This window comes from Lytechinus variegatus, chromosome 2, assembly GCF_018143015.1.
Source record: "Lytechinus variegatus isolate NC3 chromosome 2, Lvar_3.0, whole genome shotgun sequence".
NCBI lineage: Eukaryota > Metazoa > Echinodermata > Echinoidea > Temnopleuroida > Toxopneustidae > Lytechinus > Lytechinus variegatus.
Genome location: NC_054741.1, coordinates 22,353,615 through 22,466,789, shown reverse-complemented (window position 1 = coordinate 22,466,789; position 113,175 = coordinate 22,353,615). Strand labels below are relative to the sequence as shown.

General features: G+C 35.9%; 5 protein-coding genes across 9 annotated transcripts; 2 read left to right on the top strand and 3 right to left on the bottom strand.

Moving 5' to 3' along the window:
* Positions 1-821: 821 nt before the first annotated feature.
* Positions 822-12,468, bottom strand: LOC121409692 (the record flags this gene model as incomplete). The annotated part of the gene is made up of 6 exons (XM_041601600.1): positions 822-1,550; positions 2,501-2,589; positions 3,699-3,774; positions 5,534-6,081; positions 10,790-10,837; positions 12,437-12,468. Coding segments are annotated over 6 exons (975 nt in total), but the record flags the coding sequence as incomplete, so codon positions are not given.
* A 9,419-nt stretch (positions 12,469-21,887) lies between these two features.
* LOC121407585 (RNA-binding Raly-like protein) lies at positions 21,888-38,409 on the bottom strand. 2 transcript variants are annotated; one of them, XM_041598727.1, is made up of 5 exons: positions 38,368-38,409; positions 24,930-25,315; positions 24,424-24,499; positions 23,340-23,437; positions 21,888-22,230 (listed from the first exon to the last, which is right to left on the bottom strand). In XM_041598727.1, the coding sequence occupies exons 2-5, from the start codon at positions 25,282-25,284 to the stop codon at positions 22,085-22,087; spliced, it is 675 nt and encodes a 224-aa protein (XP_041454661.1). In that variant the 5' UTR covers positions 25,285-25,315; positions 38,368-38,409; the 3' UTR covers positions 21,888-22,084. The 2 variants fall into 2 exon arrangements, with proteins under 2 accessions (XP_041454661.1, XP_041454662.1); XM_041598728.1 differs by lacking the exon at positions 38,368-38,409 and adding an exon at positions 25,668-25,708.
* A 10,235-nt stretch (positions 38,410-48,644) lies between these two features.
* Positions 48,645-60,737, bottom strand: LOC121407583 (heterogeneous nuclear ribonucleoprotein C-like 1). Of its 2 annotated transcripts, none has more exons than XM_041598726.1 (5): positions 60,659-60,737; positions 53,642-53,987; positions 51,811-51,871; positions 50,126-50,217; positions 48,645-49,237 (listed from the first exon to the last, which is right to left on the bottom strand). In XM_041598726.1, exons 2-5 carry the CDS (start codon positions 53,949-53,951, stop codon positions 49,107-49,109), a joined length of 594 nt encoding a protein of 197 aa, XP_041454660.1. In that variant the 5' UTR covers positions 53,952-53,987; positions 60,659-60,737; the 3' UTR covers positions 48,645-49,106. The 2 variants fall into 2 exon arrangements, with proteins under 2 accessions (XP_041454660.1, XP_041454659.1); XM_041598725.1 differs by lacking the exon at positions 60,659-60,737 and adding an exon at positions 59,410-59,458.
* A 4,930-nt stretch (positions 60,738-65,667) lies between these two features.
* LOC121407582 (protein disulfide-isomerase TMX3-like) lies at positions 65,668-86,526 on the top strand. 3 transcript variants are annotated; one of them, XR_005968929.1, is made up of 15 exons: positions 69,576-69,799; positions 71,861-71,921; positions 73,290-73,329; positions 74,715-74,838; positions 75,849-75,894; positions 76,398-76,478; positions 77,083-77,188; positions 78,746-78,890; positions 79,707-79,817; positions 80,821-80,941; positions 81,579-81,635; positions 82,269-82,401; positions 83,209-83,277; positions 84,790-85,023; positions 85,458-85,544. XR_005968929.1 is itself a non-coding variant. In XM_041598724.1 (14 exons), exons 1-14 carry the CDS (start codon positions 65,756-65,758, stop codon positions 85,674-85,676), a joined length of 1,386 nt encoding a protein of 461 aa, XP_041454658.1. In that variant the 5' UTR covers positions 65,668-65,755; the 3' UTR covers positions 85,677-86,526. The 3 variants fall into 3 exon arrangements, 2 of the variants coding, with proteins under 2 accessions (XP_041454658.1, XP_041454657.1); XM_041598724.1 differs by lacking the exons at positions 69,576-69,799; positions 84,790-85,023 and adding an exon at positions 65,668-65,828 and having other exon boundaries at positions 85,458-86,526; XM_041598723.1 differs by lacking the exon at positions 84,790-85,023 and having other exon boundaries at positions 69,580-69,799; positions 85,458-86,526.
* A 4,631-nt stretch (positions 86,527-91,157) lies between these two features.
* On the top strand, positions 91,158-100,038 carry LOC121407581 (dermatan-sulfate epimerase-like protein). The gene is made up of 3 exons (XM_041598722.1): positions 91,158-91,487; positions 94,644-98,180; positions 98,760-100,038. The coding sequence occupies exons 2-3, from the start codon at positions 94,829-94,831 to the stop codon at positions 98,981-98,983; spliced, it is 3,576 nt and encodes a 1,191-aa protein (XP_041454656.1). The 5' UTR covers positions 91,158-91,487; positions 94,644-94,828; the 3' UTR covers positions 98,984-100,038.
* Positions 100,039-113,175: the final 13,137 nt, after the last annotated feature.

Genomic DNA, 113,175 nt, shown 5'->3' with positions numbered 1-113,175 from the left:
CTCACGATCGTTTGCACCATTAATGACATGACAAAAGCTGCAGCGGAACATATCTACAAGTCTTTGTAGCACACTATTTTTCCAATGAATGCAAGATATAATTTCTACTTTCAAGATATCTACTATTGAAAAGGAAATGCAATAATCCTGCATTATGAAACTAATCAATTGTCAGAAATAGGAAACTAAGCAACACTTTGGCACCAATCTAAATGAAATTCAATTTAATACTTGAGTTGATATTCCGAAATTGAAATACATATCCAAAATTACATATGCTGTTTCTACTTTTTGCATTAGAAACTAGAATGAAATATGCCTTGCTAGTTACAATTACTATTTCCATAGGGATAGGGTGTGGCAGTTCCATGACATTTGCTCTGACGACAAATGCTCCGCTCTAATTTCCACACACTAATCCAATGACCAACTTCGACCCTGGGTATAACAATATACCTCACCCTGAACCCAACATAACACCCTATTGCAACCCTAACCCTACATCTCAGACAAAAAAAAATTAGCCCGGAGCAATTGTCGCCGGAGCAAATGTTGTGTCACCGGTAATGATGCAGTCACACTAATGGGACTGACCAATGACATGCCACTTAAAATAAGATATTAGGTTTGCTACGTCACGGCCCGTCTTACAAAGAGTTACGATTGATCCAATCAACCACAACTAAGGAAAGCAAACATCGTCAACATCAAATATTCACGTTTGTTCAAAACATTTTCTAGATATGATGTCTCTTCATACATTCATAGTTTTCTTGAAAATTCAGTGTGTTTCTCTTTGTTTACAAAGGACGTTGTGCAAATTTCCTGATGAAAAAATTATGACGTTGATGTTGATCGGATCAATTGTAACTATTTGTAAGACGGGACCCTGGAGTCAGTTTAGTTAATGTGACTGCAGCACAAACACTCAGAGAGTATCTTTGGACCTTAATGAAAAGCAAACTGAAATTTAAGTTTGTTGTCATATTAGGTCCGTAGTACCATTTCTAGGAAACATCTAAGTTACGAAAATCAACATAGAAAGATAGATCAACTATAGGGGAACTGGTTACACATTGCGTTAAATGTCCAAACACCCAAACTCTAGCTGCAATACATTGAAATTTTCAAATACTTTGGTCACTTCCAACAAAATGACCACCAAGAATCGGGGGGTCTGCGATACTGTGGTCTTACCACAGAGTCAAGGTCAGTCCTCCATCGCACTCCATCGCAGTAGTCCATCCAAGACACATGGAGATAAACAGCTTGCTGTTAAGCCTTGCATTGATCGCATCTCCAACTTCACTCATTTCAGAGTCTTTTTTTAAAGTCACATGACTTTCCATTGTCACCTGACATTCCACCCTACATCATAGATGAAGACTGCGTTTGCATGGCTTCTTGCTGCGCTTCTGATGTCTTGGGTTGTTCTACACTGCCACCCATGTCGTAGATCTGCGTTTGATGTATGGCGGAGGCATGCTTCATCAATTCCCAAGGGGTGATGGCTTCATGCTGGCAGAATACACATACCCAACTTCCAGGTTCTGAAAAAGAAAGAAAAAAAAAGAAAGAATTGTTCTCGGTCTTCTGAAATTTGCCTGACAGTGATATAACCTTTCAGACTTCCAGAAGTCACACAGACAACATTGTGTCACAACATGATACAAGAATGGCATATCTTTGTTATCATGATGATAAGGTATGTTTTAACATATCCCCCCCCCACCAAAAATAACTATGGATCTTGAGATAGTACTCTTGTGATAAAACTTGGTAGTTATTAATCAATACCAAAATATGTCCCTTGGGTGAAAACCAAGCTGTAAATTCCTATGTGAGAAATGAATAATGAAATATGTAAGAAATACAGCTGCAAAACACTTTCAAACAGTGAAATGAATACAGACGTAAACTCTACAGTAGACTGGTGAAAGATGTTTGTCACGTTTCCTAGATTTGGATTGGTCAGTTGCGGTAAAAGAAGCTGAGAAAACTGCCAGTGGAACAGCAATGTCCATTACACTTGCCCACTCACACGTAAGAACAATAACGCAGCCGATTATCGGCTCACGGACCGCTCACTAGTATCGCGCTGGTCTATGGCTCTTCTATGCTGCTGACTGCTACGGGGACGTCGACTGAAATCAAAACTGTCTCCATCAATGAACGAACGTGATACTGTTGGTTTCGCCTTTTGTGACTGTCTCATTCAAGAGCAATACAAAGTAAAGTGGTTGTTGTACAAACGATCAACATCATGAAACCTTATTAGGCACCTTGTCAAAAGTCAGAGCCAAGTCTTCCCCCTGCAGGAATCCTGAAAGTAGCTTATTGCTACAAATCCTCAAATTTTATTAGGCCCTACATTTTATCATAAGACAAAACAATGGGCAATGCAGGAAAGCTGCCATGAAAAGATGCATAGCACCTTCACAGCAGATCTTCTGCCAAAAGACATGGCAGAGACTTTTGACAAGTTGCCTTAAAAACTCACCATCACCACTCTTGGTTAGTCTATTCCTCTTCTTCATTGTCACCCCTTTAGCTGGAATGGTGGGCAGTGAGGAAGGATCAACATACGCTCTGTCAAAGACAAACATAAAAAATATAATTTTGTGATGAAATTCAAGTTACTAGTGCTGCATTCAAACACTACCTATGCCAGTCATGGCTTGGGAGGAGGGGATGCCTGCCATTACACTGTAGATCAATGATGATTCAATACAAATCAGGTGCATTGCATTGAATAAACCAGGGGGCTGTTTCATAAAGCTGTTTGTAAGTTAAGAACGGCTGGTGATCCCTTCTTGTAGTAAATGGTATAGTCATTTGCGATGGTTTAGAACGTAAGAAAGGATCACCAGTCATTCTTTAAGTCCCTCTTAACTAACGAACAGCTTTATGAAACGGCTCCCAGTTATCATTAATGCAAAAAATAATTTGTAGGAGTAGCTTAAATAAAATGGCATGTAATCACATCATCAATACAAAATATGATGAGAGATAAAGATGGCTTGGGTGTAAAATTCACTAACACAACTGCTTTGATGATAAACATACCGTACAATAAGTCTATAGGTGGATTCTACCCCTGAGATAAGGGGAAAAATTTAACAGATTTTTGTGCACAGTGCAAATTTAAGTCCAGCTCACAGATTAATGTAAAGGTGTTTCCAATGTGTACTTGTTTGTATCAGGAGTAAATAAACACAACTTGATTGAGATCTACTCATTTTGCTGTTATGATGATGAACAGCATTTGTATAGTGCCATTTATGTATACAAAAAACATTCAAAGACACCAGCTCCCGAATATGTAACACTTTATTCACACAGTTGTTAGAAAAGATGGGTCTTAAGTTCAGATTTGAATATCTAAATGTTGTCACAATCACAAAGTTGGATTGGTAGAGAATGCCAAAGACGAGGAGCGACTGATGATAAAAACTCTACCTCTGTGTGTTTTCAGCAGGTACCTGAGGACTTGAAGAATAAGCAGGAAGAAGTCTTGGCCACAGCTGAAGTACACTGATTAGTCCAGTTACATAGCTAGAGGCCAAGTTAAGTAGAGCTTACAAGCTTTATATCCTTCTCGTACTTCTACTTCATTTGAAACAAACAATTTTCAGTTGGACTTCCGAATGAAAATACACTGTATTTAATGTATTTGGTAAAAAGAAAGAAATACTTACACATAACCACAATCATGGTTAACCTTTTTGAAGCCTCTTGGTCTGTTTAAGTCAGGATCACTTGCCAAGTATAAATCTAATGATATTAAAGACAGAACAACAAAAATGAACATTCATAGAATAAGAAGTGATAGTAATGGACAGGGGTGTAGACAGAGCAGGAATAACCCCCAAACTTCTGAAATAGTCTGCTGTGCACACCTAGGATGTTTCAATACTAATTTCTTTTGATTGACCAGTACCAGTGACAATTTCTCCCATGAACATAAAATATATGCATACTCGGTAATATTTTGTCACCGCTGAGCGAGAGTTGACTGTTGAGTGAGCTGATCGAACTTGCGTTGTATTGTGGTTATAGTGCGACTTAAGCTGGCGCTATTCATTTTAACCCCTCCCCTCCAAAGTCCAGTTTTGCACCAGCTTATTTTTTCTTTCCTGTTTGCTTTTCATAAGATACCATGTAAACCACGCACGAGAGAGACGGCACGAAGCCGTAAAAAACAACTGGAAAAAATGCCAATTTCTTTGTTTCTTGAACCTTCCTGTAATCCCGTATCCAAAATTCATGCTAAGACATCAAATTTCTGAAAGTGATTGTGAGGTTTTGATGCAAGAAATGTGAATGTTTCTTCCTCCTACGCCGGGAAAGACACAGATCATAATTTGATAAGATGTACTGGTACCGTATCGTAGTTTGCAATGTACAAGAACGGCAGTGCTGTGTGTGTACACTGTGACTGTGAGGTGAGTGAGTGTGTAAGTGGCCAATATTGTCGGGACCTTTCTTGCTAACATTTGTAGATGAATTGATCAAGAACAGCAGACTTCCGCATACCGTTAATCTCTTTGGATGCTTTGAAATCTTTAACGAAGTTTTTGTTTCTTTGTACCTCAAATATGCATGTAAATGTGAGATTTTTTTTTTTTTTTTTTTTAGTCCAATGTTGGGGGTGCGGTTAATCCACGGATGCAGTTTATAGTCCGTTACTTACGGTAGGCAGTTTGTACAACTTCAATGAAAACACAGAATCTGAGTAGTGTATATAAAATATAAGCTTCTATAGCAATGTTTTCATTGTCCTTGAAAATCATGACAGGCCTTGGCCAGATCTACAGGTAAGTACATGTACATGAAGATCGAAGATGCATTGCTAATAGAATCAACAACCAGTCAGCATGATACAAGTCTAAGGCTCGAATTAACAAAGGTGGTTTTGAAAACCCACAGTTTAGTCCATGGTTTATGCAGATTTCCTGTGCGTGTAATAAAAAAAGTCCAATGCTGATGCACACTTTTGTCACAGTGCTCCAAACTGATGCCTGTTACCATGGTTAGATACACTATTTTATTCACGAGTACACTGTTTGAAGAGTGAATTAAACGCACTGTGACAAAAGCACCCATCAGCATTGGACATCTTGTAATGTACGTGGTAAATAAACAAGAAATTTGCATAAACCATGGGTTCAACTGAGGGTTTTAAAAACCACCTTTGTGAATTCGAGCCAAACAGTCTGTAACAAGAGCTGTTTGAGCAACCCGTGGAGCTGAATGCTTCATAACTTGCTTAAAAAAAACCTGCATATCATCGCTGGGGTGTTAAATACTTTATCTCAAATTTAAAAAATTTGAGGAAAGCTCAGAAAAAACCTTGTTTTGGGAATCATAAACATAAGTAGGAACCTCCTTTTGTCTAGAAAGAGATTTCTACAGGAATTAGGAAACTGTTTTGAGATAATACGAGGTTGCCAACACTGCCATAATTCTAAAAAAAAAAAAGAAGCTTTTTCTGAGCTGTCCTGGCAATGCATGCATTTTTCTATAGTCTCACCTAACGGTTGACTCTTGATGAGTTTTCCCTGTTCGCCTCTCATGGCATTCTTAGCTTGTTCGGCCGTTTCAAACTGCACAAACCCAAATCCGCTGTGGATGGAGATGGCCCTGATACGTCCGTATTTCATGAACGTCTCCATCAAGAGCTCCATGATGTTCTTCCGGTCCTCCTTCCTGGTGTACGTGTTCAGGTTGCCGACGAAGACGCGGGCCGCCTTGGCCGAGGGCGACATGTCGTTGGTGTAGTTGCTCACCGCCGGGTACTTGCTCATGAAGCTGTTCATGGCGGCTCCGCTCATTCCCTGGTGGCCTCCCATGCCTTGCATGTTACCCATGCCCATGCCCATCATGCCCATCCCCTGCATACCCATCCCCATGCCCATATTCCCCATGTTCCCCATATTTCCCATATTCATTCCCATGCCGTGGGGACCACCGTGGGGCCCGCCGTGGTGGTGGGGCTGATGGCCATGGTGGCCGTGGTGGCCATAGCCGGGCCCAGAGCCATAGTTGCGGTGCATCGCTGAGAGAGGTCGGTCTCGTGGGCTGCAGACAGAAAAAAATTTACATCCTTGATAGAAATCATACACTTATCATGTGAGAGATATATTGAAAATCCCAAAGCAACATCCACACCCAATTAATAAATTTGAACGTACCAAAAAACGTACTTGAAGGGATAAAGCCTCGTCGATCTGGCACTGCACACTGGCTGCCGGGCCCACGATCAATTGGGCAAAGCAAATTTTCGGATTATTTCATTTCATGTCTATTTCGAACTATAAAATATGGATTTTCATTTTTCCATAAGGCAGTGATTTTTCGAGTTGTCTTTCCTGTGTTTAAGATTATAAAGGGGATATTTCTAGAGAGTAAAGTAGTCTGCTCCTCTAAGTATACACAACTGTGCATCACCTTTGTCAACATATGTCAAGTTTCATTAAGAATTAGGAGAGACTATATTAAACAATGCTTATTCCACAGGTTCAGGAAAGAATTCATTGTTGTTTCAATCGACAATACAGAGAAAATTAGAATATTTCATATAATAAAATATAAAAGAATATAGTGAGTGGATGCTGTCATTCTCATTTGCATACCAATCAAGGTATTTGTTTTGAGAAATAAAGCGAAAATTTAAAATGTAACAACTTTATTATTTTACATCCAATTTTGATGAAATATTTAGTGTAATACTTGTTGGATTTTTCTCATTTTATCAAAAACAACTTTTTTGCTGGGGTGGTCTTGTCCTTTAACAAGCTTCAAATTAGGAAAAAAGTAATGACATTGGCATTTCAAATCTAAATAAAAGAGCAAAATTTTCCCAAGAAAATCCTTACAAAGATATGCAATTAGCAAATAATGGTTTGCTAACATTATCCATTTTTTTCTGATCATGTATGATGATGATCGAAAAAGATTTGTTTGTCTGGAACATGGGGTGGTTTGTAAAGATAAAAAAATAACATAACAGAATAAATTTACTAAATCAGAGTTTTATTAGTTCAGAGACTATGGAGAGAAAAGATAGAATTTCTGGACATTCTGGTTTGAAGGGATACTCTGGGCTGATGATATTCATATCTAAATAAATAGTGTAAAATTCACAGAGATGAAAATTTCATCAAAATTGGACTATAACAAAGTTACTGAATTTTAAAGATTTGCATTGTTCCAGTGAAACAATTCTAGGCATGTCTTCATGAATATCCATTAGGTGGGCAGATGATGTCACATTTCCACTTTCCTTTTTCTAGCGTTATTACATGTAATGGAAATAATATTTTTTTCATTTTTCATAAATGTGTAAATGATTTGTCTCCTTTATTATGAAACAAGTTGCAGCAAGTAATAACTAATGCACTAAATCATTTGTCAATCCAATAGCTTTGGTTCTTGGTAGAAAAAATTGAATAAACCTAATTTGAGTAATTTCATATAATAGAATACAAAAGAACATGTGGGGATATGACATCATCAGCCCACCTGATGAATATTCATGAAGACACGCTAAGAACTGTTTCACTGAATAATACAAATCTTTAAAATTCAATAATTTTATTTGTAATCCAATTTTGATGAAATTTTTAGCTTTTGATATTAATCTATTTAATTAGATATATTTTCAGCCCGGAACACCCCTTTAAGTCAGAAAAGTTGCATCCTTGCATTACAAGTAGAACACCTCTGGAAGTCTCGCATGCATTATCATTCATACAATATAGCAGCAGTGCTGACTTTGACAAGTACTATAGCATAATTATTCACAAAAATACAATTCATATAATGATACAATACTATGCTCATTGATAATGACATTTGACCTTGACCATGCAACCTAGGACTTGTCATTGATACTTGATTACCCCTATATCCCTGTAAATTTTGAAAGTTATGACAGCAATCTAATAATCACCTCCAAAATAGCCAAAGTTCATTGACCTTAAATGACCTTTGAATTTAGTCATGTGACCTGAAACTCAAATGAGATGTTAAGTGATACTTGATTACTTTCATGTCCAAGTTCTATGAATCAGATCCATTAACTTTCAAAGTTATGATGGTAATTCAATAAACACCCCCAACATGGCCAAAGTTCATTGACCTTGGTCATGTGGCTTGAAACTCAGGCAGGATGTTAATACTTGATTAACCACATGTCCAAGATTCATGAACTAGGTCCATATACTTTCTAAGATATGCTGTCATTCAAAAAAATTAAGATTTGATGTTGATGCTACCGCCATTGGAAAAGTGGCGCCTATAGTCTCACTCTGCTATGCAGGTGAGACAAAAACCCTATCATTTAGTTGATGTAATATCAGAATCAAGGTGTGCAACTGTGTTTTTTTAAACTTAACTACTTATATCTTTCTTTGAAATTTGTATAATAATTACCTATAATTGGTTAATCAACCTCTGCAAATTTCATGAGAATTATAGATAATGACAAGTGCTAATTAATACTAATTACCGGTAACCAAAATGCTGAAAAATATATGTAGCATGTAACACATGATATTTTTTTCCACATAAAAAACTGATTGAAAAATAAATTTTTAAGGTCTTGAATTAAAAACTACCCATATGAGTATTATTTCATCAGATTGCACTTTTTAATGGGCATTCCAATGATGCTATAAACTACTTTGTGACTTTGAGTGTAAGAAAGAGCTATATGTGTCATAGTGATTTGACCAAGCAACACCTGAACTTTCAACGTTATACTAAAGGGGATAATTTGAACATTTATTGCCACTTGTTGCAATCACTGAGGAAAAATAGAGATAAATATTGTGTATTTCAAACTGGGATGAAAGAGAGCAAATTCTTGGTTATTTTTGTCTTCTGAAATCCCAGTGTACCCAAACCCTATCAAGATTGTGGAACTTATACCCCTTTCATAAACCCCATTAAAATGAATTAGGCGGCTAATAGCAGCATAATTTGGTCGTAAAATTGGAGGAGGACAAGAGTTATCCGCATTACTCTGATGCTGCTATTATCCGCATAATAGCAGCATCGGTACAAGATTTTGAGTTTATGAACGCATTTCCAAATTATGCGGATAATTGCCATGGTGCGGTCACAAGGTCACCCTTTTCCAACACAACCGCATCGGAGGGGGCGTGTCCAGTTGTCATGGCGATTATCCGCCTTTTTCAGGACAGGCGCTCGTAAAAATAATGCGGCTTATTTTCGGAGTTTATGAACGCAATTTTTATTGAATTATCCGCATTACTCTTAGGCGGCTAATTGGAGGATAGGTTTATGAAAAGGGTATTATTGAATTCTTCCATTTGATACCAAATTCACTGTTGCATCATACCTACTTTTTTTATTATGGTAATTTGTGTGATTTTTCTATAAAAACCCCTACAGATGCCATTGAATTTTTGACAATTTTCAATGTAAAACTTCTGCATCTCTCAAAAATAATTACTAACAAACAATACAACAAAAAAAAAACTTCAGATAATCATACAGAATAAAAGGATCACCCCTGAAAATTTCAGCAGAAAATTCTACTCCAAAACAAACATATTGCAGTAAATATGAAATAGGTTTTCCACACTGAAATACAGAAAGAAAATGCATGAATAAAGGTAAGCGTAATATGACCTTTCTCATTAATATGCAAATTTATGCATGTTTTTTTTTTTTAAATATCGATCAATGCAAATGGAAAAAAAAAGTGATTTTCAGATATTTTCAAAATATTCATTGTCAGTTGCACACAGATTGTTCTATTGATATTGGTAATAAAATACTAAGTTCATTGATACTAAATGACCTTTGACCTTGAACACTTGGCATGAAACTTGCAAAAATGATCAGTGATACTTGATCACCCTAATGTCCATATTTCATGAACTAAATCCATCTACTTCAAAGTTATGACATTTAAAATCTTAACCTTGGTTAAGAATCAATGTTGATACCACAAGGTCAAATTTCATTGACCCTACGTGACTTTTGACCTTGATCATGTGACTTGCAATTAATGATGATAGATGATACTTCATTGTCCTTATGTACATGTACAAGTTTCATGATGATGATGAAAAAACATAACCTTGGTTCAGGTTTTCTTGTTGATTCCCCCAACATGTTCTAGGTTTATTTACCTTAAATGACCAGACCTTGGTCATGTGACCTGAAACCCGTGCAAGATCATCAGTAATACCTGATTACCCCTATGTCCAAGTTTCATGAAATAGGTCCACATACTTTCAAAGTAAAAAACTGAACCTTGTCGATGATGCTGCCGCTGCTGCTGTCAGAAAAATTGCGCCTATAGCACTCTGCTAGATGCAGGCGAGACAAAATGAAATAAGATTCACAGGACTACATGTTTAAAGGTTACAAAAGATGATTACTGGGCATTGTGGTATACGCTTGTAATCCAAGCACTACATGGGGAAGTTAGGAATTGATGCAGAGGTTCAAGGACCGAGCCCTAGTCAGGTTTCGTAAAAGGTTGGTCCCAGACATAAATAATCATATCTTATTGATACACATAGTAAAAATCAATCACACACATACATTACCCCCCCCAAAAAAAAAAAAAAATTGTGTAATACCAGCAAAATTAAGATGTAACAGTAAAATTGAAATTTGTACATATCTTAAAAATATATCACTGATTTCTACTGAACCATATCATATTAATACATCCATAGAAAAAAAGCTTGAAAATAACCAAAACAATAAACAGTGCACAATAAACGGTGAAGAATAAAGTACTCACCAATAACGGCTAAAAAAAATCAGCGGTCTTTCAATAAATGACACCACTCTGCATAAAATAAATCAAATAAATATTAAAAGAAATTATATAAACTTTAGATTTTAAACAAGCTTGATGAAAAAAAGTTAAAAAGATCACACTTGAACTGAATTCTGAGGTTACATGTAAATGAGCAAAGCCCAAAAGATAAAAACCAAACGGTCATGAGCTGTGTACAAACTTTATTAAATAAAAAGTCTCTATCACAAATATGTTAACACTACTGTACATCTACCGGTATGTCTACCGCATGATAGCATTTGGGGAGCTAGCCTAAAAAGCCTTACAAAGAAAAAACCCTCAAAAATTGCAAACCTATGGTACTACTAAATTTAAGCAAAAATACAATGTTAACAACCAGGGAAAGTACACGTATGCACCCTTTGCACGTTCCCTACCATTAAATCGTGTTTAAAAGTTCTTTTCCCTGAAAAAAAAAGACAAGAACAAGATCAATGTTAACTTCCCATCAGAAGTACATTCAAAATGGCTACCAGGGAAGAAGCTGCCTCTGATTATCAGGGCTTATTGGTATTAGTAAGTCCCTTCTAGCAGCGCAATGGAAGGTTCCCGCAAAAGCTGAGCTCCCGATAAAAAGCCAGGAAAACAATGCTTTATGTAGAACTCCTTCCCTTCCAAGTGCTAACACATTTCCCAATACTAGCTACAAGTCAAAAATTTGGACAGATTTAAAACAAGTCTAAATTAGCTTGATGTAATAACTAATATAAAAACTTTTAATCTATTTTAATCAAGGTTTAAAATTAATTTGGAAATTAGGGGCCACTTTCCCAAAGAACTCCCTAAAAACAAAAATCATGAAGCTGAAAATATAAGTGAAAAGCAATCACACTGAAGATGGCATCACCAACACAATTCAATTAGCACATGATGAGGCCATGGGGGGAAGTGGATTTTCATTTTTGCTTAGTTTTATTTGCTTGGAATTGGAGTTGGAAAATAGACTAATTTGCAAGGACATATCGAGCCGAATTCTTGGCAATACTGAAGCGAATACAACTGGCAAAAATTAGTTTTAATTAACCTTACTAACGACTTAGTCTAAGGCCCTCGTTTTAACAACGTGAAAATAACTTATACGGTTATTTATAGATCTAACTATGCTAAGTATGGCGAGGCCCGCGCCCGAGGGTGTCGGTCCAATTCCAAATCCATCACAACCATGAAAATTTAACGTTAAATCTTAATTTTAACTTGATTGATAAATGTCTGTAAAAATGTTCAGATGCAAACTGGAGCTGGAGCCTGTTTGTAACGTTAATCCTGCTTTAGGCTTAATCATGTTAATGTTAGTCCCAGCTGCTAGCTCTCACTCAGTCTCTATCTTATGAACACACACCAAAACAAACACGTTGGTTCTTCGGCTACACACATTCAATGCAGCTGCAGTAAACGTCATTTCTCACGACTGTCATTGTAATGCTCGGCAACTAACTCGATAAAAACATCTCCCTTCCTACCTAGCAATTGAACCTATTTCCCTAATAAAGACGATCCTTACATTAGTTATGAATATTACTTAACATCAATCAAACTCTGACTGGTTAATTCACTAAAAATGAAAAATATACAAAATAAAATACCCACGTGTAACATTTCCAGGTGAACCAGACGGCAGAGATCAGCGTACAAAATACATTGCGAGATAGCTAGCTGCGGCGCTAAACGTAACGAGACGCAAAACGTCATGCATGCCCGGCCGGCCGGCCCGCACCGGCCCTGCCGTGCCGGCGATGCCGCGCCGGGGACCTTACACAGAGCTGCTTCTTGCATGCTCGTATGCGCACGTGGGGTCACTGAATAATAACTTCCTCAATTGATCAGTCAGGGTGGGGCACAGCTAGCGAGCTGGGGGCCGATTGCTCGAAAGGGTCTTTCAAAGGACCGTCTTTCGTGTCGCTCATCTTTTACGATGCTGTATACGGGATATTTCTGAAATGTATGATAAACAACTAAAATTTGTTGGCTAGAATTTAAATCAATTCGTATACAATTTCATAATTTATATCACATTATTTTATAAAAAAATTGTGTTTTTTTTTATTGTAACGGATGAACAAAATATGTTTGCAGGTAATTTATTTAAAATGCGTTTCACATGGCGCATCATATTGGGCGACACGAAAGACGGTTCTTGCAAAAACCCTTTCGTGCAATCGGCCCTGATGGACTCCTAATAATGGAAGACGAGAATTGGAATTGAGGAATTGAAGATGCATGCTCAGTGCTCACTCAGAGTGGTTTTCTATGGAAATTTTGAGGTCAAAAGTCAGTAACTTAAAATGAGCTGATGATTATTTATTTTGTATTTCATTGGGGGCCTGCATGAATAGGCATATCTGCAATTCGAGCACCAAAATCAACTTCTCCTTGTCCCTTTTTAGTCAGTGTACTCCCTCATCTTGTTTGAGCACATGCATTTGGTAGTGATATGTTGGTATTATAATAATAATAATAATAATAATAATAAGACATTTATAATGCGCAAACATATCCACCCTATTAGGGGTGCTCAAGGCGCTTACAATAAACTTAACTCACTACTGGTACAACTTACAATTTGGCCATTAGATAAGTTTTTAAACTGGCCTTGAAATGTTCTACTGATCTACAGTCTTTTAGTTTAGTTGGAAGATTGTTCCATAGACGGGGAGCTGCTGATGCAAATGCACGATCTCCCCATGACCGTCTGGTTTTTGGAATAGAGAAATCGAGAGAAGTCTTAGAAGAGCGAAGACCAGAGCGACCAGGTTTTCGAAAATCAAGAAGAGATGAGATGTATTCTGGTGAAGAGAAGGTCAGCGCACGATATACTATCAAAAGAATTTTATAAGTGATACGGTGTTGAACAGGAAGCCAATGAAGGGACTTAAGGACTGGTGTGATATGGGAAGACCTCCGCGTATAGGTAACTAGACGAGCAGCGGCATTCTGAACAAGTTGGAGCCTCTTTACTTGAGACAAGGGAATGCCGTACAACAAAGAGTTACAACAATCAATGCGAGAAGTAACAAATGCATGAACAAGCTGCTCAGCGGCTTTTTTAGTGAGATATTTGCGAACAATATGGAGATTTCGGAGACTGTAGATCGCAAGTTTAACACTGGATGATACTTGCGATTCCATTGTCATATATGTGTCAAAAATTACTCCTAGATTTCGAACTTTATCCACTGGAATAATCGATAAGGAACCAATATGCAAATTTGGAATTGTCAGCTTGGCGAGTTGCAGCTTAGAACCCAGCATAAGAAACTGAGTTTTATCATCATTAAGCTTCAAATAATTCTCCATCATCCAGTTCCTAATTTCACTTAAACAGGCTTCAACACGAGCAATCCAGGCATCAACTTCCTCTTGTGTAGGAGAGCACGAAAAATATATTTGCGTGTCATCAGCATACATATGGTGATTGACATTATGCATCCCAAGAAAATGTTCTTATCCTTCCCACCTTTCTTTTCTTCTAGCAATAACTTCTTCTTCATCATCACATCCACCTCTTCATCAATTCAGCATCCTCATCATCGCCATTATCATCATCGTCATCCTCATTACCATTATCATAAATTTATAATCATCATCATCCTCATCACCATCGGCATGACGATCATCAGCATCTCCATCATCATCCATCATCATCAGCAGCAGCATAATCCGGGAGCATACGGTAATCATCACCAATTTATCATCATTAACAACATCATCCTCATCATCTGATCATCATCACCATCGGCATCAGCATCACCAAAATCATCACCATCATCATCTCCATCATCATCATATCACCACCACCACCACCATCATTATCATCATCATCATCATCACAATCATCTTCATCATCACTATCATTTATAAATCATGTTAACAGGAGGCTTCAGGGTAATAATGTCATGAAGTATATAGTTTTACATTCCAGACAAACACATCCTGTGAACATTCCACAAAGATAATGAAAACACATTACCCCCATTATTGTCTATTTTTTTTAAACAAGAGACAAGTTTATTGATACAATTTTCCAGGTTTAATACATACAACGTAATAAGTGCACAAGATGAGCTGCTAAGCAATGAAAAAAAAAATACTCTCAATGCACCAATCAAAATGAACTTGGGATAAATTCCAAGCCACAAACCATTAGCACAGAATGTAGATTGAATAATAATGATTTTAGTATTTGGTAGCTTTTTTTAAAGAGACAGAGCATAATAAAAAACTTCTAATTGCTCTATCACTATCAATTACCAAAATGGCTCTCTAAGCAGATTTTTTATGACAACATTGATTAGGCCTCCTGTCTACATCCTAAAATCATAAACCATCCCAAAATACTCAAACAACCATGCTAGTAAAACAAATAAAGATTATATTTACCTAAAAACAAACACATTTATAAACTTCATATCGTCATACCAAGTAAAACAGGAATCTAAGAATGATAGGATTGTAAGTCAATAACCAATTGTACAAAACTATAACAAGTACGGCACACTTCATAGGATTAAACAATATAAATGGGGTATTCGCAAAAAAAAAATGTGCTTGCAATTGATATCTAATATCACATGTAAATTTACAATTGATTGATCAATTGTAAATACACAAAATCAATTAACATCTTTAGTAGCAAGCAGAACAGAAATCAATTGCAAGCCCTCTGATTGATTCTGAGACTTATTATTGACTTACCCTTTTAGATGAACAATACTAAGAGAAATATTGAATGAATACTTGTGAAACATCCTTTGGAAAATGTGGCTTATAATTATTGGTCACTGCTACTTGCATACATGTACATCAAAATCTAGACATCTGAAATACAATACTTTGTGCCAATCATTATACATATTTGCTGCTTTAGTCAAATTAAAGGGCTTATAGATAAAAGTTGCTAAAGTATAACAAACCACAATTAATTTCATTCTTATTCATGAACTAAAATAAGCCCCCCCCCCAAAAAAAAAAGATGTACATTTTCTTTCTTATAGGAAATAAAATATATTTTAAAAATCAAGATTTGTGCACCACCTGCTTTGTTAAGAATGCCTAGACAACATCCTACAATTGAACAAATTTGAAAAGAACTACATGATTACATATCTGTAAGCTTGGAAATGCAGCATTAATCAAGAGCATCGCAAAATATGTTTTATCATTTGCTTTCTACCTCAAATCAGACAATAAGTAATGTCCTTCAGTCTTTCTGAATTCATAAATATTCACTAACGACCAAGAATAATGACCCTCTAACCAAAAAAATAATTGTTCTCAGTGACTGTCACGTGACCAAAAAGAACAAAAAAATCAATGTCTTATCATTAAATGGCACAACATTTTGACCAAAATAAGCAAATATTGAAATCTTTACTAGGGAAGCATACAGCCAAACATTAGCATTGATTGCTATTCGGCATCACTGCCCACTTTTAATAGGGGCCAGCCCCTTTTAATTACTCCTTACAAAAGACAATACATTTTTCATTCTTTTTTTCACTGTTTTTTTGTTTTGTTAGCATTTCTTACATAGAATACATTTTATCAATACATATTTACAAGAAACTCTCTGTACCATCATTTAACATGAAAGGTATTCCTTTTTACGCTCTCTCAACTTTGGTCACTGATGTATTTGCTGCCTTTTCTAGTCAATAAAGCAAATTAACATTACATTACATATTTACACTAAATTCTCTTCTTTTTTTGATTGGCGGTCATATAATATTAAACAAGCATTGTCATATACATGCTTTCAAGTTTCAAGTCATGTGGCCTATAAAAGTATAGCAGCAATGCAATCTCTTCCACCCAAAGTTCTAAACCCATATTTAGACAACTTAAATAAATTTTACTTGAATGGGTAAATCCAAATCAAAGCATCATGCAATGCTTTGACTACGGTACATGTTTGACTTCGGTAAGATTGATTTTGTTGTTGCTGTTGCAGATCACAAGCACTGGTGACTGATGTCACTATCCATCGCAAAGTGACAGTGGAAAAATTCATAAAATTGAAGAATTAATGGAAGGTATTGATTTTTTTTTGATTGACGGAACAGAAAAAGTAGCATATATTGGTCATAATAAGATAGCTCTGAGTTGACATCAATCACCAGCAGTGAAAATGTGCCCTACATCTACAACTTCAGAAAAAAAGAGTCACAAATCTGTCATGAACAAAAGATCACCCACCTCAATTGAAATGTGTTGTTACAAACATACACTCAAAATAGAATGCTGACGCACTTCTGTTGATGTCTCCTTCATAATGACATGCCCTTATTTTTAGAAAGAGGTCATGGAGATATTTTTTCCATTCATTCAATCAATAATATCAATATATCCAATCACTTCTTTATAAATGAATGTTTCCTTCATCACGTCAATTCTATATCTCTTAGATAATTTATTTTTGGTGCATTGTGTGCTGTCTATGTAATTTAGTAACTGAAATAAACCTTAAATAATGGCACACCCAAGAGCACACTTTAATATTTCGAGAGGCAAACAGATAGTACAGGGATATAAGGCCATGATGTCACCTAAAAATCTGTTCTATTTTATATTTCAAATTTAAAGTGGTTGGTTGCTTAGAACATACTACAAAATATGAAATGAGAAATACTATTTTCTTATGTTGTTCAATACACTACGCATAAATAAACCACAACATTTAAAGTTTTAAAGACAAAAAATTAAAATGACTTCATAACTCACTAAAACACAAAAATTAAAAACAATACTTAACAAATTAAATAAATGTTAGATATTTTTCAACTAAAAATTAAAATAACATGTAGACTACAAAAGTCTACAGTGGAAAACTAAAAAAAATAAGGGATTGTAAAATAAAATGATCCATTGACTCTAAAACTGAAGATAAGAGTCCAACAAAAGGTATAGTGCGGTGGTAAAACACATATTCAAAAAGTTAACAATGATCCACTTAACAAGTTCTAGATTAATCATCATGTTAAATATACATATAGAGGCAAAACTGTCCATTAAGATTTAAGGCCATCCAAGGGGAAAAAATAGTGGCCACTGGAGACAGTGGTTCTATACACTCAAAATTCCAAGGATTTAAAATAAATCCAAATCAGCTGTGACCAGCTGAAGGTTGGATTTATTTCAAATCTTTAGGATTAACTTTCAAATCTCAAAAGATATCAATTCACATCTTTTAGATTTGAATTTAAATCTACAAGGTTTAAAACTAAATCTGGCTGGTCACTATTCACCGCCAATCTGGATTTACTTTAAATCCTTGGAATTTAGAGTGTAATATATATATATATTTCAGATGGGAGACAATTTAGATGGCCCCTAAAGGCATGTTTTCATCATCGAGACAGGTGGCTGCTAAGACATGTTTGACTGTACTTGAAAAGTGAATAGTTCCATCAATTTTTCAACAGTCATCTCAAACTTTGAAGTCACAACATGACATCATCATCAAAATAAGTTTACTTCTCAAATCTGATCAGCATTTTAGATCATTATAGAAAATATTTAAAGTATGATTTGTACAGCCCAATGTAAAAAGCAAATTGCTACTCAAAAGAAATTTTGTGTAACATTCATAAAAAAAATGTGGAGAAAATTGCAATGCGATACCAGGAAAATTATTCCCTGCATCATAATACACTGTAAATTCTATTTCTGCTGGACTTTTCCCATTCCTTTTATCAATATTTTCATGGTATGTAATATTTAACATGAGATTAATCAAAATATTCCATTTTACTCATACCATGACATGACTGATGTCAGGATACATATTATGTGGACAAAAGGGTTTTTAAAATGAAATATGATACGACGGTAAAAAAGAATTTTTACTACGCACCAGCATTATTTCACACTTGGCAGTAACTGCAGCTCTTATCCTATGATGCAACTTCTTCAAATAAAAAAAAAGTCTATTTTCAAACACATGTATCAGTATCCCTAAAATCAACTAAAGTCAATTTTGAATATATATCAATGGTATTAACATAGATCCACTATACCATTCATGTCAAACAATTGCTGAAGTTTGCTTGTACAAGACCCTTAAAGTAGTACTGACTATGTTGGCTATTTCAATCATCAAATGGCAACAACATGAACTTCCTCACACATCATATTACATGCACTACTCAAGCCATATTATCAGGCATCAAGAAAATCTGATTTGGATTATAAAGAAAAAGAGGGAGAGAAATTCAATCTCCAAGAACAAAACAGTCAAAACAGTTCCAACAGGTGTTGGTATTTGCAATATGCAGTGGTCCCTGACCTCCTGACAAGTTCAGAAGATTTGAAGGACCAGAGCAAAAGTTTCTGCAACATCAAAAGTTCTTACATCTATTCATAGCCTTAAAATCATGATATATGCTAGAACCTACCAGGTCCTAATAGAGTATTCAACTAGAGCCTCTTTAAAAAAAAAGGGTTGTAATCATTTCAAATTTAGGTACAGAAACACCAATACAATACAACTTTTCCAGGTTTACATTGGTTCCAAAGAACAATATTCCTTGCAAAAATGCCACACAACAATTCATTCAACAATATCATCTTTAACAATGTAAGTTGTTATAATAGCTGACCTGTGTATTCTAATGTTACAATTGTACAAAGCTTGGATCATATTCACCTATCAAACAGGCACACTTCTTAAATTATAATTTGCAAAGTGCATCCCACAGGAAATTGATCCCTTCTAGGACCAATGTTCCATCATTTGAAATCTGCATTATAAGCTGTGATATTGAAAACTTTTAATATAATTCATGACATAATTGATAAATGAAATGACAATGTAGTAATACAGGTATGATTAGGATGTGATATTAAGAGAACAAATTTAAAATTATTTATTATTTAAAAGAATGGCTTCATATAAGATTTTCCTACAATTTTTTCCCCTACAAATATTGTATTTTGTTGTGCAAATCCCCACTCCTTTATGTATATATTCACCACATGCATATTAGTGATAAACTGAAAAATATGAATAATCAATTCTGAATACTCATACTAGTTTACAATTCACATGGGATTAAACAACAATAAATCCTTATAGTGTTTCTTGGGACACTCTGTATAATTGAAATAACATTACATCGGTGGATGCTCTTTGACAAAATTATCATACAGTATCTACCAATACTAATATCCATTGTACAGGGAAATCATAATTAATAACTCCATCACATATTATGAATCAATATATGCAATTCAATTTTCATAATGAATACTCAACATTCATAATGAATTATAATGAATAATACATGTACATAACAATTTTATGTTGCCTATTCATGAAGCTCATTAAGGTCACACAACGGTTTAGAACATATGATATACCATTTTATGGTGTTAATATACTGTACAATACAAAACATGGTGTTCAAACAGACCTTTGCTATGCAACTGCATATGGAAATATGTTCGTCATACACTAAAACAAAAAACATTTAAAAAAAGAAAAAAATATCTAGCTTGGTTTGACCAAAGAAAAACTAACTAGTATGAATCTAACCCTAACCAACATTTATACAGACAACTCACACAATATTATACAGTTTGTTGTTTTCAATATATCACTATTATATCATTATTCAGTTTGTTTTCATTACAATCAGTTTCCCTTTATAATACTTGCTTATATTTTACATCATAGGTCTATTATATTCCATGCTATAAACATTTGATCATTAAAGGGGAATCCAGCCCAAATAAAAACTTGTTTTTATAAGAAAAAGAAAAATTAGACAAGTTGATAGGTGAAAGTTTGAACAATATTGGACAAATAACAAGAAAGTTATGAATTTTTAAAAGTTGTAAATATTGGTAATCACTATACCCATGGAGACTTCAAATTGGCCGCTTATGTGATGTCATAGTGATGTAAGGCAAGGACTACTCTTCCATGTACTCCAATACATATTCTGGCTAAAATGTCATTTTCCCCAAAAATTTCATTTCAAATTATATTTTTCTTTCATGAGGACATTAAACAACTACTACCTGGGTTATATATATAGATTACTGCCCCAGGGGAATGGGTACTTATAGGAGAAAACCACAAATCCCTGATAATAAAGTACATGGCCTATGAGAAAGTTGTCCTTGCCCCTTGTCATAATTTACTTACCCAGTTGCCAATTTGAAATCTACATGGTATTAGTGATCTCAATTTTAAAGCAGCTATAACTTTCTTATTGCTTGTTCGATTTCTTTCAAACTTTCACCATTCTGTTTAATTCATTTTTCTCCTTCCCAACACAACATTCTATGGCAAAGGCTGGATTCCCCTTTAAGATGCTCAATCAATGAATCAATATCTAAATATAATGGTCATTAATGGTAAACATTCTAATTTTATAATACACTATAAAACCTCAGGAAATGTTTCAGAAATCAGAATGAGGAATACAATATCAACATGATGATCTAGTATTGCAGTGTATAAGGCCTAGTATGTGTAAACTCCTACAGATAATATCATAATATAGACCCATTTCCACACGTCTGATACACCTGGATCCAATCAGATATGATTACTAACATGCATTCATTAGTATACAACCTATACTAATTGGTGAAATACTAAGTCCATGACAATCCAAGATCTTGGTTAGCTTTTGCTCTACAACAGGACATCTTCAACATATCAATATTGTCACTGGAAAGCACTCACATTCCAGTCTTTGATCATGGATGTATGCTAATAAATATGTCCACATTAGAGAGTAAATGTGTACAAGGCCAGTGTTAGTTTGATACTAGGATTTGAAGAAACAATGTTATTCTTCATTTACTTATGCACCATTTTAACCACAATGGCATACATGTATATTTCAAATACAGAGATGCATATATTCACACTACACAAGTGAGAGTAAAGGGTATATATATGCTCTTTACTTACTAGTACTATTGAAGATAATAGTATTTTACAGTATACATGAATCTATGAATAGTGGCTGAGATAATTGTCTATTTCACTTGTAAGTAAGAACCATTTATATGCATTTTTATTTTTTTCTTTAAGGAAAAGGATTCAAATCCATAATGACTTCATAGAATCTTTGAAAACACTAGCCTATGTGTAATATTATAGAACAATTTGTCCTTTTCCTACCTTTACTTGGTGCGCTAATACAGAACCACACCCTCGGCAGCCCCATTTCAGAGTATCCCCCCACCTCTTTATAAGCTGCATGTTGGCAAGATGGATTGTCTCTATATGGTTCCATTGCCAGTCTTGTTCTTGTTCCCCGCCTTCAGGTCATAGATAAGCAGCTGGTGAACGGCAGCGGCATGCTTCATCAACTCCCAGGGTGAGACCTCCACGTGCTTGCAGATGGCACACACCCACGCTGGTGGTTCTACAAAGGAAAATAGAATACATTGGTATTCTTCAATAACAATTTGTGTCTTGTCCATCTACAGATACTGCTGAAAACTACAATTGGCTTACAAGATAATTGGTATAAATGCAACTGTTACAACAATTTCTCAGAGAACAAAATAAAACCATGGTAAGGGTCTAAGTTCCGGATCAGATTACAATTTATTTCAGTGTTGGTTCGAGGTATGAAATCGTGTTTTCAGTTTGCCTTAGTTTTCAGAAAATCCATCATCCTTTAAATTGTTGGTGGATCTACAGAGGAAAACATCAGAATACATTGGTACTTATCATTAACAATTTGTGTCTTGTCCATGTACAGATACAGTGGGGAAACTACAATTGGCTTACAAGATAATTGGTAATGTAACTGTTACAACAATATCTCAGAAAACAAAATAAAATATAAAGGGTCTAAGTTCCAGATAACAATTTATTTCAGTGTTGGTTCAAGGTATGAAATCGTGTTTTCAGTTTGCCTTAATAGTTTTCAGAAAATCCATCATCCTTTAAATTGTTGGTGGATCTACAGAGGAAAACATCAGAATACATTTGTACTCGTTGTTATTATCAATTTGTGTCTTGTCCATGTACAGATACTGTTGGAAACTACAGCTGGCTTTCTGGACAATTGTAAATGCAACTGTTGCAACAATTTCTCAGAAAACAAAATAAAAGACAAGGATGTATGATAGGGTCTAACTTCTGGATGATATGCGGAGTACAAATTATGTCAGTGTTGGTTCAAGGTATGAACTCATGTTTTGAGTTTGGCTTGGTTCTCAAAATTTCCATCATTCTTTATATTGTTGATGGTTCTACAGAGAACATTGGAATACATATATTTGTTTTCATTATCAACAAATTCATGTAAAGGATATTTTCATCTACTCTCACAACATCCCATTGACTGATCAAAAGCTTATTTCAGCTTTAATAGCAACAAGAAATACCTCCTGCCTTGGTAATAATCATTGTCACTTTATATTCCATGGAATTCTGTACACAAACTGAATCTCACATGGCTTGTTGCAGAGGTTTATTGCAAAACATCTACACAAAATTACAAAATATTCTGAGTGAACATACCATCTCCACTCCTTTCATCATCCAATGTAGGATCTTGGAATCTACGTCTCTTGGCAGCTGACGGTTGAGCAGGTAATAAACCTGGGTCATAGAACTCACTGTTTCGAAAAAATGTAAGATATAACATCAATGTTATCTTTAACACATGCATATTTAAAGCAGGTTTATTCAATAATATTATACCTGTGTTTCAGCTATTTCAAAAGCTCAAATGCATTAAATACACTGAAGTATAATTATACTTTCCCCCTTTTAAAAGAGGATGAGAGAAGAATAAACCATAGCAAAGAGTGGCACAAGAAATCAAGGAAAACTTAATTGCCCAAATTCACAAAGGTGGTTTTGAAAACCCACAGCTGAGTCCATGATTTATGCAGATTTCCTATATAAATTACGCTTAATGTACCACTTTCGGGCGCGTGTATAAAACATGTCCAATGCTGATGCGTGCATTTGTCACATTGCGCCAAATTGACGCCTGATACCATGGTTAGATACGCTAATTTATTCATGAGTCCACTGTTTTTATTCATGAGTCTACTCTTCAAACAGTGGGCTCATTAATAAAATAGCATATCTAACCATGGTTACAGGCGTCAATTTGGCACACTGTGACAAACACGCGCATCAGCATTGGACATGATTTATACAAGTGCCTGATACGCGCTAAATAAAGTGTAATTTATACAGGAAATCTGCATAAACCATGGACTCAACCGTGGGTTTTCAAAACCACCTTTGTGAATTCGGGCCAATGTGTGCACGTGGACATGACATTCAGCATTGTCGCACTGGATGGCAGGGGGGTTGTTTGGTATTTTTTCAAACATTGTAATCTGTATTCATGGGTGTCAAACTTCTGAAATACCCATGCCTGCCTTTAATCATGTTATTTGCTTAATCATGTTATTTTGACCCCTACCACCCCCCCCCCCCCAATAAAAACAGTGTTTATCACATTCACTTCACTCAATCATGAATTAAACTGAAGAAAAAAACTGTATTACAATTCTAAATCAACATCAACAACTGTTTCATATATCTATAATCTGAAATGTATTTTTGACATTACATGTAAACTTACAAATTAGCATACTCTCCAAAAGCTCTTTTGAATCCAACTGGTCTGTTTTCATCAGGCTCACTGGCAACACGTAAGTCTGAAAGACAGAAACAATCAATCATTCACATGAAATTATCTTCGATATCATCAATGATGCATGCAATCATAATTATTAAATGATCAAACTCAATTTCAATAACCTTTACTCATTTTAGAAAAGCATGAATCAGTATCAAAGAAATATCAAAGCTGCATATATCTGTGAATTTACAATGCATTCTTTATATGCACCGATATCAAGTACATTAAGCAAAAGCAATCTCCCTTGGGGAAAAGAATGCACAAGAAAAGGTTCTTAGAAAACACATGGATATGAGCAAAACAATCTTGTATGTAAAATTAAAGAAACAACTCAAGCAGATACTGGAATTGATAATCCTGCATGTGTAGTCAATATTATCATTTATCATCATGATACTGACCGAGCTGATAAGTTTTTGAAAGAATTTCTTCAGCTCATCACTTACCTAGATGTTGAGCATTGTGCGTTCCCAACCTCCTCCCATGCTCGGCCTCCACTGCAGCTCTGGCCTCGAGCTCTGAAGTGAACTGAATGAATCCATACCCTTTTTGGATGGACATACCGGTGATGGTGCCATACTCCCGGAAGATCTCGTAAATCTTCTGCCTATCGGAATGCAGGGGGTTGAGGTTGCCAATGAAGATGCGGGAAGCCTTCGCTGCAGGATCCTGGTTGTTTGTGCTGGTGCCAATCGATAGGTGGTTTGGCGGGTTGTTGTGTGGGATGAGTCCTCCTCCTCCTCCGCCCCCTCCCATGAAGTTATTACCTTGACGCGGACCACCGAATCCCCCTCTGTTCATTTTACTAGGATTTCAGGTGGTGGTCAAAGAGCTGTGAGTGTATGTCATAAGTTGGAAAATACAAGTTTGTATAAGCATGTTTCTAATTCATATACTGGTACTACCTCAAAATAGAGTTTTGTATAGTAAACACAATACTATAACCAAAAACATATTTTTTACTGAAGAAGAATTTTTTACCCATAACACACATATTTGTGTTATTGCCACTGCAGTTATAAATTATTCAAGTTCTTTTGCTCAACTCTATTATCGAAGGGGCTTAAAATTCATAGAGCAAAAAACAAAATTTTGTTACAATAATTGTTTCTATTGAAATACAAATCCACATACAATGAAAATAAATGAATAAACAATAAAAATAAATACATATGAATACTTACCAAAATAAAAAAATTGGCAACTACAAGAGCTCTTGAAATATAAAAAATCTGAAATAAAATAACAGCAGAATAAAGACAAATAATGAATAAAGAATAACAAAATATACTCAGCAAATAATAAGTCTGCAAATCTGCAAGTTTAAGGAACACCTTGATGTCGTGAATTTAAATCAAATATTTTTGAGATTTTGATTTCTGATTTCGACGGTAAAAATGAAATAACTTACAATGAAATGTGCAAGAAATGTCACAGAAAAAGTATAAAATCTTGAAGCAATATACACCACTGTACATCAAGTATTATTTATTTACAATCAAAATTTAAATTTTACAATAATTTTTATCTATAACATGGTCTTCAAAGCGGCATTTCATAACATCGCTCATCGAAGCAACGCCAATACAAAGTGGTTAAGTCAAGCCTACGTATTTGCAGTGTTTATGAATGGATACACGAGATCGGTGTGGTAAGAAACCTCTCATTTTTCTTATTTTCTGTCCAAAATGGTCATACCTTTATAAGGATTAGGTGTATAAAGATATGTAATTTCATGAAATTTTTGTTAAAAATGCAATCGGCAGTTGCATTGTTAAATATGAAGGAAATTCCCTTCTTGTGTACAAAGTTCGCGAGGCATAGTCTCATATACCTGGCAAGGCTCCGTGATGTAATGACATTAATATCAAAATCATAAAAAAATATCATCACAGAGACCTCTAGGGCAAGGCTAAGACTAGCTTTGGCAAATCCGGACATACAACGGGGTATCACTCAAGGGTTCATTACATGCTGCTACGAACAGAAAAATCAAAGCATAGAGGTCATGTGTTGTGGACACCAGAAGTGATGTCGTAACACGTGCGACCCACTACTTAGAAATCTACTGCCAAACGCAGTTCCTTGTGAGAGGTTAGTATACTAGTACTAACCTTGCAATAGTATGAATGAACAGGGTATTAATTATATGCTACGGACAGTCACAAATGACCTTTATAAATGCTGTATGATCGATTTCATTATTTTCATACCACTTATTTCAAGTCACTATGTATAAAACTTGTTCACAAACTATGACAATAGCATCACAGTTAACACATGCATGGCCATCGCCTAAGGTTCTTGAATTCGCGTTGCACACTCCATAATCACGAAGTCACTTCCTTCTTTCCCATCAATGGGTTAATTAACAACGAAATTGTATTTTCTGATCATAATTCTAGCTCTAAAGCGGCGTAATTGAGCATTGTTTTGATCCAATCATGAGCTTTTGTGACATTTAGTGCAACTTGACCTTTGACCTTGATCATGTGATCTAAAACTTGTCAGTGAAACTTGATTACCCCTATATCCACATTTTATACACTATATCTATACACTTTGAAAGTTATGACGGCAATCTTATAATTACCTCTAAAATAGCCAAAGTTCAATGACCTTAAATGACCTTTGACTTCTGTCATGTGACCTGAAACTTGGACAAAATGTTCAAAGATACTTGGTTACTCTCATGTCTAAGTTTCATGAATAAGAGCCATAAACTTTCAAAGTTTTAAAGGTAGTTCAACAGATACCCCCATTTTGGCCAAAGTTCATTGACCTTGGTCATGTGACCTGAAATGCACACAGGATGTTCAGTGACACTTAATTACTATTATGCCCACGTTTAATGAACTAGACCAATAAAATTTAAAAGTTATGATGGTAATTCAACAGATACCCCCAACTTGGCCAAAGTTCATTGACCTTACATGACTTATGACCTTGATCATGTGACCTGAAACTCACACATGATGTTCAGTGATTTCCTAGCACTTCGTTTTATGCAGCTGATAGAGAAAGAAGTGCTCTTCTGTCTCCAAAAAGTATTTAAGTGACTTGCTTTACAGTGGAAAACAGGTTTTTGCCTGATTGCGGGCTCTAAAATGGCACATTTTCGCATTAATAGGGAAAATACGGAAAAGGGGTGTGCAACTTCGGCAGCCCTCTGTGTGGTAGAGGCTTTGATGTCCCAGCACTACTTTATACGTAGCTGGTAGAGAAAAGCCTACTATTTTGTCCCAGTGATTTCATGACAATAACAGTGGTTTTACTACATAGCAGAAATGTTATTTTTGCCTCAATTGGGCCTCAAAATGGCAGATTTTTACATTAATAGACAAAATACTTAAAGTGGCTGGGTGACTTTGGCAGCCCTTCTGAGCGAGAAGGTTGCCAGCATTTCTTCATTTATAACAGATATGCAAAAGGTTACTCATTTTTCTTTAAGTGGTTTCGAATGAAGATAAGATGGTTTACTACATAGTAGAAATGCTATCTGCCTCAATAGGGACTTAAAAATGAAAAAAATTTCCAAGAAATAGACAAACCTTGGAAAAAGGATGAGGTGACTTTATCGTATCAATTTTTTCATATCTACTTGAGATGGAAGTGGATATTGGTGTATTCCTATTTTGAAGGTTTGATATCTAAATTTCACTTTTAAATGTTAATGTTAGAGCTGTCACCCAGCAACATTTTGATACATGAATGACGTATTCATGACATATACAAGCGGAGATATGGGAACTTACATTTTACCTTACCCTACTGATTATTGATTTTTTTTTTGCTATTTTACATCGCTCTTTGAATTCGTCTGTAGAAAAAAAGTGATACAATTTGAGACTACTAGCTACCTAGCAGTAATCAAGAGGGTCCATAATATCCCCCTATAATGTCAAACCTTTTCTGTGGTGTGGGTGGTACAAACTCCCTAAATAGGGCTCCTATGAGATTTTGCTCCCGTACTAAAACAAAGAGGTAATAGGCCAACGGATAAATCGCCATTGACACACCTATTTCACAACTGCTTTTCTATTCATTCCAAGATTGAATCAAGAAAAATAATTTCATTAATTACCCATTATAGCCTAAGGTATTTCTTGAAAAAAAATCTTTACACTAGTGCATCTACCTTCATGAAATAATAAAATGGGCATAAAAAATGCCCTTGGCTTGGTAAATGCATACAATAGGATGGGGAGGTATTTATCCAAATTTATTAAAATGGTATTATTAGCCTTTCAAGGTAAATTACCTTTAGCTATAGTCCTAGAAGAACTAATTTCTCAAATTAGGAAATACATGTTGAGACAAAGACCACTCCAGCAAGCAATTCTGAAGATAGGAAATCATAGCATAGGAGAAATTCTACTCTTAACTTCACAAGAATATTTTTTTTCAGGGGAGAAGGAACAAATAGAATATTTCCTCTCAGCTCCAGAGTGATTTCTCATAAACAGATTTGAAAAATCATTTTTCAAAAAAATATTGATATCAATGATATGTTTTTGTTATATTTGGCATTGGGATCGATGTACTTCAATATCAAAGTGAACATGTATGTCTTACTATATCTTCTATTCTTGTGTTGGAGAACTACTTGCTGTTTTCGATGTATCGATGTTTGTGACTGTGAGCGGAGGGGCTATGCAGTAAATATGGAATGCACTGAGCGTAACCTTGATGTTGTCCCAGAAACCCTCAGATGTGACGTTGGCAACCTTGACTTGAGAAGAAACTTCATCACTTCACTACATAAAGAGTCTTTTCCCTGCCAACGGGAAATGGTTTTGCTCCTTCTGTCCCACAATCAACTAAGCTATATTGAAGAGAATACTTTTGATGACACGCCAAATCTGGCATTTATCATGCTTGATTCAAATTTTCTTCAGAACGTTCCGTACCTTGGTTCCTTACCTCTTATTACTGAGATATCAGTCAACCGCAATCATATCACCAAGTTGCATCATCCGATACTTCGTAATACCTCACAAACTGACCTTTCATCGCTTCAATTAGCATTTAACAAACTCGAGAAACTACCCCAAATTCACTTTAGAGTATCAGCTTTGAATCTGAAAGGAAATGCTATTACTGATATTTCAACAAAAATGCTTGCATATCCAATGGCTACATCAGATCTTGACATATCACATAATGATGTTGACTACATGGACAATCTACAACCAATGGAGAACCTCAAGACACTTACACTGGAATTCAATTTCATACGAAGCATCAGTGACACTGTGTTCAGTCACCTTCCTTCTCTTGAAACAATCAACCTCAAAAGAAATTACATTGTGGATGCCTTGCCCTTCAAAAATATGAAAGACATAAAGCACATCTTCTTAAACAACAACCATTTAAGGTTTATAGGTGCACCAGCATTCACTAATATTCCAAACATAATAGACATAGATTTAACAGGCAATGACATAATCAATTTCAAATATGAAGCTTCCTTCCTCACATCAGTAACACTCATTCTTTGTAACAACAACTTGCTAAAAATGAACATATTAAACGGAAGGAATAACTCGAAAGTAGAATATCTCAGTGTCAAGCACAATAAACTGGAAACACTTCCGCTACTTCATTTTCCCTTGCTGGATTCGCTTCTAGCTGAAGACAATATGATAACAAATGTACAATTTGGTGTCAATGGTCATCAAAATATAAAGTATATACATTTGACTAACAACCAAATAAGAAACCTCACCAGTTTTAGAACTTTGTCAAGTCTAAAGGAGATGGTGCTTGATAAAAATTTCATAACAACCTGGGATGATACATATTTGATAGGCTCATCCCAACTACTCAATCTGAGACTGAGCAATAACAAACTGTCAGAACTATCTACCTTTACACCATTCGCACATCTCCAAGCATTAGATTTGTCCAGCAATATGCTTCACACCATACACAAGTCAACATTCAATTGCACACCACAACTTTCTGTTTTAAACCTCAGCCAAAATGAAATCTTCAGTCTCGCTTTTCTTGGCTCTATGTCGTTTCTTGTTGAACTTGATATCAGTCATAACAGACTAAGCGTAATAAACCCAAATGACTTTTCGAGTATAGTAAACCTTCAACATTTGGATTTATCATTTAATTTCATCACAGAGATTACTATCATAGCACCAATCACGCACACTCTTCAAAATCTTGATATAAGTCACAATCAGTTGACTGATTTTAACTTGAATAACTTATTAAATCAAGAAACATTTCTTTATCTAAATATAGAGGGCAACAACATTACTCGGGTCATTTCAGTAGCTAAACATGTATATATAAACATCAACAGTAATGCCATTGGATTTTCAAATTCAAGTTCAATATCTGGAAGGAATATTTTAGCATGCAGTAATAACCTTAAGAACTTCAAACAGGTAATGATTTCATCAGAATTACAAGGGCTTTTCCTAAGCGTAAATCAGATTGCCTTTATACCCAACTTCACATTCATCTCAGCATCCTCGCTTTTGTTTCTTCATTTGGATGATAACCACATAGCTCATATATCTTCTTTAGCCTTCTTTGGTCTACAGAAAGTCCAAAGAATAAGTCTGGAAAGAAATCATCTGGTGTACCTTCCCCCTGGAGTGTTCTCATACATCCAAAAGCTCAGGTATCTTAGACTGGGGGACAATCCTCTAACGTACATTTCAAATCGGCCATTTTCACAGATTAATGGCCTCTATGGGGCATACCTCGGTCGCTTTCCATTCTCAAACATATCCATGCAGGTATTGCAAGACCTTCAATTGGTGGAATTTCTAGATGTCTCAGAGAATTCTGCCTTTCGAGCATTCTTCATCAACAACCAGGAAAACTTGTCCATCTCGGAATTCCCTAATCTTCTCGTCTTCAATCTCTCCTCAAATGACCTTGGATCTCACTGTGCAGTGATGTCAATGAAGCAGGTGCAGATTATTGATTTGTCCAACAATAGCTTTATTTCAATTCCAAAGGATTGTCTGCCACAAAATATCAAGGCATACACACTCCATCTTTCTGGGAATAAAATCATGAACATTTCTCGAGATGCATTTCACAAGCATCATAGATTTTGGAACCTCGATCTTGCAGACAATCGTATTGTGTTCTTTGAATGGGGCTCCTTACAGTATCAAACATACCTACTGGAGATAAATCTTGCAGGCAACAGACTTTCCAAACTTGACCTTGGGTTCTTGACATTCTCTGTGAAGATGATAATGATGAATCTTCACAATGTTCCATGGTCATGTGATTGTGACCTCATCAGAGCAGCTCGTAAACTTAATCAATACAATAAGATAATATGTGAAGATCCTCTGCTTCACGTGAACTCTACCTTGACAGAAGAGGCCCTTGCTGACAATCTAAGATGTCGACTTCAACTGTGCTCTGGACCAGATCAAACTCTGCTTTCATTTGTTGGCGATACAATGGTTGAACTACCTTGCCCTATCATCACGCCAAACTTCATTTATTGGTCAGTTACATTTAACAGACAGCAACCAATCTCTATTGGTAACACCACCCCTCATCATGCTCATGGGGTTTCTATTCTTCCCCATGGTGCTCTCCTTATTAAATATGTGACTAAAAACATAACTGGCATTTACACATGCTGGAGTGAGAATGAATTTGGGAGAACAAAGTTCACTATCAACATGCTTGTTCAGGAAAAGGCATGGAATAATAAAGGTGCATTTTCAAACTTTACACCAATGTTGGTGAGAGGGTGGAAGAAGACACTGCAATGTGGGTACAAATCTTTTGCAAGTACAATCAAAAGTTCTTATGACCTCTTGCTTTTGCTGATATTGGCAATCCATTCATTGATTTTATCAAAAAACAATTGGCTAGATTAGAAAATTTGCTGGGTTAATTAAAAATATAGAAATAAATGGTAATTCAGTAAAGCATACGGGAGACAATGGCATGCACAAATAGATTTCTGCAACCTACCAATGTTCTCACCTCTATTCTATATATCTTTATCCAAGCAATTACATTTTTAACAGAAAAGATAAATAACTACAATGCCGTTTCAACTTCATTTCAATTTGATTTTGGAATATTTGTATATAATTTGTAAATGTCTCCCTGAGTTATAGTTAATGGTCATCTGTTCATTCCTTGTTTCTTTTCCTCCCTCTTTTGCGTTTGTAGTGTATTCCTGTTTAACATTTAATTCTAGTTTTTTCTTATTGTAATAGCCAGATCCACAGAACATTTCTTATCTGGATAGACATAATAGCGCTATAGTAGTAGTAACTTTGTAATTTTGTTACAAGGTTAACACATTGGATTTAATACAAGTAGTAACTCAGTAATAGTAGCAGTTATTGTTGTAGCAGTAGCAGTGGAAGAAGAAGTAGTATAGTAGTAGTAGTAGTCTTTATAGTAGTAGTAGTAGTAGTAGTAGTTGTTAGGCTTACTTCATATTTTCTTATGTATAAATATATAAATATATATATAGATATTTGTGGGTTTTTTTTCAATTCCATCTTCATGGAATAGGGAATGGCAATGTTAAGTTTGAACTGGGTAACATGTTGTGTTTGTAATATGAGTTGCTGTGATATCTGAAAACAATATTATAATCTTATAATATTAAAAAAAAAAACTATTTTTTGTTGAAATGTACAGAATAGGGAATGGCAATGTTAAGTTTTAAATGAAGTTTGAACTGGGTAACATGTTATGTTTGTAATACAAATTGGTGTGATATCTGAAAACAATATTATACATTTTCAAAATAGATTTTCTTTGTTGAACTGTACGAAATTTCAGTGTAAGAATGATATCCCCCGTTATTACATTAGAGTTGCCCTGATATAATTTCAAACACATTACTGCTTATGACAGTCCTTCTTTTGCCATTGTACAATCACGTTTATTAGATGAAACACGATTCACCATTCTCACATTTTTTAAGGTTGCTGTAGTTTTCTGTTCAAAACATATTTCTTTGAAATACACACTTTTTGTGTTGAACATGTTATATTTTGAGAAATTGGAATCATTTATAAATGCAAAAGCCATACAACAATAAACAAAACATGTCTAGCATGTGATATCACCATGATCATATGATTGTTCATACGATGGGAAGGCCAACTGAATTAACTGCATAATGTGAATCGGAGCAGAAATAAAAGGGAACATAGCAGCATTGCCAATTTGAAGACACTGATCAAGAAGTAGAGGAAGATAATCGACCGTCATGCACTTTGTCAAATAAAAAGTTATTTTTCGACTGCAATATAAATTTATATTTTTTCAAGGAAAAGGAAGAGGGAATAGTAGACAGAATAAAAGGGGGAAGTGGAAGAATAAAAAGAGAGAAAAGCATTCTTCAAATAACCCCAACATGGCCAAAGTTTGTTGACCCTAAGTGACCTTTGACCTCGGTCATGTGACCTGAAACTCGGGCAGAATGTTGAGAAATACTTCCCCTTGGCGACAGCACGCAAATCGCGGGAAGTATAGGAAGGAGTCCCAGGTAATGTTGTAAATCGGATCAAAAATAAGATCGAAAATCGGATCGGCAGTTAAGCTTCTAAAATCGAAATCGAATCGAAAATCGAATCGGCGATGTTTAAAAACAAAGGAATACATCAAAATTTTGTTCGCGGTCGCGCGCATCTTCCTGACAAAGTCACAAAGACGAATGCATTGGAATGGAAGTCGCCAACATGCGCGATCGTTTGGAACATGTTTTAAAGGGGTTTTGAGGTGTTATTGCTTTAAAATAAACAGAGTAATTTTTATTAGAAAGATAAACGAAAGACGCATCTTCCGAGCAAAGGCGCAAAGGAAAATAAAATGAAAATATTTCTCATAGATCACAGGTTAATGAACAATCGGCGGGACATCTTTTATAAGTATTTTTAGTGTTAAAGTCGCAAGTGCAATTAAAATGTAGTAGAAGACGCAAGCACGCACGATGATTTGAAATATGTTATTAAAATGTTTTGGGTAGCTAGCGTTTTCAAATCAATTTATTACTATCTTGAGAAATGAACTTTTGATATCTAAGAAGAAATATAAAAGAAGCATCTCCCGACAAAATTGCAAAGACAAATATATCATTGAGGTTGAGAAGATGTATATCGTCATAAACGATGTAAGAGAGTAACGCAATGAGCTCCGTCGATGGCGTCGATAGTACGACTTTTAAAAGTTCACGGCGGGGTCAGCTATCACCACGAGGTTGAAGAGAAGATTTATATGATCATAAACGATGTAAGAGAGTAGCGCAATGAGCTCCGTCGATAGTACGACTTTTAAAAGTTCACGGCGGGGTCCGCTATCACCACGATGTTGAAGAGAAGATGTCTAGCATCATAAAGAGGGTAAGAGAGTAGCGCAGTGAGCTCCGTCGGTAATACGACCTTTCAAAGTTCACGGCGGCGTCCGCTATCACCACGAGGTTGAAAATAGAATGTATATCATCCTAAACGATGTAAGAGAGTAACGCAATGAGCTCCGTCGATAGTACGACTTTTAAAAGTTCACGGCGGGGTCCGCTATCACCACGAGGTTGAAGAGAAGATTTATATGATCATTAACGATGTAAGAGAGTAGCGCAATGAGCTCCGTCATTATCACGATCTTTAAAAGTTCACGGCGGGGTCCGCTATCACCACGAGGTTGAAGAGAAAATTTATTTGATCCTTAACGATGTAAGAGAGTAGCGCAATGAGCTCCATCGATAATATGACCTTTCAAAGTTCACTGCGGCATCTGCTATTACCACGAGGTTGACAATAGAATGTATAATTGTATATCATCATAAACGATGTAAGAGAGTAACACAATGAGCTCCGTCGATAATACAAAGTTCACGGCGGGGTCCGCTATCACCACGAGGTTGAAGAGATTTATCCCGGGGGGGGGGGGGGCCACTTCCATTCACGAGTGGATACCATGCGCGACCATGGGGTCTCGAAAAGCACCCTAAACACGTAATTTCCATATTCTGAAAATGCACCCCTTAACAAGTATTGGCGTGTGAAACCCTACCCTTAACAAGTCTTGGAAAAACGATACTCTTGGCAGATATTCCCTGAAATGAACCACTAAACAAGTACATGAATGTTTTATGGTTACGGGTCCTTCGGTCGTCGGCTTTACCTTATTTGGTTAAGTACGACCCCACCTTCTACACTTCGCACAAATCGGACTCTAAACACGTAGTGTTGGGGCAAAAAGGACATCCTTTATAAAACATTTAATTTTGTTTTATCATCCCCGCAAATTCGACCCTAAACTAGTGCTGTAGCTCCGATTGTTTACCGGGCTGAATCCCACCGAGTTGGCATTGACCGGCTCGGAGCTTTACGGGTCGGGTTTCACTTTGAATCCCTCAAACCCGGAAAATAAACCCGGATTGTTTGATAATATTTGAGGTGTCATTTGTCACCGCAATAAAAGTAGTGGAACTATTTTTAACAAGCAATCCATCCACCTAGAGTGATGGTCAAGGGGACAGGTCAAAGGCCAACCATCCCAACCTTATTTTCATTTTTCCCCCAATCCCCATCATGATCGGACCTCCTGTCTGAGTTATGGCCTTGTGTGTGAGGGATCAAGATGATATAGCTAGCCGGCTAATGCGCACATGCACAGAGTACCTGCCATGTGATATCGTCTGACTGGTCATGTGATTGGCTGAGAGTAATGGTTTCACTGGGTGAGAATGTCCAATTTGTTTACAAATAAAGGCCAGTTGATCCATTAGGCATGGTCATAACTCAAGAAGTTTTCCTTTTGATATTATGACTGTGATGACATGCAGAATATTTCTCTCTTTTTTGGTATTAAAATAATCTGTCCGGTTTATTGAGATATCTTTTATACCAGTTTTTTTCTGCTAACCATAAAAGCCCTCCCCAAAAAACCCTGTTGTGTTGACATTTTCCACTAAGTCGGTGATCCAAAAATAATAGCTCAGCTGGGAGTGGGTGCAAAACAATTTAATTCCCATTTAAAGGATACATTAAAGAGGGTGGACGAGACGGATGAGAAGAGGAGGGTGCTGTTACCGCGAGAGAGAGAGAGAGAAGGGGGGTATGTGTACAAGAGCAAAAAAACAAAAACAAAAAAACGTGAGAGATGACTAAATGGATGATATGGGGGTAGGATGATATTGGAGGGGTAGGATGGTATTGGACCGATTGTCAAAGTTTAATATGAAATAAAAATGTATTTTGATTCATTTTTTTTATTAAAAATATTTTTACTGAAAATATTATTACTGGTAGCTGAAGGCTAGAATAAGACAGATAAAAATAAATCATACACAAAAAATAGTTTTTTTGTGTATGATTTATTTGAGTAAAATATTCTATTGCTTCAAAGCAAATATGAAGAATGAAATACGCTCAGAAATTAACTCTTTCTGCCACCTCCACCCCTCCGAAAAAAATCTGCCCTATGATAGACAGAAACTGTGAGAGCCTGTTTGAAAATTGGGTCACCAGAATGATAACATAATAAACAATGTGGTTTGTAGTCTGCCTCTTGATTTCACACACAAACACAAAAAATCATCTCAAAGCATATGTTTCGTAGTAAATCACTAGCGGTGCACAGACTGTGCTTTTGACCGCTGCACTGGTGATAAGCATGTGACGAATTTGGCCTTGTATCGTCTCTATCCCCTCTCTACATTACGACTGGATGATATAAACAGTGAATTAAATATTTTGGTGGTTTGTATCGTCTTTTGAGAACAAGGTCAGAAGGTGATGTCGGTCACAGATAAGAATCAAGTAGGTCAAAACTGTACTTTTGCATGGACATAAATCAATTTTAGCCGGACCGGGTTACCGGGCCTCTCCGGGTCGAGCTATGATTCTGATAAGATTTATGAGCCGGGTTCGAACCGAGTTGAAGGAAACGAGCTACAGCACTACCCTAAACACGTAATTTTCCTAGCGAAATAGCTACCTTTTTTCATTATTTTTGTGTTTTTGACACTCTTATCACGTTACGTGCCCTATCGTGAAAAAGACATCTTTTTTACATGTTTTTTTGGTCGCGCATGGTATCCACTCGTCAATGTAAGTGGCCCCCCCGGGAGATTTATATCATCATAAACGACGTGAGAGAGTAGCGCAGTGATCTCCGTCAGTAATAATAATACGACCTTTAAAAATTTCACGGCGGCATCCGCTATCACCTTGGGTTGGAAGTGAAGATATCTATCCTCTTAAACATCGTCAGACAGAGATAATACCGCGTCTTTCTCCCTGAATAATGCGACCTCTAAATAGCAAGCACCTCAAAACGTACAATCTTGAAATATGTTCTGAACGATCGATCACGCACTGTATTGTAACTAGATCTACGCCGATTTTTCAATATTTTATTTTTGATTTTTTCCTTCAAGGGGCATGATCGAAGATCGGCAAATGATCGCCGGTTGTGGTGAAATCGAATGGAATCGGTTGCCGATTGTAAAATCGGTTACAAGCTTAGTCCCAGGCGTTAGTGGGGAGTGACTCCATACGTACAGTATATAACTTTCACTCCCCAAAACGCCCCAGGCTAACCACGACCCTCAGCTCAGGCCTCATAATATTAACCTCGCAATACGTGAGTGGGCCCAGGCCCAGCACTATCCTCTCCGCGAGCATGCCTGACGAATCGGCCTTGCCGATCGCCCCGCCTTGAACTCGGGTGTTCAGCACGTCCGCGGCGTCGTGTCTGTCACCTGGTATTGATGCAAAATCTTCATTTATCTTCTCATTCTTTTCAACACTATCTGATCCCTTATTTATCACTAATAATGATTCAAACAAATTCATCTTGTCACCTTTCGTTCATTGATATCATCTGAATTTCAGAAAAGTAAGGACACAAATTTACCTGCGTGGAGCTCTTAAGAAGTTGAGGGCTGTGACAGCAAGCAGAGCAATTCGGCTCATGCGCTATATGCATAGACGGTGTAGTACGTACCGTACGCTGCCCAATTGTCGCTCACCCTCACAAGCGCGATGCGCACGCTGCTTATTTTGATTATCATTTTAAATTCGTCTCAAATTCTTTATTGTTTTGTATACTCGCATAATTAAGCACCCAAGAGGAGACCATTACATGAAAAAACAAAGTATGGAAAAACAAAATTAATCCCTTCATAAATCATCGCGAAATACTGCGTTAAAGTGTAAAGTAACCCGATAACTGTTTGAACTTCGATCAATTGCACCGAAACTTCACCAGATTAAGGTTTTTTCAATCACTTTAAAAACTCCTAAAAACACGTGAAAATTGTTATATTTTTATATGATGAATGAAAATGTATGATTCGCAGGTGAGAGAGGTCCTAGATATGTCAACATGACAAATTCTAAGGAATGAATATTTGCTGTGTGAATGAATTAGCAAGGGCATACCTTAAAATAGAAGCCTGCCCTAACTCCGCTCACCCTGATTGTATAAGATAATCATGATTAGAGTATAGGGCCTATAAACGGAATCGTCATATTTTTCAAGTAGACCTTTCTTCAGAATCTGATATTTTTGTGTCATTTCCTGTATTTTGAGGGTGCTGAACCAATGCGCTTGTTGCCAGTTTTATACATGCCTCCTTCCGCCGTTGCCATGGCAACGGATTAATATGTTTAACAAAATAACATATTGAGCCTATATGGTATATTCCGCTGTCAATATTTAAATGGTCCAATCATCATTCTTAGCCTTCCAAAATCAATTTCTAGATATAGGCTACGCCTATCAAGCCATCAAAGTATTAGTTGCAAAAGATCCATTGCCATGGTAACGGCTTATCTTTCTCGCAGAAGAATACAATTTGTCTGTAGAGACAGGGCGCCGCTTTTTCCGACGAGTCGACGCGAGCGCGGCGTCGTAAACATTGAAATCTTAAAACAGGATAAGGTTTTCAAATTCATAAGTTTGTAGTAGGCCTATTGATTTCTATAGCTATCATGAAACTTACTAGAAATAAGGGAGTCAGTGAAAATCCTATAGTGAGTTCCGGTCATGCCGCGGTCAAAGGTAATTTAAGGTCAATGAACTTTGGCCCTGTACATTGGGGGCATTTATTGAATTGTCATCATAAATCAACATTATGGTGGGAAAAGATGAATGGTGGAAAATGCAAAAATCTGCATTCGACCAACTCATTTAAATTAAATTTCGAACACAACAGAGTGTTCAGCATGGATAAGTTCATTTGAATGCATGGTAATGGTAAGTTGCCATGGTAACACCTGATTACTCTACTGATTCAACTCGTGAATCTAATATGAGATGAAAATTAACTGTAAACAATGTAGGAATGTCTGAATATATTTCAGGTCATAATTCAGTATAGGCCTATAAGGGCAGATTATAACTGCATATACGTGAATAATAAAAGTCTTTAAAAAAGAGATCGAGTTTCATATAAATTCAGTCATGAACAAAATTCACATGAGAGTATTATATTCAGAGAAAAAACGAGACATTTAAAGCACTGATGTTTTAACTTTCAAACCGAGAATGACTTGGAAACAAGACATGAATAATGAAACAAAAGGGCAATGCGGGCGCGAAGCGCGAGTTGAATAGATATTTTGTTCTAAATGAAATGTATTTGTCGGTCCCCCAACTCTCATTTTCCTGTCTTCTTCCTTTTATTTTCCTTCCTATTATTTTTTCTTTTCACTTTATTATTTTCCTATTCCGGCCTCGATTGATATCCCTTCCGTTGTTGTCTTCCTTGCGACGCAGCCATTTTGTCTTCTTTATACTCTTACACTTTCCTCTCTCACTTCTCCTTCAATTTTTTCTCCCCCTCTCTCTTCCGCTTTTCCTTTAGCTGAGGGTGACGGCAAAGGCCCCTCGGTCGTCAACGATTTATCATGGAGCAGGCAGATAAGCTGACGTTTACAGAAATGTTGAAGGATAATCAAAAGAATTTGTCAATTATTTCAACACTGTTCACCAGAGGTATCTCGAGATTTAATTGTAATCATTGCCCGGGCCCAAAGTGTTTTGGAAAAGGTTTTACCAAAATTATCAAAATTATCTTGCTACGAATCGTAGGGTCATCAATTGATAAAAAAATGAGACTTAGATGTATATCAATTTCAACTCTTATTAAAGACTGCATACCGACGTACAGACAACTTAGAGACATTGATATAGGGATAGTTTTGTTTTGTTCGGGATGAAGCCCCTCCCTGGTTCCGCGGCCCCTGCAAGTCTATAAAGGCTATATTATCGATCGTTATGCTGTTTTTATGTCGCCTATTCATATTTTGATGATTATGATTACTTACTCTGAGTATGAAATTTAGGGATAATTCAATTGGAATTAAACAAGGATTTGATACACGTCACATCCAATAGATGTGCAATTAGGCCTTTGTGATAGCTTATGAGCCTAATGATACGTATATTTCATGTTATAGGCCCATTATCTGTAGGCCTATTTGATTCATATAAATAAAATAAGGAATTTAAATGAATATAAGAAAAAGTTTCCCGCTAATAGGCCTATAGAAGCCAACTCGGTCAGTAGTTTCCTGATTGATTTGAATAGATGAAACTTTGTCATGTTTCTGGAGATTTCCTTTTTTTAAATTTAAATTGACCAATATATTTTGAACAAATCGAATTTTCTTGAGTGTCTTTTTCTCTCCGATTATCTACATTGACGGGAGTTCGAATGTGAACTTAAACTTAAACAAGCGAGTAAATATTTATTGTTGTTTTTCAAGATGAGCTTTTTTTAATGAAAGTCAGTATTAGGGAATCCCCCCCCAAAAAAAAAAAATATATATATTTATTTATTATCGGACTTCAGTGTTCAAGGTTCAAGGTTTATTCACATCAACATTTCACATTTTAAAAAAATCAACAATTCAATACAAACAATAATATTATACAATAAAAGTTTTCATAGATAAGCAAAATATCGTAAAAATATATAATACAACAATATAAAAAAGTACTAAATGTATTCTTGTAATTGGTTCTAAAATAAAGAAAGAAAATGTGAGTTGTGGATATGAGGGAGCTAAACGTAAAAGCAAAGCAAGTTGGTTGAAGCCGGCTCCAAATTAAGAATATGCAGTGAGAGTCCCTTAAAATATCAATACCACAAGAAAAAGTAGGGAAATAATTATAAAAAAGAGTAAACGAAAAGTAAACAAAAAAAGGGGGATACACGAATACTTGTAAATAATGAGTCAAGACAGTGTAAAAGCAACAAATTGGAATTAGAACCTGAAGGAGAATGCAAATAATTATTTCTAATAGTAAAAAAAAAATTATGGAAATCAATGGTAAACAGCATCAGGGGGCAATGAGCGGAAGGGACGAAATGGGGAGGGGACTCAAGTTGATTTCTTTGAATGGTGAATGTGCTAAAAGAGCTTTATACATGTTATAGCGTTTTATTTATAAGTTGTAAATTATCAATAATAAGTTAACTTGACTATATTCTATTATATATATATTGATCTTTAAAGCATTTTGTTCATGCTGAGTCTTTTTACCCGCTTCCGATTTTATGTAAGAACTGGACAGGGTCAAATGGTCTTTATTTACTACAGTAATTTATTTGATCCTATCAGTCCAGTGGGTGCTCAATCTATACTCTGATATGTTGTAGCCTACAATTATGTTCCAATTATGTTTCATATACTTTTCATTTCCGAAATAAATAGATAGATAATAATTATACACTCATAAAATTCATGAATAGATTAGAATCATATTCATATAATTAGACAATTTGTAATCAGTGAAAAAATTGTCGGGAAAGGTTTTTTAAAATATATTTCATAAAAAAATACGGAATATAGTTTGAAGGATAAAAAAAATGATATGGGCGTAGATCAGTAACAAAAAGCAACAACCCTAAAAATAATTGCACTTGGTAAAGGAACATTTTATATAGTGTATTGTACTATAAAACTTGTCAACAATATATTCAATCACAACAAAATTACACACTTTTTCACTCAGAAGTGCAAGTATTAGTAAAAAAGGTAGAAAAAAGAATAAGTCAGGCCTTATATACATGTATGAATGCGCGCGCTAAGTGAGCGGGGTTAGGGCAGTGGTGAGCGGCAATGGGGCAGGCGCAAGGGGTGACAAGAACGGCGCATTACACATCGGTGCTTGGAAGACATATAATTATTATCATATGAAACAATTTTCCAGTATTTTTTCTTTCAGATGACATATATAAGTAAGGGCATCGTAGCTAATTGAATGAAACGAAAAGGAAAATACGTAAACTGAGCGACGATTGGGCAGCGTACGGTACCGTAGGCGCGCGCCGCGCCGACGTTCTGTGTGTATGTAGGATGAGGGTCGGGTGTCCGGACACTTAATATTTTAGAAGCCTTCTTTTTTGTCTTTGGATTACACTAAAAGTATGAATTCAATTGTTGAAATCATCTTCCATTTTGTTCTCTATAATATTTTCTAACATTGTATACTAAAAATTGATAAAACTTGCTTGTATTTTTTTCCAAATGACTTTCTAAAATTGATCGTCCGGACACACAACCTGTCCGGACACACAACTGGGTACTACCATGGACCTAGGTCCATGGTACTACTGAAATGGTAACAAATGTTTCATGAAACTTTTTTTTTAGCTTAACGTTTTTTTATTTGCCTGGTAATATCCAAGGTCTTTTTTTTTCAAATCCAATTTTACTCCAGTTGAAGGGATGCATCGGGCACTCCGGGCACCACTTTCTGGCAGTGGAAGATACAGATATCCTGGATGGGCTATGGCCCACCAGTGGCCCACTGAGTGGCCTCGAAAACCGTGTCCGTGATCCATTTGGTCATTTTTCGAGTTTCTCTTATAATATAAAATGGACAAGTTTGGGTCATGTTACTTACTTGATAAGTACCCCTGGTGAGAAAAAATATAACATTATCACGGGCATAATCATAAGGTTAGTTATCTTGCCCAGGTATCAAAATATTTGGGAACCCCCCCCCCCCCCATCTGGGATGTGCTGCCATACCCATAGACCTATTGTTTGCCAATTAATAACTAAAAATAATAAAATAAATACAACTTTAAACAAGAGAGTATGGATATGGGAAAATCGCTGAACATGGGTTACGATTTTGAAACTCATCATTGGACTTATATATTTTTTGATCAGAAACTCAATTGACTTGATCTCCGTTGTCCCGGTTAAAACTAGCCTCTTGTCGAGGCCCTTGCCGTCTACTTCCCGCCCGAATCACGAAGCGAGGGATGTGTGGGCTTGGCTCATTGCGCTCGCCAGGGCCTTATTCGCTTCACAAATCTGGATATGGGGATATCCCTCGCTTCGCTCGAGAAGCAGCTGCCAGGGCACTCGACTATTTAAATTTTCTTCCTCCCCCCCCCTGGATCGAGGTCCAATTCGTCGTTAAGTTTGGGATTTTAATTGGAAATAGCAGCTAGGATGCTGGCAAAACTGCAAGACTTGCAAAAAGTGTGATTATTGTTATTCCTCTGATTAAACTGAATCAGAACCGACTCCATAAGGTCTAGTATGGAAATATTTTAAAAAATCATTTGCTAAGCATCATAAATGAAGAAGTCAAGAATCTAGCCTGACCGAGTGGATTGGTTGGGATACTCCGGGCTGAAGATCTGAATAAGAGTAAATTTCAGAGCAAAATGCTGGAAATTTCATTAAAATCCGAAAGCAAATAACGAATTTCTTGAATTTTCAAGTTAAGCAATAATTTGTAAAAACAGTTATGCACATCGTCATGAATATTCAATAAGTTTGCTGATCGATGTCTCATCCCAACTTTCGTTTTCTTTTATTACATGAAATCATTTAATTGTTACACTTTTCATACATGTGTATATGATGTGTCTCCATTATGATTAAACAAGTTGGAGCAATAAATAACTACATGTGTAATGTACTTTTTCAGTTGTCAATCCAATTAAGTTCTTGGAATTTTTTTTAATGAACCTAATTCCGTATAATGAAATACAATTGTGGGGATATGACATCAGCCCACCCAATGAATATTCATGAACACATGTCTAGAACTGTTTTACCAGAATGCATTCTTTAAAATTCAATTACTTCTGTTATTTGTTATCCAGTTTAGATCAAATTTTCAGCATTTTGCTCTATATATTTTACTCTCTTTATTGAGATACATGTATATCTTAAGCCTGGAGCATCCCTTTAAAAGAAAAATAGAATCATTTGTCCCAAAATAAACCTGAAAATTCCCTTTGTTCTATCCCAACAACCACACAACACCAACACCCACGCCCCAATACATAGGGAAATATTTCACAAGTTAATATCAAGTCCACCCCAGGAAAATATTGATTTGAATAAATAATAACATAGGGTATTTATATTGCGCACATATCCACCCTGTTGGGTGCTCAAGGCGCTCCTATATTACCCGGCTAAGCTAGGCGTTCATAGCGCACACAGCTTTTCAAGGAATTACTTCCTACCGGTACCCATCCATCCATATTAAATAACAAGTGGAATGCCTCTGGCCGTCTCACCTGCATCACGCGGTTCAATATAGCAGCAGTGCTGACTTTGAAAACTACTCTAACTCGCACAAGATGTTCAGTGATACATGGTTACTCTTATGTCCAAGTTTAATGAACTAGACCAATAAACTTTCAAAGTTATGATGGTAATTCAACAGATACCCCCAATTCGGCCAAAGTTCATTGACCCTAAATGACCTTTGACCTTAATCATGAGACCTGAAACTTGCACAAAATGTTCAGTGATGCTTGATTACTATTATGACCAAGTTTCATGAATCAGATCCATAAACTTTCAAAGTTATGATGGGAATTCAACAGATATCCCCAGTTCGGCCAAAGTTCATTGACCCTAAATGACCTTTGACCTTGATCATGTGACCTGAAACTTGCACAAAATGTTCAGTGATGCTTGATTACTATTATGTCCAAGTTTCATGAATCAGATCCATAAACTTTCAAAGTTATGATGGGAATTCAACAGATACCCCCGATTCGGCAAAAGTTCATTGACCCTAAATGACCTTTGACCTTAATCATGAGACCTGAAACTTGCACAAAATGTTCAGTGATGCTTGATTACTATTATGTCCAAGTTTCATGAATCAGATCCATAAACTTTCAAAGTTATGATGGGAATTCAACAGATATCCCCAATTCTGCCAAAGTTCATTGACCCTAAATGACCTTTGACCTTAATCATGTGACCTGAAACTTGCACAAAATGTTCAGTGATGCTTGATTACTATTATGTCCAAGTTTCATGAATCAGATCCATACACTTTCAAAGTTATGATGGGAATTCAACAGATATCCCCAATTTGGCCAAAGTTCATTGACCCTAAATGACCTTTGACCTTGGTCATGTGACGTGAAACTCATGCAGGATGTTCAGTGATACTTGATTAACCTTATGTCCAAGTTTCATGAACTAGGTCCATATATTTTCTAAGTTATGATGACATTTCAAAAACTTAACCTCAGGTTAAGATTTCGATGTTGATTCCTCCAACATGGTCTAAGTTCATTGACCCTAAATGACCTTTGACCTTGGTCATGTGACATGAAACTCTAATAGGATGTTCAGTAATACTTGATTAACCTTATGGCCAAGTTTTATTATCTAGGTCCATATACTTTCTAAGTTATGATGTCATTTCAAAAACTTAACCTCAGGTTAAGATTTGATGTTGACGCCGCCGCCGCCGTCGGAAAAGCGGCGCCTATAGTCTCACTCTGCTTCGCAGGTGAGACAAAAATTAGAATAAATCATACTAGCATAACACTGAAAATTTCATCAAAATCAGATGCAAAATAAGTTATGACATTCTGAAGTTTTGCTTTTTTCACAAAATAGTTAAAAGCACAATTTGTACAATCAGTGTTTACTTGTTGAAATTTTCTCTTTTTTATTCAAATCAACTTTTTGTTGGGGTGGACTTGTCCTTTAATAATAAATATTATGTGCATAAAATCAAACAATCACAGCACTGAAAACTTCATTGAAACAGGATGTCACTTTCAATATCACAGGCAATATGCCAACATGGGAACTGATTTCTCTCTCTCAGTGTATTAGTTTTCTACTGCACTGAGATATGTAGGCCGACTTCATTTCGTCCTTTTAATGCAAAACCTAAATAGATTCCGGGGTGGATTCCTCCATGAACACGTTGACCTGCAATTTTTCTACATTTATTCAGGGTTCAATCAAGAGTTTCTTTCTTGTAAAATCTACAAAACTGAAATAATCTACATTTGTATATATGTAATAACATACAAAGTGTTAAACCCATCAGCTCCTCACATCGCCTTGTGATCAGGATGTGTGAAAATTCAGCTAAACATATTGATGTATCTCTCCTTATTATACATCCAACTTTGATGAAATTTTCAGTGCTGTTCTTGCCAGATTTGTTCAAATAATTTCTTGATGGGATAAAATATGCCTTCGGGTCTTAATCATTTTACAGATTATTCACCAAAAATCAAATTCAGAAGAGTCATCACCAAGAAATGGTTTGGGGCAACACCACATTTACTCCTGCGCTATACGCTCCTCAGCTCATTTCTCGGGAAATACCGGTAAGGAATATGGTAATGATCAGATAGGGCGTTTGATTCAAAATGACATGGACTCTGGACATTAGGATGTGGATTTGTTTTTTTTTCACTGAAACATGTTTTAATATTCATATATACCGAGATTGAAGATTAGGGAATTTGCTAACCTTTACCACCTGGGTGGGGGATAAAAATACCCAATTCATAGATAAATGATTTGAATAATGTTTTGCCTGGTTTATTCTATCCACACTTCATTACAACAAACACCCAGCCAACATTAATATTCACAAGGGTAACATGTACAAGTAAATAACAAACATCTAGAATATCTTTTCTTTTATTTGGCTCTTCCAACAAGCCATGTACTTAACAACTTTCACGATGAATAATTATATACAGATTTTCCGGTCTCTTTCTACTCTCCCATTGAAGAAACAAGGAAATATATTTACAAATGAAAATCTTTATGATCAAGATTCTGCATGAACAAGAGAGCTAATTCCTACAATAGAGCAAAACTTGGAATGATTACCCTTCCTTCATTTAAGAACAAGGACAAAAATATGCAGAATATAACCTTTAGTCAAAAGGCCATCTTGATTTCAGTGAGAGCAACATTACAGGAACATAAGCAAACCCAGTATGAGAATAAACACCACGAATTGGCTGGTTATTTCACTGACATACACTTACAAACACATTTCCTAAATTGTCACATTAATTTTTCTTATGTAAATTGCCTAGTACTGATTGAATTCCATAACACCATTTCTCAACTATAATGTAATTTTTACCATTTTTTTTTCATAGGGATACAATGAATAATCATCTATTCTGAAATGGGGCATTCCTTATGATACATGAATATACACTTTACCAAACCAAATACATAGACATTAAACATCAACTGATTTAGAAATTATATTATAAATCTTAGTTTTTATTCATAAATAAATGATGAAAGTGCTTCGTATCATTTTGAATTATTTTGTCTTCAATGTGAATAAGCTTTAAAAAAGTCGTAACTCAATGGAAATCCATCAGTGTCATAATTTTTTCTACAAAAAATATGCACAATGACCTGTGTAAGCAAAGAGAAGCAAAGTGAATTTTTAAGAAAACAATGCATGAATTTACATTATAGCTAGAAAATATTTTGAACATGCAAAATAGATTTTGACGTTGCTGGCCGTCTGTAATAGTTGCGATTGATTGGATCAATCGCAACTCTTTGTAAGACGGGGCCCAGATCGCGATTACCTGAATTCATGGGCCTCATTTCACAAGCATGTGACTGTTTGTTTGCCAATATCTCAGATGAAAACATTAATTTTAAGGGTTGTTTAAAAAAAATTCTTTAGACTTATGGTGATTTCACAAACTAGGCCCTGGCTGGTAAACTTAATGTTTTTAAATTTAAGTGTGGTTTCAGCAATCATTTTCATCCATACTGTAGGCCCTCTATCCAACAGAAATTAGAAGATATACCAATTTATTATCATTTTTAAAGGACTCCATAGGAGGGATGTGTCAGAGGCAGGATATGGGAGAAATTTCCTGGTGTTGTGACTCTGTTGTGACTCTATACACGTACCCTAAACTACATCCCTGCTCCATAGTCGTGACAATAAGACAATTTTTAGTTACTTGTATTCCAAATCAATAGCACACAGAATTATACAAGGTATGTGTTTGTTTTTTATTTGTAAGTATATGGCAATCTATGAATCCAATTCCACATGTCAACATTGTCTTTGTATCACTGTAAGATGAATCAACTTGTACCCTTTAATTAGAAACGAGGGGTCTTCGTGTAAGCTATGGAAATTAAAGAATTCAGCTATCACGGTTAGAGTGAAAGTTTGGTGGACATTTCCCTCAAGCGACGAATTCACCCATTCCCACACCCTCCGGTCTCTGGATGAATATTGGGACATCCCAATGGACTTTGGGAATTGATTCAATGACTATTTTTGGATTCAACCTACATGTTCAACCTGTTTGAATGACCATTACAATGAAGTGCATCTATTTATTCTCCTTCTGGTTTGGCCCCATTGAGGTCATAGATCTGTGTTTGATGAATAGCAGCAGCATGCTTCATCAATTCCCAAGCTGAAACAGATACGTGCTTACAGTAGGAGCAGATCCATGTTGTGGGTTCTACAAGTGAAAGAGAGAGAAAGGGAAAAAGAAGGCATTAATAGATCAGATAGAAATGTTTGATTTAATCAGAGGGACTGACACTAGGACTGCACAATATTTTATCATAAGCTAAGAAAATCCACCAAATACATACAAGCAAACACGTGAAGTGACATATTGTTTTAAATTGACTAATTCACACTTATAACTAAAAACACAGCATTTTAATTGATGAGCCAACTGTAAATGTGAACCAATATACATAAGGAAACCGAACCCCAAGAGAAGCAATCTTATTCAGGGGCCGTGGAACGGTTTTCCAAAGGGGGGGGGGCTGACCATGCGAAAAATCACAATCTTATGGTCATATGCTCAGGAGGCAAGATGCAATTTGAAAGATGAGGAAAATCTAAAAATTTGTGTAGAAAACAAATGGAGAATTGTCCACAAAAACAGCTATTTTGAAGCACGTCTGCCAATTTGAGGATCCCCATAGAAAGTACAATACTTTTCAAACGTCCATAACTTACTTATTTCATAACCGATTTTGATGAATCATTTTTTAAATTGTTTTAAGATTGCTTCTCTTATTGGGTTTTAGTTTCCTCTAATTGCGGTCTCATTAATGGTGTTACTGAGGCAACAAGTATGAATTTAGCACTGTGACAAATGTCTGCATTCATTAGTAATCCTTTTTCGATGACACACACTAGTTTACCCTTAATATTTTTCATCTTTATCTGTCTCAAATCTGGAATTTACCATCTTATCTATTTTGAATTATTGCAATGTATTATTTTATTACTGTATTGTTCTTTCTTGCCGGATGTTACATTGCATTTATTTTTGAGGTATGTATTAACCATGGTTTAACCAGACTCAATGACTGAGACATGCCATACATACCATCACCACTCTTCTTGTCCATCAATGTATTATCCTGAAATCTCCTCTTCTTAGCCTGTGCGGTCTGATACCCACCATCAAAATCGCTGTCACTGAAATAAAAACACAATCATAAAATTGAAACACTTACCTCGAGTACTTTTCATATTGACTTATTATAAGGTATAAATACAATGCACTATAAGCCTTCAAAAAGTTGAACAAGTGGAACGCCTCTGGCAGTATCGCCTGCACTACCCCAATCAATATAGCAGCAGTGCCAACTCTGAAAACAGCTATTGAATAATTACGGTATTCACAACCCCCCCCAAAAAAAAAACAAAAACACTCATATGATAAAAAAAACACTATGTCCATGGACCCAACATGACCTTTGACCATAATCATGTGACCTACATTGTAAGACGTGTGCAAAAAATACTTGATAACCCTTATATCTATGTTGCATAAACTACATGTGTACATCCATAAACTTTTTAAGTTATGATGCCAATTCAACAAATATCCCCAACAAAGCCAAAGTTCATTGACCTTCAATAAACTTTTATCTTTGTCATGTGACCTGAAACACACACAAGATATTCAGGGATACATAGTTACTCTTTTGTCCCAAGTTTCATGAACTAGATCTATAACTTTTAAAGTTATGATGACAAGTCCACAAATACCCCAAACATCAAAGTTTGTTGACCCTAAATGATCTTTGACCTTGGTCATGTGACCTGAAACTCAGGCAGGATGTTCAGTAATACTTGATTGACCTTATGGCCAAGTTTCATGAACTAGGTCCATAAACTTTCTAAGTTATGATGACATTTTAAAAACTGAACCTTGGTTAAGATTTTGATGTTGACGATGCCGCCGCCGTCGGAAAAGCGGCGCCTTTAGTCTCGCTCTGCTATGCAGGCGAGACAAAAATCACTTTAAGTCCAATAAATTTTTCAGACAAGATTTGCATAACATTTACCCATCTCCTACGTTAAGAGACATTAAGGCCAAGAGTAACAGTATAATGAAGTATTTAGCAGAGATTTAAAATGACAGGGAGGGAAGGGGGGGGGGGGGGCTGATCCAGAGTCGGAGTGCATGTGCCATGCTAATGAGCAGATACTAGGAGGAAAGATTCATCCAAATCTTTTAATGACTGAATCCTCCCAGCAAGATTCCGTGAAATCATACCTTCTTCTGCTAAGAATTCAACCATTCTATCCTTGAGTAAAATTTAATATTTTTGAATCCTTGAAAAGTATGTTCTTGAACTGATTAAAACATATCTTCTGTTAATACCGTGAATGCATACTGATCAATCTTCAGCTTTATCATTATTCTAAATATTTTATGTGCTGAAATAAAGATGTGTAAAACTATTGTGAAGTGCAAATACTTATACTATACCATGTTTTAGATCAAAAGTCACTTTCACCTACGTTAAAAATTTCTGAATAAATTCAACCACATGACCCAATATTTATTATTCATTAAAAAAAAAAACCCAAAACAAATTTTTATACATATGAAAATAGGTGTTTTGTAATTTGATGCACACCCAGCACAGTAAATATGCAGAACTTCTCTAGTCATACATACACACCAAATTTATAAAAATTTCTGCGATCTGGGGCAGGGCTTTAATTTAATCATACATCCCCACCCCTTTAGGTTGAATAAGGTGCTGATATACTTACTATCGCTTGAATCCACCACCTCCCCCACCACTCTTATTCCTCTCGGTAGAGACACAAAGATCTGTCAGGAGAGGGAGTGAGACAGGGAAAAAGAGGTTAATATTTGACAAGTTTATGTCCAAAACATCCAGTGGATGTTTCTTCAGAGAAAATGCTCAAAAGGATGTAGGTGGCTTTTTTTGGTAGATGTGGTGTTTACAAAAAATTGATATTAGAAGGGTCATTTTGCATAAAATTTTGACATCTATATTGGAAATAGAAAGAACCGAGATATAACTAAACATGGTAGATAAAAAGTGGATATAGCACTTATATAGAAAGCATACGTATTTCATGAAAATTGAAAAAAAGTAACCAACAAATATGGAGCTTTTGAAGCATTTCACCTTCCCTGTCATGTTGACGTTGACACATACGTATTTGCTGTTTTAGCTTACATTCAATTGTTATAAATCATTTACCTCTCAGCATGAAAAAAACATTGTGTACCTGTATGTGATAAACAAGTGGAAATTGTGGAATGCCTCTGGCCGTCTCACCTGCATCACGCGATTCAACATAGCAGCATTGCCGACATTGAAAACTACTACAACTCGCACAAGCTGCTCAGTGACACTTGGTTACTCTTATTTCCACATTTTACGAACTAGACCAATACACTTTCAGAGATAGGATGGTAATTCAACAGATACCCCCAAATCGGCCAGTTCATTGACCCTAAATGACCTTTGACCTTGGTCATGTGACATATAACTCACGCAGGATATTTGGTGATACATGATTGACCTTATGTCCAAGTTTAATGAACTAGGTCCATATATTTTCTAAGTTATGATGACATTTCAAAAACTTAACCTCAGGTTAAGATTTTGATTCCCCCAACATGGTCTAAGTTCATTGACCCTAAATGACCTTTGACCTTGGTCATGTGACATGAAACTCTAATAGGATGTTCAGTAATACTTGATTAACCTTATGGCCAAGTTTTATGAACTAGGTCCATATACTTTCTAAGTTATGATGTCATTTCAAAAACTTAACCTCAGGTTAAGATTTGATGTTGACGCCGCCGTCGCCGTCGGAAAAGCAGCGCCTATAGTCTCACTCTGCTATGCAGGTGAGACAAAAAAGTAATTCCTAGATCTCTCATACCATGAATATTATGTGATTATTATTTCAATATAGATATTTATGTTTATTACGTACAGGACAGTAAGAAATTTTTGGCTTTTTTTATTATATATTTTTTTTTGGGGGGGGGGGTGATTAATTATCCTGATCAAATGAGATGTATTGCAGTAGATATTGCACGAGATGTATTGCAGTACATTCCATTAAATTGGGGTACCAAGGTCAGAAATATTTAATTGTGAAGTCATACCAGTTGGTCATAATGAAATAATGTACAACTGCATCAGGGTGTTTCAACAATGTTTATGGTCAATCTTTATTAAACATAAAAAGCAATGTTAATTTGCAAAGAAGTTTAGTTCTCACATGATCGACTTGAAAAAGTTAAATGGATATCCTTATCACAATGGAATAACTAAGTACAGGGACAAAGAAAACATTTTTATTACAAGTAAAACAATATTTGTTAAATTTGCTCGATATCCCCCAAAATTCCCAATGAAAATAGGCCACGATTCTTCTGCCACTTTACATTTAAGAAAAAAAATCAAATAATAAAAAGATTCTGGAAGTATCCTTGTACTGCAAGAGTGAAAAGTAATGAAAATAGTTGCATTATACAGGCCTACATGTACATGTGACACAGGATTAAACAAGCCACAATGAAATACATTAAGAGTACATCTAAATTCTTCATTACCAAACTTCTGTGTTCCAAAGAGGTTGCCATTCTCCTCCGCTACTGCAAAGCGAGCCTCCGCTTCTGTATCGTACTGGACAAACGCATATCCCTTATGCAATGAGATAGCCTTGACGTTACCATACTTAATGAATATATGGTATAGCTGCATTCTGTCGGTCACTTCTTTTGGATTGAGGTTTCCTACAAACACTCGGGATAACTTGGAAGCGAGGTCGTTGCTGTTGGTGTTGTTACTGACAGCAAAGGTGTTTGGTGGTGGGTAACCGAGACCAACGTAGCCTCCTGATCCATGATAGGGTCGATTCATCCTGATAACTTTGTAGGGGAGGGTTTACTCAAAAAGCTAAAAAAAAAAAAAAAAATGGGGGCAAAAAAAGATAATACGGCATCTCGGGGAACTTCCACTGCCCTGGAGTGGAATGACACGGCTAATTACCATGTCAATTTACACTCATCGAAAGTGTAAAAGTTGGTTGAGGACAGCATTGACAAATAGAATATAATTTCTTGTAATAGGAAAATGGGAATGTGGTTTCTAAAAAGACTTACAACACAACAAACAGAGAGAAGAAATACTAAGACATATATTACAACCAAACATACTTTTTGTTCACACTGAGAACCAAACATGAGCACATTCCAGCTGACTCAAAATGAAGTGATACTGCAAGAGCTCTCAAATTGCTTCTGTAATGAAGAGCTGACAAAAGTTCACGAACAACCATTGGATTGAATTTGAATACCGCCCAATTAAAAAAATATATCTGGCACCTTTAATGCCAGTTTTCATTTGTTATTGACCGAGAGCGTAACTGGAAAAAGATCAACTGGGAGAAAGGCATGTAACTTCTATCAGCTGAGCACCCTGTCTGCTATATCGATCATCAATCCCCCCCAAAAAAAAAATTCTTGACAAAATGCGGCCCAGTGGAGTCTGCTCATCTTATTCTCAGTAGATCACATCACCACACCATCTAAAACATTCCACTCAATGTCCTCACCTCTTCATCTTGTAGGCTCAAATTGACACAGTTGGTTTTTAATTCCAAGGTTTAAAAAAAGTTGAAAATATAGTTACGCAGCTTAGCATTAATTATGCTTAATTAAGTACACATTGAGAAAGTAGGTATTACACATGTAAATAATGAATGTGTGCTTTTATCACATGGTACAAATCCACTTCTAGACTCGACCTTGATGCTGTGGTTCGTCCAAATGTTATTGAGCCAAGTTCAGGGCCCTGGTACTGATGCACCGGGGGTGCTGCCTATGGAACATAATACTGGCAGCACCCCCACTTCCCAAGGCCATGCCCAAGGTTTCTTCCTTTTTTTAGAGTTCACCATAAATGCAGATTGAAGTTTACATGCTAAAATCATAGGAACAAGCATGAAACATAAGTGACCTCCGGCAAAAGAGCACATTCATTACTTGACCTTATACTACTAAATCAAGCACAATCAATGCAAAATCTCCCACCCCAATGTTATGTCTTGAAGGTCAAGATCAGAAGTAGAATCTGCTGATTTTATAATGTTGATCAATTGTAGCTTGCCTGTTGTTTCAGTGTTGAGAATGTGTTTGTAATCTATTGTCTGTTGAGATCCTGTTCACCCTATCTAGAGAAGACAGGGACTAGAGGGGCCTGAGGTAAATGGCCATGTTGGTTGGCTTAAAAGGATGCTCAGGGCTGAAGATTATTTATATCTTAGAAATAGAGTAAAATTCACAGAACAAAAAGTTGAAAATTTGATCAAAATCAGATAACTAAGTTATTGAATTTTCAAGATTTGCATTATTCCAGTGAAACAATTCTAGGAATGTCTTCATGAATATTCTTAATTACATGGGCTGATGATGTCACATCCCCACTTTCCTTTTTCTTATGTTACATGAAATCATAATTGTTTAATTTTTTCATGTGTTATTTTGATGTGTATCCATTATGATGAAATAAGTTGCAAGAAATAACTAATGCACTTAAAGGTAAATGCCAGTTTTGGTAACGATATCAAAATGAGTTCGTACAGAATCCAATGAAATGACCACCAAAGTGTCTGTTTGTATAAATAAAGAATATGTGCCAAAGGATTCTGGAAGAAGATGTGTAATTACTGAGAAATTAGCAAATAAGCACAGGATTCGGGTCAAGCGTCGGGCACGACATTCAAAGCAATAAAAATACACTGTCCCACGTGTGCTTATCTGTGTTGGTGATCTTCAGTGTGAATATTTTTAAGTGTAGATTTCAAGATTTCACAAAGTTCAGTTTATGTGACTGTACCAGATCTATTTCCTCGATATACTGACAATTAAGCCTGGTTTTACAGACTTTCTCATGAAATCAGTGTTTACTGCAACTACTGGCATTTCTCTTATAATCAGTTGTCAATCCAATTGTTTAGTTCTTGGTAGAAAAAAATTTGAATAAACTTTATTTCATATAATAAAATACAAAAGAACAAGTGGGGATATGACATCATCAGCCAACCTACTGAATATTCATGAAGACATGCCTAGAACAGTTTCACCGGAAAAATACAAATCTTTTAAGTTCAGTACTGGTAACTTTGTTATTTATCCAATTTTGAACAAATTTTCAGCATTCTGCTCTGTGGATTCTACTCTACTTAGTGAGATATATATCTTCAGCCCGGAGCATCCCTTAAAAGGTCAATAAAATATTCCATTCCTTTGATTATACAAGTCTTGTTCTCCTTTCCACAAAGATGGCAACTGCAATAACAATGGTTTCAAAGTATGGACATGTGAATTTGGGCCATGAGGTACACTCTGCAACGGTTACTTTCATATCTCATCAGTCCTACATTGCTGTCACATAGCTTGAATTGTTTTTAGAACTAAATTCGTAAAGATACTGATTTCACAATCTATTTGAACTAATGTGGTCCTTTTTTTTCTTTTGAAATGTGCAACCATATTTAAAGCCTGTCTACAGCTTTGGGAAAAGGGTCAATAATGTGAAGTAACACTTCAATATTAGAAAAAAAATAGGAAAAGGCATAGTTCTGGTCAATAAATGCATTTTTACCCATTAGAATTTAAATATGGCAATTTCCAGCCATCAGAATTTAATTCTAAATCTAGAGCCCTCTCATATCCTTGAATTTTTCGCCCATTCCAGCTTGAGGTCTTTTACATAAACAATAAAAAATACAGATACATTTGTACATCTATTTTATTTTGATTAGGCACCTGATCGAATTATATTATGTAAACTAGGTAGATTTATCAAATAAAATAGTTTATATCCTTCATATCATGTTTCCACAAAACATGCATTTATAATATCTACATGTAGTACATGTAATGAATGGAATTTAGTGGCATGCACTTTTAAGAGATTTACCAAAACTACATATTAACTTTGGCATTGGTAATGGGTAATATTACCTTCATTTGTGTATTTTGTAAATTCAGCTTAAAAATAAAAGCAATTGAATTGAAAAATATGTGAATAACAGTGATCTAGGATCACAAGAATCACTTTTGGGTCCCATTGCATTTCCCGTGCAAACTGATCAATAGCCAATCAAAATTAAGGATTCAATGCAAGTTACCATTACATGGCAAAGTTAATTTCTATGTTTACGAGGGCCCTTTAAGCTTAAAGGAAACCAAAACCCAAGAAGAGAAGCAATCTTATTGGAAAGAGTAAAATGAGAACAATTTTAAAAAAGTTTTATAAAAAAAACTTATGAAATAAGCAAGTTATGGACAATTAAAAAGTCTTGTTGTACTTACTATGTGGATCCTCAAATAGGCAAACGTGCTTCAAAATGGCTGATTTTGTGGACAACTCTCCATTTGTTTTGTACACATATTTTCAGATTTCCCCCTTCATTTTACATATTTCACATTATCTCCTCCTGACCTTAACATATATGGTGTGGATTATATTTTCCCATGACATATGTTGTGCTCAAGAGGGAAGATGCAATTTGAAAGATGAGGAAAATCTGAAAATTTGTGTACAAAACAAAAGGAGAGTTATCCACAAAATCAGCCATTTAGAAGCACGTTTGCCAATTTGAGGATGCCCATAGAAAGTTCAAGAGTTTTCAAATTCCCATAACTTGCTTATTTCTTAACCGATTTTGACGAACTTTTTTTTAATTGTTCCTCTTTTTACTCTTTCCAATAAGGTTACTTCTCTTCTTGGGTTTTTGTTTCCTTTAAGCTTAAAGGGCCCTCGTAAACATAGAAATTAACTTTGCCACGTAATGGTAACTTGCATTGAATCCTTAATTTTGATTGGCTATTGATCAGTTTGCACGGGAAATGCAATGGGACCCAGAAGTGATTCTTGTGATCCTAGATCACTGTTATTCACATATTTTTTGCCAATATTTGCATATTTTGCAATGTTGACTATAAACATAACAATTCTTTTCAAATTTCTTTTAAAAAAGAGTCATGATTATTGATAGAAAATGATGACATGTGTAGAGATAGTGAGGACATGGTTTTAATAAGTTTTAATTTAACACTGTCACTCCTTGGCCATTTCCATCCTTTAAGAAGTTTGTGTTTTTATTTAAAGTGTATAAAAAAAATTGTATGTGTACATTAGTAACTTATGGCATCTTGAACAGGGTGAGCATATGGGGGGGGGGTGGGGGGTACCGGTAGACAAAATTTAGGGCATTCAAAAAATAATTTTTAAGAAATATCAATGGAGAAAAGACTATTGTAACAGTAACCACACTTATAGGACAAGTTCAACCCAACAAGAAGTTGACTGAATAAAAGAGGAAATTTTACAATAACACTGAAAACTTTGTCAACATTGAATGAAAATAAGTTTATTACACTTTTGAATTTCACTGAATTTCACAAAAACATCCTGTACTAGACTGCACAGAAACGTTAGCGCTAACAGAGGCCTTGTTACAACCCGTAATGTGGCAGCGATGCCCTGTTATACATTCATGTTAAAATACAATGTAAGTGTATTGACTTCACAATACAGAAGATGTGACTGGTCTTACCGTAGCATTAGCACTCTGTTAGGCTAATTATGTTCTGTGCAGCCGGCACTGATCTGTATGCAAATGAGGGGAATAATGACTACTATTTGGATTGTATTTTATTATATCTGAATTAAAAAATGTTCAATTTTTTCCTCACTGTCCTGTGAAACATGTTTTATTCCTCCCTGAACATGTGGAGTTACCACTGTTTAAACACTTGATTGTTCAGTAAAGATATTCCTTATCAAATCTGTAAAAACTGAAATATTGTAAAATTCAAAAAATAAAAAAGTGAGGGACAGACTCTCTCATTTGCATAATTAATACTGAGTTGTGCATATACATGTAGGCCTATGCCTGTTTTGTGACAAATCAGCAAAACTTTCAAATGTCAACTTCATTTTACATCTGATTTTGATGAAATTTCCAGCGTTATGCTTGTATGATTTGATTTTGATTCAAATAAAACATTTATGGGGTGGACTGGACGTCTAGATCAAAATCGAATTGATAGATGATATTCACATTGAACCTTCAGCAAATCCTGGTTATACAGGCTTTATAAAAATATACGAATACACAAAAATGTAGTTGATTTTGTTATTAGAGATTTGACAAAGAAAGTGTATGTTGGAAATAGAAATGGACTATCATTTTAAAATGTCAAGTCCATAATAAGTTAAATGTAAACATTTCAGTATATTACAATAAAAACATCAATTTTGTTTAAAAATTCTAATGTAAGCTGAAAAAATTTTAAAAAGTACTTACCAAAAAGAAAAATGGGAGCGGTCTTTCAAAATTCAAAAATATCACCACTCTGAAAAATGCATAAAAAATACAAAAAAAGAAAACTATTAGATTTCATAGTCCATAGACAAATCAGTCAATAAAAATAACTTCACACACACTTTCCTTTAAGTTTTTGACTTTTTTATTCATAAAGTTACCAAGCACTGCAGTCACATGATTCATCCATTTCATAAAAATGACAATGCAACATATTACAAATTAAAAAAAATTAAAAATAAATAACGGCTGTGTTTGCCACCAGTTTTCCTGGATTTCAATTTTTGATGGCTAATTTAGTCCACATCAAACTACATGTGAAGTCCGAGTTTGAAATAAAACTATTCCAGGCCAGGGCAATTGCACTGGGTGACGAGAGAGCAGTTGAAAACAATCGCGGCGAACAATTATTATCAAATCTGTATTACTAAAGGCAAAGCCTAGCGCTTGGACGCCAATTACATGCCTAGATTAGTAATCGAGTTTTATGCCAATTATGGAAATGGCAAAATTTATATTTTATTGGCATTTTGAAATTGTTACCGTTAGCTGGCTATGAAAAGTATATCTTCTAATTTTCATCTGCATTGCATATGCGCTGCACCTGATCACCATTCCTCCGCATACAGAGTACAGACTAAGTAAGTTAGCTACAGTCATACGTTTGTGATCGCATTCATGCCGTGGCATGGAGCAGTGTGCATGGGCAAATTGCAAATACTTGAAGTTGAAGAAATTCACATGCAATCAATGACAATAGTTCAGTCTATGATTTTGTTTGTGAATATTCAGAGCACACATTCCTGTGATGACGGGTGCTACTCATGCCAATATTCCCGGCAATTGTCAAGGTGCAGGAGCGACTTTAAAAGCTGGCCACAGTATGGAAACAAGACCGCGATCGCCTGATATGTGCAAACATGTTCATGTGGGTGTGCGTGGCGTGTCAAAGCGGCTAGCTCATCTCGACCTCGGGCAGCAGCAGCAGCAGCAGAGCAGCGTGGGCACGTGCTTTCTCGCAACAATGGTGTGTATGGAGCTGAGCTGAGGATCCATGCTCGCAAGCACTGCAGGCAAGCACATGCAAAACCGGTACTGCACAACATCGCGATGAACGCGGGGATGAACGTCAATAATTCTCGGAAAAGGTGACATAAATGAGCAAAATCGTTATTTGGGTCCAATCTCAAATCGACAAATATTTTAGTACGTCCATAAAAATAGAACTCACAAAGCAATATCAAACAGATAAGTCGAAGAATCAGGAGGAAAAGAGTAGAAAATGTAGCTCGTCTTGCGATTCTGCCCGTCCGCCGTACAGTAGATCGTTATTGTTATGTGCGCGCGCATGCGCTATGCTCATTTTTTTGGGGGGGGCCGGGGGCGGGGTGGGTATGTTCGGCTGAAATGAAAATATGCGGGCTGAAAACATTTTAGCTTTATAAATCGAGCAAATTTCACAGAGCAAAATGACGAAAATGTCATTAAAATCGGATGACAAATAACGAATTAAAGTTTAGCAATATTTTGTGAAAATAGATTATGCACGTCGTCATGACTATTCATTAGGTGGGCTGATACTGTCACATCCGCGCTTTCATTGTTCTTATGTTATTACATGAAATCATATTTTTCATTTTTTTTCATACATGTGTGAATAATATCTCTCGAAATGAAATAAGTTGCAGCAATGAATATCTAATGCACTCCGGGAATGCACTAAATCAGTTGTCAATCCATTGTTTTCAGTTCTTGGTAAAAAAAAAAATTGAATAGGCCTAAACCTGAATTTCATACAATAAAATACAAAAGAACAAGTGGGGATATGACATTCCTCGAGCCGTTTTAACGGAATAATGCAATCATTTAAAATGCCATAACTTTGTTATTCCCATAGTCATCTGATTCTGATCAAATTTTTAGTGTTTTGTTTGTCTGATTATCTGTTTAGATGAAGTTCAGCCCGGAGCATCCCTTCAAATATGTCTTAATTGAAATGGTGTAGGGGAAGGCGCGGGGTAAGTTGAGCATAGGGGTAAATTGAGCACCCCGCTAATGCAGGCCCATGGTGCCTAAAATATGCCCCATTAACCCTACCATTAACGTTGAAACCCCAAAAATACAAATTTCAGTCAAAATTGGGGCAAATTTTTTGGAGGATATTTCATTCGTCCGCGAAAAAATTGACAAGCAAAAACAAGTTTTTTAAAAAAGGTCTTCAACCACATTAATAAAGGATTTCGTACCAGAAAAAAATGACAAGCAAAAAAGAGCTTCAATTAAGTTCAAAAGAGGGGGCACGCGTCTGTTTTCATTGCATTTTTACATTACAAATTATTAATTTTGCTTCTCAAAAGGGGGATCAGTTGTGACTCGTCAGGAGGGGGGGGGGGGGTAGTCTGTCGGCCTTAGGTACACTAGTGCCGGGGTAGCTCTAGCATATTATGTAGCGTCGCAAAATTCGCAAAACTTTCTTGTGTCATAAAATCGTGTTCTATCATTCCTCTTCCATCATTATTATCATTATTTCCACTACCACCACCACCATCTTCACTATCACCACCACCACCACCATCATTATAATCATCATAATCATCATCATTATCATCACCATCATAATCATCATCACCATCATCATCATTTTCATCATCTTCATTTATCATTATCTTGTCTCTCCCCACTAAATATCTAAACGTTTATACTTTCTCTTTTGTGACATCATTTTATTGAATTCTATTTATAGCATATTACGGTTCCCATATATAGCTCTCCCTCATGGCTGCTATTGTTTCAAGCAGTTGCCTGCTTCTTATAGCTGGCCCCTGCATTTTTACCCACTTTACTATTTTACATGCTTCATTTATGTATTTTTTCAGCCTTATTCATTAGTTATATTTTCGATTGTCACACAAAATATACTCATTTATGTCATTGTTATTGTATCATTCTATTTTAATTTGTTGATTTATGAATAAAATGCAGAAACTCCTGCAAAAAAATAACATATTAATATGGTTAATATACGTTTCGGTTTGTCATATTTTTCAAGCATTTTTTGTTTGCTTACAATGGCAATCCATCTTCTGCCACTAATTTTATCTAAATGATATATGCCTGATTTATTGTCAAAATACATTTGTTATATCTATGTTATATTATATTGTTATGTATAGAAGACAAATGAATCAATCAAATCAAATATCGATCGGAAGGGCACTTGTGAGCGACCCCATCAATAAGAAATAACTATGGACCACCTTATACATTTTTTTAAATACTTTTCTCCCATTTTTAATGAAAATCCTGAATCAAAATGCTCTCTTTCAGTTGCAAAGTGATATTTTATGTCATCTAGATCTGGCAAACTTTCCTTAATTCTTACTTGACTGATATCTCGAAATAACGTTTCCTATACTTCGGTTGTCTTCGTCTCCATGCACATTCCTAAATAAATAATAACTATTTTGTATTTTTATACACGTTTGTATTATGTCTGAAGCCTCCCTTATAATAAAATAGGTTGCAGGACTTACAGCAACGAATGCATTATATCAGTTGTCAATCATTTTTTTTAATTTAAATTGTATAAGATACCCATATCGCCTAGTTTTTTCTTTGTGGTCAACATCTTTTTTTTTTGGGGGGATGGGTGGCGGAGCAGGGGATAATCTTTTGTATTTGGACTGGGGGCGCAACAATGAATGCTACCCCCGTGAAAAAAGGATAATCCTCTGTCTTGCCGCCCATGGGGGGAGGTGGGGGGGGGGGGCTGAACAATTTTTGGAGGGCTTATAAGCCCCCAAATTGCTTGTATAACACCTATAGGTCCATGGTATAACATACGCCTGGTCGAGTATAATCATTCTTTTAAAATAACAGGGAGAAAAATGTTAAGAAAATAAAATCTGGAAAGCAGAAAAAAGGTCTCCAGACCACTCCCAAGTGATGGTGATCCCCCTCCAAAAAAGAAAAAAAATTGGAGGGGGGGGTAGCGCGGGCCGGATGTATCCCCCCCCCCCTGGATACGCCACTGAATCAGGCCCTCTCGTGGGGATCGAGTAGCGTAATAAATAAATGCCAATAAAAAGCTATGGGATTAATTAAGAAAATCAATGATATTGAAGGTTCAAGTCCACCACAGAAAAATAGTGATTTGAATCAATAGGGAAAAATCAGATAAGCATATCAAAATCGGATGTAAAATAAGAAAGTTATGACATTCTAAACAGAAATTTCGCCTAATTTTCACAACATCACAATTTAGTCACATATGCAAATGAGAGAATCGATGATGCCCTTTACTATTTCTTTTGTTTTTTTATTGTTTTTAATTATACAATATTTCCTTTTACAGATTAGACAATGAAGACCAACTTGACTGAACCACAAAATGTTAATTCAACATGTTCAGGGCCGGGGGGGGGGGCCACTTCATTGACGAAAGGATACCATGCGCGACCATGGGGTCGCGAAAAGCACCCTACATATTTTACATATTCTGAAAATGCACCCCTTAACATGCTTAACAAGTATTGGTGTGTGAAACCCTACCCTTAACAAGTATTGGAAACAAAACAATTACTCTTGGCAAGTGTTCTCTGCATTGACCCCCTAAACAAGTACAACAGTATTTTTACGTGCACTGTCGTTAGTCTGCAGCATGGGCGGAAATCCCAGGGGGACAGGGGGGTCGTGTCCCCCCTACTCAAAATAGTAGGGGGATACAATATCAAATGTCCCCCCTACTATTTTGGGTCTTTGGTGATGCTAAGAAATATATCACTGAAAATGGGAATAAAACGTGCGTTTTTGGACGAGATGTCCTTTTTTTTCTTTTTCTTTTTTTTTGCGTGTCAAATTTTCCAGACCCTTGTCCTCCTACCTTTTGGGAGAGATTTCCGCCCCTGGTCTGGAGGCACAGACCCTCATTGGAACTTTGATCAACAAGTGTGCCTCCACGCAAAGACTAGCACATACAAAACAGCGAGAGAGCCTTCAGTGCACAAGGCATGAGTAGGCTGCACATTCAGACCCTCATTTCGAGTGAAGGGTTTGCCCAGCAGACTACACTGTCGTCGGTTTTATCTGATTGGGTTTATTACAGCCCCTGCACCTCCCACATCTCGCGCAAAATCATACTCTAAACACGTAGTGTTGACTCTTGGGGCGTGTGTGTGTGTGTATTTGAGTTTTGTCAGACTTGTATCACTCAGATATGATTATTTGCGTCTGGGACCGAGTAACGTCACCATCCGAAAGACGTGACCAGGGATCGAACCTCTGCATCAAAGATACTATACAAGTGGAGGTGCCGTGGCCGAGTGGTCTAAGGCGCCTGGCTATACATAAAAAAAGTCCGGGGTTCGATCCCCGGCCGCGGCAGATATGCCTGTGAGCAAGGCATTTAATGTACAATGCTCTTTTATCCTGCTTGAAAATAAATGGAAATGCTATATGCATTAATGATAACTAGGTGTGCACTTGTTAAAAAAAAAAAATTGTAACTTCCCCACATAGCTTGGATTACAGGCGCACGCCACCCAGGACAAAAAGTACATCCTTTTTAAAACATTTTAATCTTAATTTTTTACACCCTTGCAAATTTGACCCTAAACAAGTAGCTTTCCTATCGAAAATAGATACCCTTTATCCCCGCCTTTTTCATGATTTTAGTGTTTCTGACACCCTTATTACGTTACTTACCATACGTAACGTGCCCTATCTTGAAAAAGACTTTTTACATTTTTTTTTTGGTCGCGCATGGTATCCACTGGCCAATTAATGCAAGTGGCCCTAGCTCTGGGGAAATTCATGGGATAAATAAAACTTTTTCTCACTAGACAATGAGGAGAAAATTAGAATATTTCATATAATCAAAAGAAATAGTGAGTGAGTTATGTCATCAGTTCCCCCATGCATGTATACCGACTGGGATTTGCATACAGTATCATAGGCGGATGCGGGGGGGGGGGGGGGCGAGGGGCCCGCCCCTAAATACAAACGACGCATCAAAGATACTATACAAGTATTATATACAATCCTAATTTCACCGACTATTTTCCTCCGTAGAATCCATCGAGTATAATCATATAACACATCTCTATGGTAAAACCGTAAGCTGAAGTTAACGATCAATAATTGTTGAGAATGAGATTTGATATGCACGAACGAACGATATGTACCCGCGACGAGTCAAGGCAAAGAGGAAACTGAGAGACAGTCACAAGTAGGACCAAAAAGCCAAAGTACTGTCACTAAACTTCTCAAGAGTCAATGTTTTTTTTTTCTTTACCAATAATATACTGTAATCTACAATACTACAGCTGATATGGATGACGTTATGCTGAGGAGATATAGCAAACAACCCGTCATAATGAAGCATGTTAGCGTAGCATTTGGAGGTGAGGAAAATCTGACACTGAGACCTGAGTGCAGTGAGGATGAGGAGGAGACGAGGCGAGAGCCCGGGGGCCGGGCGAGAGAGGCGGACCCCCTGCTTTAGTTTTGCGGAGCTCTTCCCGGTTTTGAAAATCGTCTTGATGTGCTTATCATGCATCAGCCACGGTGCGGTTAGCCAGGAGGCGTTCTGGGGTAAAAATCATAGTACTATTCGTACCTTTTACCCCCTAACGCCAGGCACTTGCAGGTATAGGGCCGCACGTCGGAAAGGAAAATGCAACCCATTCAAATGCACCAAACAGCGCCTTATAATTTGAATCTGACGTTAACACTTCTGTACATGGGTATAAATATCGGTTAGGAAAGTTTGGTATGTTTGGTAATGAAAGGGAACAAAAATCGCAGAAATGGGATGAAGAAATAAAAGTAGAAGAGAGTTTCCTACTCACATTTGTTGTCTTCGCCATCTTGGATCCATTGTTAATGCAACCTAGTTACGTGACGCTTATAGAGGGCGGCAAAATCACGCGACAACTGTCAGCGCTGATAGTTGTCGCGCGACAATATTGATGAAACACCCCCCTGGTTCAGTGGTTGAAGCGGGACATTTTAGCACTTGATTTTGCCGCCCTCTATAAGCGTCACGTAACTAGGTTGCATTAACAATGGATCCAAGATGGCGAAGACAACAAATGTGAGTAGGAAACTCTCTTCTACTTTTATTTCTTCATCCCATTTCTGCGATTTTTGTTCCCTTTCATTACCAAACATACCAAACTTTCCTAACCGATATTTATACCCATGTACAGAAGTGTTAACGTCAGATTCAAATTATAAGGCGCTGTTTGGTGCATTTGTATAGTTGCATTTTCCTTTCCGACGTGCGGCCCTATACCTGCAAGTGCCTGGCGTTAGGGGGTAAAAGGTACGAATAGTACTATGATTTTTACCCCAGAACGCCTCCTGGCTAGGTGCGGTGGCGGCTGGTGGCCAAGTGTCAGTGTAGAGTCTACTTAGACTTAGAGTCATGAAAGTAAAGGCGGCTGTAGTGTAGGCAGCTGCAGTGTAGTTGTGCTTAAGTTACGTCCGAAACGACACTCTAAATTACGATTCACGAGTTATGCTAATGTTAGTTAGGCCTACTTACTAGTTACTTAGGCCCCTGGCCTAGTCTTGACTTGAGGACTCCATGATGATGTCTTTTTAAAAAAAAAATTGACATACTTCGTCATCATTGGAGTCTGAACCCTCGTCCATGTATGATATATTAAGAGACTGACCAAAACAAAGATGGATTTCCCTAGGATATCCATCTTTTTTTATTGTAAATCATGTAAATGGTGATTTCATTAATTAAGGTTTAAAGAAATAGTCAATTAAAATGTTAAGAAATAAAGGTTTCTTACCAGACCAATGTCGTTTAGATCCCTCGATCCAAACGTACACAACGAAAATACAATAGGGTCGTCCCTTGAACCACTTACGTATGATGTACCGTACATCTGATTAGCGATGCCTCTTTTAAGAACAATTTATAGATCTCTAGATAAAAAATATTTCGCAAATGATAGAATATATTACATGATTATAAATATAAGTATAATACCGGTACTGCTAATTATTTATAATCACATAATGAATTTTATTATTTGTGAAATTATAATTTTTATCTATAAATTGTTCTTCAAAACGGCATCGCTAGCCGGAAGTATGTCATACGTAAACGGTTCAAGGGACGACCTTATCAGATAAGCATATCAAAATCGGATGTAAAATAAGAAAGTTATGACATTCTAAACAGAAATTTCGCCTAATTTTCACAACATCACAATTTAGTCACATATGCAAATGAGAGAATCGATGATGCCCTTTACTATTTCTTTTGTTTTTTTATTGTTTTTAATTATACAATATTTCCTTTTACAGATTAGACAATGAAGACCAACTTGACTGAACCACAAAATGTTAATTCAACATGTTCAGGGCCCGGGGGGGGGGGGGGCCACTTCATTGACGAAAGGATACCATGCGCGACCATGGGGTCGCGAAAAGCACCCTACATATTTTACATATTCTGAAAATGCACCCCTTAACATGCTTAACAAGTATTGGTGTGTGAAACCCTACCCTTAACAAGTATTGGAAACAAAACAATTACTCTTGGCAAGTGTTCTCTGCATTGACCCCCTAAACAAGTACAACAGTATTTTTACGTGCACTGTCGTTAGTCTGCAGCATGGGCGGAAATCCCAGGGGGACAGGGGGGTCGTGTCCCCCCTACTCAAAATAGTAGGGGGATACAATATCAAATGTCCCCCCTACTATTTTGGGTCTTTGGTGATGCTAAGAAATATATCACTGAAAATGGGAATAAAACGTGCGTTTTTGGACGAGATGTCCTTTTTTTTCTTTTTCTTTTTTTTTGCGTGTCAAATTTTCCAGACCCTTGTCCTCCTACCTTTTGGGAGAGATTTCCGCCCCTGGTCTGGAGGCACAGACCCTCATTGGAACTTTGATCAACAAGTGTGCCTCCACGCAAAGACTAGCACATACAAAACAGCGAGAGAGCCTTCAGTGCACAAGGCATGAGTAGGCTGCACATTCAGACCCTCATTTCGAGTGAAGGGTTTGCCCAGCAGACTACACTGTCGTCGGTTTTATCTGATTGGGTTTATTACAGCCCCTGCACCTCCCACATCTCGCGCAAAATCATACTCTAAACACGTAGTGTTGACTCTTGGGGCGTGTGTGTGTGTGTATTTGAGTTTTGTCAGACTTGTATCACTCAGATATGATTATTTGCGTCTGGGACCGAGTAACGTCACCATCCGAAAGACGTGACCAGGGATCGAACCTCTGCATCAAAGATACTATACAAGTGGAGGTGCCGTGGCCGAGTGGTCTAAGGCGCCTGGCTATACATAAAAAAAGTCCGGGGTTCGATCCCCGGCCGCGGCAGATATGCCTGTGAGCAAGGCATTTAATGTACAATGCTCTTTTATCCTGCTTGAAAATAAATGGAAATGCTATATGCATTAATGATAACTAGGTGTGCACTTGTTAAAAAAAAAAAAATTGTAACTTCCCCACATAGCTTGGATTACAGGCGCACGCCACCCAGGACAAAAAGTACATCCTTTTTAAAACATTTTAATCTTAATTTTTTACACCCTTGCAAATTTGACCCTAAACAAGTAGCTTTCCTATCGAAAATAGATACCCTTTATCCCCGCCTTTTTCATGATTTTAGTGTTTCTGACACCCTTATTACGTTACTTACCATACGTAACGTGCCCTATCTTGAAAAAGACTTTTTACATTTTTTTTTGGTCGCGCATGGTATCCACTGGCCAATTAATGCAAGTGGCCCTAGCTCTGGGGAAATTCATGGGATAAATAAAACTTTTTCTCACTAGACAATGAGGAGAAAATTAGAATATTTCATATAATCAAAAGAAATAGTGAGTGAGTTATGTCATCAGTTCCCCATGCATGTATACCGACTGGGATTTGCATACAGTATCATAGGCGGATGCGGGGGGGGGGGCGAGGGGCCCGCCCCTAAATACAAACGACGCATCAAAGATACTATACAAGTATTATATACAATCCTAATTTCACCGACTATTTTCCTCCGTAGAATCCATCGAGTATAATCATATAACACATCTCTATGGTAAAACCGTAAGCTGAAGTTAACGATCAATAATTGTTGAGAATGAGATTTGATATGCACGAACGAACGATATGTACCCGCGACGAGTCAAGGCAAAGAGGAAACTGAGAGACAGTCACAAGTAGGACCAAAAAAGCCAAAGTACTGTCACTAAACTTCTCAAGAGTCAATGTTTTTTTTTTCTTTACCAATAATATACTGTAATCTACAATACTACAGCTGATATGGATGACGTTATGCTGAGGAGATATAGCAAACAACCCGTCATAATGAAGCATGTTAGCGTAGCATTTGGAGGTGAGGAAAATCTGACACTGAGACCTGAGTGCAGTGAGGATGAGGAGGAGACGAGGCGAGAGCCCGGGGGCCGGGCGAGAGAGGCGGACCCCCTGCTTTAGTTTTGCGGAGCTCTTCCCGGTTTTGAAAATCGTCTTGATGTGCTTATCATGCATCAGCCACGGTGCGGTTAGCCAGGAGGCGTTCTGGGGTAAAAATCATAGTACTATTCGTACCTTTTACCCCCTAACGCCAGGCACTTGCAGGTATAGGGCCGCACGTCGGAAAGGAAAATGCAACCCATTCAAATGCACCAAACAGCGCCTTATAATTTGAATCTGACGTTAACACTTCTGTACATGGGTATAAATATCGGTTAGGAAAGTTTGGTATGTTTGGTAATGAAAGGGAACAAAAATCGCAGAAATGGGATGAAGAAATAAAAGTAGAAGAGAGTTTCCTACTCACATTTGTTGTCTTCGCCATCTTGGATCCATTGTTAATGCAACCTAGTTACGTGACGCTTATAGAGGGCGGCAAAATCACGCGACAACTGTCAGCGCTGATAGTTGTCGCGCGACAATATTGATGAAACACCCCCCTGGTTCAGTGGTTGAAGCGGGACATTTTAGCACTTGATTTTGCCGCCCTCTATAAGCGTCACGTAACTAGGTTGCATTAACAATGGATCCAAGATGGCGAAGACAACAAATGTGAGTAGGAAACTCTCTTCTACTTTTATTTCTTCATCCCATTTCTGCGATTTTTGTTCCCTTTCATTACCAAACATACCAAACTTTCCTAACCGATATTTATACCCATGTACAGAAGTGTTAACGTCAGATTCAAATTATAAGGCGCTGTTTGGTGCATTTGTATAGTTGCATTTTCCTTTCCGACGTGCGGCCCTATACCTGCAAGTGCCTGGCGTTAGGGGGTAAAAGGTACGAATAGTACTATGATTTTTACCCCAGAACGCCTCCTGGCTAGGTGCGGTGGCGGCTGGTGGCCAAGTGTCAGTGTAGAGTCTACTTAGACTTAGAGTCATGAAAGTAAAGGCGGCTGTAGTGTAGGCAGCTGCAGTGTAGTTGTGCTTAAGTTACGTCCGAAACGACACTCTAAATTACGATTCACGAGTTATGCTAATGTTAGTTAGGCCTACTTACTTACTAGTTACTTAGGCCCCTGGCCTAGTCTTGACTTGAGGACTCCATGATGATGTCTTTTTAAAAAAAAAATTGACATACTTCGTCATCATTGGAGTCTGAACCCTCGTCCATGTATGATATATTAAGAGACTGACCAAAACAAAGATGGATTTCCCTAGGATATCCATCTTTTTTTATTGTAAATCATGTAAATGGTGATTTCATTAATTAAGGTTTAAAGAAATAGTCAATTAAAATGTTAAGAAATAAAGGTTTCTTACCAGACCAATGTCGTTTAGATCCCTCGATCCAAACGTACACAACGAAAATACAATAGGGTCGTCCCTTGAACCACTTACGTATGATGTACCGTACATCTGATTAGCGATGCCTCTTTTAAGAACAATTTATAGATCTCTAGATAAAAAATATTTCGCAAATGATAGAATATATTACATGATTATAAATATAAGTATAATACCGGTACTGCTAATTATTTATAATCACATAATAAATTTTATTATTTGTGAAATGATAATTTTAATCTATAAATTGTTCTTCAAAACGACATCGCTAGCCGGAAGTATGTCATACGTAAACGGTTCAAGGGACGACCTTATAAGGTTGTGTCAGCATTGATTTTTTTCATGAAAATCTATTGCACAGTCGAGTCGGCAAGCCAGACAATTGAAAGGCCTGATTGAAACCATGCTATGTTTCAATTGCCTCTCTAAGTTTCTGCCTGTTGACTTTTTGTGCAAGTGGCAACATTTGCAGCTTTTTTTTTTTTACAGAGTATGATATCATATTTGTGGTGTATGATTTTGATAATAGGCCCTACATTGTAGATTATGTTTCTGTTTTTCCATTGATCATCTTTCAATTTAATATATGATTATTCAGTTTGAATTCATTTATTTTTCATACTCTGCAGTCTTGCTGATCCTATTATCCTTGGACATTGTCAGAAGTAACGTGATTGAACTGGATGACAGGCAAGTACAATATCATTATTGAAGGAGGTAGTTCAGTGCATACAGTCATATGTCTGAAATATAAGTCCTTAGTTTGATTAACTAAATATCTATTCAACTCTGCTTAGATTTATTTTCTAGTCAGCTGTCTTGACAATTTTACATACAAAATGTTGAGAATCCCTCCTTTTTTATGGGGGGGGGGGGTCCATTACACTCACATTTGCTATTTACCTAAATCCTGATATTTTTCTTTTTGCATATTTTCATATTTAGATTTTGCTCAGTTTTCTAAGTAAAGATTTTCCCCATGAAAGAAAACAGCAGCTGATATAACAGATGTGTGATGTACATTTGTGATTCCATGTGTGGCCATTTATAGGGTGCAATTTGTATAACATGTGGTTAAACAGTGATCCAGGATGTAGGAGAGATAATGCTTCCAGCAAGCAAGCTGCCAGGAAGTACTATGAGGAAAAGGAGCCATGAACCAGGAAGTTAATCCAAACAATATGACTTGCACTATTAAACCAGGCCTCTTTTCAAACCCACGTGTAAAGTGCTTTCATTCCAAACTGAACCAACTTTAAACTGACCTTTAAAAATAAGGCTACATGTAATTGGTGCTGTGTCATTTAAAAAAACATGGTTTATTGTGGTTTTAGCATAATCATTGAAATTTTAATTTGGTGTATCGTTCCTGTATGGAAACTGTAAAATTATTTTTGGACAATAGTCTATCTCTTGTTCTAAATTTCATCAACAATGTGTAAAAAGAAGTGACAATTTTAATTTTAGAAATAAGATATTTCCTTCATGTACATGTAATCCAGAATAATTACATCAAAAAGAGGTTTATTTTTTCTGTGCAAAACTGAATATTTAAAATTATCATTTTTGTATTTTAGAATGTAAAAGCATGTTTTGCTTTTTGTTGCTTTTTTTCTCAAATTAAATTATGCTTCAATGTGTACCTCGTATGTCTTATTAAAACAAATGCATTTTGACCTTATTATTAAGTATTAACCTCAAATGAAATTTCAAAATATATTTTCTGAACAGAATTTGAAGTATTAATTCCACTTAATATTACAGTACCGTATATAGTTTGTCTTTATGCCAGATGATTGTTTAACTAGTTTTACACATTTTAGCAGCCATCCTTCTCATTGATAAATTGTCTGTTGTTATTTTGTTTATTCTGTGGTGTATTATTGCCATACGTTGGTTATGTTCATGCAGTAATATTTCACCTAATTTGTTGTGGAAATAACTTTGACTTTCTGTTCTTTCAACAGCTTTGTTTGACGATTTGTCGTCATCAAAATGGATTTTGTTTGATATGATATATGATTTGAAATTCATCAGAAGCTCTTTATTTAATTTCAGGTTTATTGAAGCAAAAGAGCATGGAAAGTGGCTTGTTGAGGTAACTGAATAAATCATTTTTTTTCAAGTTATAATAGTATTTGTTGATAAAAAGTAATGTGATCTATTTATTATCCAGTGTAATATCTAGTCAAGGTCGTTAAAAAGTGAACTCTGTCTGATTTCTTACACACAAAAGAAATAGGCCTATAGATATTTTAGATCATATGTTTTTAATCTCTAAGAGGTGTATGCATAAAAGATAAAACAAACCTTTTGCTTATGCATTTATTAGCATTTGCTTCATTTTTTCAAGCTCTGTCATAGCAGTTTGAGCTGTTTGCTTGATCAGGGCTTTCATGTTTTATGAGATACGTTTAAGCACCCGAGAGAGAACCCCATTGTGTACATTAGCTTACATGTATACACCTTCAGTGCAAACCAAATGCCAACTATTAAATTTATTAGTTAAAAACAAGTGAAGAAACTAGTTTGACACCATGTCTAAAGAAAAGATGTTACATGAATGATGCAGTACATGTATTTTGCACTGCCCCCCCCCCCTTTGCATTCAAGCCCCACCTTTGTTCTGTGAGTGGTGTTCGCACTGTCAGCATGACGTCGCTATATTTTAAAAAAGCAGTCCTTAAAGGGGTAATCCAGGCTGAAAATAAGATGATTTGAACAGATTAAGAAAAATCGGACAAGGAATAAAAAACTTATGGCATTTTAAATATTTGCATTATTCTGCTGAATTAGTTCTAGGCATGTCTTCATGAATATTCAGTGAACAAACTAATGAAGTCATATCCCGCTTGGCCGCTTGTTCTTTTGTATTTTATTGTATGAAATTATATTTATTTGATTTTATTCCTTCACAAACACTGATTAAGTGCATGAAATGTTAATTGCTGCAACTTATTTAATTACAGGGGAGACATACATGTACATGTATCATTTACACATGTATGATAAAAGATCAAACAATTATGATTTAAAAAGGAAGTGGGGATGTGACATCATGAGCCCATCTAATGAATATTCATGATGACGTGCATATAACTGTTTCACAATATATTGGTAAACTTTAAATTTCCATAAATTCGCTATTATCATATTTCGATGAAATTTTCTGCATTTTGCATTGAGAATTTTACTCTATTTTTTTCTTAGATAATATAAATATTTTCAGCTTGGAGCATCCCTTTAAATATAAAATGTTTTCTCATTTGAAATACCTGTCCATTTTCTATTATGCATGAATAATTTTCACTATACATGTATTTGAATAATATGACTATTTGCACATTTCATAATATACGTACATGTACAGTGATTCTAATTCTTGCATTCGGCCCAGTGTCAGAATGTTGCCGATAATGTTTTTCCTGTCTTTTATGTGCACATTTTACTGAATTTATAAAATAATTGCCATTTGTTCCCCAGTTTTATGCACCTTGGTGTGGTCACTGTCAGAAATTAAAGCCAGTATGGGCAAACGTTGGACTTATGATGATGAAGAGTCATCCTAATCTTCATGTAGCTAGACTAGATGGGACACGTTATGGAAGTAAGTGCATTAAAGGAAACTAAATCTCAAGAAAAGAAGCAATTTTATTGTAAAAGAGTGAAATGAGATGAAATGAAACAATTCAAACCAAGTTTCACCAAAATCGGTAAACAAATAAGCAAGTTATGGACATTTAAAAAGTCTTGCTGTACATTCTATGGGGATCCTCAAATTGGTAAATATGCTTCATAATGGCAGATTTTGTGGACAACTGTCACAACTCTCCATTTGTTTTGTACACAAATTTTAAGATTTTCCCCATTATCTTTCAAATTGCATCTTGCCTCCTCCTGAGCAATGTCAGGAAGAGAAAATGTGAAATACGTAAAATAAAGGGGAAATTTTGTGTACAAAACAAATGGAGAGTTGTCCACAAAATCAGCCATTTCGAAGCATGTTTGCCAATTTGAGGATCTCCATAGAAAGTACAACACGACTTTTCAAACTTCCATAACTCGCTTATTCTATAACCGATTATGATGAAACAAGTATTAAATTTCTCCTATAATTCCTTCTGATAAGATTGATTCTCTCCTTGTTTTTTGCTTTCTTTTTACAGTTCATCAGTGGCAGATCTATGGGGGGGGGGGGGGGGGCGGATTAGGGGTTTTATAACCCCCTGTGGCTTCCATGTATAAAAAAGTAATGACCTAAATTTTGGAGCCAACCCCAAATTACCTTCATTTTACAGCAACCCCCCTTTTTTTGCTTGTGAAAAAAGACCCAATTATATAAAACTTTAATTTCGCAACCCCAAAATACTACAACCTGTGAAAGACATGAGCCAAAAATAGAAGTGTTTGTCAATTGGTACAATAGAATATTACTGTGAAGAAGAGAAGTTCAATTGGGATTACATAGCTATTCCTCTCTTAGAAGTACATTGATTTCTGCCTTTAAAGCACTTATCAATTCCCCATTCAAGCAGAGTTACTGGTACATTGTAAATACTTCCTTTATTCTTACTTGAATTATTTATATCACTTTCACTTTTGATTGTTTTATTACAGAGGCGATGGACATGTTTGATGTGAGGGGCTTTCCAACTATCAAATAGTAAGTTAGAAAAGTTGAATTAAAAAAAAGGAAAAAAAAAGAATTCCTAGGATTTTCTTTTAATGTCAGAAATACTTCAACTATTCTGACTCCATTCAATACCATTAATGTGTAGAAGAGGTATATAATCATATTTTTCATCCACAAGATAATATCAAAATTATATGTTGATATTAATACTAAAATTATAAAGTGTAGAAATGGATTTAATAGACCCCTCCCTCATTTTTGCTTATGGGAAGATAAAACTTGGATGTCCTTTTGTAATGGAATCCCTCTCCTATTAAAATGCACAATACCGTATGTATAATATGTGTATTGTATGTCATAATCATTGATGAATGAATTATTAATTATTATAGCCAATTTTATCAACTGACTTCCATTATTTTATGAATTTACACATCAGTGCACTGCGAATGCTGATAAACTTACTCTTTTTCCCTTTCACATTGAAATGTATCTTCAGTTATGATTGATTTTTGAAATGTTCTGAATTTCAGCATTGAAGGAGATAAAGTTTTTACACATACCGGTGGAAGGACCTCTCAAGATATCATTGATTTTGCAGTAAAAGCACAAGGGTGAGTCATTGCTTTCATGACGAACTCAATCCCTAATTATAGGATGAAATGAAAATTGAATCAGCAATATGCTTCTGTCATTTGCAGATGCTCTTTACAACATGCCTGTACTAGGACCTGAGATTGCAATTATGCAACAATAGTATTACTGTAGGTCCTGTAACAAAAAAAAGTACTACAGATATTTATGATCAATCATGAGTTTTTCTACATGATATGTAGAGTTGCTATCAATTGTGCATTTGACTCTATTGTTAGTGATAAGGGCCATGATTTATTTGTCAAATCTAAACATTTTATATGATTGAATTCACACATTTTGTAGGTTAATTGGATTAAAAATAAATGTGGACAGAAATCATATATGAGATAATTTTTATATTTTGTATTTGATAGGGAGGGAGGAAAATCACTAAAGACAATTTATTTAGTGAGGAGTTGATATCAAACCAGAAAAAATGGAAGGATTTAAATATTTGATGTTAGTGATTTGTACTGCTTTTCTGGGAAATAAAACAATACCAATTTCAGCTATTTTACCCCTTCCAGTCCTCACTATTTTCATTTTTAACCAAGTTTTACTTATTTTTTTTCTTTGTTGCAGACCTGCAGTGAAACAACTCACAAGTTCCAATACTTTACAACAGTATAGAAAAAGCAAACTTGTATTCTTTGTTATAGTTGCTGAAGATACCTCTAGTGAATTAGCAGTAAGTGAACAGTTTTGCGTACAATAACAACAGAAGTTTTGTTGCCAAAGACATATGAAAATATCAAATTCTGTGTTTTGGTCTCAATAGCATTTTAATGAAAAAAGCAGGAGAATGTTAAAAAATTGCCTTTTTTCATTCATGAAATTTTGAATGTTTATAGTTTTAGGGGGTAGTCAAGGCTGCATTGTAATGTTTGCTCTATTTGTTATACATGTACTGCCTTATAACGATATCTGCTTATTTTTAGATTTTAATTAATCATACTAGCATGTATGTATCAAGGTCCATATTCTTCAACCTTTACCAACTGAACCCGGTGCTTGAGATAACTCAGGCAGGGGTCTGAGGGAAATACAGTTGAGGCCAGAAGTTTACATACACCCAGGAAATTCAAAGAAAAGTTGACATTTGCCAAACATCATAAAATTTACTGTATCTTGTAAAATATTTGTTTTATCATGACAATTTTTGATATCAAGCAAATGAGTATGTCATGCCCTTTCATCAAATCGCTTTGTCATCAGGAGCTGAAAAATATTGAGGTGTAATTTCCCCCAAAATCTTCATATTTTAGACAGATTTAACTTGACAAAAACATTACATATTTGTGCTCGGTACTTCTCAACACAAACATTTCAGATTAAATCTTTTTGTTCAGTGTTGACATAACATAATAGAAAATTCAATATAAATTACAGATTTGACATTAATATATTTCTATGAAAATATAATAGCAAACAATAGAATACATTTGGCACGAATATTCCTTATTTTTTCTTCAAAGAAAATTCCACCTGAATTATACTTTAATCCCAGCGGCATCCCAATCATGTGAAAGAGCTTAATATGCTCCTACATATGATATCATGGTAGTTTGTATTATGCGAAGGAGGTTCAAAGTGGAACCTCCTTGATTATACTGAATCTGTATTAAACAGGTCAATAAGGCAAGCCTTTTCGAAACTGTGTACTTACATCAAAGTGATTAGTTGACAACTAGCTTGGAAATGTTTTATGACCATTAGCCCTGATGTCTTTATATGTGAACATTTATTATTTCCAGGGTAGGAAATTATTCATTTTCATGGGACAATTTTATTTTATTTGTTTTTTTTGGGGGGGCACATTGAGACGATGGCTGAATTTGAAGTGGGGGGGGGGCTATTTCTTTAAAAATTTCAAGGGCTTTTTTTTGCTGTAAAAGCAGTATTCTTCACATACATGTATGTAGAAGGTTGATTTTATTAATGTTATTGAATAAATATGGGGCAGATATTGAGGAAAACTTTGGAAAAGATGGTTGACCCAACGCATTCCACTTTAGGTTTTGATTTTGGCTGTCATGAAGACGAAATCACCTGTCACACTCATGTATTTCCTACACTGATGATTTTTTTGTATCATGCCCATGTGGTGAGTAGAATGAATTGTATGAAGTGTATACTGTTAATGTTCTTCTGATTCACTGGCCCACAAACACTTTTCAGAGCTGGATCACCTCTTAAAAGAGAAACCCTGTTTCTTAACTAGGTTCTTGGGGTTTTCTTTTCGCAGACGTTATTCTCAAAGGTTGCTGATAAGCGTATTCTAGATGCCTTTTATTACCATGTGAAACCTGATGTCATACCAGAGGGGGCGAGGCCAGAGAATATACCAGCCATCATGGTGTTTAAAGATGATCATCATTATCAATATGAAGGTTAGTAGATATACTAGCATTTTCCTCTAACATTTTAAATAGCAAGGAAATAAGCCAAAGTATTGGTTTGTATTCAATTTGTTTTTATTCCATTCATATTTTCACAAAGAAGTAGTAATTTTCTATATATTATCGTAGCTGTAAAGCTGTAAGTCTAAAACTAGTCTTAATTAAGCTGGAAAACTTGTCAAGAACCTCTTAATGATGGTTGTTTGGTAAACATTAGTGTGGTTGGTCACCCATTTCATACTGAGGAATTGCATTCAATGAGGGTTAGCATTATTGTGTCACATCCTGGTATGTACCGGTTATCCGACTCTGTAGGCAATTGCATCACCGTGTAATGTGTAGCAATGGTACATTATTATTACTATTCTATTTTGGCAATGGAAATTATATGGAATTGGTACAATGTAATACAACACATAGTGAACATGACAGATTATAGATTGAGCAACCTCTGGACTTCCAGGGTCAAATAAAGTTTAATAACTGAATTACTGTAGTCAATAAAGACCATATGACCCTATTCATTGGGTACTTACATAAAAGCGAAAACAGATAAAAATTGAGCATTAAGAAAACAGCTTAAAAACAACAATAAGAGAATAGTGTGAAAAGTACAACTTTTCAAACTGCTGAACATTTTACATGCCCCCCCCCGTTGCAAAGTTAGTACCATTGGAGCATTCTGTGCTAAGTAGCATTGTGAATTGAACACATGGGGGCATGTAGTCTCTTATCAATCTTATCTCCTGTCAATGAAATTAAAGGAAAACATGTGTGAATTTCAGTTTTATTGATTTCCTTGTACAGCACCTGAAGGAAGTCTTTCAGAAGAACACCTATCAGAATGGATCGGAGCAGAAAGGTTTCCGGCATTCTTGAGGATTGGCAATGATAATATCAATGACATAGGCAGAACGGGTGAGTGTAATCATGATTTTGCAAATCAATTAAGATCCAAAGATGGTGATGGTTGTGGTGGTGATGATGATGATGATGATGGTGATGATAGTGATGATGGTGATGATGATGATGATGGTGATGATGATGATGGTGATGGTGATGATGGTGATGGTGATGATGGTAATGATGATGATGATGGTGATGATGATGGTGATAAGGATGATGACGGTGATGGCGATGATGATGATGATGGTGATGGTGATGATGATGATGATGATGATGACAATGATGATGGTGTAACTTCTGAAGGTTTCCATGGCGAAGAAGAATAGTGTAGTAGGTTGCCCGGTACACCATGTATCTTTCTTAGGCAAGTGTTGGTCCTGAAAACGACCACTCAATCTCGACGTTTCGACAAGTGTGTTAGTCGTCCTTAGGAAAATTGAGCAAAGCTTGTAAAAGCAGGCCTTATATACTCCATCGAAGTACCGTATGCACGGTATTTTGCAGGGTACATGTCTCTGATTGGCTAGATAAGTCACATGACATCCAGGATGATGACGGTGATGATGATGATGATGGTGATGATGATGATGACAATGATGATGGTTTAACTTCTGAAAGTTTCCATGCAAACGTTGGCGATAACACTCAAAATGGCTGCGCAAAACCATCGATGACCGGAAATGCTGTCAGATATCATTCTCTTCCTATTATTAGTATGAACGACAAAAGCCACCACTTCCGCCCGTACATTGCAGTGCTCACACGTGTGTGGAACGTCCTGGTAAGCTAATTAGACAAATTAGCCCAATACATGGTGTATTGTGAAACCTACTTCACTAATGATGATGGTATTGGTGATGATGATGGTTACAATGTGATGTTTGTAATTATATTGTGAGGATAGTGAGATAATATAATATTTATCAATTGAAATGGTTGGATGTTCCACAAATATGATGCAGTTACTTTTAAAGATGATGGATTAGATATAATATGTTTTTTTTTTAATCTGCAGAAAAGCTTATTGCAGTTGGTCTTGTTTATCCAAGTGCTACAAACGTGAAGGATCATCCCCATAATCTAATGTTAGAACTCATCAAGAAAGTGGCAATTGATCACAGAGAAACATTCTACAAGTAAGTTTCATAATAGCAGGACATGGCACAAAGTTGCTGATCCATTGAAAATATCTTAATATATGAATGTTGCTGCTTCAGGATGGAAATTGTAAGAGGGTTTATTTTTAGGGATCTTATTAGAACTCCTCAGATAAACATGTATGGTGTGTAATTTATATTGTCCATTCCAAAACAACTATAGGTCATCTAATTATTTAAACAAACCTAAAGCTTCCCTTAAAAATTGTATTGTAATTGTACACAATTAATAAAGATAGGATGCATTACCTCTACAACCATCTGCAGCACAATAATGTGCAAAGAATATGTATGTCATCCCTAGTTTACTTTAATATAGTTTGCTTATTCCTATTTCTATGTTTCTTTATGTGTTCCTGCTATTTGGAAAAAAATAGACATTAATAAGGCAATGAAATTGAATATATAAGTTTGTCTATATGCAGATTTTTTTTAAATAATAGTAGTGGCACCCCCCCCCCCCAGTTTCTTTGTCCTCCAGTTCCAAGTGAGATTTTTTTTTTTGGGGGGGTGATAAAAAAATTGGATATTTTCAAGAGTTGCAAAGCTTACACTCTTAACACTATGCTTGTATCTTGTCAGTGACATGTGATTATATTTGTCTATTTTTTTACAGGAAAGTCCAGTTTGGATACATGGAGGACAGCAATATGCTGAGTGACATCATTCTAAGGTATGACTTTATTTCATAACTTTCTGGAACATACTTTTTCTCATTCTATTAGCACCACCTAGAATATTCTTTAGGAATATTATTGGTGTAATTCTGATTTACAAATCTGTGAATTTTTATGGACTCTTTGTTGCGATTCTTTTTAGATTGATAATTTGTTGTGATTGTTTTGATATAAAAAATAATGAAGTATTCCATGAAAAATTCCCCAACTGGACCAAAGAATGAAATTGACAAATCATATCCCAATCAAACGCTTGTAAACTAAAAAACATACGTTGTGCTTTTGCAGCTTATAGACTTCCTGTTTGTCAATTTTTACCTCTGTTGTGGGTCTTTAAGAGATCTCTGACTCTTTGTATTAGATATCATCGCAACTACACTAAGGAGGGGTTGTTAAACATCAACTTTCTTACAATATTATATTAGATATTTTAGAAGATAGTCGAAAAAGTAGGGATGATAGATAAAGAGTTAAATAACACACTGAGTGGTACAACAAACTTAAAACTAGCACCAAGTATTCTTTTACTGAGCATTGTTCTTGAAAATTCATTTCTTATTTTCCTATAATGAAAGAGCTTTCATCAATGACATTTTTTCTTTTTTTTTTCATTTTCTATCTATGTGTAGGTCAGTAGAAGTACCGGGTATCTTTGTAATTGACCCAGTCACATACCTGTATTATGAATTGGACGAACCTCTTCAGCAGACCGAGGAATCCTTTGTCAACTTCATGAACGGTATCATCGATGGCACTGTTCAGGTTAGTCTTATTTAAAGTCCCTCAGTTATAAACATGAGAAATTTGGGCTGGGTTAGTTTTGATATTTTAGGCTGTAGCGTGCAATGTTAGTGTTCAAGCAAATATTTATCGTTGATGAAGATGATTTGACAAAAGAACTGGATATGGTTTAATTTAACACAAAGTACTACCATGATATGGTTTGATTTAACACAAATTACTCCCGGATGAATGATGTACAGTATTGCAAGTTGTGATATGGTTTAATTTAACACAAAGTACTACTGTATGAATGATATACAGCATTGCAAGTTGTAATATGGTTTAATTGAACACAAAGTAACGGTACTACTGGATGAATGATTTACACCATTGCTAGTTGTAAAATGATTTAATTTAACACAAAGTACTACTGGATAAATGATGTACAGCATTGCAAGTTTTAACACAAAGTACTACTGTATGAATGATGTACAGCATTGAAAGTTGTAATATAGTTTAATTTAACACAGAGTAACGGTACTACTTGATGAATGATGTACAGCATTGCTAGTTTTAAAATGGTTCAATTTAACACAAAGTAATACTGGATAAATGATGTACAGCAATGCAAGGTTTTACATGGTTACATTTAACCAATAAGTACTACATGGTTCTTGGTATCTTTTTCCCAATAAGATTGTAGTTCAGAGTGAACATTGATTTAGTTGAATTATATTAGTTATATATTTTAGTTTATTTCAATTTCAAGAGTGTTGCCAATATAATCTGATTATGTGTATTTGTTTTTAAATGCTGTGATATTTCCTTACTCTTATTTGGTTTCAGGCTAAAGGAGGCAATAGTTTCTTCAGAAAGATCTACAGAGTTTTCTATGAAATCATCAAGAGTGTTGTGGTAAGTGCACGTGGATACACTCCTTTTGTAGTCAAACAGGTGCAATTACTTTTTTGTGCTTACCTTTCAGATATTTTAATTGATTTCCTGGTGTATATCCAGGCAAATGCCTCCTCATATCCCATTGACAGAAGTATAGTATATGCAGTGTCTACTTAGCATTGTCATGATTTGTCTGAATGTAGCTGTACAATGAGTCAGGTTTGCTGTAATTTAAGGGAAGAAACTGCATATGAATAATAAAAAAAAACTGAATGGATAAATGAATTAGATACATAACAGATAGATTGATGGCTGGATAGATGGTTTGATGGCTGAATGATGAATGAATGAATAGATTCATAGATAACCTGACAGGAAGTTGCTTCATTCCCTATGTTTGCTGAAAGAACCTACCTGTACCTGTAGTTTGATCACCATTGTGCAAGATCAATGGAGACTAGGATTAAAGTACCTAATCAGCTCTTTTCAGTGAACTTATCTATGAAAGCACAAGATTGTTATCCCTTCTTAAGTAACATCCTGTATGTTATGAATGGTCATTGTTTGTTCTTTATAAAACTCTTTTGACAAAACTTAAATCCTATCTTTCTTTATGGAATGAATGAACCCATCCAAATAGCCCCTTCCAAGAGCTGGCTGGTTGCTTTACTTCAGAAATGTACTGGTATGGGGTGGGAGGGGCGGGGGGGGGGGTTGTGCTCTCACTAGAATAAAGGGTACAAGTCTATTTGTTGTAGAATGAAGCAAGGAAAACAAGTTGCCGAAATTCTATAGAATTTATTGACAATTTTATTGAACTTAGAGCCTTGTGCTGCCATACTGGTTAATTTATTATATTCGTACCTTTACAGAAAAGTATAGACTATTAAAGTACATTATTCATATGACACTCCTGTTCAAAATCTAACAAAATTTTTCATCTTTATAATAGATTTTATCAAATGCAAATAGCTTATTTTGTTGTGGCGATATTTGAAATTGAACAAAGGGGCAATATCTAGCAATTGTGTAGTGTATGATATGTAAAATCACATGAAGATGTTTGTTTTTACTGTATTTGCCTTACCATTTAGAAAAAAAATGTCACATTGTACCTCATAAATGAGATTGTGTTCATGAAATGATTTTGACTGGATGCAGATAAATGTCAGTTTTGAAATACAAATTTACAGCTTTAGTTATAGTTATAAGTTATCATTGTCTCATTATATACACATGAAATTTGTTCGAAAATGATGCAAACATTGTTTTTTTTTGTTTTATGATCTGAATAAGAATATTTAAAGCATGTAGACTGAAAATGTGGCTTGATTTGATATTTTTACATGTCATGCTGTAAATTTTTCAGTTATATTTATGACCTTGCTTTCAGTTCAGTGTACTATACTAGTTTTGTCTGTAGTATGCAAGTATTATACAGTTCCTCAAATGACTGGATTCTTCCTTAGCTTAACTTGCTTCCTACAAGTTTGTGCATCTGTTCTGTGCTTTATGGTATCACAATCCTAGATGCTTTGGAATACAATGCCCATCATTGCTTGCATAGCCATCCTATTCCCTACGGGGCTCGTTGGCTTGGCCTGCTATGATTGCTACCGTACTGCCCCACATCGGAATATAAGGAGGAGGCAGAGGGCTAGGCCCCGACACAAGCTGCATGATGTCTGAGAGGAAGAAGAGGAGGACGAGTGGAAAGGATGGAGGGAAGGATGGAGAGATGCGGATGAGACCAAGCCATGTCAGGTGTGTAGCTATGTCTGCATGTCTTGGTCTCATTAGCATGGATGAAAGAGTCTTTGTGTGCATGTGCATTGCTTGATGTAATGGGTGAAGGAGGAGTGTGAAAAGATTGGATGCAGTAACAAATAGCCAAATTAAGCTTAGCTTTGTTATTTTTTTTTTGGTCCACACAATGTAGAAGGACTTACTGATTTGTATTGTGTTTGTTTGCATTATTTGCTCAAAGAAATACAAATAATGATAAAAAATAATCTTTATACTAAATCATGCACATATTCTAAAATGAAGTGTTATATTTTATAAGGAGATACCTCCCCCCCAAAAAAAGGAAAAAAAAAGTGGGAGAAAAATATTTGTTGAGAATGTTTACCATGCACTAACATTAGGTATGGAATGTAACAACGGTTTTAATTGGTCAATTTTTCTTATTCTCATAGATGATGTGGCTGGCTAATCCAATCCTGATGACCCTTCTACTTGCCCTACCGACCGTGCTCATCACCTTCATCTGTTACAGCATCTGTACAGCAGAACCCATGGATGAGGATGCAGAGTTCCAGGACAGCGAGGAGGAAGACGAAGGAAGGGACCAGGATGGTCCAAAGATAGAGGAAATACACGACGAAGATCCATCAGGTCATCAAAAGACAGAGTAGCATATCTAGTTTTATAGTCTCTGCTGACATGCAAGTCATGTGAGCGATCATGTGTGCTGTCAGTCACATGACTTGCATGCTTTAGTGTGCAATTCATGTTAACTGGAGACGGTCGAGCCTCATGGTGCCGAGTCTGAATATTCATGTCTCTTCTTGATTTGGAAATAGAACATGAAATGAAAGGTAGGCTGTGAACAAACTAATCATGGGATATAGGAACATAGAAAGTTGGTTATGTTATGAAATATTTGGTTTCATATACCTGTGGGCTGTTCATAAGGTTGTTAACAAAACGAGTAGAAGATGAAGTGCCTATCAAAATGCACAGTTTTCCCTGATGAGTCAACAAAGCTTGATTGTGTGAAATGAATTCATTTTGCTTTCATGCAATTTAAACTTGGATAGTATTCTACAAAGATCATATTTCAGCTTAATCGGATTCAAGTTTGAGATGGTTTAGAATAATGAATGGCTCGTCACCTTTTTCATAAAGACTATTCACCATTAGATAATAACTTTCATAATGTGACTAATGAATAGAACTAAGTACCCAGGCATTTTATCTTAGTTTTGACAAGGTGCGACAAATCTCAGTAATATTTCTTGTGTTCAGACGAGAGATAAATCACCTTGCTTATTTGAAGAAATGTACATATGTTTCAACTCTCACAAAACTGTCAAAAGTAGCACAGAATTTTTTTCTTTGACATCACAACACTTTCAATATCATTTTTTGAGTAATAATAATGAATTCATTATGATTTCTGAATCACAGAAGATGGTGTAATGAGTTTGTGTAAGTGTTCAACCTTGCACAAAATTGATATGCAAACATTTTTTTTTAGCCAAGCAGCAGAAGAGAAAAAGATTATCATCCTTATTTTTCTCCAACAATTTATGACACCGCATATATCCCATTGATATTGTTCACATTAAATGTGTTTTTAGGCTTCGTTGCATCATGTATTAATGAGCCTCTACAGATTTAGATGGGATGCATACTACAGGGGTGAAAGGCATAGGTGCATCGTTACAGTTTGTCTTTCAAATGCAAGATATAAGTATGTCAATTATTTAAGTCCTCTTTTATTTTCAATTGCACCTAGACTTATGAGTGTATACTGAGCCTTGATATATTTGTGTTATAGATTGAAAGTTTTGGATAGCAGAACATACAGATTACTGTCAGATGAATTCTTGATTTCATTTTCGTTATGTTGTATATTTGTGTCAAGAAGGTATATCATTCTAGCCACTGAAAGTGAAATATTAGGCAGTTAAAACTTGTTCTACAGATATTGTATGTTACAAAGTAATTTCATGTCACAAAGAAAGATATTATGGAATCGTAGTTTAGGTTTTTAATTTGTAGGATCCTGACAACTCGAAATGGTTGGAGAGTACTGGTATTTTTAAAATATACAAAAATTATGAGCACATATGCAACTTTTAATGGCATCTTTAGGAATTAATGGAATGGTTTCTAGATTTTACTTAATTTTTATATGTTTATTTGTCTTTTGTAATTTTGTTTGTTGTACTATGTCACATGTTATGTATGCAATTATTCTTTCTGAGACTGGGTATATTATACAATTTTGTGATCAGATTAACCAATGCTAAATAAATCTTGAGAATATTACAATTTTTTAATGAAGGATTGGGAATTTGGTATATCACTTTTTTTTTCAATGACAGTATAAGTACAATTTGTTTGTTTAGTTGTAAAGGGATGGTCCAGGCTGGAGATATTTATATCTCAATAAATATAGTAAAATTCACAAAACAAAATGTTCATGCTTCATTAACAAATAATAAAGTTATTGAATTTTAAAGATTTGCATTATTCCGGTGAATGTCTCCTAGGCATGTCTCTATGAATTTGCATTAGGTGGGCTGATGATGTCCACACTTGTTATGTCTTTTATCACATGAAATTAGGTTTATTCAAAATTTTTCTACCAAGAACTAAAACAATTGGATTGACAACTGATTAAGTGTATTATTTATTTATTGCTGCAACTTATGTTATCATAATGGAGATGCATCATTTACACATGTATGAAAAAATGAAATATGATTTCATGTGATAACATAAGAAAAAAAGAAACCTAGATATATTTTCAGCCCAGACCATCCCTTTAATTGATACCAGACATGTAAGACAGCAGAAATGTTTGTTATAATGTAATCAGAGGACTGACCTGTCTGACCACTTCGCTTCTTTCTGAGGGACTTTGTAATGATTGCATCATTAGAAAGATGAATATCTTGTTGAAGAAATCAATCAATCGAAAAAAATGTCTGGGCTGGTATGCAACCCCACAATGCCCCCCCCCTCTACCAACCGAGCTATTGTGCCTATTGATATAATTGATCGATTTGCAAATTTAGGATAATTATCATAATTTTAAGATGATAATGTGAAAAAGATTTGATTGCTACATGTATGATAGCTTTGTGTATTTATTTCACGATCTAGGAAACATTCCACTGTCATTATAATGCCCATGTTTGTGCATGTTGCTACTTGATCTCGTATTCATTATGCAACTGTATGCAGAGATGATTTGTAAAACTGTATGAAAATTGTGCCTAGGAGGTGTTTCATAAAGCTTTTTGTAAGTTAAGTATGACTTCACACACAGTTTTATCCACAACTTAAGTACAGTATGACTGGTGACCTGATCCCAGGTGCCAAAAAAATCAGGGATGGTGTTTCATAACGAGTTTAATTGTGGCTTAAAGTCATGCTTAGTGCTGACATGCCATTGTGAAGTTCAGATTAGCACAGATGGAACCATGGCATTGCTAAACTTTTTTTATTTCAAAATACTATTCAATTGTTAAATCCTGCAATTTTTTCTCTCTGAACTTTAGCATCGCATGATCAGTTTATTACATTTTGTATTGGCAATGTTTTTCATCATGATATGAAATATGAAACGGTCTTGAATGATATCTTTGTGCACATTTTGCCAAGCGATAGTCTTTTAGAAAACTTCACTCCATGTTTAGAAATTTTGTGTTAGATATGAGTCCTTACTGAATGTTTGCACATTGCAAACACTGTCTTGCCTTTAAATGGATGTGTAGTTTGAGGGGGGGGGGATAAATTGTAAGTTGCCTCAATACTGGCATTGTGATTTTTTGTGTGCGTGTTTGTTTATTTTGTTTTCCTTTAAATTATCCTCAAATTGACTGTGTATGCAGAATACAACTATTTAAGTGCAATATAGTTGTTTTATCAAAGTGTGAGACTAGTTTCTATTCAATGTTGATGTTGAATATTGCCATGTGCTTTCTCATTCTCAAGTGAGTCCTGTGAGATGAGCTCTCATTAGTAATCTATACTTGTGCAGGTGTATTGTATGTACATGTATATTGAACTACACAGTACATTGCATTTATATTGTCATTCAACACTGGTTCAGTTGTATTGGTACGGCAATTAGGTTAATGGTGTAGGAATAGTCACAGTCCAATTATTTTGAACTGAATAGAGCATTACTAGTCATTTGTAGCAGATATAAACAGAACAACATCAATTTGTCTCAAATAGACTTATTGATTGATCAAACAACCTGTTTTAGAAATTAAAAAAAACAATACCGAATGTCCTAGCACCTTCCTCCAAAAAACAAACATTTATCCTGTTTGACATCTTATAGGAGCCATTCATTTTTACAAAATGTGCACATACACACACATGCACACACACACATAAAAAAAATGATTTAAAAAATTTCATTCTCTGATGCATGCTATATTATTTCCAAGGGTAATGTAAGAAATGATTGTTAAAGGAAAGTTCACTCTGACAAAATATATTGTAAAAATAGTGAAAAATTAATAAAAATATTGGTGAAGGTTTGAGGAAAATCCATGAAAGATTAAAGAAAGTTGTTAGAATTTTTATATTTTTGATATGTGATATATCTTGTGTATTAAACAATTAATGAAATATGTCATTTTCTCAGCAACAAAAAATTAAAATGTTTTGTTATTTTACCTTCTGTTTATCGACAAATTACTTCACCTGCTCCTGAAAGAAAAAATATCATCATGAACCATTAAAAACTTGAAATTTGTGTATTTCATATTACAAAAAATATGGGACAGGTGCTTGTTTGTGACGTCACAAATTAAAAGCTTCAAATACCAATAACTTTCTTTTATAATCTTTGATGGATTTTTTCTGAAACCTTCACCCATATTTTTTTCTCCTATTTTTAGGATCAACTTTTCTTCAAGGTGAACTTCACCTTCTATGATCCAAACCACAGCCATGTTAATAAAGTTTAGTCAAATAAAAAAAATAATTTTAATGTAATTTCTAGTAGAACACTTTATTTGTACATGTAGTAACTTTTGATGTAAATTTCTTTGTGAGCCTTGTGTAAGTTTTTCTAGTATCATTTTGTTGTAATTTTGTTTGCAACAGTACTGATAATAAATCTAGATTTGTATACTAAAATCTTGACACTCAAATAGAATTGGCTGTACTTTGTCATCTGGTGATGAGTTTTGTATCATTTTGGATGAACTACTGTTCTGTATCCAGCATCAGCTATTGAGTATTGGCCCATGCACATGCATAATAGAGTAACTTTTGTCCCCAGACGTACACTTGGGCCCATGAAATGCTTTGTAGGATCTGATGCTGGTTTCGCGCTTGGTTGGGGGGGGGATAAGAAATCAAGAGGGGAGTGCTGGAGGAAGATTGTGAGATAGTCGTGAGAGGAGAGGGCGAGAGTGAGAGAGTGAAAGAGGAGATTGATAATAAGGAGAAATTGAAAGACATGCTTAAAGAGGAACGATGACCAATATGGAAGGAATTCCAGGTGGATTTTTCATAAAGCTGTTTGTAAGGTACAAATGACTTTACGCACGAGTGGTGATACTTTCTTCTGCTATGTGATATCCCTATCAGTCATGTGTAACTTTTTTTAATGGTATAAATGATTCATATTCTTTTAACCTTTGAAATCCTGCGTAACTTTACAAACAGCTTTATGAAACACCAACCAGAGGGTTTATTCAGGTAAAAAATAAAACTGCTACTAAAATTATGTCTGAGCTGCAAACTTTCGAAGAGAAAAAATATATATTTATAGCCTTTGGCCTAATACTAAGTAATTCTTTATTGTTGTATTGTCGATCACCTTCATCATTGATGGGTCATAGGTGATGTTGAACCATACAAAACAACAAAAGATTTAAAAATATAAATTTTGCAAATAATATAATAATAGGTACTTATTTTCTGGGTATTTTCTTAAAAGCAAACAAGGTTATTCTTGTTTACTCTTTGTAACACAAATTTTTCAAAAAGATACTTAAAAAATGATATGCATGCTGGGCCCGGATGCTGGACTCGATTGACTCCTTGCATGATTATCACACTAAGTTGTCGGGTATTACTCAAATTCAGACAGACGTAAAAATATCGCATTGCACTACCCGCAAATATCGCGAGAGACGATCGCATGCACGGTTGATTGATCAGGGATGTTGATGTGGCACCAACATGCGAAAAATCTGCCAGCAGCGGAAGTTTTATTGAACTCTTTCAGACAACTGCCATTCGCAGCCGAGTGTAGCCCCGATCACCGACCGCGAGTTCTCGCTGTAAATCCCGCTAGCTTCAGAGGCTTGAGGCTTGGAGTTGGAACAGCACAGCACATCATCAGTTATTCATGGAAGTAGGAACCCCGCCTCATTTGTTCATGGAACTCCATTTGGATTTGATATTGAGATTATGGACAGATTGTTTATAAACATGGATTTAAGTCTTCCTAAAATCTACCGGTATGATCAGATTCAGATATTTACAATTTAGCTCTGCATGTTCTCAATCTCATTTTACAATTACATGTCATGATTCATGAATCTGTTTCTTTACTTTCAATTCAAGATCTGATTTGACTTCATAATTTCACCAATGTTTTGATTTGAGCTAGATAGAACTAACACTACCGGTACCGTATGGGCACTAGTATTCAACCCGGCATAATTCAAAGATTTGGACATCCCCAAAATATTTAGAAATCAGGAATTTATCTGATACCTTTCCAAGGTAATCTGTTGTCGGTAATATCAAATCAATCTGTCGGCTGTATGCGTGCAGGATCGAATTAATCGGCGATGGCCTTTTGCGCTGAAAGGAACTAGTACCGGTAGTAAGTAATGTATATTCAACCTAGTGAGGATAGATCAAATCTCAAAAGGGTTTAGGCCTAGATTGCTTAGACAGCTGGCAGCCATCTGTTTCGAGGAGTTTTTGAACATTTTTTAAAAATTTCTCCTCGTACACAGACGGCTCGCTATCGTGGAGCCATCTTTAGGGGACTTGCAATGCAAAATCCCCCCGTCTGGGCTCTTCGATTTTTGTCTTTAATGAATAAAAATTTTGAAAACTAATGCGACCAAAATGCAAATTAATATTCCCTCTTGCTATTAATTGCCCAAAAATGGAGAAAAATCAAGTTAAAAGGAACAAAAACAGTGACTTACCTTGGCTGTTGCGCAAATTCACTTCCCCGTTTTATCGGATCTTATACCCCGATCTCACTAGATGGCGATTCCGCTGCGATCGTCAAAAATCGACAAAGCTTGGTATATCGTAGCTTGAACGTGGCTTGATCTTTTCAATCTTCTCCGTCGTACCTTGATCTTTTCTGAAGCGGCAAGGATCGCCACCATCTTCCTGGTCGCCACAAAATTTTGAACATGTTCAAAACTTACGTAGCGAGATCGCGGAGGTGCTAAAGCGCATCACAATCGAGTCAAGAGCGTATTACAAACGACATATTCGTAGCTGTAACGGAGCTCCAACGCATAAAGCGTAGTAGAAGCGCATTAAAAGCGGCACCGATCACCCGTGTTTACAGGCCCGTTTCCAAGACAATTCTGCTACGCTGTGCCGCTGATGACTGGGCAGCGATTGAGCAGCGACCGTCTGCGCTGCTATAAAACACCGTGCCGATGGTGGCGGATTATCACATTTTCAACAGATTACGAGGCGACACCACGACGTTTGCAAATATACCTCCCAGAAAAAGGACCAAAAAGGGGAAGCTGCCCAAGCTGTTATGCCGGCGGTCAAAGAGGAAGAACAAGAGGTTATGGTGGTGGTAGAGGAGGAGGAAGAGGAGGAGGAGGGGTTACAGGAGGAGGATGAAAATCTTACTGCTGAGCCAGCTTGAAAGAGAGAAAAAAAAACGCTCACATGTCTTGATGACGAAATGGGTTACCTCCGCAAAAATATATAAATTGACTATGTTTTAAAAATAGAATGAATTCTAACTACAGTGACAGTAGACAATATTAAAAATTTTGTTAATGATTCGATCACTGATGTATTGATTAGGAAAGCACACTTTATGGGGATTCTTGCATTGTGCCCCCCCCCCTTATGAGTGCTCTCACATCAGTAGACTACTTCTTGTAAGCAAATTTGAAAGGAATTTACCTAACAATTTTGAGTGACAAACTTTTGTGGAAAAAAATAAACAGAATATCAAAGATTTTTATGCTCTTTTATGAAATTCTGGATGCATCCCTTATATTAGATATTTAGGTCATCGACATTTTTTTAATGAAATTTTAATAGATATTGTATATTATGACTTAAGTGACAGCCAGGATCGGACCCAGTATCTTTTTAGCCTCCTCCTCCTGTTCTCGTATCAGGTCCTCGTATTCAACTTCTAACTGATGTTGTTGTATAATGCTAAGATGTATAAGTCCAACCAAATTCTGGACATCCATCTTGGTTGGAGGTTGGCAATCAACTGAAAATGTCTCATGTGCCGCGATTAATATGCCGATTGCTTGAAATCGTTTCAAGAGCCCATCATGAACGTAACACAATCGCTCCATTCGTAGCACCACCGTACCGAGGTCCTAATTAGCGTATGAGCCTCGTTGTACGGTCGCTTTGATCGCAGAAACAGCGCATCACATCTGCCTCATATCGTGGCAAGAGAGTGGCAGCGTCGTACTATCAGCGTATTACCATCGCCTTCAGCGCAGGTCCGTCGCAGTTAAGTTGCAGTGCAATCGCCTCGCAGGCTAAAAATAGAATTCAAGGACGATTCTGCTGCGCTTTGCGGGATTTAGACAGATCGCCATGGTCGCCATGATCACCATCCTAGTGAGATGGGGGCCTTAAGTACATAAACAGTCCCCTGTACAGATCGCGCTAGAACTTTGGTCTCTGTATTTGGTGAGTGAAGCCAACGGAGTTCAGCTGAACAACCAACATAACAGAGACCGAAGCTTTTGGTCTATAGATTATACTGTATTAGATCTATGTAAGTCTCTGGCTTTGATTAATTTCCTGTTTGTTTGGTCTCATCTCAAATGGTCTAGGGCCTACCGTAGTCCATAGGCGGATGGGACAAGGGCAGATTGAGAGACAGGGTCATCTTTTATCACTAGGTTGAATACTAAGTTAGTTAGAAAATGTTTAATTTTAGACATTTCATGCAACGTAGGCTTCTCATCGCAGTGTTTCTTATCAAACCTGTGAAGTGTACAAAAAATGAACTTGGCACAGACACTGGGAACCATCATGCTTTAAAACTTGTAATAAAGGGCCGTGATTTTTCATAAAGCTGTCATATTTTAAAAATCATGGGGCACACTTACATGTGTACTCTTCAGAGGGTAAGAAACATTGAAGCTATATAGTGGAATACTAGTGTATAAGATATTCATTCAATGCAGCCATGGCCTCTTTATATTAAGACCTTGGAGGGGGGGGGGATGGTAATTGATCGGTCAAACCTAGATCAAACACAAGGCTGTGAATTTTATTCTACATGGTACCAGTACATTTTTAACCAAATACAGCAATTTATAATTCCTGAGTGCCCTTAGAGATATATAGCAGTGGTCTAACATACAAATCCCAATACATGTATGTCATAATCTTCTTTTTTCTTGTTTCTTTTTTTCCAGAGATTCCGGGATTCCTCAACCATGTTGAGCTAGCAGCATTCTCAGCTACAGTGGACACATTACTGGTATGTGTTAACCAAGAGTACATTGGATAAATCCTGTTGGAGTTATTTATCAAGCCTTGATAAATGAAGCAGAATCAATAGACTCACACAGCCAGAGAGAAGGAAAATTGTACAATCACCATGGAAATCTATGTGATATCAGCATTAATATTGTCTGTACTTATGTGCACGGTTGATGCACTAACAGTTGACTTTTCAAACTACAAGCCAAAATATACTACTCATCCCATGCTGTATTTTAACAAGCGAGACATTCCAGACCTCATCGCTAAAGCCAGCACAACTCACGAACATATATCAAAGGTCATTGATGAAGCTGTTACCATGTTGATGGGGAATCCTAAGAGATTCTTACCCCCTACTGACTATGCAAAGTTTGGAGGATTATGGAACGAGTATTATGGCAATAATCTTCCTCCACTAGCATTGTATACTTTACTTCATCCAGAAGATAAAAAGGCTAAGATATTTTTGTTGAATTACATGGATTTGATGGCTGGACATCCTAAATGGCAAGTTATTGCTGCAGCTACTGATGAAGTTCCTGTGGCCCATTCACTGACTGGCTTCTCTACTGCATTTGACTGGATGTACAACACATTGGATAGCAAACGCCAGAAGCTATATCTACAGCGTATATTCAATGAGACCAAAGACTTTGCACGGTATATAAAGATTCGCTCCTGGGGACATTTTTACCTGCAGAATCACGTCGCGACGAATCTTCTGGCATTCTTACACGGAGCTCTCGTGGTGCATGCTCATCTTGAAGAAGCCAAAACATGGGTAGAAACAGCGGTTTATAAGTTGGAACAGAATATGAAGCTTTTCAATCACCTTATAGATGGATCATCAGATGAAGGGGTGCCCTATGGATCATATACATCGAGATCAATGATGCAATATATTTTTCTTGCTTTAAGACACTTCAGGATTGATCACACTAAGGACATCTGGGTGAAGGAGCATTTCTGGTTTTATTATCACACTGTGAAACCACAGTTCCAGAGAACCCTTAGTGTTGCTGATTCTAACCACAATTGGTTTTATGGGCCAGAGAGCCAGGTCGTGTTCCTTGATGCTTATGTGATGAAGAATGGTTGGGGCAATTGGTTGGCGAGGGAGATTCGGAATGCCCGTCCTGATCCATTGGCAGACACAGAAAAGCTTAAATCCGCTGATTCCCAGAGATGGTGCACATTACATACTGAGTACATCTGGTATGATGCTACTATTCCAGCTGTCCCTCCACCCTCTAGTGGGACACCTACCATGCATTTATTTTCTGATTGGGGAGTAGTGACATACAGCAGTACAGATCCCAAGAATCCAAATGACACATTTTTGTCATTTAAGTCTGGTGCACTCATGGGAGCTGCTATGAGTGATGTGGTTAAAAGAAACATGTACAAATCTTGGCCTTTGAATGGATGGAATAGCTTCAATCCAGGGCACGAACATCCAGATCAGAATACTTTTGAGTTTGTGCCCAATGGACATCTGTTTGTAACTGATGGGCTTTATTCTTCCAAGATGTCACATTACAATAATATTCTTTCATTCGCACCGTCCCCGACCAGCCACTGCCAAGAACCATGGGAGGGACAACTTGGAGAATGTGCTAAATGGCTCGACTGGAAGAATCCGGACTTGGTTGAGTACCATGGTGACCTCATCACTACTGCAACCTCTAATGATTTTGTATTCATTGCCGGTGAAGCAGTGACTGCATACAATCCATCGATGAAACTAGAATCTGTTTATAGATCTCTGACTCTCTTGAATCCAAACCTGCTCTTGGTGTTTGATCATGTGGAAGCTAGCGAAACATCACCTCTGACCCATTTGGCAGCATACTTTCGCAATGTACAATACAGTTTTGAGCTTGACAAGCTATCTGGATTACTTCAGGGTGCGAGTATAACAATGGATGGAGAAAAGTATAGTATGTATTGGATTAGTTCAGATGGAAGAAGTACAGTAGCTGCTGTCCAAGAAGAGAAACCATCTCAGTATCAGGCACGTCCTACAAGCTTTGTAAATATGACCTTCAAGCTATCACCTCGTATAACAAGGCTTGCCTACATTCTCTGCGGCCCATCCATCAAGTTGAAAAATCTGCAGTTCCTGGAAAGCATCGAAGATGGAGTCACCATGTTTGTTGGGACTTCGGATGAAGACTACCAGATAATGGTCAGCACCAAGCATTCAGATCCTGTTGCTCGTCTAAGATACCTCAAGTATCCTGGTCATGCGACAGTTCAAAGGTTGAGTAATCCATCAGAAATAGTGAAGTTTGGTGTTTCAAAATCCTACTTTACAGAGGATCCCCCTAAATTGGAAGGTCGTCCTATTGAATGGATCTTATTGTTTGCCTTCATTATATCGGCTCTTGGCTTTTTCTGGTTCGGCAAGAAAACAAGATTGAGGCCAAGGAGTAGAATAAATTCCATTGGCATGGGCCTCTGCTTTGTGTGGGTAGTTATATGGGTTAGCTATATTAACAACTGTGCATTGTTCGGTTGTGATACTGATGAGGACACTGAGAACTCTGCCCGATCATCTGGACCTCAACCACCGCTCAACACATTGAACAAGAATATGCTTCCCTCAGTCGTGATCACGTCGCTGCCAGGGTCAGGTGCAGAGATTATCAGCTGGCTATTTCACGAGAACCCTGACTTTGTTTACATGGTGGCTCCCTCCAGTTACGCCCGCCTTCCTAGAGGTGATGGCATTGAAGTCAATCCTATCACAGATGCTTGCGAATGGAATGATAGTGAGTCCCTTCATTCTGTTAAGCTGAAGCAGTGGGTACAGGATATTCGATGGAGTCCAGAGTTGTTTGTGTCTTCTATAACAGACAAGAATCCTCAATTAGATGTGCATTTCACCCAGGAAATGATCCAAGCTAAAAAGATCGGACGTCGTCTCCTTGCTGTACAAGAGCAATCAAAGGGCGAGGAATTCAATGACATCATATATAAGACCTTCTCCCCCGACAGTGTGCGAAAAAATCTTGAAAAGTACCCAAATGCCCAGGGGGCCCTCTTTTTCAAAAGTGGTGGATGGGCTCTCAAGCTTCCCTGGATCAACAGTGTTCTCAAGAACACCCTCCATTCCATTCATTTTGTGCGCGATCCTAGAGCATTTGTGGCCAATTATCTGCGGAAATCTGAGGAATTGTACAAAGCCATGGATGTCCAGTTACATATCAAGGAACTGTTTTCCCAGTCAGAAAAATCTTGTGTAAACGATGGACAGTATGCCTGGGAGTTTGAAAAGCTACGGGCAGAATACAGAACCAACAAGAACTCTGCTCTGCGTCTGTTGTCCGCTCTCTGGGCGGCTCACACTGGAGCCATGTTGCGGAAAACATCAGATTTACCAATTGGTGCCTTATTGATGGTGAAGGTGGAAGACCTTGTACTAGAGTCAGAGAGAACAGCTGAAGATATTCACAAACATATAGGTGAGACACATATTGTACCATTGTAGGCCTACATGTAGACTGACCCTTTTTCTCTTTTATGCTGTCTATTAGCTTTTTTTTATATTCAATGATTTCATTAAAAATACCTAATTGTGTACACATGGTTTTCCTTTTGAAATGAATTGTTTGCATTGTTTGATTTTATCAAATTATGAGTACATTTGCCAGAGTACCATTATCCATGGCTTGCTCAATTGCTTATCAGAGCCTACATGCACATGCAAAGATCTGTAATTTGACAGAAATCACAGATATTTGTAATTATCATTGTGTGTTTATGAAATACCGTGTTATTTGCCCATTTAGCTGAAGGTAAATAAAGCCATGACATAGATGCATTTAGTTTGACTGGCTGTATGGATGGACAGTTTAATAAAATCATGCATTCTTCCATTCAATCACTATTCATTTTTCTTTCTTTCTTTCTTTCTCCTATTCATATATTTACTCACTTGACTTTATATTTATTTCACTCATGTTTGTTGTATTTAATTTGAATATGCCCTGCCTCTATATTTACTATCTTATTTGAATCAAATCCTCATCTTTGTATGACAGGTATTCCACTGCGGCCCACCACCCTCCAGAAGCTAATCCAAGCTGCCAAAAGCAGTGTCTACAAAGTCCCTTATGAGCTGGCTTTCTCAGAGCGTTCCATCGATATATGGCGTCGGGAGCTAAATACAGAGCAGATCACAGAGATTGAGCAGATCTGTGGGCCAGTCATGTCGCAGCTCGGCTACATCAGAGAAACAAAGTCCATGCCCGTGAACGAAAACTAGTCCGAAGATGTAAGCAGATTGATGCATTTCATTCTGTACTAATCAAAGTTTGAGGTGGAGGTAAGAATAGCACAAATCATTATGAGAGTACTCTTGTCCAAGTCCACTCCGGTGTATGGCAAAGAAATAGAAAACAATTTTTTTCTGGTGAGTGAACCAGGTTTTTTGTGTTGTAGTGCGCATGAAACCTGTAGAATAGTGCAAATTGTGATAATTGCAAAATTTTAAAAGTTTAACTTGCAATTGTGACAGAATTATTAGCCAGCCCATATTTTACATGTATTTTGCACTTGATAGCATATTCTAAAAAGTGATGAGATATTTTTATTTATAGATAATGTATAGATTTCAAACATAAATAAATATGTTTTGTAGTGTGAGAACTTTAAATCAGTGATTATTTACATCTTCTATTCTGATGTGTCTTAACATCTATAATTTATGAAATTTAATGATGAAATACATGGAACACATTTTTGTTTTTACATGAATGATGAAACACAAAATTCATTCAAGACACAAACTTTACATGTATGTACAGTGTCCATGAATTCAAAGATGTTACAAAGTGAACTTTCACTTCATTATTTGTATAAAATACATTACAAGTCAGGGGCAGTGGAATGATTTCAAAAGTGGAGAAGGGGGGGGGGGCTGATCATGCAAAAAATCATCTGATGGAAATTTTCACGTTTTCTACATGGTTTTGGAAAAAGTGTGGGGACTTCAGCCCCCACAGCCCTACCGGTTTCCCGGCCCCTGCAAGTGATGTTTTATGTACATGTATGTCTCCCAGGGAACACTATTAAGTAATGATTGAGCAAAAGCCCAGTTTTGCATGACCTCATTTGGAAAATCGTAATCAAATGCAAGTCTTATGCATATCTATTTAAGCAAGCCCAACATGTACGTGTAGATCTTCTAGTAGTGAGATTGCTTGTTTACAATTTATGTGTTTGCCAGTTTTTGTGCTTGATGCTAAAGGCATGGTCACACCGCCCGAGCGTTGTTGGAGCGGTCGTGGAGCGGAGAGAAAAAAAATCATCACCGCTCGCCACCGTTCACCGTTTTCGATTTCGATTGTTTTTTTTTACGTTTTCAATTTTTTTCCCCAATTTTGAGAGCAAATTTCGACCCTCTTTCCCTACCGCTCCAACGACGCTCGGGCGGTGTGACCAGGCCTTAAGGCATGCTAGTTGCTACATGTAGGATCCTTTATTTGATCACTGTTTCAGTCAGTATTTCTGCTGTAAGAGGCAGTGAATTACGGTGATTTGATAGTGTGAAGAGGAAAAGAGCAAGGTCATCTTCCCACAGATAAGAAAGGAAGAGAGAATAGTTCACAGGTGCAAGTCGGTTGCGCTCATACTGTAATAGGTCTACCTAATACATGCATCAATTGGTGTATAGTGATAACTGTCATTTACTTTACATCACTGGAAGACAATTTGTTTGTTTCATTTGCTTGAGAATTCGATCACTTGTACCGTCCCACCTGTACTATAACTTAGGTATCAATATTTGTTGTAATACTTAATGTACATTTATAAATGTTCAATGAATTGGAATAACAGGAAGTTGCATTTTCAGCTCCCGCTGGTTTCATTTTTGTTAGGGAATAATCATGACATCCAAGCAGGGAGGTTCTAGTCTGGTTAGAATAATTTTGTATTATTTTGAAACTTGGTCTCCATGACACGCCAGAGATAAAATTGAAACTTGGTCTCCATGACACGCCAGAGATAAAAAAAAAGAAGAAAATATCGGGGATGGGGGAGGGGTCCATCAAATATTGGGAATGGCTATGGTTAGACAAATTCACAAAACATGGCTCCATATGGCTTTATCCTTGTTCTAACTAGCTATTGCCTCATGATGGTGGGTACCTCTTCGTCCAAATTGACCTTCAACATCACACTTTTATTTCATACATATATTTCGGACCTACATGTATTGTCGGTTCATTTGTAGGTGGAGCAAAGAAAGAAGAAAATGACTATCATAGCATACACTGGTGCAGCACGATATAGCAGATATAAATACCCTGGGAAAATGAAAAGCTATTAATCCTTTGATTGTTACCAACTTGCCATCAAGCTCACTTCAGAGGAAGTGGTTAGAGAAGGCAATGAAAGAGGAAGAGTGAAATTTAGAATGAGTCAAAGTGTCAAACCACCTGTCAGCCCTCCATGTTGGGCTTGCTGAATGAATGTGTGAATTTCTGACCTGTCAAAAGACTCCTAACTCAATGGTGCTTTTGACCATTACATCTGCATATATATATATGTGTACTTGTACTGGTATGATATGATAGGCTACCCTTTGGCCTGAATTCACAAAGGTGGTTTTGAAAACCCACGGTTGAGTCCATGGTTTATGCAGATTTCCTGTATTAATTACACTTATTTTACCACGTATATTAAAAGATGTCCAATGCTGATGCATGCTTTTGTCACAGTGTGACAATTGACATCTGTTGCCATGGTTAAGTATGCTATTTTATTAATGAGTCCACAGTTTTGAATTATGAATCCACTTTTCAAACAGTGGACTCATGAAGTACAGCCTATCTAACCATGTTAACAGGTGTCAAATTGGCGCACTGTGACAAAAGCGCGCATCAGCATTGGATATTTTTTTATACATGTGCTTGATACGCGCTATATTAAGTGTAATTTACACAAGAAATCTGCATAAACCATGGACTCAACCGTGGGTTTTCAAAACCACCTTTGAATTTGCTCCACACTAATATACAAGTCGTGTAAATTGGAATCTTTTTATTGTTTCGTTTGAATATGCATTGTAATGAATATTTATTCATTTATTTTTGTGATAGGCCTATGTTAAATCTAGGCCTAGTTAATTCATGTATCAGTTACCCGACCATGTAGATGTACATGTGTTTTAGGCCTACTTTTTAAGTAGGTCTAAAACATAAAAATTTCTAATAGAAAATTTTAAGGGGGGGGGGCATAGTCAGAAAATGAATTATGAACTATATAAAGCCTAATCATGTAAAAAGTTGTGTGAATTCTGTTATGAAAACTACGCATGATATACATTGTAACTAAATTATTGGTTAAGTCGACACAGTGGTTACTGTACATGTATGTATTACAATGACAGATGTAGAAGCTATATACTGCAAGTAGGCTGATTAGTACTTAGAATCACACTGTACTCAATGAAATAACATTAAAATGTGTTTAGATCATATTCCCCATTTTTCACAATTGAGGAGAAAAAAATATGTACATGTATGTACAGTACCATTACCTGGGTATTTTCACACCCAACTTGTTTCTTCTTGAGACGTATACCTTGGTCACATTTGCTCTACGGCGGCCGTACTGCGAGTCGAAAACAGCCGTTTAATATTAATATTTTTTGCACCGATAGCTAAATATAGGTGGTTTGAATAAAACAACTGTTTTCGACTCGCCGTACGGCCGTCGTAGAGCAAATGTGACCGAGGTATAAATTCCAAAATATAAATAGTGCATCATGAAATCACCAATCAAGATGAATCGCATTCAGGATGTTGAATTGCTCTTTATTCCTGATGTCTCTAAGAAACTAAAATAGCCTGGAGGTCTGGTGGGTGTTTCATACAGCTGTTTGTAAGTTAAGAGTGACTTTACAAACAACAGATGACCCTTTCTTAAAGGACAAGTCCACCTCAACAAAAACTTGATTTGAATAAAAAGAGAAAAGTTCAGCAAGCATAACACTGAAAATTTCATCAAAATCGGATGGAGAATAAGAAAGTTATGGCATTTTAAAGTTTCGCTTATTTTCAACAAAATAGTTATATGAACGAGCCAGTTACATTCAAATGAGAGAGTTGATGACATCACTCACTCACTATTTCTTTTTTATATGAAATATTTTCATTTTCTCATCATTGTCATGTGAAATGAAGTTTCATTCCTCCCTGAACACGTGGAATTCCATTATTTTAACATTTTGTGCTTCAGGCAATGAGGTCCTAATCATCAAATTCGTAAAAATTGAAATATTGTATAATTCAAACAATAAAAAACAAAAGAAATAGTGAGTGAGTGACGTCATCGACTCTCTGATTTGGATGTAACTGGCTCGTTCATAAAACTATTTTGTTGAAAATAAGCGAAACTTTGAAATGTCATAACTTTCTTATTTTACATCCGATTTTGATGAAATTTTCAGCATTGTGCTTGTCTGATTTTTCTCTATTGATTTAAATCAACATTTTTCTGAGGTGGACTTGACCTTTAAGGACTAAATCAACACCTATCTGGCGTGTATGATTTACTAAAGGAAAAGGTCACCCGTCATTCATAAAGTCGCTTGTTAGTTGTAACTTACAAAGAGCTTTTTGAAACACCCACTTGAACTCTAGCTTGAACCAATGTCTTAACTACATGTATGTCAAAATTAGTGAAATTTAAATTTTTAAACTTAAAAATATGTTTTCTTTTTTCGCTTGACACTTTTGTGATTACATTGAAGAAAATCATTACAGGTATCATTTCGATAGTTAATTGTCCTTTAAGTGCCAAATGGGCTGATAAATTAAAAAAATTGTACATTACAGCTTTTTCTCACATTTGGCAAAATTACAGATTTAGACTGTTGAACAAAATTTCAGGATACAGGCCTAAGTGTTGAGTTGATGGTAATTTATTAACTTTGAATCATGTTAAATTTGTAGAAAATTGATGAATTACCATTGATTTTGAAAGAAATGTACAGCATATTGTGGATAAAATGGTTTGTATGGAATAGAATCATGTTGATAAACATGTTCATGCATACAATATGGACATTGATTTTTATGAATGTGAAATCATTCAATGATTTGAGCTTGTGTGCTATGTAATTTATATGTCTTGATGTACATTTGTCATCATTGTATTTTGCTGGTAATTACATTTACTTGTTGAAAAGACATTTTTAAGATGTATTTGTACTGCGTTTTGTACATATATTTTCCCCATGCAAGAGGTTACAAATTATGCAACTCATTAATATCTTGTATAAGGCTGAGTTTGATATTCATGTCATTTGTTTATTCTATTCAGTCATGTATTTATTTCTACATTGTACAACACTTTTATAACTCAAGATGCATTAAAAAAGACAATAGTGTCAACATTTAGAAAACAGTAGTCAAATAGGTACAGGGTAGAAGATTTTTGGAGGAGGTACTTTTTGTTGGGCCTTATTAGGGACCTTAAGGCATTTTTAATACATGTATCATTTGCCACTTTATTATTTCTGCAGATTTGCCTACTTTTGTAAAGGAAAGTAATTTGATTCCCCACTATGCACTGAATTAAATATCTGTCTTACCATTGTGAACAATGATTTAGTATACTATGTACACCCTTCTGCTATGCATAAAATGGGTGCAAATATCTGAAAACAATTTTGGTATATTGTTGAGATCTGACAATATATTATATGTTGCACATTTGTTATAGAACTAGTCGTGTGTACATGTGTGTGTGACTATCCCCCCCCCTCCCTGGACTATGCAATATGTATGAAAGCAGGAATAGCAGGGTAGCCATTATGTTGGCACCTCACTTTTTAAAATTCACTTAGCACGAGGAAGTTATCAATCATGTAAATTTCAAGTTTTGTTTTATTAAAAATTATTATTTTTTTTTTTACTTTATTCAAAAGTATCAGATAATAATATAAAGTGAAAATCTGTACAAAATTTTTAGTATTTTTATACATTAACTCTACTATGTTGGAAAATAATAAAACACAAAACAAAGCAGAGCAAAAGGTGATGCATTTATCTGCTACCCATCCCCCCCCCTCATCCTATCAAACATGGGAATTGAAAGATTGGCAGTCAATAGCCTTTTATACTGTACATGTACACGTGTACACCATATAGGCCTAGTCATTGAAAAGCCTTTTCTGAGAAATGTAGGAATTTTTTTTTGGGTAGTGGTACCAGTAAGATTTGTGTTTGATTATCCCAAGAAAGACCCGATTAAAGAATCTTTGCTATCAGTCTAGTATTGTTTGATGTATAATGTATGTTTGAACATAGAAAGCAATATGTTACATTTAAGTCTGTTTTAGTAAATTAGTGATATACTACATGTTCACAGTAACCATTAGTTCACAGACAGTGTAAGATATTATTTATGTCCATGTTATTACTGCCATTGTTTGGTAATCGAGTAACTGAGTATTTATACAACAGTAAAATGCACTGCACAAGATGTTCTTTTGATCGACTCTCAGCGAAGTCTACATGTAGCCTTTATAACATTGATATTTTAGGGGCAAGGCCACTCTTCTGGAGGGCACATTCATGGAAATGAAATAGAATTACATGACAAATGCTTGGAGGGGAGGGGGGATGGGCCTAAAAAAATGTTCATGGCCAATGGGAGAGCATCGAGGACATTCAGTAGGGCTTCCTTGGCAATGACCTTGTGGCTTTTGTTTAACTTACTTGCTGCTCGTTATGCCTCCTGGCATGTAGGGCAGCAACAAAAGCTCTCCACTCCCGTCTGTCTCGGGCTAGTCTCTGTAGGGATCCCCAGGTCTGTCGGAGGTTAGACATTCCGCCCTCCACGGTCGGCAGCCAGGTGTTCTTGTATCAACCTCGTTTTCTCCTTCCTTGGGGGGGTCCATTGCAGTGCTGTCCTTGTAATGTCATCCGCTTCTTTTTTATTAATACCTACGTCTGATCCATCTCCACCTCTTTTTCATAAGTATGTCTTCCATACTCTCTTGTTGGCATCTTTCATATAGTTTTATGGTTAACTACAGTCCAGAATGTGAAGAAGTCCTTCATTTCTTGCAGTATCTTGAAATATCTCCTTTCCAGCTTGAAAGGTCATCCTATTGATGAGGCTGGTTTCTTTCATTTATTTATTTTTCGTATTGAATTTCATTGGTGACCTTCACTTCTTCAAACGGCATTAAATGTTTGTTAATGAAATAAACTTAGCACCTTGACCAGGTAGGAGTGATATACATGGGGTGTTAATAAGTAAACCTTTACCATGGCATTAATGAATTTGGTATTAAAACTGAAAAGTATGTATGCTGCATGCTTATGTTGTCTTGTCTTCTTAGTTATTAGTTTTGTGTGAACAATTTAACATACCACCTTGTTCGAGATATATTGCTTATTGTAGTGTTGGCTCATTTAAGAAGTTGATGTGTACCGTACATGTACGAGAAAATTTAATTGTGATTGCATATGTGTACATGTACTGTAATGGCATTGTAATGATCTTCAGGGCCCCGTTGTACAAAGTTAAGTTTGATCCGATCAATCGTAACTATGGAAATCCATCAGTGTCATAATTTTTTCTACAGGAAATTTGCAAAATGTCCTTTGTAATCAAAGGAGAACACCCCAAATTGTCAAGAAATCAATGAAATTATGGATTCATATCTAGAATTTTTTGGAACTAACATGCATTTCATATGTTGACTTTGCTGGCTTTCCATAGTTACGATTGATGGGATCAATTGTAACTTTTTGTACAACGTGGCCCAGAATACCCTCTCAATATGCTACGTGTGTTTCTTTTTATAGCTGTTTCTTTTCTCACTTTCTCCACATTTTTTCTCCTATTTATGTATGTTAAGTTAAACTTGAGCCCATTTTGTACTTTTTTGGACACTTTTTATGAGCTCTATTGATGTGGATATGAAATTGGCTCAAGAGTATTTTGCTCCCACATGTATATTTAACATGTGTGTGCAAACACTATATTGATTATTTTGTAAGTAGTTATGTACCTTTCTGTATACAAATTGTAAGAGATCTTTAATACTTTAGCCATGTTGTTAATACTTATGAAGAGATGATATTTTTCAATTTGCCTTTTAATAGCTTTATAAATGTAACCATTGATAGTTATTTGAAATCATGAATGAAATTCATGTATAACATTCTCTACCATACTTCAAGTACTGTGTTCAAACAGTAGAGGTCAATTTTACACTCAGCAGGGGTCAGGAATTGTGCATATCTGTATACAAAATGATTGAAGATGATCAATATAGAAAAGTATACAGCCATGTATAGTCAATTTAATGATCTTATTAAACATTGCTAATTAAAGTTTCATAAAAATGCTTTTGAGTACATGTACTGCAGGTATTGGGTTTCAAAAACATTGTTTAGCTGGCTCAAAGTTGACAAATGATCACTTTTGATTTGACACAATTCATGGGAACTGGAAATTTGCAAATCCAATGAGGGGTGAATTCTTATTCTACCATTGGAAATATTCATACATGGGATAATTTTTGTATAATCCATAAAGGTGATACCATGCAGTCCTTGTAATGACATTTCATTGTATTTTGATGAGTGACCAAAAATTATTTCCTCTATTAAGTGATTTTCATGCGCAATTGAAAATTTGAATGATGTTTAATATGCAGGGCCAGTTGGTAGAGCCGTTTCCTATTAAACTGAAGTGGCTAAGAATTGTGACTGGTAGTGTACCTGAGTAAATAAAACATTACTATCAAGTTCCAATTTGTCCTGGCATAAGAATGAAAATGAATTGCATTAAGTTGGATTTTGTTTTTATGTTAACTGTCACCTTTGTACAACTTATATTCTTTATAATATCCAACTGCATCATTTTCATGTTATACCAGGTCTTTCTGAATGATGTCTATGAATACAATGTTGAATTAAAAAAAAGCTTTTCATAACAAATACTTATTTTTCCTGGATGATTCTGTACATGTGTTATTCCCTGCTTTTTGTGCATGTTTTTCTTTTTATATCACACAGACAGACTCCATTCCCTCTTCTTTTCAAATATCTACATTCCACTGCTGCAAATACATGCAAAATACATACAAAAGAAACATAGTGCTTCCATGTCCTGTACTTGTACTTATTTTGGTTGCTCACTTGAATAGAATTTCAAAGTAATAATTCACCTCCTCAACAAGTCTTTGAAAAGTTTCAGGATGTTTGAAGAAATTCCAAGCATAATCATTGTTAATATCAGGACAATTCATTTTTTCAAAATTGAAAGAAAAGAAGTAAATGCATTCATGCATACACACACACACAAATACGGCATATTATCAGGTTTGCAATGTGATATCAATATAATTCTTTATTATTTATCAACTTTTTACAATATACTAAATTGGTAGTACTGGAAATTCAAATTCACCATAATCGGTTCAGGTTCTAACACTACACACATAGGCCTATAGTATTTGTACTGCAATTGTGGAAGACAGTAAACAGTCTCGCCTAGTTCAGTGTTCAAACAAGTTATTCGTCACCTGCCAATAACGTTTTGCAAACTAATCAGAGCAAACAGAATATTCTACATAGAATAGTCTCTGTTACTAGCAATTTTCAGGAAAGCATTAAATTTTTTTTAACTTACATGTACAGTTCAAAGATTGTCAGTGCTTTAGGCATCATGGGAAAAGTGCAGTATAATAAAATGAATAGAAAAATAATATAACCAATAGATAACAATATCAATGTTAAATATGATTTGATTTGGTTGGTTGAGAGAGGGGGGGGGGGGGTAGGTGCAAAGAGAGAGAGAATGGGAAAAAGATATGGAGAAAGAGTGAGGAAATGCAGAAAGAGAAAGAAAGGGGAAAGGCAGAGAGAGAGAAGAAAATATGTAGACAGAGATAGAAAAGGGACAGGAGTATGGGATAGCTAGACCATTTATGATGAAATTGTTCATGCATAATGGAAGCAAACATAATCTGATTTCTGTTCCAATAACAAAAGCATGAACTTCACGGACCAGCACTCGTCCATTCAATACACTACAATGACAAGAGGTAATGCAGTAGAAAAGTAAATATATGCTCTCAAATTGCAATTCCTTTAAAGAACAGGGTCACCCAGATATGGGTATGATTTTTTTTTAAATGGAAAAATCAGAAACCGCTTAATAACATTCACTCAAGGACAAATAAGGAACATATCAATTCGATTTCAGCCAACCCCTTTTTTAAACATATATGCCACAATATAGTAAAGGAAGTGTTGCTTTTTTTTCTCTGAATAAAAAGAGCATATGGTAGAATATCTTAAAATAACTTTTGATGACCTGAATTCACAAAAAAGTTTTAAATGTAGATCCTGGATTTCTTTTCAGTGTGTGTACATGTATGTGACCTGTATTCTGAAGCCAGGTTCAATTTAAACTCTTGTTTAAAGTTGTAGTTTAACTATGGATAATCAATAGTGGCAAAAATCTCTAACAGTATAATTCAAATGTATCAGCTCATTTTTCTCTCAAATCGTTTTTAACTGTTTCGGGAGGATAAATAAGATAGCTTTCTTCACCATTCACAAGTTAGGAAAGCGCACAGTAAACATAAGAAAATCATGCACAGAAAATTTTGAAATTTTTGGGCTGTCCATAATTTTAGTAGAGTTAAACCATGGTCTAAGTTAAACCCAACTTCAGAATACGGGCCACGGTTTACACAAAATGTGCGCAAATTGTCCATGGTAAGTTAAGACTGCTTGGAAATTTGTACATGTGTATATCAAGTTAATGCATTCTCAAGACAAAAAAAAAGCCCATCTTGCATATTACAGAGGCTACTTCCTTTACATGATAAAACCCGTCTCGGCTACCATTCATGTAATTACGAAGGTACCAGCATAATTATTATGCAGGGTGCTCTTGTTAACATAGATATTAACAAAATAACAACATTAGAGAGAAAATGCCACGTGGTGGTACATTAATGTGTATTATCAGCATATTGGCTTGAGTGATATGCCAAGCTATTACTTATTCTCAAAGTCTCCTTTTGGATTAAATACAGGTGAAGGAGATGAAATTTAGAAATTAAATTCATCTTGAGTCATTGTTGATCACAATTGTTCTGTACATACTGAAAAATATTTTTGTCACATAATTTTGTGACAAAAGAGTAACTTACTCGACTGGTTGGTTATACTTTCATGTTCACATGTATTAAATGTAGACAATTTTTTTTTTTGAACAAGATGAGATACATGTATTTTTAAAATCCATATCAATTATGCATAAAATTTGACCAATTCTTATTCTTTTTCTAATATTTTTAGATGAGAATAAGGTATGTCTCATATTTGCAAACCTTAGAAAGATTAAGAAGAAGAAAACATAGATTTGAATATATCAGTATAGGAAATCTTAATACACTGATGATATTCTATACACTGCTATTGTCAGATTATTACAAAAACTGAAACAGTATCATTATTACTGGAAATAATCGTTCTCTATGTTTCTCCCAAAAAGGGAACTCTTCCTCTTAACAGCAATAGTTGGCAAGCAAATATACTTTCGACAATTATCATTTAAAATAAAACCTTCGATTTGAGCTGGACATACCAAACTCCAATACAAATTTGTTGAATAAACAATTGAACTAACTAATATTGAAGATTATTTTGACTGATAAAAAAAAACAACTGAATGTGTGTGATTTTGAATTTCAATCTGACATTCAGGCTCCAATTTTATTCTGATGTCGTAATCATTTCCAATGCCTTATACAACAAAGAGCTTAATTGGCAACTGATTCATTGTATTATCATTTTTACAAAACACATACTTTAAAAGGGGCAGGCAGTTCACCCTGACAAAAATTTCATAAAAATAGCAGAACAAAATAATAAAAATACTGGTGAAGGTGTTTGGAAATTCCATCAAGGATTTAAAAAGTTATTAGAATTTGATTTTTTGATTAGTGATGCCTTTTGTGAACAGTTTCCTATGTATTGCAAATTAACAAAATTATTGACATCTCATTTTCTCAGAGAAATGAAAATGGGTTTTATTGTACCATCATTATATCAACAAATTATTTCACAACCAGTTGAAAAAAGGAAATTTTTAGTCATGAACCATTAAAAAAATTTGAAATTTATACATTTTATGTAGCATAACATACAGGACAGCTGCCTGTATATGATGTCACAAATCAAAAACTTAAAATTCAAATAACTTTCTTAATCTTTATTAATTAATTTTCCTTAAACCTTATCCAATTCTAAAAATGATTTTCTTGTATTTTTACAGTAAATTTTTTGTAAGGGTGAACTTCCCCTTTAATTAACCCCAATTACATTTGCACATTTGTTCATAGAGCAAATAGGAAATGTTCAAAGGTCAGCATACAATCAATCCCAATATTCTGTAAAAAAATGCAATGGCATGATAAAATCTAATTCTAAAATGAAAAAAAAAATGTATTTCTTACCAAGCAATTTGATTTATTTCCAGTAAGAAAAGCAAATCTGTATAATTCATGAAATGAATGGAATGACTACATCGACAATCCAACATGTGCTTCTAAATATTTTCTCTTTATGCCTGATGGCAAATAAAAACCATTTAATGGACATAATATAACAACATACAAAGCAGCATACTTATGAAAAAAAATCATTGCACAAAATTAACTTGGAATTCAATTCAAATTTTTCCGTGTTTGGGGTTTTATCTTTCAACTGAAGGGGTCTCTGGCTTAAAGTGCTTATTTTATGTATATGTATATAGTTTTATATTCATATTTTCTCCCCTATTGAAGGAAAAAACTTCATGAAATGATTCTTTGTTGATGTGCACTGTTTTTTTTTCTTAGCAGTTATTGGGAATTTGCATATCACTTCAAATATATATACATGTTGATAGTGCAATAGACATGAACTCAATTTTAAAAATCTTTGGGGGAGATTAAAAAGAAACAAAACATTAGAAAAGGGAAAATTAGTCTCCAACTTGTTAACGAGACATAAACATTCATCTTCAAGAAAATTGTTTCTCTCCTAGTTCACTTGCCAATAAATGGATGTGATACCATCAGTGAATTTATTTCTTGATATGTACCAAACACTCAAAATAAAGGTAGCTTAGAAAAAACAGAAAAGCCCTAATCCTTTAATCAAAGGTTCAATTGTGATGGGCAACCAACTGTCAAAGAATTTCTTTTTCTTTTCTCTGTTTGTATTACATACACAGGAGCAGAGATTTGGAGAGGTGCAAAATTTCACAATTACTATGTAATAAGAAATGGGAAAGCTTAATTACAATTGCATTTGTCAAAAAATAAGAAATTTTTAGAAATATCATTCATAAATTAAATTGACCAAGCTATTACCAAACCGCTATCAAAATGAAATCAGAATTAAATGATATTCATATCAATGACCTGGCGGTCAAACAATATCAGGCAAAGAGATTCACTCAAAGTTTAATTTCATCCAAATAAATGATGTTGAAACAATTTATGGCTTTCAACCAGTAAAGCTTTTCAATTATCGTATAACATTTTTCTATGATTGATTCCATCGACTACAATCAATCGTGAAAGTCAAGTGTATGATTGATCGTTAACCTTTGTGGAATGGGACCCAGATTGATCAAAGCGATCTTATTTACTGTGAAAGCCATAGATTGTATTTTTGATATAATGAAACTTCCCCAGCAAGCCTTTAACATTCCAAAAGAAATGTGTTTACAAAAATAAAAGTAAAATGATGTTGATTTTTTTACCTGATTGCTAAGAAATCCTGACTGCAAGCAACTAGAGAGCCAATAGCTTAAGGTCCTCTCTGAGGGACCTGGTAATGAGGACTATTGCCTTACCAAAGGGCACTAGCATGTCAAGAGGGAATCAAACAAGGACCATCGGAATCCGAAAAACCCACTCAACGGACTGAGCTATTGCGCCTCCTCAAATGTAAATTGACCACTAAGCATACTGCCACAGACAAAACATTACACTAACAACAATCTTGCAGAAAGCAAATGACATTTAAAAGAACACTTTGTGTCATCATAATAAACAATGTGGTTTCAAATGCTCTCATCTATATTGCCCTACATTGACACACAAAAGGAAGCAAGTGACATGTAAACCAAATTTGAATTTTGATGTTTTCATATTCTAATATATTGATTTTTTTCCCACTTCATACAAAACACAATATGCTATGAGATATGGTTGGTTAACCATCATGTCAAACCACCGATCCATTGGCATTTATGCATTTAAAATGACTAACACATTTGGATTTTTTTAATTACAGGAAATACATTATTTCTTGCTTCCTTTGGTCAAATAGGGCAGTATACATGTTTGGTCACAGTTCAGTTCACGATTGCACTCAAATACATTTAACACTTAAACTACTGATACTAAATGAGGTG

Excerpts from the sequence above, each read along its gene's own strand:
- LOC121407581 (XM_041598722.1), top strand. The coding sequence starts at position 94,829 with ATGGAAATCTATGTGATATCAGCATTAATATTGTCTGTACTTATGTGC. Across the intron at positions 98,181-98,759 it reads AGATATTCACAAACATATAG|GTATTCCACTGCGGCCCACC; the intron begins GTGAGACACATA and ends TTTGTATGACAG.
- LOC121407582 (XM_041598724.1), top strand. The coding sequence starts at position 65,756 with ATGGATGACGTTATGCTGAGGAGATATAGCAAACAACCCGTCATAATG. Across the intron at positions 71,922-73,289 it reads GTGATTGAACTGGATGACAG|GTTTATTGAAGCAAAAGAGC; the intron begins GCAAGTACAATA and ends ATTTAATTTCAG. Across the intron at positions 78,891-79,706 it reads TCATCATTATCAATATGAAG|CACCTGAAGGAAGTCTTTCA; the intron begins GTTAGTAGATAT and ends TTCCTTGTACAG.
- LOC121407583 (XM_041598726.1), bottom strand. The coding sequence starts at position 53,951 with ATGAATCGACCCTATCATGGATCAGGAGGCTACGTTGGTCTCGGTTAC. Across the intron at positions 50,218-51,810 it reads GGTGGTGGATTCAAGCGATA|TGACAGCGATTTTGATGGTG; the intron begins GTAAGTATATCA and ends TTTTTATTTCAG. Across the intron at positions 49,238-50,125 it reads GGACAAGAAGAGTGGTGATG|AACCCACAACATGGATCTGC; the intron begins GTATGTATGGCA and ends TTTCACTTGTAG.
- LOC121407585 (XM_041598727.1), bottom strand. The coding sequence starts at position 25,284 with ATGAACAGAGGGGGATTCGGTGGTCCGCGTCAAGGTAATAACTTCATG. Across the intron at positions 23,438-24,423 it reads TTTGGAGAGTATGCTAATTT|TGAGTTCTATGACCCAGGTT; the intron begins GTAAGTTTACAT and ends TTTTCGAAACAG. Across the intron at positions 22,231-23,339 it reads TGATGAAAGGAGTGGAGATG|AACCACCAGCGTGGGTGTGT; the intron begins GTATGTTCACTC and ends TTTCCTTTGTAG.